The sequence below is a fragment of the Chrysemys picta genome, chromosome 1 (genome assembly GCF_011386835.1).
Source record: "Chrysemys picta bellii isolate R12L10 chromosome 1, ASM1138683v2, whole genome shotgun sequence".
Lineage (NCBI taxonomy): Eukaryota > Metazoa > Chordata > Testudines > Emydidae > Chrysemys > Chrysemys picta.
Genome location: NC_088791.1, coordinates 91,676,453 through 91,797,880, shown reverse-complemented (window position 1 = coordinate 91,797,880; position 121,428 = coordinate 91,676,453). Strand labels below are relative to the sequence as shown.

Here is a 121,428-nt window from a genome sequence, read left to right as displayed (position 1 = left end):
TTTTAAAACAGTGATTGAGTGAAATTATATTATTTTCAGAACAAAAAGTCAGATACAACTTCCTTTGTTTTTCTGCTGGGTAGTCCTCTTTCTTTAGCAGATCTTTTCTGCATCCCATCTATTTCAATTTGCTTGTCGCACTCAGAGGTCTTGTGTACAGTTTCTTTCTAGAAAAGTTCCCCACTAGTGCTGAATGTTGGTTCAGCTTCACTGGGGTTAGCTGAGTTGGGTAGACTGCTGCAGACATTTAACTGTGGATCATGTCTCCCTAACCAGAACAGATCTAAATAACATGGTGTTACAAGTGCCTACAGTGGGACTCCCAATGTTGCTAACAGTAAGACCAATGACAGTTGCCCCATGGTGGATGGTGTTTCTTTGAGGTCTGCCATCTAAGTACTGGCCCTGCTTAGCTGATGGATCACAGCACTTGGTGGTGCAGCTGCAGGCGTTCACACTTTAAGGATTTAATCCTGCAAACATTTATGCAGATGAAGTGACCCAATTTTATCCATGTGAGCAGTCTTACTGACACTGGAATGAGCAAAGCCATATATGCAAGCACTGGCCTGAGCTAGCCTTTTGCCTGTGCATATTTAACACTTTAAATCTACACATTTATTTTGAAGGTTATCTTTTCATTTTCGTCATTTAGTTTTGATCCATTTCCACTCCATGTTCTGTATGATTCATAGATTCTAGGACTGGAAGGGACCTCGAGAGGTCATCGAGTCCAGTCCCCTGCCCTCATGACAGGACCAAATACTGTCTAGAACCATCCCTGATAGATATTTATCTAACCTACTCTTAAATATCTCCAGAGATGGAGATTCCACTACCTCCCTAGGCAATTTATTCCAGTGTTTAACCACCCTGGCAGTCAGGAACTTTTTCCTAATGTCCAACCTAAACCTCCCTTGCTGCAGTTTAAGCCCATTGCTTCTTGTTCTATCCTTACATATATACTGAGACTAAGGTGAACAAGTTTTTTCCCTCCTCCTTATGACCTTTTAAATACCTGAAAACTGCTACCATGTCCCCTCTCAGTCTTCTCTTTTTCAAACTAAACAAACCCAATTCTTTCAGCCTTCCTTCATAGGTCATGTTCTCAAGACCTTTAATCATTCTTGTTGCTCTTCTCTGGACCCTCTCCAATTTCTCCACATCTTTCTTGAAATGTGGTGCCCAGAACTGGACACAATACTCCAGCTGAGGCCTAACCAGCGCAGAGTAGAGCGGAAGAATGACTTTTTGTGTCTTGCTCACAACACACCTGTTAATACATCCCAGAATCACATTTGCTTTTTTTGCAACAGCATCACACTGTTGACTCATATTTAGCTTGTGGCCCACTATAACCCCTAGATCCCTTTCTGACGTACTCCTTCCTATACAGTCTCTTCCCGTTCTGTATGTGTGAAACTGATTTTTCCTTCCTAAGTGGAGCACTTTGCATTTGACTTTGTTAAACTTCATCCTGTTTACCTCAGACCATTTCTCCAATTTGTCCAGATCATTGTGAATTATGACCCTGTCCTCCAAAGCAGTTGCAATCCCTCCCAGTTTGGTATCATCTGCAAACTTAATAACCGTACTTTCTATGCCAATATCTAAGTGGTTAATGAAGATATTGAACAGAGCTAGTCCCAAAACAGATCCCTGCGGAACCCCACTTGTTATGCCTTTCCAGCAGGATTGGGAACCATTAATAACAACTCTCTGAGTACGGTTATCCAGCCAGTTATGCACCCACCTTATAGTAGCCCCATCTAAATTGTATTTGCCTAGTTTATTGATAAGAATATCATGCGAGATCGTATCAAATGCCTTACTAAAGTCTAGGTATACCACATCCACAGCTTCTCCCTTATCCACAAGACTCGTTATTCCTATCAAAGAAAGCTATCAGATTGGTTTGACACGATTTGTTCTTTACAAATCCATGTTGGCTATTCCCTATCACCTTACCACCTTCCAAGTGTTTGCAGATGATTTCCTTAATTACTTGCTCCATTATCTTCCCTGGCACAGAAGTTAAACTAACTGGTCTGTAGTTTCCTGGGTTGTTTTTATTTCCCTTTTTATAGATGGGCACTATATTTGCCCTTTTCCAGTCTTCTGGAATCTCTCCCGTCTCCCATGATTTTCCAAAGATAATAGCTAGAGGCTCAGATACCTCCTCTATTAGCTTCTTGAATATTCTAGGATGCATTTCATCAGGCCCTGGTGACTTGCAGGCATCTAATTTTTCTAAGTGATTTTTAACTTGTTCTTTTTTTATTTTATCTGCTAAACCTACCCCCTTCCCATTAGCATTCACTATGTTAGGCATTCCTTCAGACTTCTCGGTGAAGACCGAAACAAAGTAGTCATTAAGCATCACTGCCATTTCCAAGTTTCCTGTTACTGTTTCTCCCTCTTCACTGAGCAGTGGGCCTACCCTGTCTTTGGTCTTCCTCTTGCTTCTAATGTATTGATAAAAAGTCTTCTTGTTTCCCTTTATTCCCATAGCTAGTTTGAGATCTTTTTGTGCCTTTGCCTTTCTAATCTTGCCCCTGCATTCCTGTGTTGTTTGCCTATATTTATCCTTTGTAATCTGTTCTAGTTTCCATTTTTGATATGAGTCCTTTTTATTTTTTAGATTATGCAAGATCTCGTGGTTAAGCCAAGGTGTCTTTTTGCCACATTTTCTATATTTCCTAACCAGCGGAATAGCTTGCTTTTGGGCCCTTAATAGTGTCCCTTTGAAAAACTGCCACTCTCCTCAGTTGTTTTTCCCCTCAGTCTTGATTCGCATGGGACCTTACCTATCAGCTCTCTGAGCTTACCCAAATCCGCCTTTCTGAAATCCATTGTCTCTATTTTGTTGTACTCCCTTCTACCCTTCCTTAGAATTGCAAACTCTATGATTTCATGATCACTTTCACCCAAGCTGCCGTCTACTTTCAAATTCTCAACGAGTTCCTCCCTATTTGTTAAAATCAAGTCTAGAACAGCTTCCCCCCAGTAGCTTTTTCAACCTTCTGAAATAAAAAGTTATCTGCAATGCAGTCCAAGAACTTATTGGATAGTCTGTGCCCTGCTGTGTTATTTTCCCAACATATATCTGGATAGTTGAAGTCCTCCATCACCACCAAATCTTGGGCTTTGGATGATTTTGTTAGTTTAAAAAAAGCCTCATCCACCTCTTCCACCTGGTTAGGTGGCCTGTAATACTCCTAGCATGACATCACTCTTGTTTTTTACCCCTTTTAGCCTAACCCAGAGACTCTCAACACTTCCGTCTTCTATGTACATCTCCACCTCAGTCCAAGTGTGTACATTTTTAATATATAAGGCAACACCTCCTCCCTTTTTCCCCTGTCTATCCTTCCTGAGCAAGCTGTACCCATCCACACCAACATTCCAATCGTGTATTATCCCACCAAGTTTCAGTGATGCCAACAATGGCATAGTTGTATTTATTTATTAGCTCTTCCAGTTCTTCCTGCTTATTACCCATACTTCTCGCATTTGTATATAGGCATCTAAGATACTGGTTCGATCTTGGTTCAAAGACATTTTGTTTTTAAAAAAATCCTCTTAGTTGTCACCTTACATTTCTAGGGTCTTTCTGGCTGAAGGATCCAAAAGATTTTACAGAGTGAATATACAGCAAATACTCCTCTGCCCCCAAAATGCAGCCCTTGTTGGTCTGGCATCCTACGGCACATGTGTGTTATTGAAATTACCGTGTATGGCTGTGCTAGGGTGACTCAACAAGAAGTGTGAAAAATCAAGAGGGGACGCTAATAGGGTCCTATACAGTGCTTAATTTGTGCTGAGGCAGCCATGGCACCTCTCGGCTTTGCAGTTCAGAGCCCCAGCACCTCTGGGTTTGCCCAGTCAATTAAAGTAAAACAACTGCTTGAGCCCCTGCACCTCTTTCATTACAAATTAAGCACTGATCCTATAGAAGACAAAGCCCCTTTCAGCGGGATGGTCCTTTTAAAATCGGGACACCTGGTCTGTCTCTCTGTGTGTGTGACACCAAATTGTGGACCAGATTCAGTGGCCTGTGTTGTCACCAGGTTGAAGTCCAGAGAACAATATGATTGTAGCTGTGCAGTGAAACCGGGCCAAGACAGCACCCTGCCCTGGTAACCTGCTGCTCCGCCGCGGCTGAGCCCGAGCGCCCTGCACCGGCCCGGCTCGTGGGGCCGGCGGCGGGCTCAGGAAGTGACATCGCCGAGCGGTGCATGCTGGATCGTTCTCCGCACGGCCGGCCCGCACAGCCCGCTCCCGGGCAGGAGAAGAGCGGCGGCGGCATGACAGCCCGGTGCCAGTGAGCGGCGGCCCCGCAGGCTGGAGCCTCCCGGAGGCGGCAGGTGAGGGCGCGGGCCGGGGGGAGGCGCTGCTCGGCCCGCGCGCGGCAGGTGCGATCGCAGCGCAGCCCGGTCCCGGGGGAGCGCGGGCTGAGCGCTGCCCGCACGTGCCGGGCGCGGGGCCAGCTGCTGCCCGCCGCGGGCTGCTCAGCACCGGCCGGCGGGGAGAGAGACCGGCTCGGCACAGCGGCCAGGCCTGCAGGGTGCAGTGGCACCAGCCCCCAGCGCCGGGGAGGCTCGTTGCTCTCTCGTGGGCTTGGAACGTGGCTTTCTGCTGTAGCCCGCCCTCCTGGCGCTGAGCTGCCCTGGGGCCCTGCGCCAGCCCCGCAGCGCTTCTCTGACTGAAATCTCCTGGTTAACAAGCCACCGCGCCGCCTGCGGTGTAAGGAGCAGGAACCTGTTCCTTCCTTTCAGGGGCACCACCGTAAGTTCCCGGGATGGATCATCCCTGGCTTGTTCTTCATGGCTAGGCACAGAGCGGTTAACGGAGAGGAGGGGGTGGATTGCTGGAGAATGACGGTAGCCTAACTTCAGACTGGCCACAAGACATAGCCACCCTACTAGACTAGGCAATGCAGAGGACCTGTCCTGTGCAGGGAGCTATTTTGAGATCAAGCTAATAAAATGCAAGCAAATAACTGGGCTGGATGGTCTTCTCCATGTCACTTAGAGCATCTTTCATCAAAGTATCTCAGAGTGCTTCATAGACCAGCCTCACAACACCCTGTGAGGTAGCTGTGTTGTTATGCCCATTTTACAGATGGGTAAACTGCAGTACAGCTAAGTTGAGTGCCCCCCCCCCCGCCCTCCATGGTCATGCAGGCCATGAGTCATAGGCAGAGCTAGGCATAGATCTAGTGCTTAATTTTGTAATGAAAGAGGTTTTGGGCTCAAACAATTAGGTGCCAGGGCTCAAGAAATTTTTTTTACTTTCATAACTGACGGGGCAAGCCCAGAGGTGCTGGGTCTATGAACTGCCAAGCCTAGAGGCGCCGGTGCTCATCCATGATGCAAATTAAGCACTGCATAGATCCCCTTTGTCTTTCAGTTCCTTGCTCACACTACTAGCAATACTTAATTGAGGAGTCTGGCCGGTACCTGGTACGGTTTTGTTCCTGCCTAAGAGGGTAACTTTCTGATTAGATGTTAGTCTGATATGTTGTGTGCAAAAAATGGTGTCCTATTTATAACTATGGAAAGGATTGTGATATTAGATCAGCCCAATGACCTTGCTGATCTATTATCCTGTGTTTCTGATAGCGGCCAAATCTAGATGTTTCAGAGGAAGGCTTAAACTCCCCATAATGCCTCTGACTTTGCATTATTATACCACAAAGGAGGAAGCTTGTTTCTGACCTCATACACCTCTCTCTTAAAGTCTGCTTCTCTGCATCTCTCAGGAGCAGAGGAGTGCAAGAAAAAGACATGAGGGACTGAAGGCCACCAGACCTTCTTCCCCCCTGTCCATGGCACCTATTGCCTCTGGTATAGGCTACGCCTGCTAGACTCCAACAGATGATCTCTGCTGAATGCCCCATAGAAACGTGGAATTCACAGGGTTGTTTGTGATGCTTTAATTAATGTCTATAAATCACTTTGATCTTTCCTGCAGTTACTCTTCGATGTATCCCAATAGATAATCCCTCTGACATGATTAGGAGAGGTAATTTTCTTTTCCCTTTTTCCAGTGTTGGAAGCATGTCACTTTTATAAAAGACTCTGTTGCTGTCAAACACTGACATTTTCTGTAATTGGATCTCTCCTTCACACCCACCCACACATGGCACCTATCCTCATATCATCTATGTGCTGGACAACAATTACAGGGAGTATGCACATTCCATAAAGGGACTCTCTCCTCTGTCACATCATGGTCTCATTTCCTCCCTCCCCCTCTACTCTTATGCTCCTATTCTATTAAAAAGGACAGATACCTTTCAAGATTTTTCACAGCCTGCATTGAGACAGAATTATGTCCTACTTGTGTGATGCTTGCTGTTCTGTAATTGATGTGTGGATGACAATCAGATGGATGGGTTTTTCAGAAAACTGCTGGGGAAATGAGAGCTAATCCAATTTCCACACCATTACCACCTTGTGTGATAAAGACTGGCTCCCGCAGTGCTTAAAGGGAAGCTCCATGGGTTAACCGTACCACACATGAGCCTTTTAAGGTGCTGCTGATTTCCCTCAAGTGAACACAAGCCACTAAAATTAAATATGCTGGGGCCGGATCCATAGCTGGCGTAAATCATGGTTGCTCCATTGACTTCAATAGGAGTGATGCCAATTAACACCATGTGATGATCTGCCCCAGAATATTTAATCTATCTAATCTGCATTTTAAGGGACCATTGAGGTCATTGTATTTAATTATTCCATACCTGTGTTACTAATAATATCTTGCGTTGTTCAGATGTAAAGAAGTGAGAATATCTTGTATAGTTTCCACCACTGATGCTGTTTTGTTTTTTACATTTTGTTCAGCTCGGACAAGGCACCTAAATCGATCCATTTCACCAAAGAGGTCTGTGGTTAAAGCAGAGGGCTAGCCAGAGACTTCTGACGATTCCATTCACTGCTTTGCAACAGACTCTCTGTAGACCTGGGGCGAGTGACTTAATTTCTCTGCCCAATTCCTTATATGTGTGTGTATTTTAAATTCAAGTGGGAATAATGATACATCTCTACCTCCTGGAGTTGTTGTGAGAATAAATCCCTAACTGCTTGTGAGGAGCTCAGATACCAAGGTGACACGAATCCGGAAGCTGTAGGTAGATTGCAGATTTTCTTCTCATGCACTAGCCAGATGCTGTGGATTTTGAGTTACCGCAGGAGAATATTTACAGCTTACTGCCCCCCTCTAATGGAATTGAAAATGGTAACCATTCTTAAAGCCAGGCTATTCATAGTGACTTTTTAAACACAATCTAAATTGGGAGATTCAGGCGACCAATTCAGACAAATGGATTTTCTGCTGAACCAACCAGCTGGACAGAGCTGGCAGAGAATATTAGTGGCAACTGCTTCCCATCTGGAACAACATAGGCCTTTGCTTCCCAACCTTCTCTCTGCCGGAGGTTGTGGCAACAACTCTGCGTCAGCAAAGATTGTTTCAGTGGGAGGTGGGGAATGTGTGTTTCAAATTTCTCCCTCTCATATGATCCCTAAGATGGTGAAGAGTGAGGCAAAGATTCCAACTTCCAAGGGGAATTTTTTCCTAGAGAAAACACAGAAGAGCATCACCTGAAAATTTCCACCCCAAGCCCTGTAAACCAGTGGCCTGGTCTGGGTGGGAAACATGTCCACAGAATTCTAACCGACTTGAAACGCAGGTTAGCTAATGTGATTGTAAAGCCCCTTGGAACTGCAGTGTGAATCATGCTACAGGTGGCCTAAACCATTTTCAGAGCCTGCTGAAGATGGTGGCTCAGTACAAATGGTCCAGATGACCTGGAGCCTGGTTTACAATACAGCTCCATAGATTCCAAGGCCGGAAGGGACCATTGTGATCATCTAGTCTGACCTCATGTATAAGACAGGCCATAAAAATTCTCCAAAACAATTCCTAGAGCAGATCTTTTAGAAAAGCATAAGATCTTTCTTGATTTAAGATGACCAGTGGTGAAGAATCCATCACAACCCTTGTGTAATGGGGTCAGCACCTACCTCTCATGAGCACCCCCCGTGGTTGACTGTGTCCGCAGTCTTTAAACCAATCCCAACTCTGCCATTAGGCCATACCCCCAGGGCTTCCTCCCTGGAGGCAATGGTTTTGCCGTCTTAGTCTGTTTTGGCCCTAGTCTTCAGTTGGGCCTCTTGAGAGTTCAGTCCCCTTCTGGTGGTTTACTGATATCCAATTGTAGGCCCTTCCCCAGTGGCCTGTGGCGGGAGGGCAGCCTTCACCAATGCCTTACCCTTAGTTCAGGGCTCTTCTAAGCTCAGGACCAATAGTCAGCCAGGAGCTCTTCCTTGCTTCCCCAGTCCCTATTAGCACTGGGCTGTCCATTGTGCTGCAGTTCCCTCAGCCATCCACACTCCTCCAACTCTAGCAAGGAACTACTCTGTCTCTGACTGCTCTGTAGCTCCTTTTTCTAGGGCCCTCCTGGGCCCTGATTGGCTGCTTCCCCTGCAGCCACTCTAGCCTGCTTTGAGGACCTCTCCACTGCTCCTTACCTGGGACAAGTGTGGCAAGACCCCGAGGCCTCTAGCTGGGGGCCTGTGGGCCTAGTCCACCCCGTCACATCTTGGTAAATTGTTCCAATGGTTAATTACTCTCACTGTTAAAAATGTACACCTTATTTCCAGCCTGAATTTGTCTCACTTCAGCTTCCAGCCATTGGATTGTGTTACACTTTTCTCTGTTAGACAGAAGAGCCTATTATTAAATATTTCCCCCCCATATAGGTACTTATAGATTGCAATCAAGTCATCCCATAACCTTCTCTTTCTTAAGCTAAATAGATAGACTCAATCACTATATAAGACATGTTTTCTAATCCTTTAATAATTCTCGTGGCTCTTCTCAGAACCCTCTCCAATTTATCAACATAAAATTGAATTGTGAACGCCAAAACTGGACACAGTATTCCAGCAGCGGTCGCACCAGTGCCAAATATCAGAGGTAATATAACCTCTCCATTTCAAATCGAGATTCCCCAGTTTATGCATCCTGGATCGCATTAACTCTTTTGGCCTCAGCATCATACTGGGAGGTGATGCTCAGTTGATTATCCACCATGATACCCAAATCTTTTTCAGAGTCACTGCTTCCCAGGGTAGAGTCCCCCATCATACAGTTTACCAAGCAATCCAGATTGCTCTGTATCAGTGACCTGTCCTCTTCATTATTTACCACTCCCTCAATTTTTGTGTTATCTGCAAATTTTGTCAGTGATGATTTTATGTTGTCTCGCAGGTCACTTATAAAAATGTTCAATAGCATAGAGCCAAGAACTGATCTCCACAAAACCCTACTAGAAACACATCTTCTCAATGATGATTCCCCATTTACAGTTATATTTTGAGACTCATCGATTAGCCAGCTTTTAATCCATTGAATGTTTGCCATGTTAATTTTATATTCTAGTTTTTCTTCAAAATGCCACACGGTATTAAGTCAAAACTTTATAAAAGTCTAAGTATACTACAGACAATCCAGGAAGTTTTTGGAAAGTGTAGGGGACAATTTCCTGGTGCAAGTGCTGGAGGAACCAACTAGGGGCAGAGCTCTTCTAGACCTGCTGCTCACAAACCAGGAAGAATTAGTAGGGGAAGCAAAGGTGGATGGGAACCTGGGAGGCAGTGACCATGAGATGGTAGAGTTCAGGATCCTGAGACAAGGAAGAAAGGAAAGCAGCAGAATATGGACCCTGGACTTCAGAAAAGCAGACTTTGACTCCCTCAGGGAACTGATGGGCAGGATCCCCTGGGAGAATAACATGAGGGGGAAAGGAGTCCAGGAGAGCTGGCTGTATTTTAAAGAATCCTTATTGAGGTTGCAGGAAAAAAACATCCCAATGTGTAGAAAGAATAGTAAATATGGCAGGCGACCAGCTTGGCTTAACAGTGAAATCCTTGCTGATCTTAAACGCAAAAAAGAAGCTTACAAGAAGTGGAAGATTGGACAAATGACCAGGGAGGAGTATAAAAATATTGCTCAGGCATGCAGGAGTGAAATCAGGAAGGCCAAATCGCACTTGGAGTTGCAGCTAGCAAGAGATGTTAAGAGTAACAAGAAGGGTTTCTTCAGGTATATTAGCAACAAGAAGAAAGTCAAGGAAAGTGTGGGCCCCTTACTGAATGAGGGAGGCAACCTAGTGACAGAGGATGTGGAAAAAGCTAATGTACTCAATAATTTTTTTGCCTCTGTCTTCACAAACAAGGTCAACTCCCAGACTGCTGCACTGGGCAGCACAGTATGGGGAGAAGGTGACCAGCCCTCTGTGGAGAAAGAAGTGGTTCGGGACTATTTAGAAAAACTGGACAAGCATAAGTCCATGGGGCCGGATGCGCTGCATCCGAGGGTGTTAAAGGAGTTGGCGGATGTGATTGCAGAGCCATTGGCCATTATCTTTGAAAACTCATGGCGATTGGGGGAGGTCCCGGATGACTGGAAAAAGGCTAAGGTAGTGCCCATCTAGAAGAAGGAGGATCCGGGGAACTACAGGCCAGTCAGCCTCACCTCAGTCCCTGGAAAAATCATGAAGCAGGTCCTCAAGGAATCAATTTTGAAGCACTTAAAGGAGAGGAAAGTAATCAGGAACAGTGAGCATGGATTCACCAAGGGCAAGTCATGCCTGACTAACCTAATTGCCTTCTATGAGGAGATAACTGGGTCTGTGGATGAGGGGAAAGCAGTGGATGTGTTATTCCTTGACTTTAGCAAAGCTTTTGATACGGTCTCTCACAGTATTCTTGCTCGCAAGTTAAAGAAGTATGGGATGGATGAATGGACTATAAGGTGGATAGAAAGCTGGCTAGATCGTCGGGCTCAACGGGTAGTGATCAAGGGCTCCATGTCTAGTTGGCAGCTGGTTTCAAGCGAAGAGCCCTAAGGGTCGGTCCTGGGGCTGGTTTTGTTCGATATCTTCATGAATGATCTGCAGGATGGTGTGGACTGCACTCTCGGCAAGTTTGCAGATGACACTAAACTGGGAGGGGTGGTAGATACGCTGGAGGGTAGGGATAGGATACAGAGGGACCTAGACAAATTAGAGGATTGGGCCAAAAGAAACCTGATGAGGTTCAACAAGGACAAGTGCAGAGTCCTGCACTTAGGACGGAAGAATCCCATTCACTGTTACAGACTAGGGACCGAATGGCTAGGAAGCAATTCTGCAGAAAAGGACCTAGGGGTTACAGTGGACAAGAAGCTGGATATGAGTCAACAGTGTGCCCTTGTTGCCAAGAAGGCTAACGGCATTTTGGGCTGTATAAGTAGGGGCATTGCCAGCAGATCGAAGGATGTGATCATTCCCCTCTATTTGACATTCGTGAGGCCTCATCTGGAGTACTGCGTCCAGTTTTGGGCCCCACACTACAAGAAGGATGTGGAAATACTGGAAAGAGTCCAGCGGAGGGCAACAAAAGTGATTAGGGGGCTGGAGCACATGACTTATGAGGAGAGGCTGAGGGAACTGGGATTGTTTAGTCTGCAGAAGAGAAGAATGAGGGGGGATTTGATAGCTGCTTTCAACTACCTGAAAGGGGGTTCCAAAGAGGATGGATCTAGACTGTTCTCAGTGGTACCTGATGACAGAACAAGGAGTAATGGTCTCAAGTTGCAGTGGGGGAGGTTTAGGTTGGATATTAGGAAAAACTTTTTCACTAGGAGGGTGGTGAAGCACTGGAATGCCTAGGGAGGTGGTGGAATCTCCTTCCTTTGAGGTTTTTAAGGTCAGGCTTGACAAAGCCCTGGCTGGGATGATTTAGTTGGGAATTGGTCCTGCTTTGAGCAGGGGGTTGGACCAGATGACCTCCTGAGGTCCCTTCCAACCCTGATATTCTATGATTCTATATCAACACTATTTTAATCTTTATCAACCAAATTTGTAATCTCATCAAAAAAGATATCAAGTTAGTTTGACAGGATCTATTTTCCATAAACCTGTGTTGATTGTCATTAATAATATTGCCCTCCTTTAATTCTTTGAGTCCTGAATCAGCTGCTCCATTATCTTGCCTGGATCGATGTCAGAAAGACAGACCTATAATTACTTCAGTCATCCTGTTTACCCTTTTAAAATATTGGCACATTAGCTTTCTTCCAGTCTTCTGGAACTTCCCCAGTATTCCAAGGCTTATTGGAAAAATCAACATTAACAGTCCAGTGAGGTCAGCAACCAACTCTTTTAAAACTGTTGGATGTAAGTTATCCAGACCTGCTGATATAAAAATGTTTAACTTTAGTAACTGCTGTTTAACATCCGCCTGAGATACTAGTGGAAAGGAAATAGTGTTATCATCACCATGATCTGTTTTTTTCCCAAATACAGAACAGAAATATTTATTGAAGATTTCTGCCTTTTCTGCAGTGTTATTGATGATTCTACCAATTTCATCTAGTAATGGACAAATAGCATTATTAGGATTCTTTTTGTTCCTAATATATTTTTAAAACTCCTTATTGTCCTCAACTCTACATAGAGTTCTCTTTGTGTTCCTTTGCTTCCTTATCAATTTTCTACAATTCCTAGCTTATGGTTTATATTAATTATTATGCGACTTCCTTTTTCTTCCATTTGTTATCTTTTTTTTTTTATAGCTGCTTTCACTTCCCCTCTAAACCAGGTCGATTTTTTTAACTCATACGGCCTTCCTCCTCAATTGTGGCTTTTTGGGCATCTAGTAAAGTATTCTTAAACAATTCCCAATTATCATTCAAATTTTTCTGATTAAATTCTTCCTCTCAGCTGATTTGGTTCATAACAAAGTTTTCAGCTTTGTGAAATTGGCCACTTTTAATATTGATTTAGTGAACCAATTTTAGAACCTGTTAGAATTTGGGGGGGGGGTAAATTTCCCAGCATAGATCAGACATGTGTGTGCACGTCAGTCAGACAGATTTAATGGGGTTTATTAGGCTGGAAACGCAAATGCAAAGACTTAAGCCATCTAACATATGGGACTAGTGTTCTTTAAACAACAGCTCTTTATGCGGTAGTGTTAAAGGTCAGAAGTCCATTGGGAGCATTCAGGAGCAAGAAGACCTGCTGGCAAATGGGAGCATTGCTCACCTTCTTGTTAAGGGCAGTGAGCAGCTCCAGCTTTCGTCAGCTTCTCTGACACTATGGGCTGGTCCACACTAACCCCCCACTTCGAACTAAGATACGCAACTTCAGCTACATGAATAACGTAGCTGAAGTCGAAGTATCTTAGTTCGAACTTACTGCGGGTCCACACGCGGCAGGCAGGCTCCCCCGTCGACTCCGCGTACTTCTCTCGCGGAGCAGGAGTACCGGCGTCGACGGAGAGCACTTCCGGGATCGATCCCAGAAGATCGATTGCTTACCACCGGACCCGGAGGTAAGTATAGACGTACCCTAAGAAATGTAACCATGTCTCAGCGCAGTTGTTGGCAGGCTTGTTAGCCAACCTGGGGCTGAATGCATGTAGACAAGTCAGCCCCGGGTCAGTGAATGTGATGGCCGACAGCCATGTTCAGACACAGTTACCTTTTGCACCGGAGACCTGCCCAAATGCTCTGACTCCTCTGAGGCTCTTGTGTGATTTTGCTTCTCTGGGCAGGCGAAATGAGGGTCTCTGCTACAGGATGAGCAGGACTTCAACCTACTTGTGCAAGTGACCTCCCCCGTCAGTGCTGCTCCCTAGTCCTGGCTGATTCGCTTATCTGAACCAGGAGGGTCTAGTCTGGGTGGATCTGTGCTCTTTGTAGTCTCATCTTCACAAGAGAATTGAACCTGAGCAGGTGGGATCACAGCAGTGTGAGCTGTAACTGTGCAATATGTCCCACTAGCCTCCTATTTCACTGGATCAGTGTGATGAGGCAATTTGGCCTCTGGCTCCCTGTTTCTCTTTCCCCCTTGTTTCTCCCCTCAGGTAGCTGATGAGTTGCTCCCAGTCCCCATCAACTCCTCTGTTACCTATGTGTGCATCTGCTTACATCTCTCCGCGGCAGTGCTGCCCGTCTGTTGGTTCAGCACTGATGGCTCTCCACTGCCCCAGAGGGGGCTGCTGCACACTCTATTTCCCTGTTCTCCCTTCAGCCAGCCAGCGTCTCTTCATACTGTGCCCCACTTAAAAGGAGTCTGTGGTTTTGGAGGCCCTTGTGAGGAAACAGTCACCACAGATTCTGCCCAAGACTTCTCAGCAGCAGGAGAAGGAGGGCCCAGCCGAGCCACCTTGGGCAGCAGAACAAAGCAGTTACAGGCAGGAATTCTTCCCATCCCCTTTCCAGAGAGCTGCTGTCAGCCTGGTCATTCACTGTACAGCTGGGCTGGAAGCTCCCAATGGACTGACTAGCTGACTCCAGCTGCCACAGACCTTTCCACCTAGATCCCTCTGACATATCAGTCTGCTCCTTATGGTTGTAGCATCACACGGGAGCAGACAAGGATGTTGGCTAAGGACACACACACACACAGTCGCACACAAACAGGTGTCTGAATCCCAAGTGACAGCTGATGATCTTTCAGTCCACAGGCTGTTCCTTTTCCTTCGATCCCAAACCCTTAAGGAGAATCACCGAGATTGAGCAGCTGCCTCTGGCTTGGTGAAATTTGCGTCTACTTATCCCAGCTCTGTTTTGGCCCTCACTCTCATTTGCAGGAGGCTCTGCAAACGCTCTGTTTGAGCCCATAGCTTTGATCTCCACTGTAAATTTTTCACAAGGACTAGGCTCTTTGTTGTGTATTGTGCAGTATTGTGCCTAAAGCAGTGCATCTACTTTTCACTGGGACCAGAACATTTCTCCTTGCAGCCTTTGCTCAGCTCCTGAATTGGAGAGGGCCCATGACGTTCTCAGGATTTGAAAAAAGCACCTTACATTTTATAATACTGGATGTGATCACTTTGATACTTTAGCTCCTGGAAGTGCTGCCCTTGGCCATAGAGGCCTCAGAAACATAGCAAAAAGCATGCATTTGATTGCAGCCTTCAGTTTGTCTGCTCTGTAACTCTCCCTCATGCTGCGCTCAGCGTCTCTGAACCTGGTAGTCTGGCGTGGTGGGACTCTGACTCCTATGGGAGAGAGGTTTACCCAATGATTCATGTTCTGGGATTTGCAGCTACCAGTGCAGATCCCCTGTTTCAGTTGGACAAATTACCTATTCAGAAAGAATTGACTTGCAGTGTTTGTTACATTGCAATAAAAACTTTAGTCCTGTCAACTGTGAGCCTTTGTCCCTGGAGGGAGTGGCCTGGAGGGGGGTGGTTTGGGTGGCTCTGCTGCTCTCCATAAGTAATGTTCTTTTCCCTTGGAGAAGCAGAATAGACTCTTGAGAGTGCTCTCAATCCCAGCACCTGAATAACCAGGGACTGTTTTTCTTTGTAGACCGTATCTATCCTGATATGTGCCAAGAAATCTGTGCCTGGAGAGAAGGCACATGTTGACTTATATGTGGACCTCTCTGACCCTCCTTGACGTCTCTCTCATCCCCTACTTGAGGGATTACTGTAAATCTAGCACTCCAGGCAGGACCACTTCTACCTGATATGGTGGCGTTCTCTTTTCTTGTTCAGGGACTGGATCCCCCACGCAGAGCGATTTCTGTTATGCAGATCCTACAGTGCCTGTCTTTATTTACCACATACACTAGTGCAGTGGTTCTTAACCGGGAGGGGTCTGGGGTCCGCAGGCTGTTTTCAGGGGGGCGGCGAGGCCACAGCTGAAGTCTGGAGCCTTGGTGCCCCCCGTGGGGCTAAAGCTGGGAGCCATGAGCTCCAGAGTCCTCCACGGGACTGAAGCTGGGAGCCGTGGCACTCCCTGTAGGGCTGAAGCCGGAAGACCATGGGCAGATTTGTGGGGGAGGGGCCTCGGGAGGGCGTTGTCCCCCCCCTCCAAACTGCAGTGCCTTATCCAGAGTGAGGCAGTCCTGAGGGCAGCTCCACACCCTCCTGCCCCCACACCCACATACACATACACACTTTCTTCTCTCCTGCAGTCCCCCTAGACCCTGCCCCCTGGCCAGGTTGGAGGCTGGAGCTGGGTAGTGCCGGGCAGCTGCTGCTTTGGCTGGTGCCATGGAGCGGAAAACTGCGGCATTCCCTGTCTCCTGCTGCTGCTGGTCACCAGAGTTGTGGCTGCTCCCCAGCTCCCAGCCCCCTTTGACTTCTCGGGCAGCTGGTAAGACCCGCCCAGGCGGGGGTCCCGGCTCCAGGGCCAGCAGAGCCCTCGGTGAGCAGCGACTGCAACAAGGTGTGCCCGCCCCAGCACACAGCTCCAGATACTCCTCTCCCTGCACCCTGAGCTACATGCTTCACTGCACACAGCTCCTAGCTACCCCCTGCCTGCACACAGCTCCTAGTTTAGTGGTCCCCAATCTTTTTTGTCTGGCGGGCGCCAGACGACGAGCCATGGAGGACTGTGGCGGTGGACGAGCATCCGCCGAAATGCCACCGACAAGCGGCAACGTCAATAGGCATCAGCGGCATTTCGGCGGTGATCCCTCTGGATGACGCTGCTTGTCGGCGGCATTTCGGCAGATGCTTATCTGCCAGCCAGTACGCGGGCGCACTTAGACGCCCCGGTGGGCGCCATGGTGCCCGCAGGCACTGCGTTGGGGACCCCTGTCCTAGCTACTCCCTGAGCTACCCCCTGCCGGCACACAGCTCCTAGCTACCCCTCTCCGTGCACCCTGAGTTATACGCCTCACTGCACACAGCTCGTAGCTACCCCTTGAGCAACCCCCTGCCTGCACACAGCTCCTAGCTACTCCTCTCCGTGCATCTTGAGCTACATGCCTCACTGCACACAGCTCCTAGGCCCTAGCTATCCCTCTCCCTGCACCCTGAGCAGTTTTCAAACTTTTTGAGCTGAGTCCCCCCCCCCTTTGAATTATAATTGTTGGTTGTGCCTCCCTACCCTGCTGAGGTGATTAAATGGGGGGATCCTAACAGGACAGCATAGATAATACCCCCAAGGAGCTAATGCCGAGGCAGGAACGGGAGTGACATCCTGCAGTGAAACATAGAACTGTTTGGGCTGGAAGTTCGGAGGAAGTTCTTACGGAAGTGGCTTTAGGGAGTAGCATAGAACACCATTGCTAAAGGCAAGTTTGAAGAGTAGGTTTAACGGAGTTCAGACTTCATTGAGAATAACTGGATTTGGTGAACGGGGTCAGAGCCCTGTCCCATATAGTCTGATATCCGTCTCTTGTGCTGGGCAGTCTTAAGTTCCTGATGGATCTTGACCACCATCCTGCTTCTGCCAGTAACTATTGGATGAAACGTAAGAGGAAATGGCAGCCCTGCCTCCCCCTATTAATGCACTTGTTGTGCAGTGGGGAGAAGACAGGGAAATGGATATAAGACTGATGAGGAAGGAGCCTCTTCAACAAGAACCCTGTCATCTGTCCTGGGGATGCTATTTGGCTCCGGATGTCAGAGGGTTGTGTGGCACGTGGCGCTGGGATGTGTGGGGAGGTTTGTACATCTTACCCAGCTCATGAAGTCTTTGTTGTTGTTTTGTTCTGATCCAGGACTTCAGACATGGATCTGTTCCGGGTCTGCACCTTTCTCTTCACACTGATGTTGTCCAGGGGCAGCTCTTCAGACACAGAGAAACAGAGCATAGACTCTGGGTTGGAAATCTGTATCCTTCTCTCCAGGCCTGCGCTTGGGCTGTGAGTGAGGGCGGGCGGAGGGAGGACTGCAAGAGCAGTTGACAGGTATTAGAAGGATTAAGCACCGAAGAGGGAAAGGAGTTATTGAGGGGGCCTCAGGGTTAGAATTACAGATAATGTGAACTAAGGAAAATGCAGACTGAATATTGGGAACTATTTCCTCACTGTGAGATCTAACACACTGGGGAACAGTCTCCAGGGGCAATGGTGGGAACTGCATTAACTGAATCAGGTAGAGCTGGGCTGAGAAGAGGAATTGCAAAGACCAAGCCTGTGTTAGCCAGGCGATAGGTGATGAACTAGATGACCCTGACTCTGATTTCTCTGATTATGGGATAGCATCAGAACTGCTGAGCTGGCACATCTTTGCTCTTCTGTAGGGAGGATTTATCTAGGCTCAGTAGTTTGCTTATATAAGACCCATTTCGCTTCATTCTTTTATCCTTGGTTAGCATAGAGGCAGATTCTCAGCTTGGCGCAGAGTAGGTACAGATTGTATTCTAGACAAGAGTTTCAGCCACAGTGTGGTGACCTGTCCTGTGCTCCCAGGGAGAAAAGTACAGTGACCCATAATACACTTTCTCTCCCTGCTTCCAAATACTCTCAGTGAGATTCTTGCAGGAATTGTCAGGGTTTGTCCTGTCTTAGTCCATATGAATTCTCCAAAAATAATCCCAAATCTCCCACAGGGCTGGGATCAAAGCCAAAAGGTCCTATTCCTTCCAGGTCTTAGAGATCAGCCGGGCAATTCTCTTACCAATCAGCATACACCACCCAGTCGCTATTGCTTACTTCTTCATCAGGTAAAGTGACTGATCATGCACTGGTGAGTTTGGTGCTGCTCCATTGACTTCCCTGGAGCTATGCCAGTATACATCAGCTGAGGACCTGGACCTTACTTCTCTCTTCTTAGCTTGGGGGAATCACACTGGAGTGTGACAATCTGGAGTGCTGTCCTTTAAGTGAACCCTCAAGGAACCAGTCAAAATAATTGCCTAGTTGAAGTGACTTTTAGCTTAAAACTTTAACCAACTTACACTATGAATGCATGGGGCTATCTCACCATGATTGCCTGACACTGTTGCTATTGGTGAGGGGCTGCTTTGTACATGATTTCACTCAGCCTGGTCTATGTCTCTTCTGTGTTTATCATTCTTACTGGGCATCAGCAGCTGACATGGATCCTTCCTGTCTGTGCCAGCCTCTCCTGGTGAAGGGTTAATCAAATTGGCATTGCAGGATGCTCAAAGCCCCTGGTGTATTGCAGGAGAGGTTGGGAATTAACATGAGTTCAGAGTGGCTGTTCCGGGACTGCCAGTCATATCAGAGGGTTGTAAATGTTAAGCTCGATATAAGTGCTTAGTATTTATTAAATGCCCCAAGGGGGTTGTTGGCAGATGTCTGTGTTGCAGGGTTGTTAAAAGCCTGCTCCTGTTTCCCATCTATGAACTGATGGAGCGGATAGGCTCAGTCACTTACACCCTGCCCTCAGACACCATGGAGGCCCCATAAGTGATTGGTTGTACTGGGCTGGGCGGTCTCTCTTCTGGAACACTGCATGGGTCAGTGCATCTCAGCTGGAAATCGTTGAGTTTGGAGTTGTGGGAGAGAAAAACTGTTACAAGTCCGTAAAATGAGATCGTGGGGCCGAGCCCAGCTCTGGGAAAGAGGGAAGTGGCCTGTCTGTGGGAGACTATGGGCGGGTGTGTGTGTGTGTTTCCTAACGGTGTATCTACACTGCCTTTGGGAGTGAGCCTCCCATCCCAGGTCCACAAATGTGTGCTGGCAGGGCTCGTGCTAGTGCATTAAAAATAGCTGTGTAGATGCTGCAGTGATGTTGCAGCTCAGGCTCTCGAGCATAGGAGGGCGGGGAGGTTCTGCACAGCTATTTTGAGCACAATAACGCGAGCACCGCCAACACAACTATGTGCTCCCGGGCTGGGAGACTCGATCCCAGATGCAATGTAGACATAACCTCAGAGGCCTCAGTGTTGGACTCTGCGATGCTGTCAGGAGGCAGGGCCTGGTCCAGCAGTGAAGTCTGGGCAGTGGGCGCGATCCTTGACAGAGCTGCAGATAAGAAGCTGTTTGAGGTGAAGCGCAAGGACCAGATGAACGCTCTGAAGAACCTGATTGAGCTCAACGACGTGAACCAACAATATAAAATCATCGACATCATGCTCAAGGGACTCTTCAAAGTGAGCGTCACCCACTAACTGCCGCCCCCATCCCTCCTCCGGGGCTTTGTGTGCTGCTGGGTGCTCTTTGGGAGCCCAGCCCTCCCACCAATGTCTGAGCAGGGAGGGCTCAGTACAACTTACCCTTATCCCATGTTCCTGAGGGTGTGTCCCAGCCCAGAGCACCACAATGGGAACGTGACAACGGGGAGGAGGGGAGAAGAAGGGGGTTGATAAGAGTGAGCAGTGGGGTTGGGAACTGGACCAAGGTCACTGGGCGTGAGAGGGCGGGGCTATGTTTTAAAACAGGGTGGGAGAGTCGGGGCAGACTGCACCAGCAAAAAGGAGGAGGGGGAGTGAGAGGAGCCTGGAGCTGGCAGGACGCCTGGGGCAGGCAGGAGAAACATCAGATCTGGGAGGCAGATGGATTCACTGAGTTCACTTTCTGAATGTTCAGGTGCTGGAGGACTCCCGGGCTGTCCTTATAGCCGCAGATGTGCCTCCAGATGGGCCCTTCCCTCAGGACGAGAAGCTAAAGGATGGTAGGACTTCCTCTCCTTTTAATCCCAGTTTACGTTTCCAGTGCTCTTTCATACTTCTCTCTCCCTCTCATTTGCCATTTCAAATGGGCTCAGTACAGGAGTAACGGGGGAAATTTGATGGCCTGTGTTGTCCAGGAAGTCTGACTAGATGATCTAATGGTCCCTGCTGGCCTTAAAAATCTATGAAAATCTGGGAACCCTTTCTCATCCACTTGGCTCTTTGTCCTGCTTCCTGCATCATTGTTGCCAGCATTTAGAAGATCCTGGGATGGGAGTGGAGCCAGGGGACTCTCCCAGTGATCTGTGAGGCAGAACAGAATCTGGCTGTTTCTTCTGCATGGCTGATGAAAAGTAAGCACTTGGCATTCTGTCCAGTGTGCTGAACAGGGAGGACATTGGAGACCAAAAAAATTGATTGGGCCACCTTGTCTGGTATCCTGTCTTCAACGGTGTTCAATGCTGAATGATTCAGAGGGAGGTGTAAAACCTCCCGTAATGCATCTCTTTATGCAATGCTATACAGAATGTGGAGGAAGAAATTTCTTCTTGACCCCACCTAATGATTAGTTTATGACCTGAAGCATGAGGATTGAGAGCCCATACATTGTAGAGGAACACAAGAACTTCTGTCAATTACCCTCTTTTTAAGCAGTTGCTGGCCAGTAATGGTTTCAGAAGAGAAAATCACTCCAAGGTTGGGGAGAGTTGTATTTTATCCTGTCCACAGCCTATGGGCCAGTATCTATGATGGCTGGAGGGTTGATTTATGAAGGAAACAAAGACCATCAGACAACTCCCACCCAGAGAGAGATGCATAGATTGGTATCTGAGGGATGAATTCAGCCCTGTGGGATGACTGAATTGTCTTTGAGAATTTGGCCAAATGATGGCGGGAGGGAGGGTGGAGGCTATGCAAACCTTCTAAAGTACCTGTAGGCTGTAAACGGCAAGCGGAGGGGGAAGATGAACCAAGGGGGTTTATAACTGACTTTAAAAGCAAGAAATGGACCAAGGGAAAAGTTGGGCTGAGTATAAAAACCCACTTCCTAACACCTAGGCCTATTATACAGGAGAGCAGTCTCCCAAGGGGAATGAGTGCTGGAGGCCACATCACCTGAGTTATTTAAAACTAGACTAGACGAGGCCCCTGAAGTTGGTAGAGTATGGAATAATCCTGCATTGGCCAGGTCTGAGGAGGGTGAGGCTCTTCCATCCCTCATCTCTGTCAGTAGGAAAGCGCAGTCTTCTGCCGTGTTTATTAGCGCCCTGCTGAACCAAACCCAGCCAGGGGTGCCCACTCGTTGGGACGTCTGCTGACTGGAGCAGACGTAAACAATTAGAAGTCTCCAGTCACCCAGGGCTTGCTGTGTTTGAGGGCACATCCTGCATGTCACCACTTAAACTGGGACTGTTATGCAGTCCTTTTGGCAGCTTAAGAGGAGGGCTTTCCCCCTGGCCTGGCCACGCAAGTAGGGGCCACGCCAAGAGTTTCTTGGCTGGAAGGCGATCTCTGCTGGCTTACATGCAGAAGGAAGTGGACATGTGTATGTGCAACAAGACCCTCTGCTGACTGTCCCTGTGACTCCGCCCCTAGCCTATTCCCACGTGGTGGAGAACACTGCTTTCTTTGGAGACGTGGTTCTGCGCTTCCCCAAAATCGTCCACCATTACTTTGACCGCAACTCCAACTGGAACAACCTGGTCCGCTGGGGCATCAGCTTCTGCAACCAGACGGGCGTGTTCGATCAGGGACCTCACTCCCAAGTGCTCGGACTGGTAAGGCTCTGCGCTTATCATCCTGACTCCCGGCATGGCTGGCCCCCCTGGAGGCAGGGAACAGGCCGAAGGGAGGGGGGATGACTGCGGGTATTGGACTGGAGAAATGGGTAGAGAAGGGAACTGAGAGAAGAGAGTCGAGAGGGGGAGAGATGGGGCTGGAGGAGAGGGAGGAATAAGAGACGTGGGGCAGGGCATGGAGCAGTAGGGTGAGAGATGCTCTCCAGCACTGACTTTCTTTTGATCCACAGATGGCTCAGGAGCTGGGAATTAGTGAGAAATCTCCGGATTACCAGAATCCCTTTAAAACCGACCATTCTGAGGTAAAATGGCAAAACCACAAGTCAATCCCTGTGCACGTTTCTTCCTCCACCTTTATCCTCTGCTGTCAGGGTTCCCTCCTCACTCTGAACTCTGGGGTACAGATGTGGGGACCCGCATGAAAGACCCCCTAAGCTTATATTCCACCAGCTTAGGTTAAAAACTTCCCCAAGGCACAAATTCCTTTCCTTGTCCTTGGACAGTATTGCTGCCACCACCAAGTGATTTAAACAACCATTCAGAGAGGGGCCACTTGGAGCCCTATCCCCCGCATAATATCCCCCCCAGCCCCTTCACTCCCTTTCCTGGGGAGGCTTGAGAATAGTATACCAACCAATAGGTCAACAAAGTGAGCGCAGACCAAATCCCTGGTTTTTAGGACACTGAAAATCAATCAGGTTCTTAAAAGAAGAATTTTATTTAAAAAAAAAAGGTAAAAGAATCACTCCTGCAAGATCAGGATGGAAGATAACTTTACAGGGTAAATAAAAAGATTTAAAACACAGAGGATTCCCCTTTGACTCTGCTTCCCAGTTACAAAACAGGAATAAAATTACCTCTGAGCATAGGGAAAATTCATGAGCTAAAACAAAAGATAATCTAATGCATTTCCTTTCTATTACTTACAATTTCTGTAATATTAGATGTATCAGTTCAGGATCTGTTTAGGAGCTGGGTTACCTGCTTGGTCTCTCTCTTTGTCCCGAGAGCGAACAAAACAAAACAAAAAGAGCACAAACAAAACCTCCACTCCCCCCCAGCACGGCCTCAGAGTTGAGGGCCCCTTCTGCAGTCTGTGTGGCTAGGAGAGTCGGGACTCTGAGCTTATGGGACTGCCTTGGGCAAGTCGCTTAATCTCTCTATTTCTGAATGTCCCCATCGATAAGATGGGGGCAGTCATACCTGCCTCACAGAAGTAATTGGGCTCGATTTGCCTATAGCTTAGTATCTGATCTAAAGCCCACAGGAGTCATCAGGAATCTGTTCATGGGCTTTGGATCACCTGATTTCTCCACTGACGTCAGTAAGGCTACAACTGGCAGAAGGGAGTGGAGACTTTCCCCCCTTTACGGATTAAGAGATTTAATTAATGAACATTGTCAGGCTTCCCGAGACCACTAAGGCACTGGGATTGCTTTTCTTGTCTGCAGCCATGCGGAGCTGAGCTCCTCCTTGCGCTCTCAGTTTTTCCCCAGTGCAGACACGTTCCAGAAGGCCCTGCGAGAGGAGGAGAAACGGAGAAAGAAAGAAGAGAAACGGAAGGAGATCCGCAAGGGGCCCCGCATCTCACGCTCGCAGTCGGAGTTATAGCGCTGGCACCGACCTCGTCGCTGAGACCCCTGCTGGCGGGAGATGCCGCGCCTGGAAGCAGAGTGTCCTACTCCCTCAGCAGCCTCAGGAGAAGGCTGGGCGGGTCACCTTTAATTTGTTTAATAGTTTTTGTTTTCCTTTTTTCTGTTGTGTATCGAACAAGGACTGGATTGAATCCTGAGAAGGGACTGGACACAGCTCCTGGATACAGCCCCCCCGTGGGGAAGCTCTCCATAGTCATTGGCACACAGAGGGTCCAGCAGAGAACATCCATTGGGTGCATGCATTGTAGGGCTTTGTTGATATTAACAATGAGACTGCATGGAGGCAGGGAGGGATTAGAGTGGTACCTGCCCCCCTGGAACCACAATGCAGGATACAGGGCATAGTTATACTGGGCAGGTCTCTGTTGCAAGCTGCATAGTTATACTGGTCAGAGGGAAAGCATGGTAGGGTGTGTGGTTAGACCAGATACCCACAGGCCTTGGGAACCTTCAGTTACTGGAGAAATACAATGTATCATGTATTAAACATGCTCCCTTCCCCCTGGAAATGGGGGTGTAACTCAGCGGCTCCAACGGTGATGGCACTTTTGTATGGTTCAATTAGCCAGCTAGTCCCTCCCCTGCCACTTATACCAAATCTTGCATTATTGGAACCTCCATCCACCAATCAGATCTCTCCTTTCTAATGGCTGTTTTATTAAAGAAACATAATTTTAAATCTAAACAGACCATTGGCTGATTTGGATTTGAGAGAGCCAACGGGGTGAACCCCCACCCATGTAGGGGGAGGCAGCCCGCTTTCACAGGGCTGCAGGGGGAAAGGTTGTCTGTTTTTTTGGGGGGGGGTGAAGGAGAGGGGGATTGCTGTGCTTGCAAGGACAGACTGAGCGGGCTCCCGAGAGTGTAACGTCACCATAAGACCTCCCAGCAAAGGATCTGGGGTAAAGACTCAGCCTGAACTGTCCCCGCCCCAAAAAAAGTCTCCTTATGCTGGTGGTTTGCATGAGCTGAACTTGTGGTTTCTGGTCTCGGCTCAGTTCCTGGGGAAACAGGTGCCCACATGACAATCACTATGGCCACTGGCACTCAGTGGGAGCCTTGACAAAAAGACCAAGGCAGAACGCTTCTTCCCCACCTTCCCCCTAGAGAATCCCATTTGCTCCAGATTTGAGGCACGTTGTTGTGGGGGATGCAAAGCCCGTGCTGTGACTATCTTTACTGTAGTTGTTTTGTGGATAAAGAGGGGACCTCAAACTCCATGGGTCCCAGTTTGGCACTTTCAGTCTCACTAAATTCACCTAGTGCTTTGGGTTGTGGATTTTTTTTAATTACCTTTATTTTGCTGTGTTCAAATGAAAAGAGACCCACCTACTAGATCACCGTGGCAGGCTGACCTGCCACTACATAAACAGTGGGAAGAAAGAGATGATGATCATGTGTTCTGTCAAAAATGGATTCTTTCCATTGGACCAAGCAACCGACTGTAGATTTAATCATCCAATCAGAGTTATTGTGAGTGCACTGTTACTGACCTGCTGCCTTACTGGCTCAGAGCAACAAGCCTTCTCTTTTGCATGTGCAGCTATTCCATACAGACATGTTCTTGTAAGTGTACTAGAAATATGCTGGCTTCTGACTGATGTTCATTTCGATAGTCATCAGTAAGGTAAAGGTTAGTGATCCAGCCTTGGGCTCAGTTCAGCTAACGCTGTAGTCCAGATCCAGAGCTGGTTGCCAGTTAAATGAATTTGATGGATCTCATCCAAGTCCCCAGTGGATGTTTGCACGTGAGCCAAATTGCGTGGAGGCTTTGTATTAAGTGGTACTCACTGCACAGGGGCTCACGACTGGAACAGCCGGGGATGCTGCAAGTTGGGATTGATGGCCGTTGGCAGAGCTGTGCATGAGTAGCTTGTGCAGCATTCGCCTGGCTCCAGCTAGCGCTATCAGCCCCTCGCTGTCTTGAGCATGAGAACTCAAATTTACTCTCTCAAGATTTGTTTTTGATGTATTTTCAGTCGCTGATCAAATCGCACAGCCCTAGCTTGTTCTTGCTGGGGGATTATCCATCTGTGGGGAATAAGGGACTCTGTCAGGGGACGCTGTAGTCTGACTTGCTGCCTTCAGGCTATTTTACATGGCCAGAGATGGGAAATGTCATTTATTTTTAAATGAAGAGCCAGTTACATTTGTTTTGTTCCTTGGACATGCATTGAAAGGGGAAACCATTTTTTTTCTTGAATAAATCAGAATTTTTAAAATCAAACCATTGTATCTTGTTAGTGTTTCAATGGGAGCTGTTTTGAATCAGGGCATGCCGGGGGTGTCTCTGTGGTGGGAATGGGTATTGGGCCTGTTGAGAACCTCCTACATTTTAGGAGGCTGGATTGGTGCTGAGATACAATTGGAAGAGTTCTCTTGATCCTGTCTGGTTACCTGCTAAATTAGTTACTGTAGCACTTTAAAGACGAATCTTCCTCTAAAATATACTGTGTCTATATTCCAAAAATTCTGTCCCACAACTACCACCTTCAGACTGACACAAATACCCCTGGGATGTCTCATTTAACATACGCAGTACTATAACTTTGAACTTTTTAATGGTACTCTCTTCCCACAAAAACAACAAGGAGTCTGGTGGCACCTTAAAGACTAACAGATTTATTTGGGCATAAGCTTTCGTGGGTAAAAACCTCACTTCTTCAGATGCAACTTCCCTCACTCCACCAACCTTCCTTGGCATCTAGGGCCAGATTTTCAAAGGTATTTAGGAGCCTAGTGGGATTTTCAAAATACCCAAGCAGGCTAGTCACCTAATTCTCATTGGTTTCAGTGGGAGTCAGGGGACTAACCTGCTTAGGTGCTTTTGAAAATCCCATTAGTGCCTACCACCTGCATCTTTAAGCACTAAATACATTCTAAAATCTGCCCCCTTGTAGCTGCCATGCTAGATCAGACCCTGTTATGCACCATCAGACCTCTCCTGGGGAAGACATAGAACCCACAGGGCCTGCACTTACCCCTGCTCCTTGCTGGCTTCTCATGCAGTTGGGGAGAGATTTGTTGCTTGCATCTCTCCTTGTTCTGTTCTCCTTCGTACGTATACCTTTGCTCCCTCTCCCAAAGAAAGGATGGGGCTCCAGGAACCAACGTTCAGGTATTATTTTGTACTGCAGTCATGGACTAGGACCCCATTGTGCTAGGCATTGTACAAACAGAAGAAAAAAAGATGGTCCCTACCCCAAAGAGCTTACAATCTAAGTATAAGACGAGACGATGGGTAGAGAGAGAGGGAGAGGAATACCAGGAAACAATAAGACAATATTGATCAGCACGACGGGAAGTGTTCTCAGCTCACCAGCAGCCTGTTGGCAAGTTTTTTGTAGGCAACACAGCAAAAGAGTTTCCAAGAGGGAGCTGGAGGTGGACAGTGAGGTGACCTTGCAGATGTTTATGGGGCACTGGTCCCAAATGTGAGGGGCAGCATAGGCGAGAGCAAGGATGTGATTGTTTGAAAATGAAACAAGCGGACAATGAAGGTTGGAAGAATGGAAGCAGGAGCTAACATCTCAGTAGTGAATGAGAGATGATAGCAAGGGTGGGGGTAGGCTATAAAGGTATTATGATGGTGCCCAGCTGCTGTAGCACCTTGGGTTATGATTGCCTCAGAGCCCACAAGTGAAATAAGACTATGCCAGATCACTATTAGCCTGATTTGTCAGAGGTGCTGAATACCCACAACTGGCACTGATTCAATGGAATCTACAGGAGCTCAGCACCTCTGAAATCCAGGTCCTCTATGGTTGGGACCAAGGCAAACAAAGTTGGAAGTAGTGCTCTCCTACCTGTGCTTGGTACTGACCTTGTCCCTTCCAGCATGGTGCTTTGGTTGTGCTGCTGGAGGCACCATCTTTTGAATGGATAATGAAATGGAGACCTGAGTGCGGGGTCATTGAAGATCTGATAACTCTTGCAAAAGCAGGGATACAAATCCCTGGTCAAGTTTCAATTTGGGCTAATTTATGTTTGCCTCTCAAGCCGCTCCTGGCATCTGAGTGGGACACAGGTGGCCTGATCCTTCAGAGCCTGGGTGCGAGGGGGATGGAGGAAGACTTTCCCATGTGAGGTGGGCCACTGCTTGCACCAACTTCTGTACTGCAGCAAAGATGCAGGATTTGATACAACAGACAGCTTCATGTATGCCAGCCCTCTGAATGCCAGCTCTTCCCACAGCCAAGCATATGGCCAGCTAGTTCTATTGCTTGCTGCTTCTACTATCATAGGTGGAGATGGAAGGGGGCAGGAAAGCCTGACAGAGTATTTGCTTACCAAGAAGGTATAGAAGCTAGAAAGGAATGAGCAGGACCAACAGTCAGCAGTGATGGCACAGCCCCCCCTTCTTGAATCTCAGCTGGCTAGTTGTGATCCTGTCAGCTATCCCACAGTTCCCGCAATCTCCGCTGCCCATTGGAATACTGGGTTAAGCTCCCAATGCCTGATACGGGCAAAAACATTGTTGCAGGTGGTCCTGGGTACATGTCATCAGTCGCGCCTCCTTCCGTGAAAGGAACGGCAGACAATCGTTTCGCGCCTTTTTTCCTGGGTTACCCATGCAGATGCCATACCACGGCAAGTATGGAGCCCGCTCAGCTCACCGCCAATGGAACATGGGGAGGCGGTTGGTTATACAGTGGGGGTCTGTGCTCTTGTTGGCTTTCCTGCCGCTCCAACAGACGCTTCATCATGTCCGTTTGCTCCCCCAACAGACGCTTCATCATGTCCGTTTGCTCCCTGTAGAGGTACGGACTCACCCCTGCAGCGCCTCCTGCTGATCGTCTCCGGGAATTAGCTCATTTCAGCATTGGGGCACCCCCTGTAGGCCAGTGGTCCACCTGTCCTCTGGCCCCTGTGTCTCTCCCGGACCCCAGAGCCCTTTTATCTGGGGTGCTCCCCCTGGCAGTACACCCCTCAGTACTAGGGTCTCCCCTCCCCAGGGAACCCCCACCCACTATCCCTACCTCACCTCAGAATAAGGCCACTACCAGTCACCAACTAGCCCCCGCTCCCTGGGGCAGACTGCGGGATAGGCCACTCATCACTGGCAAGGGGGGTTTGGACCTGCTGCCTTGGCCTACCCCTGGGCTGCCCTCTGCAATCCCCAGTACCCCTTGGCCTCCTACTGGGCCACAGCCTGGGACTTTCCAGGCTGGAGCTCCCCAGCCCCTCAGCCTGTCCCCCAGCTCCACTCAGGTATTCTTTCTCTAGCTTGCTGCAGTCAGGCCCTTCTTTCTCTGAGTGCAGAGAGAGACTCTTGAGCTCCTGGCTCCCAACCTTTTTATACAGGCCAGCTGTGGCATGATTGGGGCATGGCCCAGCTGTGGCTGCTTCCCCACTCAGCCCAGCTTTTAGAGCTGCAGCCCTCTGCCAGGGCTGTTTTAAGCCCTTACAGGCAGGAGCAGGGGACCACCCCGCTACACTCCCCCATTAGCCTCAGCATCGCGTCCTGCCTCTGCTCTTAGCACTCACTCAATTCTTTTCTGGCCTCTGCCACCGAATGCCTCCATGCATTAAGCTGTGCCCTCTCAGTGCGGGAGGACTGCATGAGCTTGGAAATCATGTCATCGCGAGTGTGTTTTTTTCCGCCTTCTAATCTGCGATAACCTCAGGGACGGAGATGATAGGGGGAGCGTAGAAACATTCTACGCTCCACGATTCTGGGGGGACTGCATGGTCACCTGTGCTGCTGAGTTCGCCACGCTGATCAAACAGGAAATGAAATTCAAAAGTTCCCGGGGCTTTTCCTGTGTACCTGGCTAGTGCATTGGAGTTCAAAGTGCTGTCCAGAGCAGTCACAATGGAGCACTTTGGGATAGCTCCCGGAGGCCAATACCATCGATTTGCATCCACACTACCCCAAATTCGACCCAGCAAAGTCGATTTTAGCGCTACTCCCCTTGCCGGGGAGGAGTACAGAAGTTGATTTTAAGAGCCCTTTAGGTCAACGGAACGGGGTTGGTTGTGTGGACGCATTCATTATAAAATCGACCTAATGCGGCTAAATTCAACCTAACCCCATAGTGTAGATCAGGCATCTGTATCTGACTTTCCACCAACATGCATTTGCTCAGAGGATGCCATGAGCAGCATTCCACAAATCATTGCACCTATTCCCTCATCGGAATCCAATCTCTTATGGGTTGGTAACTGGTTAAAAGATAGGAAACAAAGGGTAGGAATAAATGGTCAGTTTTCAGAATGGAGAGAGGTAAATAGTGGTGTCCCCCAGGGATCTGTACTGGGACCGGTCCTATTCAACATATTCATAAATGATCTGGAAAAAGGGGTCGACAATGAGGTGGCAAAATTTGTAGATGATACAAAATTACTCAAGTCCCAGGCAGACTGAAGAGCTACAAAAGAATTTCTCAAAACTGGGTGACTGGGCAACAAAATGGTAGATGAAATTCAATGTTGATAAATGCAAAATAATGCACATTGGAAAACGTAATCCCAACTGTATACATCAAATGATGGGGCCTAAAGTAGCTGTTACCACTCAAGAAAGATCTGAGAGTCATTGTGGATAGTTTTCTGAAAACATCCACTCAATGTGCAGCATCAGTCAAAAAAGTGAACAGAATGTTGGGAATCATTAAGGGATAGATAAAACAGAAAATATCATATTGCCTCTATATAAATCCATGGTACCACCACATCTTGAGTACTATGTGCAGATGTGGTCATCGCATCTCAAAAAAGATATATTGGAATTGGAAAAGATTCAGAAAAGGGCAACAAAAATGATTAAGGGTATGGAGTATCTGCCATATGAGGAGAGATTAATAAGACTGGGACTTTTCAGCTTGGAAAAGAGACGACTAAGAGGGGATATGATAGAGGTCTATAAAATCATAACTGGTGTGGAGAAAGTAAAAAAGGAAGTGTTATTTACTCCTTCTCATAACAAAAGAACTAGGGGTCACCAAATGAAATTAATAGGCAACAGGTTTAAAACAAACAAAAGGAAGTATTTTTTCACACAATGCACAGTCAACCTGTGGAACTCCTTGCCAGAGGATGTTGTGAAGGCCAAGACCATAACAGGGTTCAAAAAAGAACTAGATAAATTCATGGATAGGTCCATCTATGGCTATTCACCAGGATGGGCAGGGATGGTGTCTCTAGCCTCTGTTTGCCAGAAGCTGGGACTCGGTGACAGGGAATGGATCACTTGATGATTACCTGTTCATTCCCTCTGGGGCACCTGGCATTGGCCACTGTCTGAAGACAGGATACTGGGCTAGATGGACCTTTGGTCTGACCCAGTATAGCCGTTCTTATGTTCTTTTTGCCTCCTGGGACACAATGCAGAGGAGTTGGGAAAACAGATGAGAAGGAGAAGTTGCAAATGACTGAATATAGGATCACCCTTTGATAAACATTCAGTCCCTTTGTCTTAGAGGGTCTCATTTTTGCATAGCTACTCATGTTACAGATTGGTTGCTCCACTCTGCAAGGGAAGAGGTTTGCCTGGTAAGATTTCGGTCTCCTTGCTCTGGTCAAACATGGTCCATCTGCACTGCTGAGAATCCATGGTAGGAATTCATTTTGGAAATGTCTCCATTCATGTGTCTTGTGCTAACAGCTGGTCTTGCAGGGTTAAATTTCAGCTGTGTCATATACAGGGAATGGGGTGGCTGTGCCACCTGGTGGTGTGATCACCTCACATCTTATATTATACTAAGCAGAGTTGGGTCTGGTTTGGAAAATAGTTGGATGGGAGACCAGGATGCTGCAGGATAAAGATAAAAAATCCATTACAATCTACATATCACACAGACTATGCTGAGAGACTGTGTCACACACTCTCAAAGAAACTGCGAAACCACCTGATCAGCATCCTATACAGCAAACAGGGAAAGATTAAGAATGAGCTCTCAGAACTGGATACTCTCATAAGAAACCAACCTTCCACACAAACTTCCTCATGGATAGACTTTACAAAAACTAGACAAGCCATTTACAAGACAAACTTTGCCTCTCTACAAAGGAAAAAGGACACTAAACTATCTAAACTGCTACATGCCACAAGCAGCCACAACAGTAGTTCCCTTAACCCACCCAGCAATATTGTTAATCTTTCCAGCTATACTCTTAGCCCAGCAGAAAAGTCTGTCCTATCTCGGGGCCTCTCCTTTTGTCCCTCCAGACCCATGAATATGATACAGTTCTGCGGTGACCTAGAATCCTACTTTCGACGTCTCCGACTCAAAGAATATTTCCAACATACCTCTGAACAGCATACTAACCCACAGAATCCTCCCTACCAGCACTACAAAAAAAAGGATTCTGCATGGACTCCTCCGGACGGTCGAAACAACAGACTGGATTTCTACATAGATTGCTTCCGTCGACGTGCAAAGGCTGAAATTGTGGAAAAGCAACATCACTTGCCACATAACCTCAGCCATGCTGAACACAACGCCATCTACAGCCTCAGAAACAACCCTGACATCATAATCAAAAAGGCTGACAAAGGAGGTGCTGTCGTCATCATGAATAAATTGGAATATGACCAGGAGGCTGCTAGACAGCTCTCTAACACCACATTCTACAGGCCATTATCCTCTGATCCCACTGAGGATTACCTAAAGAAACTACACCATCTGCTAAAAAAACTCCCTGACAAAGCACAGGAACAAATCCGTACAGACACATGCCTAGAACCCCGACCAGGGGTATTCTATTTGCTACCCAAGATCCATAAACCTGGATATCCTGGACGCCCCATCATCTCAGGCATTGGCACCCTAACATCAGGCTTGTCTGGTTATGTAGACTCTCTCCTCAGACCCTACCAGCTACCAGCACTCCCAGCTATCTTCGAGACACCACTGACTTCCTGAGGAAACTACAATCCATCGGTGATCTTCCAGAAAACACCATCCTGGCCACTATGGACGTAGAAGCCCTCTACACCAATATTCCACACAAAGATGGACTACAAGCTATTAGGAACAGTATCCCTGATAATGTCACAGCTAACCTGGTGGCTGAACTTTGTGATTTTGTCCTCACCCACAACTATTTCACATTTGGGGACAATATATACCTTCAAGTTAGCAGCACTGCTATGGGTACCCGCATGGCCCCACAATATGCCAACATTTTTATGGCTGACTTAGAACAACGCTTCCTTAGCTCTCATCCCCTAACGCCCCTACTCTACTTGCGCTACATTGATGACATCTTCATCATCTGGACCCATGGAAAAGAAGCCCTTGAGGAATTTCACCATGATTTCAATAATTTCCATCCCACCATCAACCTCAGCCTAGATCAATCCACACAAGCGGTCCATTTCCTGGACACTACTGTGCTAATAAACGATGGTCACATCAATACCACCCTATACCGGAAACCTACTGACCGCTACACTTACCTACATGCCTCCAGCTTCCATCCAGGACACACCACACGATCCATTGTCTACAGCCAAGCTCTAAGATATAACCGCATTTGCTCCAATCCCTCGGATAGAGACAAGCACCTACAAGATCTCTATCAAGCATTCTTAAAACTACAATACCCACCTGCTGAAGTGAAAAAACAGATTGACAGAGCCAGACGAGTACCCAGAAGTCACCTCCTACAAGACAGGCCCAACAAAGAAAATAACAGAACACCACTAGCTGTCACCTTCAGCCCCCAACTAAAACCTCTCCAGCGCATCATCAGAGATCTACAACCTATCCTGAAAGATGATCCTTTACTCTCACAGATCTTGGGAGACAGACCTGTCCTCGCTTACAGACAACCCCCCAACCTAAAGCAAATACTCACCAGCAACCACACATCACTGAACAAAACCACTAACCCAGGAACCTATCCTTGTAACAAACCCCGATGCCAACTCTGTCCACATATCTATTCAAGTGACATCATCATAGGACCTAATCACATCAGCCATACCATCAGGGGCTCGTTCACCTGCACATCTACCAATGTGATATATGCCATCATGTGCCAGCAATGCCCCTCTGCCATGTACATTGGCCAAACCGGACAGTCTCTACGCAAAAGAATTAATGGACACAAATCTGACATCAGGAATCAAAATACTCAAAAACCAGTGGGAGAACACTTTAACCTATCTGGTCATTCAGTGACAGACCTGCGGGTGGCTATATTACAACAGAAAAACTTCAAAAACAGACTCCAACGAGAGACTGCTGAGCTAGAATTGATATGCAAACTAGACACAATCAACTCCAGTTTGAATAAGGACTGGGAATGGCTGAGCCATTACAAACATTGACTCTATCTCCCCTTGTAAGTATTCTCACACTTATTGTCAAACTGTCTGTACTGGGCTAGCTTGATTATCACTTCAAAAGTTTTTTTTCTCTTAATTAATTGGCCTCTCAGAGTTGGTAAGACAACTCCCACCTGTTTATGCTCTCTGTATGTGTGTATATATATCTCCTCAATATATGTTCCATTCTATATGCATCCGAAGAAGTGGGCTGTAGTCCACGAAAGCTTATGCTCTAATAAATTTGTTAGTCTCTAAGGTGCCACAAGTCCTCCTGTTCTTCTTTTTGCGGATACAGACTAACACGGCTGTTACTCTGAAACCAGGATGCTGCAGGAAGTATTATTTGTAACTGATGGTGGTCATCTTCTAGGGTCTATACTAAACCAATGCCCCAGAATAGTGCTAGAAGAGCAGTGTTGTGTTTGTCTTTTAGATGACACACAAACAAACAGAGAGGCTCTAACTTCTAATGATCATCAGAACTCTAAACAGAGCTCATGGCACTTTCCATAAAAGTAGGGTGTTAGCCAGATCTTTGGGGCTTCATTTTAATGAGAAGTTACATTCTGCTGATCAAAACTCCCCCTGAAATTTCAATTGGATGCTATTGTCTTCACTCCTTGTCCTGAACTGTTGTGTAAAGCTGCTGTTAAATGCCTGCTCTATTTCACTTCTAATTATTGTTACTATTTTTTCATATAGAGTTATAAGCTTATGCAGCACTTTACTCCTAGATCTAAGTTTTCTATCCCACAGAACTGACTCTCAAACTATGACCAACACAAGGCACGGGCAACGATTCAGGATGGGGAGGATGTGGGGATTATTAATGAGGAAAAGAGGGAGGAGAGATGGATGGACAAAGATTTGGAGGAGGATACCTGACAGAGGACGACCGGGAGATACTGTAGTAGGAAAGAAGGATATAGAGCTGAGGGAGGGGGAAATGCAGAAAAAAGGAACAGTAAAGTAAGAGGACTGGGAAGAGTTTAGATGGTGGGTGGGTGGGGAGTTGCTAAGGGAAAGTGAGAGCAGAGGTGTAGGTGGGGAATTACATAAGGCCTTGCATATTAACATGAGCTTGAATTGGATGTGTTGAGGCAGGAAGTCACAAGCATATGAAGGTATCCCTATGGAGCAGAAGGAGACAAAGACGACATTACTAGTGGTATTTTGGACAGGTTGAAGAGGAGAAGGTTACAACAATAAGGGCAAGAACTGACCATGGTTTTAATGGTGGGAACAGGAAGGAAAGAGTGGATTCTGGTGATAATTAAGAGGAAGAAGAAACAGGACTTAGCGAGAGCCTAAGTGGTGGGGGTGTTCCTGGGAACATGAGGGAAAAGGCAGGTTAGAAAAGATCAGAGGCAGCGAACTGAATGTGGTTAGACTCCACAGAAAAAGGGGTCTTAGCAAAGAAGATGATCCAGTATGGAGTGCTGAATTAGATAAAAGAGGAGCTGTGACAGAAGGGAACAAGAGATGACTGGAGAGCTAGGGAGAAGAGCCAGGAGAATGGAGTGATTCATAATACAAAGGCTGCGGTGAGCCTGGAAAGGGGTTTTTAACTATATAGAGAACGTGTATTTCAGGACCTATGGGAGGCTCATGTGGAATTCACCATGAGCAGGTGAGGCACAGGCAGCTGCATGAAGCTGGTTTAACCTTAACCAGCCAGAGGGCCTAATGTTCCTTTTTATTTTACTCTAGTGAAACCCCAATGTACTATTGCCAGCCCCAGGTATTCAAAGATCATGAGTCAGGTCCCAAAAAAAATCACAGAGATTGGCTTTAAAATCATGAGAATTTAAAAAAAAAATTAATTTGACTTCTGGTTTCTGAGCCTTTAGGAGCACTCAGGCACAGGTGCCAGCTTCCTCATTTCCCCCAGGGGGGCTAGATCCTTGCTCTGCCTCAGGCCCCGCCCCACTCCACCCCTAGCGCCAAGGCCCCACCCCTGCCTGCCCCACCTCCTCCCCTCCAGCATCTCCTGCACACTGCTGTTTGGGAGGCACAACTGATTGGCAGGGCCACCAGTGAGTGCTGAGAACCCACTATTTTTTCTCCAGGGTTTCTCTAGCCTCAGAGTACCCACGGAGTCAGCACCTATGCACTCAGGTCACGTTTGCAAGATTTTCTCTGCTACCAGGAGATCTAGAAACTTACCCTTTTTATATGAAAGCTGAGATTCTCACGTAATCACTTGCCTCCAGGATCTGGGGCAGTAAGTAAAACACTAAATATTAGGAGACTCACGATAAAAATTGAGAAAATTGGCAACAACAAGACCTCTGACTTCACTGGAATTACTCTTCATTTTGGGTCGTTTTCACTGCAGCATTAACTTGGTGATTGGCACCTGAATTAGCCTAGCCTGGGCATGAGCAGCCATGCTGAAAAACCATATCCAAGCTACTGTGTCCTTACTGGGTGCTGCACTGTGGTAGCTCTTGCCATGAGGGCATGCTACTGGGCCAAAATTACCCTGTTGTCATTATATTGGGGGCCTCACTTGAGATTTTTGAATGCTTCAGATTGGCAATACATCTGTGCTTCTCGCTTGCCTTGCCATTCCCCCGTCCCTCTCCCACCCCTTCACCTTCCCTGTCCCTTGCCATCACCACACCCGCTGTCCTCCCCCTCCCTTGCCATCACCACACCTGCTACCCTTCCCTACACTCACTACCCACCCCCTCCCTTGCCATCACCACAGCCACTGTTCCCCTCCCTCCCCTTCACCACACCCGCTACCCACTCCCTCCCTTGCCATCACCACAGCCACTGTTCCCCTCCCTCCCCTTCACCACACCCGCTGCCCACCCCCTCCCTTGCATCACCACAACCTAGCGTGACCAGACAAAGTGTGAAAAATCAGGACAGGAGTGAGGGGTAATAGGCATCTACATAAGAAAAAGACCTGAATATCAGGACTGTCCCTATAAAATCGGGACATCTGGTCACCCTACCACAACCACTGTTCCACTCCCTTTCCAATCACCACACCTGCTACCCACCCCCTCCCTCACCATCACTACATCCGCTACTCAGCCCTCCCTCACCTTCACCACACCCACTACCCACCTCCTCCCTCGCCTACACCACACCCACTGTTCCCCCCACACCTTCACCACACCCATGGCCTACCCTGCCATCACCACATCCACTGCCCATCCCCTCTCTCGCTATCATCACACCTGCAGCCCAGCTCACCTCCTCCCTTGCCATCACCACACCTGCTGAGCCAGCCAGCCCGCGCACCCACCCTAGACCTTGACTCGTCCTGTCTCTTTAAATCCTACTTCGGGCCAATGACTAATCAGCGTTCTGTCCCCGCCCCCTCATGAATATTCCACCTGGGAAGGAGGCAGGGCTCAGCCCCGTATGCTAATCGCAGCTGCTGATCGCTGACGCGCAATCACACCACGAGCCGCCTCGTCCGCTGATTGGCCGGCGGAGACCTGGTCTCATTGACAACAAGCCGAGGAAACGCGCGGCCCTGGCTCCTGGCACGCAGGTGGGGGCGGGGCTGGCCCAACATGGCGGCGGCAGCGGCGGGTGCTGGGAGCCTGGGCTGAGGCGGTGCCCGGCCGGGGGAGGGTTGAGGCGCTGGGCGCACGGCGGGGGCGGGCCCGTGTGCGGAGTCGGGATGGAGAGCCGCGAGCTGGGCATGGAGGCCATGGAGACCCTGACCGAGCTGGGGGACGAGCTCACCCTGGGGGACATCGACGGTGAGAGCGGGGAGTCCGCAGGGCAGGGAGCCCGGGCTGTGCCCGCCCCTCTGGGGGGTGCCTGGGGGCACTGACATAGGGGAGTTGGGGCGGTGCCCACCCCTCTGGGGGTACCTGGGGGCACTGACATAGGGGAGTCTGGGCTGTGCCAACCCCTCTGGAGTGTGCCTGGGGGTGGGTGCGCACACTGCATAAATCACTTGTGGAACTCATTGCCAGGGGATGTTGTGAAGGCCAAAAGCGTAAGGAGGTTTAAAAAAGAACTAAAGTTAATGGAGGCGAGGTCCATCAATGGCTATTAGGTAGGATGGACAGGGCTGTAACCCCATGCATTGGGTGACCCTAAACATCTGACTGCCAGAAGCTGGGACTGGACGACAGGGGTGGATCACTCCGTAATTGTTCTGGATGTGTCTCTTGGTGCTCTGGTACCGGCCACTATCAGAAGACAGGCTACTGGTCTAGATGGATCATTGGTCTGACCCAGCATGGCATTTCTTATGTTCTTACGTGGTAGGTGCATGGGGGGGAGGCACTGACATATGCCCAGGCTGTGCCCATCTCACTGGGGGGCATACCAGGGGGCACTGTCATGTGTGTACAGAGAGGTGCTGATGTGTGATTGGGCTGTGGTTGCTTCTGGTGGTAGCCTCAGCATGTGTGATTTCAAGTTTTGCCCACTGCCCTCTAAAGTATGTAGTGGGTGTATGGCCAGCTTGTGGCCCCCCTTTCTCTGATGGGGAGAGTGATGTGTGTGGCAGCTTAAGCCTGTGTCTTCCTCTACAGAGTAGCTGGCAGGGGAATGAAATGTGTGGGGTTCACTAATGCACATGTAGCCATTCTGTGCCCATCCACTCTGGGGTGTGTAGCATAGGTATGATGTACATGTGGCAAGCCTGGGATCACCTCCACAGTATCTAGTGGGGCAAAATCATTCAGTAGACTTGCAGTGTGTGTGGTAAAATTGCTCCTTTAGATAGGTCACTTCCTCTCATGATATGTGTGTAATGTGAGGCCACCCCTGCAGTCCTGGATACATGTGCCTGCCTAGACAACATTTATGTGCCCACCTAGGAATGTCTGCCTGTTATAGATATGAGTCATGTGTGGTGAAACTGTCCCCATCCCACCCCAGGCAGGCATGCAACATGTGTGTCCTATTCACTGGTCTTCCCATGATGTGCCTGCAGCATCCTGTGTGCCTCCCTGTGAAACAGTTCTGACATGGTATGGCTAGCATAGTAGCTGCACCCTAGAAACCTGTCAGGTATCAGAGGGGTAGCCATGTTAGTCTGGATCTGTAAAAAGCAACAGAGGGTCCTGTGGCACCTTTAAGACTAACAGATGTATTGGAGCATAAGCTTTCGTGGGTGCATCCGATGAAGTGGGCATTCACTCACGAAAGCTTATGCTCCAATACATCTGTTAGTCTTAAAGGTGCCACGGGACTCTCTGTTGCTTTTTCCTAGAAACCTGCTTTCTGTTAGCGTCAGGGGACTTCCTTAGGGGATAAAGGTGTGCCTGCTTGCTTCCTTCCTGTACCCCTACTGACTACATTGTTGTATTATGGGTGCGTAGACTGTGTCTCAGAGCAGCATGTATACCACTCTGTCAGTTTAAGACACTTATTTAAGAGTTTACAATGTGGAACTCTATCTAAAAATGCTGCTACTTTGATGTGTGGGAGCAGTCCTGTCACTTGATGAACAATCCTGTTTAACTTGTACCCGTTGTTTTTTGTTTTTGTTTTTTGGGTTTTGTTTGTTTGTTTGTTTTTAAGGTTTTTAGAGAGACTGACTCACTGTCGGTGGCGCTTAGATACCCTGGTGGTGAGTGTGGTATAGGAACCTATATGGAAGATATTAGAATAGTGCCCTTTCAGTCTAGGACAGGTGCTCAGTCCCAGGTCTAGTAGGTCTCGTCCCTTTTTCTAGTTCTTGCTTTTAGCTTCTTGCCAGTACTACCCTGCAGTAATAGGGATTAAAAATATCTTAGAATCAAAGAAATTAGTGATGGAAGAGCCCAATTAAGTCGCATCTTCTTTCTCCCAGCACCACCCTTGCTAAAATCAAGGCTTGGCTGTTTCCAACAGCATATTCCCCATGGCTTTTTCAAAGTCAGTTTCAAATGACTCAGGTGATTAGACTTCCACTAATTGCTATGAGAGGTTATTCTACAGATCATGTACCTTACCGTTAGAGAAGTTTTCCCTTTGTTCAGTTTCATCCTGTTGCTCCTTGTTACATCTCTTTGGATCACTCTAAACATTTCCATCTCTTCCTTACTGTTTATACTCTTCATGTTTGTAGAGAACTCGGGTGGTGGGGCAGTGCCGCAGAGGAGGGGAATCTACTTTCTAGCAACCTGGGGCAACCAAAAACTTAGCTTGAACAAATGAGAGCTAATTACTTACTGCTTGACAAACAGCTCTTGTTGACTCCCCAGGGGCTAAAAATGAAAACTGACCTGCAGAAGACAGTGGAGATTTGCCAACCTGGCCTGCTATTGGGCTAACGGCCTTTTCTTGCTTTGCTCACCAGTTTTGCCGTGGGTACATGTGGCTGAGGCAGTGAATGTCTAATGGGTGCAACGCAGGCTTGAGTCAGATGTCCTTGAGTAATAACTGCAACTGATTTGCAATGTAGCCTTGGGCAAATCAGTTATTTCTCTCTGCTTCCCAGTCTGTAAAATGGGGATCATATTCTTACCTTATAAGATTGTGATAAGGTTTAATTACAGTAATTAATGGTTGTGATGTATACTGAAGATTTAGTGTTACTCCATGTGAGCATAAATAATATATGGTCTCCCTGAGGAGCTGCATGGGATGCAACTTCTTGGACACTGAGGCAAGATGCAATTTCTAATCAGTCTGCAGTCAGATGTTCTGGTTGCACTCATGATTAAGTGCAGTTCAAAGCAAAGGAGAAGCTTATCGTTGAGGGAGGTAAGGGAAGCCTTTCTTCCTTCCTTCAACAAATTGTGGTTCTAAGTGTTTAGCCACTGATTTCCACAAGCTCAGTGGTTTGACTTTCTTTAAAACTTGGCAACAAAGTTTTATGTTTAATGTTATTTTTTTGTATTTAATAGAAATCATTTGAATAGATTATTTAAAATTAAATTTGAAATGGACAGATTTATTTTTAAAAATAAACTTCTGTTTATTTAAATAGAAAAATCAAATTCCAGTCACCATCCAAGGAGGAGAGAGAAATATAATTCAAATATAATTGTTTAATTGGTAAAGAGCTCAGCTTCTTCACTGATGTGAGTGTGGTATTAAATCATAGTTTGACTCAATGTCACAACATTTTGTTGACTTTTTACTGGTACTGGGTTGCCTAGAACTGTATTCTGTAGTAACTTGTCTTGTTCCTTTTTAGTGGTTCACTCCTTTCAAACACATAAGGGCACATATAATCTTTGCAAAATAATAGGTTCATCATTTAGTTGCTAGCTGTTGGCAGCCTTCCATATTCCTGAAATCTTATTTTCTGGCTTATGCAGTTTGCGTGATTATTTTGCAGGTTTCCTCTCTCATTCTTTGCTTTGGCAAATAGGTTTTAGGAAGGAGAGTTGTCATCTGGCTTTGTGTTTCTTACAATTCTTTGTATTATTTTATTCTCATTGTACTTTTGCTAGTAAAGCTATATAGTTTTTGGAAAATGTGTTTGTCCCATATGCAGCCTAATGTCCTGAAATTCATCCTTTGGGGCTTTTTCGTTTGACTTTTTGGTCAGATTCAGGTTAAACAACACTCGGTTACTGATAAAAGTGGGATTTGACTTGTTGATGAAGCAATATATTAAAAAAAAACAAAAAAAACCTTCCTAAGATTCCAAGTCAGTAACTTCAGAATTGTGAATAAATGCTCTTTAATACAAAATAATTGAAAATCAGCTTCTAAATAGGAACTACTGTGCCAGAACAAAACCGAGTCCAATTTAGACCTGTTTCCTGCCTCTAATAATAGCCACTGATGGATTCTTCAGAGGAAACTGAAAAGCCTTGTTGTGTAAGACTACAGTGATAAGCATGGTGGGTATTTTATTCCTGACCCCAGCGGGTGATCAGTTTGACAGGTTATGCGGATAAATATCTTTTGTCATTTTATCCACGTTAGCAGTGCTGTAGATGTTATCCTTATTTACAAATGTTTAATTCTCTTGACATTTTCCTACGTGCTTCAATAGTATTCTGTGACAGGTTCATTGGATGTTGCATAAAAATGTATGTCCTTCATTCATCTGGCCAAAACCGCAGTTAGTTTTATTAGTCTTTTGCACCATCTGGTAGCTGTTTCCCTCAGATAGTTGATGTGCAGATGGGAAGTAAATTATTGGGCCTCTTGCAGACAAAGTAACATCAACTTATTCTCAATGTATAACTAGGCTGAGAGGGGGGCGGAAAAGAGTCCATTTGGGCCTCCCAGACTTGACAGTTTTTTTCTTTAAAATAGATTATCCTCACTCTTGGGGATTTATCCCAGCAATTTACTGATATGGGTAGAAGTGAGAAAAGTGAGAAAGATTAATATGGTAAAAGGCATAGAGGATGCAAAGATGCTGGATAATATTTACTTGCTTTTCTGCCATGGAGGCTGTGAAAATTAATTAGTTAATATGTACGTGGCATTTTGGAGTGAAGTCTTGTATAAATGTGGAGTATTAAGAGCCCTTCTGCTGTGTCTGTACAAACTGAGCCAACCTCTTATGAAAAGCTCTTTTTTCCCCTACACCCCTACCTAGCCACCAAGGCAGCCTTATGGGCTTGTTGCACTCTGCAGGATAAAATGGAAGGATCTCTAGGTTAGATTCTTTTAGGGAGCAGTGATGCTTTCATTTCTAATGTCTTATTCTTTGTTTTCATTGTTAATGGATCAATGCTTGCATTAGATTAATGGTTGCTGTGGAACCCTAGCCTGGTTAGAAGGGACATGTATTGCAGGAGATCACGAGGCATGTTTATTTTTTAAATTAACATCTTTTAAAAAAAATCAATCTAAGAACTAAATGTGGGCATTGCTTCCTCTCACCAAAGCCCTGTAGGATGATGGTTCCGCTAGGTTTTTGTCTTTCCCTTAGGTTTAAACTTTAACGTAAGCTGAATTCTTGTCCAAATTTCCCCACTTCTGAGGTGCTTATTGAGACATCTACCATTTATTCACTTACGCTTCCCTAAAAGCTTGGTGGGGGAGTAATTGTTGGGTGGGGCTCTGCAATTGTTTTGTTCCTATGTGACATCTGATTGTCTTGGAAGGCAGCTGTGTTAAAATGTGGGGTTTGTAATGTCTGCGCTCGTTTTGGAGATGACTTTATTAATTCTTGTTTGCGTGGGAGTTGCGGAACAGGCTGCCATCAGACTCAGCATGGGTAGGTGCTGTTGCAGACTTTTCTTATGCAGCTCTTCTGCATCTCACTCCTGACTGTAGCAACCTCCTCCCCACCACTGTTCCAGATGTGACCCCTTGCTGTCTGCAAATACTACTAAGTGTGTGTCATGTAGCCTCTTCTATTCCAGTCCTGGATCATCCTGAACCTCTGCTTCCTCCCTCCCACGCTCACATAAGCTTCTGAGTCCTGACCTAATGATGGTGGAGGAATGGCGCAGCATGAGGATAGCACTTAAAAAATTTTCTTATTCTTTTCAGAGATGCTGCAGTTCGTCAGCAACCAGGTTGGGGAGTTTCCGGATCTGTTTTCAGAGCAGTTATGTGGCACCTTCCAGAGCAGTGGTGGAGGTAGCAGTGGTGGAACCTTGGACCATCCACTACAGAGCTCATACAGCCAGGCACAGCTGCAGTCCTTCCCATCCACCGCTGCCTCTCCCCAGCTCCAGGCTGTGCAAGTCAAAGTACCCCAGGCAACAGCACCTGCCCCTCAGCGGTCTGCACCCCTCCTTCAGCCTCGTCCCCAGCTCCAGCCCCAGCTCCAACAGCAAACGGTGATGATTACTCCAACTTTCAGCACTGCTCCCCAGACCAGGTTCATTCAGCAACCGCTGATATACCAGAACGCAGCCACGAGTTTTCAAGGTAGCGCCTGGGGGCTCAGAACGCTGTTTTTTGTATTGTAGGCACGAAAAAAAGCTACTTTCCAAAGAAAACGTAGGCATGATGGCTCTAGAGGATGCTGTTTGCCCAATAATTCTAATTTATGACCTGGTCTTTGAGAAATCACCGGTACAGCATGAAGAGTTTCAGTCTAAATGAAGTGTACTGTCACTCCGACTCAATGGGCAAGACAGGAAAACTGTAGTGTATGGGTTTCTAACTCTTTTCATGTGATCTACTTGTGACTCATCTACACTTGCTCGCCTCAAACGTGGCCCCACAATCCTTTGCATTGGCTTCTTGGGGGGGGCTTTGTAGATGGTGCTTTAGAAATTGTCACAGTTTACTTTTGTAGTGCTGCTAGCTGTGGGAGCAAAGGATAAACCCAGGACCTGAACTCTCATTCTCTCCCACATGGCAGTATGTTTTGCCACTAGAAGGTTGAGCCGTCTTCCCGCTGTGGCTGTGCATCCAGGGCAATAAAATAAGGGACTAAGGCATGTGGTATGAGGATTCAGGTACTCAGTTAATGCTTTTGCTGACTAGGGGCACTTCCCAGAAGGTTTAATTGGAAATCATCTTACCTTAGTGCCTGGGAGCCCTTGTCATGGACCAGGACTCCCCTGAGCTAGGTGCTGTACAAACACAGAACAAAAAGCCCCTGCCCCAAGGAGCTAAACTAATAAAAATAATGAGCTCTCATTAAGGTCAGTCATCATAGTTCTCTATTGCTTAGGCATCAGATTCTGTTCTCATTTCAGGTGCCAAGAGCTGATGCAAGGGATAAGTCACAGGGAGTATTAATGGCAGCATAGTAGGGAAGGCCGGGCCAGAGACTCTGATATAATTAAAACGTTCAGCAGATAAAAGGGTGCCCAACCTCTTCCTCCCATGCTCTTGCCATTCAGCTGGTTCCCAGTGCATCCCAGATTCTTATGTGCTAGGCCCAGTGCCATCAAGGGAATTTGTAAGGTAGTTCACAAGGTAGTGGTGGTGCCATGAGTTACCTACTCAGCCATTTACAATCTTCTTGGGTGTCACTCACAACCCCCAGACTGAGAGCCTCTCTGCTGTGCTATCCCTCACATCTTTTTCTCCTTTTCAGTGCTTCAGCCTCAGGTTCAGAGCCTGGTGACGTCCTCCCAAGTTCAGCCAGTCACCATCCAGCAGCAGGTGCAGACTGTGCAGGCTCAGAGAGTGTTCACACAGGCTGCCAATGGTACCATCCAAACACTAACCCCTGCCACAGTCCAGACAGTAGCTGCTCCTCAGGTCCAGCAAGTTCCAGTAAGTAAAAATATGGAATATGCAAAGAAGCGTGTGCCTAGTGCCCTCAGCAAATGCAGTGTGGAGGGCACAATTTGCAGAACTCCCCAGGTTCCATCAGGGAGGATAAGGCAGGAGCAGGCTTGGTTGCTGACTGATCCAGGAATGGGGTGTGGCGGGTGGGGCTGGCTGAAGCTTAGTTGCTTGATTGATGCTGGGCTTCCTCTGGGATCCTGAGTTGTTGGGTGTGGAAAGTGATTCTAACAAATCTTTCCAAAAACATCTTGCTTTATTTAGCCCAGGCAAAAGAGCTCCTCATTGTGAACATACCACTTGGAATGTTTTGGACTTCACCCTCAGCAAGTTTGCAGATGACACTAAACTGGGAGGAGTGGTAGATACGCTGGAGGGTAGGGATAGTATACAGAGGAACCTAAACAAATTAGAGGATTGGGCCAAAAGAAATCTGATGAGGTTCAACAAGGACAAGTGCAGAGTCCTGCACTTAGGACGGAAGAATCCCATTCACTGTTACAGACTAGGGACCGAATGGCTAGGAAGCAGTTCTGCAGAAAAGGACCTACGGGTTACAGTGGACAAGAAGCTGGATATGAATCAAAAGTGTGCCCTTGTTGCCAAGAAGGCTAACGGCATTTTGGGCTGTATAAGTAGGGGCATTGCCAGCACATCGAAGGATGTGATCATTCCTCTCTATTTGACGTTGGTGAGGCCTCATCTGGAGTACTGTGTCCAGTTTTAGGCCCCACACTACAAGAAGGATGTGGAAAAATTGGAAAGAGTCCAGCGGAGAGCAATAAAAATGATTAGGGGGCTGGAGCACATGACTTATGAGGAGAGGCTGAGGGAACTGGGATTGTTTAGTCTGCAGAAGAGAAGAATGAGGGGGGATTTGATAGCTGCTTTCAACTACCTGAAAGGGGGTTCCAAAGAGGATGGATCTAGACTGTTCTCAGTGGTACCAGATGACAGAATAAGGAGTAATGGTCTCAAGTTGCAGTGGGGGAGGTTTAGGTTGAATATTAGGAAAAACTTTTTCACTAGGAGGGTGGTGAAGCACTGGAATGGGTTACCTAGGGAGGTGGTGGAATCTCCTTCCTTAGCGTTTTTTAAGGTCAGGTTTGACAAAGCCCTGGCTGGGATGATTTCTTTGGGGATTGGTCTTCCTTTGAGCAGGGGGTTGGACTAGATGACCTCCTAAGATCCCTTCCAATCCTGATATTCTATGAATATCTGTCTTGTCACATAGCACGATTAGATGTAGCACTGGGCAAACTTCACAAGTTTGACTAAGGCCTTGGCTACACTTACCCGGTAGTTCGGCGGCGAGCGATCGAACTTCTGGGTTCGACTTATCGCGTCTAGTCTGGACGCGATAAGTCGAACCCGGAAGTGCTCGCCGTCGACTGCGGTACTCCAGCTCGGCGAGAGGAGTACCGCGGAGTCGACGGGGGAGCCTGCCTGCCGAGTGTGGACCAAGGTAAGTTCGAACTAAGGTACTTCGAACTTCAGCTACGTTATTCACGTAGCTGAAGTTCCGTACCTTAGTTCGAATTAGGGGGTTAGTGTAGACCTGGCCTAAGCATCAAAAGTCTGGCTGCATAGTTGCACGTTATCCTGTGTGTCTAAGTTGCTTTGGTCAGCCAAACCAAACTGGAAATCTCATGCTAGCAGTCTTTTATGGTAGATTTCTAATTGTTCCTATTTTTGTTTAGGCTGCCAATAACCTGTGTGCTTCTTCTGTTCCTGTTAGAATTTCACCGATGCAGCTATTAGAGCATTTTCCACTGTGAACGTCTGCCATATGGAACATCATCCAGTATTTCTCTGCTTCTTCATCTTTTATCAAATCTCTTCTGAAAATATACCCACAAGAGTAAAGGGATCTGTTTTCTCCCTTTGCTATTATGTGAAGTGCTTCACCGTAGGGTATACACTCTGTATGAAAGAGATTACTGAGGTTAAGCAAAACAGTATCATGCCACTTATTGTCCCACCCAGGATCAGGAATGGTGAAGTAGCTGCAAAAATGGAAAAGCAAGGAAGAATATTTTAGAGTAAAGGGTAACCAGCCTTTACTGTTGGCTTCAATTTGAGTGAAGTTTGGGTTAATTGATTATTTCAGCCAAATGAGGTAAAACCTGACCTTAATTCTCAGGCCATAGGTGAGAATGATGGAATCCTAGAAATGTAGGGCTGGAAGAGACCTTGTGAGGTCATTGAGTCCAGCCCCCTGCAGGACCAAGTACATCTAGACCATCCTGGACAGGTGTCTGTACAACCTGTTCTTAAAAACTTCCCATGATGGGGAATCCACAACCTCCCTTGGAAGCCTATTACAGAGCTTAATTCTCCTTATAGTTGGAAAGTTTTTCTTAGTATCTAATGTAAATCTCTCTTGCTGCAGATTAAGCCCATTACTTCTTGTCCTACATTCAGAGGACATGGAGGACAATTGACCACCATCCTCTTTATAACAGCACTTAACTTACTTGAAGGCTGTTATCAGGCTCTCCCCAGTCATCTTTTCTCAAGACTAAACATGCCCAGTTTTTGAACCTTTCCTCATAGGTCAAGTTTTCTAAGCCTTTTATCATTTTTGTTGCTCTCCTCTGGACTTTGTCCACATCTTTCCTAAAGTATGGCACCCAGAGCTGGATGCAGTACTCCAGCTGAGACCTCACCACTGCCAAGTAGAGCAGAACAGTTACCAAATGCTATTAGACTTTTTCACAATTGCACCACATTGACTCCTGTTCCATTATTTGATCCATTATACCGTCCAGATCCTCTCAGAAGTCCTACCACCCAGCTAGTTGTTCCCTATTCTGTAGTTGTGCATTTGATTTTTTTCCCTTCCTCAATGTAATAATTTGCACTTGTTTTTATTGAATTTCATCTTGTTGATTTCAAAACAATTATCTAATTTGTCATGGTTGTTTTGAATTCTAATCCTGTATGCCAAAAACGCTTGCTGCCACTCTCACCTTGGTGTCATCTGCAGATTTTTTATAAGTGTACTTTCTACACCATTATCCAAGTCATTAATTGAAAATATTGAATTGTATTGGACTCAGGACTGACCCCTGTGGGACCCCACTAGGTACCTCTTTATTTTGACACCAAATGGTTGATGATTACTCTGAGTACAGTCTTGCAACCAGTTGTGCACCCACATTAGAGTAATTTTCCCTAGTTTGCTCATGAGACTGTAATGTTGGACTGTGTCAAATGCCTTACTAAAATCAAGCTATACCATGTCTACAGCTTTCCCCTATCTCTTAGTCCAGTAACCCTGTCAAAGAAGGAAATTGGGTTGGTTTGGCATGATTTGTTCTTAACAAATCCATGCTGGGTATACTTATAACCCTATTATCCTTTAGATGCTTACACAAGGATTGTTTAATAATTTGTTCTATATCTTGCCAGGTATCAGTTAGGCTGACTGGTCTATAATTCCCCAAGACCTCTTTGTTCCTCTTTTTAATGATAGGTACTATGTTTATCCTTCTCCAGTCCGCTGGGATCTCACTCATACTCCATGAATTCTTGGAGATGGTTGGTAACTGTTCAGAAATTGATCCAACTAGTTCCTTAAGGACCGTAGGATGAATTTCATCAGGCCCTGCTGACTGAATACATCTAACTTGTCTAAATATTCTTGAGCCTGTTCTTTCTCTATTTTGGCTTGCTTTCCTTCCCCCTTGTTGTCAATATTATGTTGAGTATCTGTTCACCATTAACTTTTTAGTGAAGACTGAAGCAAAATAGGCATTAAACTCCTCAGCTTTCTTGATGTCATCGCTTATTAGCTCTCCTTCCCTGCTAAGAAGAGGACCTATGTTTTCCTTTATCTGTCTCTTGCTCCTACTGTGTCTGAAGAACCTCTTCTTACTGCCTTTTATGTTCCTTGGTAGTGGAATTCATTTCGTGCCTTGACCGTTCTGATTTTGTCTCTACATGCCTGTACTTTCTTTGTACTCTTCCTTAGCACTTTGTCCACGTTTCCACATTTTTTAGGATTCCCTTTTGATTTTTCAGGTAATTAAAGAGCTCCATATTGGCCTCTCACTATTCTTCCTATCTTTTTTTTTGCATTGTGATAGTTTGCAGTTGTGACTTTAATATTGTCTCCTTAAGAAACTGCCATATCACTTGAACTCCTTTTCCCTTAGATTGTCTTCCCATGGGACCTTACCTACCAGTTCTGAGTTTATTAAAATCTGCTTCTTTCAAGTCCATTGTCCTTCTGCTGCTGCTCTCATTCCTTCCTTTCCTTAGACTCATGAATCTCTCATTTCATGATCACTTTTCACCCAAATTGCCTTCCACCTTTAGCTCCACAATCAAACCCTCCCTGTGTCCGAGAATCAAATCTAAAATGGCTGCCCCTGTTATGACCTCCACTTTCTGAAATAAAAAGTAGTTCTAGTAAGTTCCTGGAACATACTGAGGGATTGTGTGTTGCTGTATTACTTTTAACTACCCAGACATATATTGGAAAAGACCTCCATTACTATCAGGCTTGTGTTTTGGATATTTCTGTTTGTTCGCCACCGCCATCGCATCCTCCTGACTTGGTGGTCTATAATACGGCCGGAAATGCTGTTTTCAAACCAGCATTTGAACGGCTGCCAGAGTGCTCACCCCAGTAAAATAGGGTATGTTCTCAGGGGAGCCAGTTATAGGTGCAACCACTGCAGAGGGGAGACTTACACCCACTCTTTTATTTTTGCATGTTAATTTCCCCATAGAAATAGACATGACTTGAAAACCAGTGGCAGTCTTGTTTCTTCCTTTCCCATCTTCCAGCCTTGCGTACAGGTTGTCTCATTGTGGAGTTTGCGCTGACTTCTGACATTCAGAGAAAGTCCTGGTGGTGTGGGGTGAGGGAAATAGGGTTTCCGGATCCCAGGCTTTTGCTACCTACCAATTCTTCATGCAGTCGGTTAGGTCTGTTATGTGACAAGTTTGTGGTTTCTGGAGATGGAGATGTATTTCCTGATGCTCACCTGCTGTGTTCCCATATTCTGTAACCCCTAGGTTCTGGTCCAGCCTCAGATCATAAAGACAGATTCTCTTGTCTTGACAACTCTGAAGGCAGATGGTAATCCAGTTATGGCTGCAGTTCATAATCCGGCCCTCACTACACTGACCACCCCTATTCAGACAACAGCACTGCAGGTACCGGTATGAACATTTTCTCTAAGTTGTTGCCTCTCCTTTTAAGTGTTTGTTAGTGCTCTCCATAAGTGACAATGGGAGGGAGTTGGAGTGCTGCCCTGGTCATGCCCGAGATGAGGAATAGCCTCTCTCTTCCACCAAGGCTACATATGCAATTTGTGCATTTTTGGCAGTATCTGCTGACTAGAGAGCAAAGACCAAGGGTAGATTCCTGTTCACCTTTTTGCTGCATTAGCTGGAGAAGAACATGAACTAATAATCCACTGCCATTTTAAAGCTCATTGGAACAGGAGAGCACTCATAATTACAAGGTAGCAAACTTAAAATAGCTCAAAGAAATCTTAATGCATACTCTGTGAAACTTGCTACTACTAGATATTATTCAGGCAGATGGCATGGTAAATTTCAAACACAGGTGTCTATGTGAACAGCATCCTCAGTGACACTTAACTGTAATAGCGATTACAGGAACTGTCAGGCATGCTCCATGGCATAAACAGATCACTGACTCAAAAAGAAAATCTCCTGGAAAGGTTCTAGTATTGCATAGACTGGTTCATGATGAGAATGTTTCTTTTTCTCCCAAAGCATCCACAGTTGGAGACAAATTTACAAGCCTAGATTAACCATTGGCTTGCTCTGGCATGGTAGCTGGTTTTATTGGGTAGTTGTGAGCAAACTGTAAATAGAATTGTCAAAATATTGGCTCCTTTTTAAAAAAGGAGTTGCTATCCTAGCTTGCAAAAGACCATCTGGCCAAGCAGCACAAAGATTTGAAGGGGTAGTAAAATAGAAGCCTTGGGCCATACTTGCTAGGTGGTGGAATTATGCGTTTTTTCACTTCCCCCACAAAGGGATTCTCAAAGAGCTTTATTTCTCATTGTATAAAGGTAGCTTTGGAGAGCCATTGGTTAGTACAAAGGATTTTGGGAGCCAGCAGAATCTTGAGTTTGTTTTTCACATGTTCAAATGAAAGTGACTCAACACTGGTGAAAAGTCTTAGGTCAGCAATCCTGGAGAATAAAGTACTTCCTCTCCATACAGATATTGGCATGGCCGATGGCATTGCTCTACTAATGTGTCTTATCCTTGACTTGGGGATGGAGTGTGTATTGAGGTGAGGGAGTGTATTTCCTTGGTCGCTGTAACCCTTTTATTTCCTGATTCCACACTGTTTTTCAGACTCCTTTTTCTCATGTGGCACATATATTGTGTGTAACTTGGCTGTTACTCTTAATGCTGTTTTGTTCTCTGCCTTTTTAGACCTTGGTTGGCAGCAATGGGACCATTTTGACCACGATGCCCATGATGATGGGACAGGAAAAGATGCCCCTCAAACAGGTGCCTGGTGGGGTCAAGCAGCTGGAACCTCCCAAAGAAGGAGAGAGGAGGACGACCCATAACATCATTGAGAAGCGGTATCGGTCATCTATAAATGACAAGATCATTGAGCTGAAGGACCTGGTCATGGGAACAGATGCCAAGGTAAAGAGATGAAAGCTGCTGTCATTAAGCTTGTGTGGTCTGCAGCCCTCTCACCTCCAGATGTGTTAGATAAGAAGAATCCTGTCTGACTGCTTCATTGGTGAGACCTTAGCTGGTGCAAGCTATTAGTAGTAGTTGTTTTTATTAATTATTATTTTATTGGGATGGTAGGCTGCCAAGGAAAACACATGAATAAGAATACTACTGGCTCAGTGTTCCACGGTGATGCTAGGGGCACTGTTGCTGGAGACGGAGGTAACAAAACACATGACCTAACCTGTCTTGGTGGTTAAAGATCCTCTGGGCCTTCTGTAAGACAATGGATTTCAGGAAGGCAGATTTTGGGAAGCTCAGAGAGCTGATAGGTAAGGTCCCATGGGAATCAAGACTGAGGGGAAAAACAACTGAGGAGAGTTGGCAGTTTTTCAAAGGGACACTATTAAGGGCCCAAAAGCAAGCTATTCCGCTGGTTAGGAAAGATAGAAAATGTGGCAAAAGACCACCTTGGCTTAACCACGAGAGCTTGCACGATCTAAAAAATAAAAAGGAGTCATATAAAAAATGGAAACTAGGACAGATTACAAAGGATGAATATAGGCAAACAACACAGGAATGCAGGGGCAAGATTAGAAAGGCAAAGGCACAAAATGAGCTCAAACTAGCTACGGGAATAAAAGGAAACAAGAAGACTTTTTATCAATACATTAGAAGCAAGAGGAAGACCAAAGACAGGGTAGGCCCACTGCTTAGTGAAGAGGGAGAAACAGTAACAGGAAACTTGGAAATGGCAGAGATGCTTAATGACTTCTTTGTTTCGGTCTTCACCGAGAAGTCTGAAGGAATGCCTAACATAGTGAATACTAATGGGAAGGGGGTAGGTTTAGCGGATAAAATAAAAAAAGAACAAGTTAAAAATCACTTAGAAAAGTTAGATGCCTGCAAGTCACCCGGGCCTGATGAAATGCATCCGAGAATACTCAAGGAGCTAATAGAGGAGGTATCTGAGCCTCTAGCTATTATCTTTGGAAAGTCATGGGAGACGGGAGAGATTCCAGAAGACTGGAAAAGGGCAAATATAGTGCCCATCTATAAAAAGGGAAATAAAAACAACCCAGGTAACTACAGACCAGTTAGTTTAACTTCTGTGCCAGGGAAGATAATGGAGCAAGTAATTAAGGAAATCATCTGCAAACACTTGGAAGGTGGTAAGGTGATAGGGAACAGCCAGCATGGATTTGTGAAGAACAAATCATGTCAAACCAATCTGATAGCTTTCTTTGATAGGATAACGAGCCTTGTGGATAAGGGTGAAGCGGTGGATGTGGTATACCTAGACTTTAGTAAGGCATTTGATACGGTCTCGCATGATATTCTTATCGATAAACTAGGCAAATACAAATTAGATGGGGCTACTATAAGGTGGGTGCATAACTGGCTGGATAACCGTACTCAGAGAGTTGTTATTAATGGTTCCCAATCCTGCTGGAAAGGCGTAACGAGTGGGGTACCGCAGGGGTCTGTTTTGGGACCGGCTCTGTTCAATATCTTCATCAACGACTTAGATATTGGCATAGAAAGTACGCTTATTAAGTTTGCGGATGATACCAAACTGGGAGGGATTGCAAGTACTTTGGAGGACAGGGTCATAATTCAAAATGATCTGGACAAATTGGAGAAATGGTCTGAGTTAAACAGGATGAAGTTTAACAAAGACAAATGCAAAGTGCTCCACTTAGGAAGGAAAAATCAATTTCACACATACAGAATGGGAAAAGACTGTCTAGGAAGGAGTACGGCAGAAAGGGATCTAGGGGTTATAGTGGACCACAAGCTAAATATGAGTCAACAGTGTGATGCTGTTGCAAAAAAAGCAAACATGATTCTGGGATGCATTAACAGGTGTGTTGTGAGCAAGACACGAGAAGTCATTCTTCCGCTCTACTCTGCTCTGGTTAGGCCTCAGCTGGAGTATTGTGTCCAGTTCTGGGCGCCGCATTTTAAAAAAGATGTGGAGAAATTGGAAAGGGTCCAAAGAAGAGCAACAAGAATGATTAAAGGTCTTGAGAACATGACCTATGAAGGAAGGCTGAAAGAACTGGGTTTGTTTAGTTTGGAAAAGAGAAGACTGAGAGGGGACATGATAGCAGTTTTCAGATATCTAAAAGGGTGTCATGAGGAGGGAGAGAACTTGTTCACCTTAGCCTCTAAGGATAGAACCAGAAACAATGGGTTTAAACTGCAGCAAGGGAGGTCTAGGTTGGACATTAGGAAAAAGTTCCTAACTGTCAGGGTGGTTAAACACTGGAACAAATTGCCTAGGGAGGTTGTGGAATCTCCGTCTCTGGAGATATTTAAGAGTAGGTTAGATAAATGTCTATCAGGGATGGTCTAGACAGTATTTGGTCCTGCCATGCGGGCAGGGGACTGGACTCGATGACCTCTCGAGGTCCCTTCCAGTCCTATAATCTATGAATCTATGAATAAGAGTTGTGTTAAATAACTCTCTGGTCAAATCCCAACCTGGCTAACTACAGTGTTACACCGTTCCCCAGTAGTTTCAATACGGTAGTCTTTGCTTCCTTTCTTAACTGTACTGTGCTGTTAAATAGCGGCCTGGAAGTGGCTGAATTTCCGTGATGGGTAGATGAATCCTATAAACTGTCTCAAAAGAGCTTTGGAATGAAAGTTGTAGAAATATCAAACTATTTTTTTACACGGAACTGGGCAATTTGATTCCTTGTTGCTTTGGTTTGTGAGAACTACTATTGGTTCAAATGCTAAAGGTGTTATGGTGGCAAATAATAAGACCCGAATTCAGGGTTATGCCCTTTCATCCGTGCTATTTGCTGACCTCACTCTTGCAGATAAGGGAGCTGCAATTCTTAACATTGCTTCTGGTGCTAGTGAGGTCATCAGCTGTTGCCTGGGGAAACGGGAAACTTGAGATTTGAAAAACCAGGCGATACACAGTGCTTCCATAGTTGTGTGTCTGAGCGGCTCCATGTGCTTTACAAGCTAAACCTAGCAGCATCCCCTAGCAGGCAAATATTTTCACTCTACCGATGAAGGTGGGTTAGGAGGTCTGAGGCACGAAGAAGTTATGGGACTGGCTGAGGATCTCCTAGTGAGCCAGTGGAAGAGTGAGAAATGGTCGTAGTGTTAATCCATAAAAGCGTGTTCCTCCTGAAGAGAGCCCCTTTACTTACTAGCTATGCACTTGTATCTTTTCTGGTTAAGGCTAGACCTGAATTCTGTTACTCTGATTGGGGTTCTTAAACTGTTTTTAATGTTTGTTTCCAATAAATATTAATTCACCCCTCTGGTTCCCAGATACAGTAACTCCCCCTCTAGTTAGCAAGCCACTCTGCACTTCTCAAAGTGTAATCTCTCCTGACCTCAGTGCTGACCCTTTCAGTGGCTGTGTTGGTGCTACTGGATGGTCATTTTTCCACCCTCTCTGTATATCACACGGCGAAGAGTGTGGCACTGCTTAAGGTGGATGGGCCTCTGGTTATGTGATTGTTCTTATAAACTGCTTTCCACACGTGTTGTTTCCATGCAGATGCACAAATCTGGAGTACTGAGGAAGGCCATTGATTACATTAAATACCTACAGCAAGTCAACCATAAGCTGAGACAGGAGAACATGGTTCTGAAGCTGGCTAACCAGAAAAACAGTAAGTTATCAGAGCCAGGCAGGAGTGGGTCAGGAAGCAGGAGTGTGTGCTTCCTCCTGCCCATTTGCGCCAGTGGTGAAAGATTGCATGTGAAATAACATCAGTGTTGGCCCATATCTCTGTGGCAAGCTGAGCAGAGTGGGCAGGGCACAGGGCATGGTCGCGAGGTGTGTAGTAAATGGAATCTCTGATCTTTGCAGAGCTGCTGAAGGGCATTGACCTGAGCAGTCTCGTGGACAACGATGTGGACCTGAAGATGGATGACTTCAACCAAAACGTTCTCTTGATGTCTCCCCCGGCCTCTGACTCGGGGTCCCAGGAGGGCTTCTCCCCCTATTCCATTGACTCTGAGCCGGGAAGCCCGCTCCTGGATGATGCAAAGGTAATTGTAGTTAAAAGGAGAGCAAGGGGGCTATCCTCTCCAGGGGTACGTCATGGCCAGGACTTTAGATCCTTGTGAGTCTCAACAGTGCCAGCTGCTTATCATTCAGGAGCAGTGCTGACAGAGCTCTGAAGGGTAGGGCTGCAGGGAACTGAGAGGTTCTGTAGGGCAAGGGATGGTGTGGGAGGAAAAGCAGATTGTCATAAAGGGTGCAAGATACTCTCTGGACGGGACATGACTCTCACCTAAAAGGGCTCTACTTCAGGGGGAGAGCCAAATGCTTGCTCTTGTTTGTTTGTATTGCAATGGCACATACAGGCTCCAACCAAGCCAGGCTGCATCATGCTAAGCTCTGTACAGATATATATGTAGTAAAAGACCGTGCCTCAAAGAACTTTTAGTCTTGAAGACAAGACACATGACATGGATGAAATAGGAGATGAAGGAAGGGAGGATGGGTTAATAGTAATAGCATGTATTTACACAAACTAGCTGTGTGCCTAATTTCTACAGGCAATAAGCCCATGAGTTGTTGCAATAGTAACTCACCACCTGCCTAGTTATTATCAGATAAAAGGATTTTGTAGGCATCACAACCAAGGTGGGCAAGGTGGCTACATGTGGCTTTGATGGAAGCTTAGTGCTCGCCTAAAATAAGGAATCAAAGAAACTGAAATGATGGGGGCCAGAGGGAAGGTTAGTCACTTTGCTACTCCAGGCCCCTCTTACTGAGCCAGAAATGGCTGCCCCAGAGTTCTTGGTGGCATTAGTCAAATATGTTGACACTCGTGCTCTCCCCGTCATGCATATGTGTGCGCACACATATACACGCACCCACTTGCTGTTTTACAGTGTTTTTAAAGTTATATCTCTTCCCGCTCTTCCTCTTCATCCCTGCCCTTTGTGAAGGTTAAAGACGAACCCGACTCTCCCCCTGTGGCCCTTGGCATGGTGGATCGCTCTCGAATACTTCTCTGTGCTCTCACATTCCTCTGCCTCTCCTTCAACCCTCTGACATCCCTCCTGGAGGGCCGAGGGATGCCCGAATCAGACAGCCCTGTATACCATGGCTCTGGAAGGAATGTGCTGGCCATCGAGTCAGGTAACCATTTTAAAACAGACTTTCAGAGTGCATCAAGCCTCCTTTGTTTACAAAGTATTGTAGTAGTGAGCTAGAACCCTGGCAAAGGGGGAGGTCAGAGACCTGAATAGACTAGTGAGTGCTTTGACATGATTAGTACTTACTTACAAGAGGAAAACTAGGAGTGGTAAAATCAAACAGTCCAGTGGGTTACCAGAAGGTACCTGTACGTAGCCCATCACCACAAGCTACCCTGGTTGGACAGGTGCTGTGGAGTTTTGAACTAGGTCATGTTTTTCTATTTCCATAAGGGTGAACTTTCTAATGAAGTTCAAAGAGCTATTTCTCTGGTCATTTTTCATAATTTACAAATCAAGTCATTTGTGAAAATCCGTGCAGAAATCATGGCTCCTGCCACAATGTTAACTTGGCTATGCTTCCCAGACTGTGTGGTTTATGGTGTGTGTTTAACAGCCTACACAGATGTGTTAAATTACACTTTTAACCAGGGCCAGGAACCCTATAGGGATCTCTGCAGTTCCCGGACTTGTAACTGTGCAGCCGTCATGTTGCACTAGCTTACCTTTGTGCATTTAATTAATATCTTACTGTGTCCCTTTCAGGCATCAAGCATCCTGGGATGCCCAGTTCTTCACTAGAACCACTTGCGCTGTCCTCCCCTCAAGGGGAAGTTTAGTTTTTTTTGTTTTTGTTTTTAAATTAACTTTGTGAAGCAAGATTTTTTTTTAACGTTGCAAGCTTCTAAGTCAGTGTTTAGATGTCGAGAAATCAATAACTACAGTCAGTTGAAGAAAATCAAATCTTTCCAAGATTCAGGACGTTAAATGGGGTCACAGTGACATGTTGCCTGTTGAGCTTGTGCTATCCCGGCTGACTTCTCTGTATTTCTCTTTCTGCCAGGTGCTGGCGGCTGGTTTGGCTGGATGATGCCCACTTTGCTGCTGTGGCTGGTGAATGGCGTAATTGTCCTGAGTGTGTGTATAAAGCTCCTTGTGCATGGGGAGCCAGTGACCCGGCTGCACTCCCGCTCGTCTGTAATGTTCTGGCGGCATCGCAAGCAGGCTGACCTGGATTTGGCAAGGGTAAAGCAACCCCGCACTATGCAGAGCAAATCCTGCTCTTCCCCCAGTGAACCCTTTGGCGGTCCCGATGGCTGGCACTTGGGAGAATGCCAGCATTTCTAGGGTTAACCTTCCTGTGCAGTTTGAAGTGGAAAACATGGAGAGAATTGGTGCCAGATAAAGGACACCAGTCTGCACGAGACAAACAACTAAACATGTATAGCACAGACAGCAGCGCTGTAAGCCTCCCATCTACAGCCCCTGCATCTGTGCCTCACTCCTGCCTTGCAGGGCAGCCTCTGGGGGGAGAGGGGAGTTCAGTCTTCATTCCCGCTCAGTACTTGGCAGCAACGACATTCCTCAGCAAGGAGAGCTCACAGAGCCGCTCAGGATGCCGCTCCTGGGCTGAGGAGGCTGTGGGAGAACTCGGAGGGAATCACAGAATCATAAGCAGGCAGGCAGAGCGGGCTGCTTCGGGAGAGACTGCTGTGCCGAACAGAGCTGGGGGCTGAATTGGGGGGGTGTCCCCCTCCCCCTTCCTCAGGATAGGTCGGTCAGCCTGCTGTCTCCCCTGTCCCACACCACTCTCCTCTCCCTCCCACCGCCCACATCCCTTGAAAAAGAGGCTGACAATCTACTAGGATCTCCCTGGAATAATGGGATTGAGAAACCTGCATCATGTGACACTGTATCTGCCCCATGATGCATTGCAAACCCTTCCCAAAGCACCCTGCGGCCAGTTGCACAGTGGGATAGCTACCCATAGTGCACTTCTCTCTGTGACGATGTAAGAGTTGCTAGTGTGGATGCACTCTGCCAACATAGGAGCTAGTGTGGACATGCAACAGCGATTTTAATTAAAGCGGCATAACTTTTGACGACAAAACTTAGTAGTGTAGACAAGTCCCTACACTGGCACTCAGCTGAGAGGTGTCAGATTGCATGGGCCATGGAGACTTAACTCTTCTGGTTCCTGGAGGTGGGGCTCCAGGGCTTGGGAGGGTAAAGGCGGTGTAAATGGGTGTGGAGGTGCATGGAAGAAGCTTGCACTGTCTCTGCTCAGACTGTACATGTTCTGGGGGTAAATAGAGTCCTGTGGTCTCAAGGGCTGTCAATGCAGCCCCATTCAGCAGCTTAAATGATCTTTGTTTAACCATTCACCATTGCATTTGCAGGGGGATTTTGCGGCTGCTGCATCAAATCTGCAGATCTGCCTGTCAGTTCTGGGCCGAGCGCTGCCTGCGTCCCGCTTGGACTTGGCCTGCAGCTTGTCCTGGAACGTGATCCGCTACAGTCTGCAGAAGCTGGGGCTGGTTCGCTGGCTACTGAAGAGGACTTCACGGCGACAGCGAGCAAGAGAGGCTGCTGCCGGTTTTGAGGAGGAGGCCAAGACCAGTGCTCGGGATGCAGCTCTTGCATATCACAAGCTCCATCAGCTCCACATCACAGGTAAGGGCAGAGGTTGTAACAGAACTGTCTTCCCCTGACAGAATGAGGACGCTCGTAGCTGCCCTTCTCATTGGGTCCTTGGCAGGGCTCCTTGTCCTGCTCTCCCCAAATCTGCTATTAGCTCAAGGGACAAGTTACACACAGACTGACTTGAAATGTTACAAAGGAACAACACCATTCAGAAGAACATCTCAGTAGGCGTCACCTCTCCAGGGGTAATAGTATCGCCTCTGGGGTGCTGTGATTTGTAAGGCACCTCCAGGGCTTTAGTTGGCATGATTGAACATTGTTATAAGGTCCTGTCCACACCACAAAGTGGAAGTGTGTCGAACTGAGTGGGGGGTTAACCACGTAGTAAGCTGATTACCCTACTCAGTTGTAATTGTACCGTGGATGGCCTCCAGAATTCCCCGTGGCACATTTTGCAAGAGTAAGCTGTTAGCAGGTGCCCTGGACAAATTCCAGATTGGTTATGCCACCCTAAATTTCATGTTTTTTAAATAAAACCTGGGGTTTCTCTGACTCTCCTCCCCTGAACTGCTGGGTGGCAGTGCTGTATGCTGTTACACAGCTGACGCAGTCCACCTGGCAGGTTTCCGTAGTAAGTGATTCATGTACATTTGGCTTGAAAAATCAGCTTGTTCCTGGGGAGCAAGAGGCTTTCCCAGGTGGCTGCCATTAACTGCTATAGAACCTAAGCTTTCATGGAAATGATAAACATTGTTTCTAGCCCTTCCGGTTGTGGAGACAATCTTCTAGACATGAACAGCAGGGACCGATGCCATGCCGTCTGCAGAAAGACAGCTTGGAGTCTTTGCTGCTGCTCGGAGCTTTCCCATGCAGCAGCAGATTGAGAACGGACCTGAGTCTCGTCAGTGTTTGCTGTTGCTAGTGGCGATCCTGAGGGTCAAATTCACTCATGTTACTTAAGCAAGGGAAGTGGAAGCAGGTGCCGAGCTAATCACTGGAAGAAGACCCTAAAATCAGAGGGGTGGAGGAGTAGATTAGCAGAGACCACCACCAACACACTCAGGCTTGCATCAGCCAGTAGGTGTGGTACACCTCTGAAACTCTGCTTACGTGTATGTGCACACATACTGCTGAGCTTTTGGGGATCGTTACGTGATTAGTGGAGCTTTCACCACTTCCTTTGGTAGAATAATTCACAGTCTAACAAACCTCTGACACATCCTAATGTGTAGCCTAAGCTGCCCTTTGCCAATTTTATCCAATTAATGCTGGTTAGGCCCCATTGGACCACCCTGAGCAATTCTCCACCCTTCTTGATCATGCGATTCAAATACCTGTACAGTTCTGGGCCCCGAAGGCAGCTGGCTATTCCAGCGACGATGCGTGCAGCAGCACATGACTCCTTCCATGGCTGTTTGGCTCTTGGAGAGCTGGGGTGGGGAAGCAGGGAAAGTACAGAGCTGTGGCTGCAGCTCACAGAATCCAGGAAGAGACGTTCAGGTGCAGCTGCTCTGTACGCAGAGCACTGGGTCATGATGCCTATGGCACGATAAACTTTTTCTGCCAAGATGGTCCAGACAGTGTAGGGTGCAGGCTGTGAGATACACGGTAATTGTATTCGTTGCACTAGGATCTGTTTTGCACGGTGACTGTATAGGAGAGGTGAATTCTTCTCCTCTCTCCGTGGCACAGGTAAACTTCCATCCAGCTCGGCCTACTCAGGTTTGCACATGGCCCTGTGCGCTGTGAATCTGGCTGAGTGCGCAGAGGAGAAGATCCCACCCAGCATGATGGCAGAGATCCACCTGACTGCTGCTGTCGGCCTGAAAACCCGCTGCGGAGGCAAGCTGGGCTTCCTGGCGGTGAGTGAGTCCCACTGTTCTCCCCCCAGTGCCTCCCAGCAGAGCTCTGAGCAGGGAAGGCCTGCTTATCTCCAGTCAGTCACTGTTTAGCCAAAGGGCGCATAGTTAGGTCTTGGTGGTTGTGACGCTTTGGGGTTCAACCAAGACCAGTGAGGGGTGGTCACCACCTTCCCTGCAGCTCTGGGTGCCTTCAGTGCTATGCTGCCATGGCTCACAGCCTGACACAACAGCCAGCCTACAGGCATGCAGGTACACACCCTGTCTTCTACCACCTGGTTACTTTTTTCAGAGTGACCCCAACACCCTCCCAGTCCTGAATTTCCCCCAAACTGTCTCCCTGTGACAATCTGCTGGGATTCCCAGAACCGAGAGTTACTATGTTCCCCCTCTCAGCCTCAGCAAGTGAGAGCTTTGCTACAGCTAAGCTGTGTGTCAGCTCCCTGATGCACCAGTTTGTCTGCCTTGCCAGCAAACTTTTCGGGGCTCTGCCAGTCCAAACCTTGCCTTGCAGATAACAGTGAACCCCAACTCCTGAGTTCCCCAGAGACGTCTCCCCCTTTACTGAACACCCTCAGAAGCTTCAGTTCGTTGCTCCTTCAGCAAGACAATACACTGCAGCTCATTAATTTAACTGGGGTTTGACACTCTTATTTCAATCAGTGCACTGGAAAGGGTTATAGTAAAAGTAAATCAAAGTTTGTTTACCTAAAGGACACAAGTTTAAGTGTTACCGAGTATACGGCACAAAGAGAGAGGGTTACAAGCAAACAAAAGTAAAAAATACGCTTCTAAGACTAAAACTTAACTTCAGCAAGTTACAATCCTTACCTAAACTCAGTTCCCAAAGACTTCAACCCCTTTGCTTGAAGGATCCAATGTTCTGTGTTTTCAAGAGCTCTGATCCCCTTGAAGCCCAAGGGATGGATAACTCAAATGCCTTTTTGCCCCCCATAATGTTCATTGTCTCTGTTATCAAAAGCCAGTAAGGCTTCTTGCTGTTCTTCCCTTCCAGTCACTTTCCATCCCCCTGCTGATTTGCATGTCAATGGGGCTTCCATTGTTTTGATTCCACACTGCTTAAATTACACTGGAGACAGGTAGCTGCCTTTCCTCCTGTCTGGGAGAAAACAGGTTTCTCCCTTTGTTTGGTCATACACAGCATAATATCAGCGAGTATCCATAATTCCTCATAGTGTTAATATACACATTGTGTAATATTAATCACCAGGGTGACCTGCTTTCATAAGATGTTACTCTATGCTTTTATAGTACAGTAATACTGTATACAATCAGCTGATTCAATTGCTTGTTCGTTGGGGTTTAGACCCCTCTGTTTTCCCCATGGTATGTTTGGCCCCTGATTCTCACAGTGGTGCCCAACAATTCTACTGAATTGGAATTATCTTATGCGCTGGCCTGTAATGAACCTTGCCCTTGTGCTTGCTGTCACTGAGCCATATGCATGATGTTTGCATGTCTCTCTCCCTCTTCTTGGCACCCTTCTCCTTTCTCCCCAGGGTTATTTCTTAAATAAGGCCCAGAGCCTGTGTAGCACAGAGCGGAGTGCCATTCCCGACTCCCTGCGCTGGCTGTGTCACCCGCTGGGACAGAGGTTTTTTGTGGAACGGAGCTGGACAGTGAAATCTGCTACAAAGGAGAGTCTGTACTGTGCCCCGAGGAACCCAGGTAAAAGCCACTGTGTGTCTGACACCCTCAAATGCATGACCGTCCAACATCTTGCACAGGAATTCTTTTCTCGCCTCTAATATCTGGGACAGCTTACAGTACCTGATCCCAGAGCTTCTCCAATTCCTGCACCCCCCCCCAAGTCAAGATCGCTTGACTTCCTCCATTGCTAGCAGCTGAGAGGGCAAGTTTAATCCCTTCATTTCCTATCGTGTGCTGTGTTTCTGCACATAGTCCCGCCTCTGTTCTCCAATCACATAACGGAGCAGCATTCCCTCAAGGTGTAGGGCTGAGTGACTAAGAGGGGTAAAACCATGGTCCTTTCTCTTTAGAACAGTATCATACCTGTTCTTTTACATGGGTGAAGTGGCATTTCTGATTGGGATCTGTGGGCTGGCTGTGCAGAGCTAGATCACTAATAATGAACAAACCAACAGAGGTGTGGAGGGTCACTTTGAATAAGTCAAAAATTTGAATTTTGGGGATCTTTTAGGTCCCTGCACCGGTCCCTCAAGAACATCCCTCTTGCTGGCTCCTAATGTTTCTGTCTTGGAGTCTGCTTCCCTCCTCCAGCTGGTCTTGTTGTGTCTGGAGATGCTTGGGTTTGTGAATAAGAAAAGAGCAAGACTCTTGTTCTCTTTTCCAGCTGATCCCATAGCCCAGGTTCACCAGGCCTTCTGTGAGAATCTGTTGGAGAGAGCTGTGGATTCCCTCGTGAAGCCTCAGGCCAGGAAAGGGTCCACGGGACAGGAGGAGGAGGAGCCCTGGTGAGTTTCAGTGCTTAGGTTATTACTGTCTAGATGAGGGGGACCCAATACTCTGGGGCATCAAGGGCTGCATTCATAGTTATTGTCCTCAGGGCTCCTAGTAAATTAACTTACATCTTTACAATCAAACTTACCACCCTAATGTAACTAATAGGGGCCACTGATCAGTAGCGGGGATTGAACTCAGGACCTGCCAAACCCCCCACCACTTGAATTTGAAGGAGAAAACTTAGCTGTAACAGTTTTGGGCCCAGACACTTGGAGAGAGACCTGGGGACATACACCAGCTCCATGCCTAACATCTGTTTGTTGGTATCTTGATAGCTAAATGAAAAATGTTAGGTTGCATTTACCAGCAGTGTAAACCAAACCAAAATATATAGATGTGTGAGTGGCAGAGCAGGTTTTGGCTGCAGTCTTTGTCATTGGTCTTTGTCACCACATCTGAGGGAAAGCAGAGAGTTGCTTTTTATTCTCTGAGCTGTCTAGTTTAGGACTGAACTATGGTCATGCCTTGTCCTAGACCAGTCCTAATTGTCTCTCTCAAATCTGTGAAGTTCTGTAGTGATCTGCCCCCCAAAAGAGGGCTTTGGTCCAAGAGGACACCACACTTCTCCCATCCCCACCCCCCGATCAGTTAGGAAAAAGTGTAGTTTTTATTATAGTGCAGGTTTAGTTACATTTTTGTTTGTACATCCAAGTACTGGTATAGTCCCAGTGGGTGACAAACAACTTGATCCAGCTCATTGAAATCGATGTATGACAAGCTACTGCTAATGAAGCGGAAAGGTTGCAAGGTGTTGTATACTGTGCGTGGACTGCTGTGAGAAGGTAGCCCTATGTCTCTAATTGGCAGGGATCTCTCCTAATACGAATACATTTTCCATGGACAGGATCCCCAAATCCTCTGTGACAGACACAAAGGAACTGGATAAGTACAACATGTGCTGTTGTCTTTGGCCAAGGTTGAGAACATTTGATAGCTTTTGTGACTTGCTGAAATGTAGTTCAGATTGTCTTGGAAGCCACGCATGGAAAGGAGCCTATAAAGAACTCGTAATATTGTCTCACCTAATGTCAGCAGGTGTCATACTGGAGAGAAGGCTGGCAGCTTCCAGACAGCATCTATAAAATTTAAAGTGCTAATTAAAATGTTAGAGCAAATGTTGCCTTTCCCATAAACGTCACTTGTTACACACAGTAATTCTCCTCTGTTCGTTCCAACTAGTCCTTCCCATAATAAATAGCCTTTTTAGGGTTTGTGTTTTCCCACCTATCAACTGACTTACAGAGCAGGTAGAGCATGTTTGTTGAGACCTTGGGGCTAATATTGAGTGTACTCCTGGCCCTGATGACACTGACAGTGAAGCACTAGCTAACACTGCCCCCTGGAGACTGAGGATCTGACTACATTGAAGCCGTAAGGAGTAATTCCCAGTTTGAGGAGACCTACCTGAACCAGCTCTGATTGAGCTAGCATGCTAAAAACAGAATGGGAGCTGCAGTGGTGGGAGGGCTAGCCACCTGGGTCTCAGTCAGGATCGTACTCAGGGTAGGAAACCCCTTGTATGCCGTGTGCTTGCTCGATCAGAGCTGGCATGGGTATGTCTCCTCGAGCTGGACATTTAACACCATTCTCCCCCCCACCCCCACCCACCCCACCCAGCACCCCCGCCAGCTTGAAGTCCAGACAGACCCTGAGTGCAAACATCTCTGCAATTACACCAGAGGTTAATTCACTGCTCTGGGTGAATCTTAAACCTGGCCTCTCTTCCTCTGCCCAGCACAACCTGGATGGGTCTGTCTACACTGCAGCTGGGAGGGCGCGTCTCAGCGTGGGTAGACAGACACAAGCTAGCTTCACTCGAGCTAGTGCACTAAAAAGAGAAGTGTGGTGGATGCGGCTCCGGTGAACGCTCAGGTTAGCCACCTAAATCCAAGCCTGCCCGAGCCCTGGGTCTGAGCTCAGGTGGCTAGTGTCCGTCTCAGTCTCCGCCAGAGCTGTGATGTCCACACTGCCCGAGCTAGCATGAGTCTGTTTACCCGTGCGCGGAGGCACACGCCCAGCTGCAGTGTAGACGTACCCAGCCGGCTTCGTCTTGACCCAGTCGTATTCTTCCAGGCTGGGGGAAGGTTGCTCGTAGTAAAGCAGCACTACTCCGACCTTGAACTCCTGTACCTGCCCCCTAACTCACTAACCTAATGGGTCAGTGGAGCTTATGAATGCGACTCATCCAGATTATATTGTCACACGCTGCAAATGTGGCATCTCATGCCTTGCTGCCTAGTGAATGTCGTCTTGCCTGTGCTTGCAGTGAATTCTCTAGTGCTTTGGAGTACCTGAAATTAGTCAACTCCTTTGTGGACTCGATGGGAAGCGGGACTCCACCTTTCAATAGCAGTTCGGTGCTGAAGTCAGCCCTGGGTGAGTGTCGTGGTTCAAAGCTGCTCCATCTCTGGGAGTCTTAATGATAGCCCAGCTTCTGAAGCACCCGTCTTCTTGGGGGTTTACTAACTACAGGGGAATCCGCCTCTGCTGACGTGCAGCCCCTTCTGGGCTGGGACAGAGCTATTCAGCAGCACACCACCTACAGCAGTTCAGCTCCACGGAATAGAAACTCCACTGGTAACTTCAGGTGGACGGAGTGGATTGTGGTGGCTATGTATGTTGCTGCAGTGCCCAAGATGTGATAGGCACTTTCCAAACCCTCGGAAGGACCACTCCTGCACTTGAGAGCTTCCAGCTGTCAAAGAGCAAATGGGTGCAGGGCAAAGGGGTGCAACATACACACACACAAGTGCAGTGGGCAGGACTCTCTGATCTCACAAGGGGAAGACCTCTTGCCCCCCAGGAATAGGGTTGGCTAGTGATACAGTCACTGGAGGGATAGCTCAGTGGTTTGAGCATTGGCCTGCTAAACCCAGGGTTGTGAGTTCAATCCTTGAGGGGGCCATTTAGGGATTTGGAGCAAAAATCTGTCTGGGGCTTGGTCCTGCTTTGAGCAGGGGGTTGGACTAGATGACCTCCTGAGGTCCCTTCCAACCCTGATAGTCTATGAAGCTGGAAATAGGTCAGGCTAGTAGAAGCAAACACCCTTACCCTAGCAAGGTTGGGTCTGGTCTGTACTCGGATGGGAGACCTTCAAGGCAAAGTTAGGTGATTCAGTAAACTCCACTCAGTCAGCGGGAACCAATGTGCGAGCATTCTGTGTGCTGCTGGAGTAGCTGCTCTTTGGATGAGAGAGGAAAACTGAGATCTTGACAGCTTGTCATCTGAAGATCCCATGCCCCTCTTCATTAGAGTAAGGGAGAGAGTCTGGCGAGGCTGACTACGTTCTGAAGGCCAAAAATTCCCCTTGCAGTTTTGAGTGAGTACAGTGTTCTTCACTTCTTCTTCTAGCCTATTGTGTAGCATTATTATGTGCTGTCGAGAAGTTGCAGCATTTCACCCTAGAGACGGCTGCATTTCAGTGCTGGGTGAAATAACTTCTATCCATACATTCTCTAAAGCTCTTCTGGATCCTTCAAGGTGGAAGGCACTAGAAATATCAGGCATTATCCTTCTACTTATCTGATCTCGGCACAGTTTTTTGTGCTTTCCCTGGCTGCAGTGTTGTCTTACTGTTTCCATAGGCCCTGATTTGGTGTGCAGATGGTGGTCAGCGGCAATCGGCATGGCAATCAGTTGGCTCAGAGGGGACGATGCAGGCGTGAGGTCACGTTTCACAGAAGTGGAGCGGATGCCCAAATCCCTGGAGATGTCTGAGTGCGTGGGCCTTTTACCTTGGTCAAACCACCATATCTTTCCAGAAATGACTATATCAATGGCTCAATTGAAAGCAGATGTTCTGTGGGGCCAGGCACATGTTGACACTTGTCCTGTTGGCTAACCCTATTAGTGCTGCATCAGAAGGTGGTTGCAGTGTCACGCTGGGAGATTGCTTCAGTGCCTACTGATGCAATGGCATGATGTGGAAACGTCCAACACGTAGGAGTGTTCATTCTCATGTTGATCAGTGCCTGTGTTGCAGATCTCTGGGCAGTGGGTTGGGGAAAGTCCCGTGGGAATGTAACCCCCCTGTACGGGCTATCTAAACGAAAAATTGTGGGGGAAGGTTATCCTCGTCTGGGTCCTTTCTCTCTGAGTTCCCTAGGCTGACGCCCTGTGTGAGGGGAAAGCATGTAAACCTTTCCTAATAACATTGAAAGCAGCAGCAGCAGTAGTGCCCCTCACTGATGAAAGCCCCTTCGTCCAGCTGCATGTGGGCTCCTGTAGATAGAAACTCAGGCTTGGTCTACACTACAAACGTATGTTGGTATAACTACGTTGCTCAGGTGTAGACAGTGTTATGGAGAGCTTCTTCTGTCGACATAGCTACCGCGTCTCGGGGAGGTGGATTACCTACGCCGATGGGAGAAGCTATCCTGTCAGTGTAGATAGTGTCTTCGCTAAGTGCCCCAGCAGCCTGGCTGCACTGCTGTAAGTGTGGACAAGCCCTCAGTGGTCCTAGAGCTACTAGCACATGTACAGACACGGGCTTTGTGATGGGTGCCCCCCATGCCCTTGGGTCTGCCTGTGCCGCACAAGTCTATACCAGTCTGCAACTTCTCTGGGTTGGCAGGCCTCTTATGCCAGATTATGTGATGGTTTTTTTTTGTGATCTGAACCGACTGGGGTGGGGAGAAGGCTGAGACCACTCAACTCATTTCCCTTAGGACTTAAGTTCGGTTCAGTAAAGGTCCTTGAAGGCTCAAGGCTTGTTTGATTAGAACTGGAAGGTGCTTTAGAGCAGCTGCTGGAAAGGCCTGGACACAGCACTGTTTGAAAGCGTTGCCCTGTCTCTGTCTTTCAGGAATGCCCTGGTGAAAGCGATCTTCCATGTATGCAAAGCCATGCAGGCCTCCCTGTCGGGGAAGGCAGATGGGCAGCAGAGCTCCTTTGGTCACTGCGAGAGGGCCAGCAGCCACCTGTGGAACAGCCTTAACATGAGCAGTGGTGTCTCTAACACTGGCCTCAACAATGTAAGGGTCCAGGGTGCCCTCTGCTAGCTTGTGCTTCCTTCCTGATTCCTGCAGGGAACTACCATGTAGTTTTCATTAAGGCCGGAACGTTGCTCTGGTCTGCCCTTGTGGAGGAGTTCAAGGCGTGTCACACTTCCCCCCCCGCTTCTGCTCTGCTCCAGGCTGGAGAGGATTTCCCTCCCCCCAGTATCCCATGCTTATGACTGGAGAAGAGGGAGAGATGGGCGCCTCATCCAGCCTTCCCGCCCCTCCTGCTTGGTGTGGAGGTGACTCTCTGTTGTAGTGCTATGCTGGGGGCACATGGTCGCAGCTCAGTGCTTGGCCGTGTCATCTTGCCTGTTGCCACCCCTTCTCTTAGTCACCTCCTTATTGATTTGTTCCCGTAGCAGCCCCCATCTCTGGTCTGCTCTGAGGCCACTGATAAATCTGTAAAGTAGGGACTGCTTATGTCCACTCTGGTCTGGCTCGGGGCACTTGACATCATTTGAGCGGTTAGTTCCCCTCCTCAACAGGAGTAAGACTGTACAAAGCCATTTCTCTGCATCGGTGCATCTCTCGTATCTTTACTTTTCAGAGCACCGCAAAGCGCGTGCTTCCCTGCAGGACAAGTGGGATGCTGGGCTCTGGCCCTCTGTTATTCCTGGGGGGCAGCTGTAGTGCATTGTAGTTGCATTGCATGTTCTGGCAGTACTTGTGCAATGTTTCTGCAGTGCAGTACAGAGGCACTCTCCATTTCTGCAGCGCAGGTAGACTCTCCGAAGGATGGCTAGGATAACACCCCATCTCCCCTGCCTGAGAGCAGCAACGGGTGGGATTCAGGGAGCTTGGGCGGGGACAAGGCCTCCCTTTTCTGCGTGTGGTAGAGCTCTCTATGGCCTGTAGCATTCCGCCTCTGGCAGAGATCTTGGTCGATCTCAGTAAGCTACTGCCTGGTCAGTACTTGGATGGGAAGACCGCCAAGGAAGCCTGGCGCTGCTGATTCCATTTGGAATAGCCTCTTGGTGAGTAACTAGAGTGTGTGTTTAAGGGTGGTGTCGCCCTGGGTGACACCATGGAGCTCTGAGGTGGGGCTGGTGGCTCTGCCATAGCCATCTGCAAGCGGGCCGGCCTGTTACTGTGCAGCTGTGGAGGGTACTGATGTGGTTAATGGATCAAGCCAAATGTGATCGTCAAAATTTCCTTTCTGTGATTCAGTGTGACAATACAGAGCAGGTTGTGGTGTGCTGAAGGAGGGCGCATCAAGTGCTTGCTTGCTTTAGGCATGCTGTCCTGCAGCCTCTAGCTTTAAGGGTCTCAGGTTACGGCAGCCGGGCTCGGGAGTAACTAACTCTCTGGGGCAGGATGGCTCCAGGTGACTGGTCAAATGTGGAGCCTTTTGCCTCGGCTGGTGGTTTGAATCCAGCTCAGCTTGGTAGTGACTGAAGGTTGTTTTGGATTTTTGGTGGCTGATCTGCTGAGCCGGCACCACATCGCAGAGCCATAACACCATGTCAGCAGCACTCGCCCTCTAGAAATGGTCCTTTCTGTTCTGAAACGAAGGAGAGGACTTGGTCCCCAGAGCCATTGCTTTGGGCACCTCTCGGCAGCACTAAATTCCCCTTCAAAATTACTCGAGGCATTTAGCAAAGTGGTTCTGCTCAGGTGGGCTGGTCACTCTGCCTGCTCGCAGCTAGAGGGCACTGCTGGTCCCAGCCATGGTTAATCCTGGCCACTCTGCAGTGGGTAGCTGTTGGGTCACTTATCTTCTCCATCCTCTCTTGGGGGGCTCCTTGCAGATGATCCAGCTGCTGACTTGTGACTTACTGCTCTCACTCCGCACCACACTGTGGCAGAAACAGGCGAACTCCAGCCAGGCCCTGGGTGAGACCTACCACGCCTCGGCCTCTGAGCTGACGGGTTTCCAGCGAGACCTCGGCAGCTTGCGCAAACTGGCCCATGGCTTCAGGCCCGCTTATCGCAAGGTAAAGTTCTGCCTCTTTTCTCATTCCCATCTGCCTTTCCCTCGGTCCCACAGAGCAAGCAGTGTTCATTTTCAGCCTGCTCTGCACAGCACCACACTTCCAAATAGTCGCCCCAAAGAAGCTTCGTCACTTGAGTTTGTAAATCTGAAGTGCAGAAGAGGACAGAATGGCACAGGGGCTGGAGATAGCGCATGGAGTTCTCACATCTCCAACAGCATTCAGTCTTTCCCCAGGCACTTAGTGAGCGAGAGCCACTCCCCTCCGACAGCTGGGTGGGGAGCTGGCAGTATCTGTCCTGTTCCCAATGGGCAGGTGTCTATATTAGTTAATTGGCCTCCTTTGTGGTATACACTGCTGAGATTGCCAATGAGAGACTAACCCTCCTGTCCCTAGAGGTGACTGCAAGTTAGGATTGAGGCCATTGGCAGAGGGTAGGACAGGGAACCATGCCCTGTCTGCCCATGCTGCTCCTGCTCTGTGGATAAATGGAGGACTTGGGTTCTGTCATTTGGATGCTTTTCACTGATTGGACAAAGCACCAGGGAGCATCTTGTGAACAGAGTCCTGTAGTGTCCTGAGGGGATGTGTGCGCCATATGGAAGGGACGGAGGTGAAGGCCTGGGGTTTTCCATTTGTAATTCCTGTGATCTCCCTGCTCAGGCTGGGCCACTGGAGAGCCGGGTGGGGGAAGAGTCTGTGCAATGAGGGACTCTGTTTACCCATGTGCTAAACAGTGGCTGAGAAGTACGGTGCAACCTCTCGTGTCTCATCTGGGGTCCTCCCTCTCTTCCCACTCCATGTCCCTAGTCAGTGCAGGGTTACTCCTTATGTTCTAACCTGCAGAGCTTTATCCTGTCTAGTTCTAAATGTGTGTAAACAGTGTGTGTTAAACAGCTAACCCCACTGTCCCGGTTCTCATGGCCAGCTCTGTTCCCAGGACATCAGACCTGTTCTCTGAGATAAGGCCACACCTCTTCCATTTTCTGCCCTGGTTCCTGTGTTGATCTGCTCCTGCCAGCCTCTTCCACCCAGCCCCTTCCTCGCCCTCCTGTACCCTGGCAATGTAACAGCTTTGCTTCTCACTCCTTTCTTGCCCCCATTTTGGGACCACTCAGGGAGTGCCAGAGGCCTGGCGCGAGGGGAAACCATGTCCCTGCTTGTGAGCTGGGAGCTCTGTCCCACGTGGCGGCAGCATGGGATATGCAGTATGGACGTAGGATCTTCCCAGCGTGAGGCTGCCCATCGTTGCCTTCTGCTCTCTTCCCCCCCAGGTGTTCCTGCACGAGGCTACTGTGCGCTTGATGGCAGGTGCCAGCCCCACCCGCACTCACCAGCTGCTGGAGCACAGCTTGAGGCGACGCACCCCCCAGAGCGGCAAACAAGGTCGGTGTGGGAACAAGCTCCCTGCTGGGAGAGGGGTCTGTAGCATTCTTTGTGCCGTGGGCTCTTTGGCAAGCAGGGGGTTATTTGGCAAGGCTTAGTGTCTGGCACTGAGCTGCCCGGCATGGTGCGTGTTGGCAGTGACCTTGCTGAACGATGCAGGGGTTGGAGGCAGGCTGCAGGATCTGTTAGGTCTTCCTGAAGTCCGTAGCTGAGCTGCTGGGGTTTGTGGGGCTTTGGTGCTCTGGTTCAGGGAAATAGATCCCAGCAGAGCCTGGGATCCCTACACAGACTCCAGCAGAAGATGGCATCTCACTGGAGACGCCTATATTCTAGCAACGGAAACCAGGCCCCGGGGCTTCAGGTCACAGGGCAAGCCTTAAAATGCTTATTAAAAACCATCATTGAGCTGAATTTAAGGGGAGTGAAGTAACCTAATGAGCTACCTTTAGGAAGCCGGGAATTCACAGATCAGGGTAAAGTTTAAAGTGCTGATTTCCTAAAGAAAAGCCATCAGCTTAAAAAAAAAAAAAAATTCCTCTTAGCAAGCAAATGTCTTTGCTCAGGTCACAGTGAGCATCCGAGATTACGAATATTGGCACAAGTTAAATTTGGAACTGAGGGCCTGGCCCCTGGTAATAGATCCAGTCTGTGTTTTCCCTGGGATCTGGGTGTTAAGGCTGCGATCCTGGCCAAACTGCAGTTTGGGCCACCTCACCTTGCTGCCTTAAACTAACTCCCTGAAGGTTTCATCCCATCCTACTCAGGCGTGGTGTATTGACCTCCGCAGCGGTCAGCCAGCCCGGAGAAGGCTGCGTTTTATGGTGACCGACAGGATCCCCAGTGCCGGGGTTGGGCTAGAGTTATGCCAGGCTTGGTTGCAATGGTTTTTCTTCTCCTGCACAGGTGAGCTGGACACTCTGCCAGGACAGAGAGAGCGAGCCACGGCGATTCTCCTGGCCTGCCGCCACCTCCCCCTCTCCTTCCTCTCGTCCCCGGGCCAGCGCGCAGTCCTGCTGGCAGAAGCAGCCCGCACGCTGGAGAAAGTGGGGGACAAGCGCTCCTGCAACGACTGCCAGCAAATGATCGTCAAACTGAGCGGAGGCACCGCTATTGCCGCCTCCTAGCCCAGGGGCCGTGCGGCCAAAGCCAGCCTTGTCAGCCATCAGACTGGACTCTCCCCCATTATAGTCCCTCTTTAGAGCAGACCGTTCTAGATTAGGGCCATGCAAGTGGAATCACTTGGGCCGGGGAGGGCTCTGGACTAGCCCAGGGTTAGCTTTCCTAGTGATTGGCTGCGTTCAGGCCTGGTGGCAGGACTGGAATCTGGCTAGTGCTGTTCTAGTCTGTATAACCAGGCCAGCGGCTGCTAGCAGCTCCCCCACTCCCTTGCCCCTTGCTGGGGTTAGAGGCGATGCCGGCTCAGGAGGAGGGGTCAGCAAGCCCTGAGGATAGAAAAGTGCCATTTCCTGGTGCTGGGTGGGTCTGTGTTCCGGGGGCTGCTCTCCCCTCCCCTCTCCCAGACCCCTCAGGGGAGCCACCTGGAACCCCCTCCCAGGCAAAACCAGCATCTCAGGCAACTCTCTACCTGCAGGCTGGCTGCCCGCCTGCTCCGGGCTGGCTGGGATGGGGAGGGGAGAGCACTAGCGCGTTCTCAAGGCGGGGCTAATGACGCTGTTTTTATGGGAGCCTTTTTCTATAGACTTTGCGTGTGTGGGGAGCTCTGGGGGAGGGGTGGTGCTTGGGGCCAGCCCACCCCACCCAGGAAATCTCCCTGTGGTTTTTATACAGTTTTTTTATAGGGATGTTTGTGTCTTTACAAGATGTCGGGAACAGTTTCAGTAGATTTTTCTTCTCAGCACCCCCTGCCCCATGTGCTTCTCCCCCCTCTGGTCACAGAGCTACCTCCTGCCTCTGTTGGGGCTGGGGGAGGGCAGAGTTCTAGTGTAAATTAGCAGCATCCATAATGAGGGCACAAGGGCACTTTTTTCTGGGCTGCTCACGTGGGTGAGAGACCTAGGATGTGCAGAGACCTGGGCTGAGGCGAAGGGAGAGAACTGTCCCTGCTGGGCCCTCTTCATTGGCACAGATTAAAACGGGTTTTAAAAAAGAGAAGATTTTCATTACTCAAAATCCTAGACCTGGTGGTTCCCCCCAGCTCCAGGCCCCTTTGTCTGTCCTCACCTGCACACCCGTCAGTCTGATCTGCATGTCAGGATGTGCCTCCGTGGGAGGGAGCTTACATAAACCTGATGTCTGCCACGGTTTGGAGGATCCTGGAGCTGGCTGGATCCTCTGTGTACTAATGCCAAGTCATGTGACTTTGAAAGAGGGTAGGGTGTGGGAGTGACCCAGTTTTCCTTTTTGCTCCACCGTTCACATTGCCTCTGTCCAAAGACTGTGTGAAATCATTCCTGGTCACACCAGCAATACGGAAGCTAGCGCTTGGCAGGAACGCATTGCTGCTGCTCTCCGCGTGCGTGTGCTGTGTGTAGCTAGAACTACAGTGGTACTGGATACAATCCTATCCAAGCAGGTGCCTGCAGCCCTTCGTTACCCAGCACGGTGTCTCATTGCAGAAGCAGAACTCAAAATTTTTGTTAAACCTTTCTAGATTTATTCGGTTTTCTGCAGCAACCGCCGTTGGAGCTTCAGTTATTGCAAAGAAAAGGCTGTTACGATACACGTGGGACCTTCTGCCTCTGTTTTGCAGCGAGCTCCTGGCGAAGGTTTTAAAATGCCACAGAACTAAACACCCTGGGAATGTTGTCCACCACAGCTTTGCTAAGATGTAAACCTTACTGACGTAATTCCTCCTGCCATCAAACCACACTTTGACAGTGGTTCCATGCTCACCGTTATTGAACCGCAGGGCATTCTGCAGTGAAATGCCTTCCCCTTGCCCCCGCATCTCTCCCACCCCTTTTGGGGGGCATTTAATGGAAGAGTCATAATTGTAATTATTTCCTCAAAAGAAAATGTCCTTTGTGTCTTCCCAGCGTGTGGGTGGATGCATTCAAAGGCTCTACTTAGAACTCCTGCTTCGCATTGGCGTCAGCAGCCCATGATAAGTGGGACACTCGGGAGTGGCTTTCTTGCCTCTGGTTTCTGGCTCCTGATATCTCGGTAGATCAATGTACATGAGATGTCCTATGTGTTGATCGTGTTGGCTGCTTCTGCGTTAAACCCACATGAGTACAATAACGTGGTGATACGAGTACCTTGGGAGTTTGGCACAAGAACAGATGCTGTTTTTTATGGCTCAGCACCACAGCTTCTTGGCTCGTCAGATGGGACAGAGATACAGCTTGTTTGTGGAGAGGCTAATGCCCACCCACCCTCCAAGGCAGGATGAAACTAAGACCCTGGTTTCCAAACAAACTACTCCCATAAAAGCTTCTTGCTCTAAAGCCCTAGACTTTTTAATCTGTTCAGGAATGTATCTGCCCATGGCATCCTCCATGTCATTTCAGACCTCCACTGGTTGGTCTGCCATGGCTACAGTACTTTACTAGGGAGGGGAGGAGTTCTGCACCCATCCCTGTTTGTCCAGGCACTCATGGGAAGTGGTGAACCATCTCCTCCCCTGGTCACTTCATTTAAAGGTGAACAGAACACTGTACTGGAGTGTTAGCGGGGGGGGGAGGGGGGAGGGAGGGGAGTGGGATGGACACCTAGAAGACGTTGAGGGCAGTACTGATAGCTTAAGGACAGTGCAGGCTGCCCTTGTGCAAATGGTCCATGCATGATGTTTGTTCTTTACACCTGTGGCACTTCTTCAGGTGTGAGGTTCCTCTCTGTGCCTGTTTGTGTGCTGTTATTTATGGACCCGCTGTCTGTCTATCCCCCCATCTTTTTCCATGTATACACTGTAATATTGTTTTTTTGGGGGGGGTGTGTTTATGGATGATGTGAAAAAACTGTCTATTTATCCAACTGATATTAGGAGTAGGGACACTTCACTGTAAAAGTTATAGCTGGTGATGGCTCTAAGGAACCATTTCTGCTCTTTGAGAGGTGCCCAGTTATGTACCCTGTCCCAGTGCTAGAGAGCAACTGTTGCCTAATAAAGACCGATGGTACCACCTGGCCCTGTGTATGGTGTATTTATTAGTGCCCCCCCACCCCTCCATCCATGCTGCCTTTTGGCAGTGGTAAAACTGAGTAGCTTTTAAACTCAGCAATGAAAGGGGTTGGACTAGAAATGGCCAAACCACCAAAGTTCTTAAAGGGGAGTCGCTTCATAGAAGTATCTACAAGCCCCAGTGCTTATCTAGACATCTTGTCTGCTAAACTAGGCTGGAAATCTTGCCTCGAAGGACTTCCTACTGCTCACCACACCAGGAATGTAAGCAAGAGCAGCATTTCCTGGTAGTTTGGGGTTCCTGCTTCTTGTGGAACCTGCCAGTACAGCGCACCAGATTGCACTAGTGGTCCGTCTAGTCCAGGATCCTGTCTCTGCCAGTGGTCATCACCAAATGCTTCAGGGGTAGGTGTAAAACCTTGTAATGGACAATTATGAAATAACATGCTCATAGGGGAAACTTTTGCATAACTCCTGTTACTCCTGCTCTTTATTTGATCCCTTAGTTTCTTTTATAGCCCCTTGTGAAAGGCTTCTGACAAAAGCTTTTAAAAATCCAAATTAGAATGCCTTCTCCTTTATCCACTGTCTTGTTCACATGCTCAAAGAATCCTAGTTGACGAGGGCTGTACTTTCCTTTTTGAAAGCCCTGCTGGCTTGTCTTCATCTACGTCTTCATTTTATTTGTAATTATAGCTTTCAACCTGTTGTCCTGATCTTAACAAGTGGATGTTTTTGTTTGCAGCTCAACTACTTCAGTCTTAAATACCTTTAAATACAGTGTGTATCCTCTGGAGCTCATGAATTGGTGGTCTTGAATCTAGCCATTGTTCTGGCTTCTTCTCCTTGGATATCTTGTGCTTCATCTTAGCCACATGAAGAGCAGTTTTGGATAGACATCTCCCCCAACCTCCTCTAAGTGATGAGGACTGATGCAAAGAAATGCTTTGCTCTCCATTTCTCCCTTTATGTTTTGGGAGTCAAGCAGATTGATCCCCAGGCTTCCTGCTTCAGAGACACATGTCACACACACACTTTTTTCTCATTTTAATGTCGGTTATTCTTCAAAATTCTCTTGTAACCCACCAGATTTCCATTTGACCTGCCATTGTTTGTTTGGTTATTGGCTTCACTAGGGCTGGATTTCCATTCTCTGAAAGATGCTTGTTTGACTCAAATAACCTCTTGAAGTTTCCATTTAGCCATACTGGTTTTATTCTCCTTGCCTTCCTACTTCCTTGTTTGGTTAGGGGTATGCCTAACTTCTGTGACTCTGTTAGAGTTGCTGACCTAGCCTCCATGCAGACCCCAGGTGTCTTAATTTCCTTTTTGTGTCTTTGACTAGCTTCCTCATTTAAACAAAAAAATGAAAAACTTCTAAAGCTGTCTGTGCTATGTCTAATTCTTTCCCTAAGAGTGTTGCACTTAATTAAATAGTCTCAGATTCACATAGGTATTTATTTTCCTAACTTTCAATGAAAGTTAGGAGCCTAAATGCCTTTGGGGATGTGGGCCTTTGTGATCACTATTCCTTAGTGGGTTTGCTATTGTAAACCAACTCCTGTGTTAGAACCAACTCAAGAGTAACCTCTGCTCTTGGGTGCTTTAGAACTAGCTGTTCCAAAAACTGTTGGGAAATTGCTTCTCTAGCCCTTGTATGGCTGGGAGATTTAACTAGATATGAGCAGCTGACTGGAGTTGCCCATTATGTTATATTTGACTTAGTTCCCTTGTCAATCAATCTTAACAGGGTGCATCTGCTGTTCTTTTCCTGAGTAGGTAGTGGTATAACCCTCACAGTACGTTTATGCTCTTATTGGGGTCTGTACCCATGCAGATACTACAGCATTTCCTTTCCCTCGTGAACCTTATTTCATCAAGTGCTGGGGACTCTTGGGACCTGTGTAAATGGAAAATGAGGTAGCAGGTGGTTGGGGAGCGAGGGCCCTTAGGACAGTAGCTAACTCCCCCTCCCCCCCCCCCCAACATCAAAGAAGGAGCTAGTCTCAGTTTTGGGTGAAATCTTGGGTTGGATTTTTACCTAGAGTCGTTTGCCAGCTCTGCAGCTTCACAGCAGTTGGCGTCTGATTCTACTTGTACATACGTCAGGTGCAACCTGCCAATGTGCCTCTCTCCTTCAGAAACCTGCTGTAGCGCCGACAGTTTACTCTTGGGTGCTGATGTCCGTTGCACTGGTGCTGTGTGGGTGGTGGGAAAAGCTCCACACTAAAGCTGACAGAGACCTCTGCATTTCTTGCAGGTTTCTGAACTGCAGCCAGACACAGTAACAATTAGCATTTGCGCTCTCTAGGCTCTTTTCCCTGGTGAAATGATCTCCAGCCTAGTCCTTGGTTTGTAACTCAGGACTTCCTCTCTGAAATCTCTCAGCTGCAGGGCAGGACCAGGCCCCAACACCTCTGCCCCTCTCCTGCGGCTGGGGCTGTGAGTCACCCCTGCCTGGAGGAATTCCAAGCGCCCCCCTTGGCCAGATCGGAGGAGTCCCTCTGCCGCACCTCCCCTCCCCGCTCCCAAGCCGCTGCAGGGAAAAGTCTCAGTAGGCTGCCTGTGGGGGCTACACAGCTCCCCCCACCATACCTGCCTGGGACCTTTCCCTCACTGACGGGCTGCTCAGCACCTTCTTCCTCTCAATCCTTTCTTTCTATCCCCCCTCTTCCACATGCTCCTCAAAGTCACGCCTTCACAAACTCACCCAAGGCCCCTTTGGCTTTCAGAGCACCTCTTCAGGGCTGCAGCTTCTCAGGCCTGTAGATCCTTCCTTTCAACGCGCAGTGGCCAGACATTCCAAACTCAGCCCTTTCCAGGATGGAATACACTGCCTCCGGATATTGGCGCCCAGGAAGAATTCCTGTTACTCTTCCCTGCTACTCTTTTCCTGATGGATTTACCTCATTGACTTTCCTTTACCAAGCGGCAACTAGGCACCAGCTGCTGGCTCGCTTTGCAAATGGACACAATCAGGCTGAGCCACTCGGTGCTTGTCAGCAGATCCCCCACCCGAAAGCAATGCTGTGCCTCGGATTTGAACCGAGGTTGCTGCAGCCATGGCACAGAGTACCAGAGGAAGTGAGGAGTGTGCTGGCAGACATCCTCATTCGAAAGGCAACATCCTCCCCATCAGAGAATCAAATCCCTATCTCCCATGTGCCAGGCAGGGATATTCACCATTATACTAACAAGGAACAGGGCAGAACCTTTCCCTCCACAGAACTCTTACAGACCAGCTATGGCCAGCTTACACAACACAAAACGCCCCACTGGGCAACAACACCCCTTGCTCTCTTCTCCTTTCCCAGGGCAACAACAGCCCTAGGAAAAGCCCTGTCCCTCCTCACATGCAGTTGCCTCCCGCTTTTGATATGCCCCATACAGTTCCGGGGCTGCTGACCAGGTGGTATTTGCTACTCAGCTTCCTGGGTCCATCAACAATGTCCCTGGAGTCCAGAGAGACTACTGATGAACCCAGGAAGCGAAATAGCACATACCGCCTCCTCAGCCACCCTGAAGCCTGCATGGGGCATAAAGCAAAAATTTCCCCCCCAAAACTCCACAACTTCCTCCCCTGGCCTATTATACCTACCACCGATGAGGAAGGCTCAATATAATAGTTTCCAGGAAGCTGTCTTGGGCAGTGTAGTTAAATTAACCTTAAAGAGAAGATAGGCTCCCAAAGTTACAGCGCTAAAAGCTATTCTTTTTATAACCAATCTGTTTACCATAAAAGCTATGGTGTGCATTAGCTGAAATGAGATTTAACCAATCCGCTTTCTATGTTGTCTTTCTGGTACTAGGCTGTACTGCTTATATTTTTGTTCTGAACACATACATTCCCCATACCAAGGGGGGGTGGGGTGTAAAAGTACCTCCCAGGTTTGAACCAGGATAGAACACTTACCACTTGTCCTTTGGGAGGTTCCAGTACTGGCCTATGAGAATAACCCCCTATCTGTTGCTATGGTAAAACACTCGTATGTCCTGATCCTGACAGTCTTCCTATCTACTTAAGCCAACACTTACGTCAGCTAATGCAAGGTGTTATGGGATACTTGGCATAAGTGAAAAGGGTTATAAGAAGCCACAGGCCACTTCAGGTGAAAAATGTCATATTAATATGTGGTGTGAATAATACATATATAAGCCCAGCATATATCGGTCAACACAGAGTACTTCTCTCTGCTGTAGTACATAATCCAGCAGGCATTTAGTTCAGCAGAGACCATCCCTAACACAAAGTACTGGTAAAGGGGCCACTCTGAAAGAGCCTCGCTCGTGTTATAAGACAAACGCAGCAAGGGAGAGGGGTGTGGGGGGGGAGAGTATCAAAGTTAATTACATTTGCTATGCCTGTGGCCACCAGAGGGCAGTAGAACTCTAGCAAAGAAATAGCATGTGAACACTGCAAAGGAAGGACTGCAGCTAGCTGGGAATTTTTCACCAACTTTTTGTTTGTTTGTTTTGTTAGTGCTGATTTGTTGAAATCGTGACTTTCTTGGAACGGGCTGGTTTTGATGAATTTCTCAACTTGAAAACATTTTTGAATTTTTTTTTTTTTTTTTGCAACTGTCTGTTTAGTTTTGACATCTTTTGAAATGAAAAGCTCCAGTTTTCTAGTTTAAAAACTACTTTTTGTGTATCTATTTATACTAATAGTACCACTAAACAAAAGTGATTAAATCAAACTGAAACACTTTGACCCAAACCAATTTTTTTTTTTTTTTTTGGTTCAAGAAAATTTTTGAGCTCTTGCTTTTTTTTTTTTTTTGTTTGGTCTGGGATCAGTGTGGGAAAGTTTCCCCCCCCCCCCCCCCCAATCCCAGTTTTTGATGGAATGGGAAAAGTTTCCTACTCAGGTCTACTAAAGACTTCCAATGCCACTACCATGAAAGGAAGAGCTTGTGCTACATCTGATGTTTCTCTGGGGATGGTTTTGAGGGACATAAGAATGCCGTTGTGCCTGGGTACCGGTGTGCTGATGGGTTGAGCGAATCTGGGCTTTTGCCCATGCCCATCTCAGGGTTTCTGATTACTACAGCGCTGTACATTGTAACAGGCATGTCTGAACGCCCTGCAGCAGTGACCAACTTGTTTGCAATGGATCAGTGATGATCTACACAGCTGGGGTTGGAGCTGCACCAGCATGAAGTCAGGTCTCCCTTGGGCTTTCAGAGCAGTAATGATCAGGACACTAGCAAAGGCTTGGGAGGAGTGGAGGTGTCTCCAAGGAGGCTGATGTAGCTGGGGCTCAGGGCCGGCTCTGGCTTTTTTGCCATCCCAGCCAAAAAAGCCTCCTGCTTTTTGCTGCTGACCGGAGTGCTGGGAGGAGGGCGGAGAGCCCGGCTGTGGCCCCGCTCTCCCCAGCCGGCCAGAGCGCCGGGGGAGGGCGGCCCCGCTCTTTCCGGCCGGCCAGAGCGCTGGGGGGAGGGCGGCGAGCCCAGCCGCAGCCCCGCTCTCGCCGGCCGGAGCGCCGAGGGATGGCGGCGAGCCCGCTGCGGCTCTGCTCTCCCCGGTGGCGAGCTCAGCTGGGGCCCCGCTCTCCCCGACCAGCCGGAGCGCCGGGGGAGGGCGGCCCCGCTCTTCCTTCCTGGCCAGCCGGAGCGCCGGGGGGAGGGCGGCGAGCCTGGCCGGGGCCCTGCTCTCCCCGGGTGAGCGCCGCCCCCCTCCAGGTGCTGCCCCAAGCACATGCTTGGAGGGCTGGTGCCTGGAGCCGGCCCTGCTGGGGCTTCTGTTGTTGGGTGCAGAATAATGCTTCAGCTGTGCAAGTTGAGTTTTATGTTGCGCTCATCATTATGGTAGGAGAGCCCCGGTCACCAGATTTGTGTGTAGCTGTTTATTCTAACTCTGGTGACTGCCCAGGCCCTACCCTCTGTGCTCTGATTGTGGACTCTCAAGTTAAGCAGGGTGGTGCCTGGTTAGATCTTGGTTGGGAGAGCTGTGCTGCAAACCAAGTACTTCCTAAGAGGTGGTGGCAATTCATGCTCAGGCGCACTGAGGCAGGAGCTTGCTCATTCAGGGGCACTGCTCCCAGCGGTGCTGTGTGTCAGACGAGCTGGGACCCAGCCTCTGACCCTGGCTTGCCAGTAAAGATTTTATGGCACTTTCACCAGGCTGGTGTGTTAGCCCTGCAGAACTGGCCATCAGCCTCCTGCTCTGGTAATTCCATTGTCTGCCTAGAGCCCCTCAGCTAGCTCTCTTGGAGACCTCACTTCCTGCTCCAACCTGCTGTGCAGCAGCACCGCACGGGGCAGGGCGGCAGCCTGCTCCCCCAGAGGTGGTTGCATCTCGGGACACCAGCCTACTCTGCACGGTGGGTCAGGCGCTGTGGGATGGAAAGCGCCATTGAACTCTAAGCCGTTCTCATTAAGAAATGACGGGAGCGTTCTTGTGGGATTCCACTGAAACCCCCCGTCCCCTCCCACCCGCTCAGGAAGCGAAATCAGGTTGGCGCAATGTCGCTCTTTGTTCAGAGGGTCTGTGCCTGTTCTGCTATTAAAGATTAATACTCCTGGGGGACTCCCTGTTGTAAGATGTTAGAATGAGGACAGGCTGCTCTGGGCGCTTGCAAGCGCTCTGACTTCGGTTCTGTTGCTGGGATTTTTTTGGCGGGGGTGGGTGGGGGGTGATTCATTGCTGCTCCCTAGTCCCAGCTGTGCAGGAAACCACCAGCAAGGTGCAGCTGCCCTGATAGAGATGATGGGGCAGGGTCCTGCTGTCACCCTCAGGGCAGCAGCTGCCTGGCAGCTGGTACGTGTGGGTGAGGGGCACTGAGCCGCTCCCGGGAGGTCTGAACACTGTGCTGGCCTGGTGCCAATGCCAGCCTTTGATTTCTGCCACCACGAATTGGCAGGGGACAGATAGGAGGGGGATGGGGAAGGGGAAGGAGGGAGAAATGACTGATTAGAGCAGCACGTGCCTTCCCCATGGCTCCTTGCTCCTGGGACATGCTTTGTATGGCGCGGTGCAATACTGATGCCTCGCACAAACCTTGAGGGGGAGTTGAAGAATCCTCCCCTGGGCCTTTTCTCCATCAAAGGCCTAATGGGGGGGAGCAGGGCTCTATTCCCGGCCTGAGCGTGATTCACTGCGTGACTATAGCACGTAACTTCTTGCCTGCCACAAGTTCCTCCTCCGTGGAGTGCGTCTGACTGTCCCTTGCAGAGCATGGCGAAGGGCTCAGCCAGGGTGGGTGAAGTGCTCCCAGGTGCCCCAGTGTCAGGTGCTTTGTACCTGCCATGGTTTAGGAGGAAGCTGTTGTGATGCAAAGGGCCCATGCGGCTGTCTCCTCCCTGGAGAACGGGTGTGTTAACAAAGGCAGGGGCAGCTGATGGTTGGAGGGTGAGGAATGAGGTACCCTAGGTCCACAGGCATGCACAGCACATTTCATTAGGGTGTGCATCCAGGGAGCCCCACCCTAGCCCTGCCTCCATCCACTCCCTCCTACTTCCTGCCCCCGACTGCCCCCCTCAGAACCTCCAACCCCCCCTTGCTCCTTGTCCTCTGACTGCCCCCTTCTGAGACCCCCCCCACACTGTAACTGCCTTCCTAGGACCCTACCTGTCCCCTGATTGCCCCGACCCTTAACCACACCCCTGCCCCCAGATGGACTCCCATGCCTATCCAACCGCTCCCCGTCCCCTGACTGCCCCCGAGCCCCTCTGGCCCATATCCAACCCGCCCGGCCCAGTCCCCTTACCACGCCGCAGCTCAGAACAGAGTCCCCATCAAACCCCACCCCCTGGACATCCCCTTGACCAATGGCATGATAGCAATTACAGGGCGGGTGCAGAGAGCGCCAACCAAGCTGGAGCGCAGTGGTGGAAGAGCGCAATGGCTGATGTAAGTCAACAAAGGTCATGTGTAGCGCTGGGGAGGCAGTGATTGGCTGGGCGGGGGTAAGAGGGTTCTGTGTGGGGCAGTCTGGGTGCAGGCAGCTCAGTGGGGGATCTGGATGTACAGGGAGATTTCAGGTGTAGGGGTAATGGGAGTCTGCAGGGGGGACCAAGTGAAAGTGGTTGGAACTCAGCAGGGGGGGGAGGTCTGGGTGCAGGGGAGGTGGAGTTCATTTGGGTGGGGGTCTGGGTGTAGGTGGTTGGGGCTCAGTGGGGAGGGTGTCTGGGGGGGCTCATCAGGGTGGTACAGATGCAGAGGAGGTGGGGCTTGTCAGAGTGAGGGTTTGAGGGGCCTGCTTAACAGGGGAGCCCCAGCTGCTGCCAAGGGGATCTGCATGCTGGGCCCCCACTTTCCCCCATCCCACCTCTTTCCCATCCCATGCCCCTTCCCCACCACTCCATCTCCTCCGCATCCCACCCCCTTCCTTCCCAAACTGCCTCTTTCCCCCTGTCCCCGCTTTCCCTATCCTCTTCCCCATCCCATGCCCCTTCCCCACTGCTCCATCTCCTCTGCATCCCACCCCCTTCTTTCCCCCCTGCCCTACCCTGCCCCGCCCCGCTCCACCCCGCCCCACAACTCACTGTTGTACAAAATGAAGGATGGCTCCCAGCACACAGAAGGGAGCTCAACCAGCACTAGGACCCAGAAGGTCGTGTCCAGCTGCAAAGTCTGGGGAGCTGAGCAGCACCTCCTTTTTTCAGTGGGGCTGCAGCAACTCTGTGTTCACAGAAATGGGGGGGGGCAGTGGCGTGACCTTGCAGCCCATGTGGCCCCCACCCCTCACCTCTATTTGGGGGTAATGCCTCCAAACTATGCCATGAACATTCCCAATCATACAGCCAGGGCCGGCTCCAGGCACCAGCTTACCAAGCAGGTGCTTAGGACGGCCCCTTCGGAGAGGGGTGGCACATCCAGCTGTTTGGCGGCAATTTGGCGGACAGTCCCTCACTCCTGCTCGGAGCGAGGGACCTCCCGCCGAATTGCCGCCGCAGATCGCTATCGCGGCTTTTTTTGTTTTCTTTTCTTTGTTTTTGTTTTGTTTTGTTTGGCTGGTTGGGGCGGCTAAAACCCTGGAGCCGGCCCTGCACACACCCCTGTTTCTCCTTCACTTTCTGCTGGGAAACAAAGAACACTGCAGGAGGGGGACCTGGGCTGTTTTCATTCCCCCTGGGGCCCAGGAGTACCCCACACAGACCCCCAGCGCCCCTACCTGCCTGCCCCCCCAGCCACACTCTCTGGCCTGCTCGGCAGGGGCTATTTGCCTTGCCTGCCTGAGCCAGCATCACAGCCAGGGTTGGTGGAGGAATCAGAGTGGGAGGGGGCCCTCCCCCCCCATGCTGGCCGAGAATGACCCTGCCCCTGCACTGGTCCCAGGCGCCTCAGCCCTCGGAGGTGACGGGCTGAGCAAGAGGAACTGGAGCAGCTCCCTCCCTCTCCCTGCTGGGGAGGCATAGGCAGGGCGCTCTAGCACTGCCCCCCACAGCTCCCATGGCCTGGGGTTCCTGGCCAATGGGCTGGGAACCGGGTCAACGCTGGGAGGGAGGCAGGGGGCAGCGTTGCCTCTGCCAAGACTCTCTCTGCACGCAGGGATGCTGGGGAGGGGGGAGCTGCCCCTGAGGTGAGAGCACCCCCACCCCCTGGCCCAACCCACCCTGCTCCCTGTCCCCCCGACTGCCCCTGCCCTTTGTCTAACCCCCCTCAGGCTTCTAGCAGTGTCTGGCTCAGCGTGGAGCCATACACACAGCCACGCGGGAGCACGCAGCCCTGCCCCCCACAGCTCTGACTGCCCTGCATTAGGGTGTGCATGGGCACACCTGGCACACCCTGTGTGCACGCCTATGCCTAGGTCCAATGGGACCAAGCTGTGGTGGGGTGAGCTAGTGCCAGGCTGGCACTGGGCTAGCCCAGGCTTGGAGGTGAGCTGATGGTGGGGGACTGCTGGGCTCAGGCTGTCCCTGGCAGAGGCAGGAGCTGGGACTTAGATGCCTGTAATCTAAAGGGGCCCAGGCAAGGGGCCCGCATGGTGGCAGGGCAGGGCGTGAGCAGGTGCTGGGCTGGCAATGGGGCAGGGTGTGAGCTGATACTATGGCCATGGATTGGGCCCCAAGCTGGTGCTGGCCCAGGGGTTGAGCTGGGCCTCAGATGAACATTCATACCTGACCCACGTCCTGCTGTAGCCCATGTAGGTTTACATATGGCACCGAGCAGAGGCTGTGTCCTACCACATTGCTAAGGATGGCTCCTGAGTCCAGCCAATCTGTCACTGCTCTCGCCCCACCTCTCCCTGCTCCCAACAGTCATTCCCCCGGGAGCGGAAGATGGAAAATGAAAAGCACACGGGGTTTATACAGCTGCGTGCTGTAGTGCTGCCTGGCTGCTGCTCGGACCTCGTAGGAGGAACCTGACCCCAGCCGATCAGCTGGAAACCCCTTGCTCAGATTGACAGTACCCAGGGGCCAGGCGTAGCCAAGGGCCGTGGAGGGCTAGTTCCGGGCATGGCTGAACTGGGGCTGTGTGATCGGTGTAGCTGCACCTGTGTTGACCGTCAAGGCTTGACCAGGACATACAAACTCTGCACTGATCCGTCCATTCCCATTAGCAGCAACCCCGCGTTTGCCCTTCTCTATGTTCGGAGCTTAAAGCTGCTGCAGCTTGACCACGCGCTGGCTCCTACCCATGGCCAGAGCTCCTTCGGAGGGGGGCTGATATGGCCGTGGCTGGCTGCGGTGTGGGGGTGGGGACTTCGAAGGCATCTCTTCAAGGGTTGCTGGCGCTGGCAGGAATGTGTTTAAAATGCAGAATGCTTTCCTTGCGGGTGTTGCTCCATTTGTCACAAGCGGAGAAAGGACCCACCCCCTGGGGGACATGATTAATCCTGGGTGCCCCAAGTGGGTGGAAACTCTCCGCCGAGCACGCTGCACTGGAGAAGCAGAGTTATGGGGCGTGTAAAGCAGCTGGCACTGGGGGAAGTCGGGCGTTGATTGCCACACAGACCCCTAGCACTGCTCCGGGCACGGCTCTTGGGGATGAGGGCTTGCTGGCCTGCTCGTCTTCTTCCATCCCAGGGCTGAGACCAAGGCCAAATGAGCCTTTCTTCAACCTTTCTGCTGCTGGGAACAGCACAAGGCCCACGACTCTGTTGCCCTATGGAGGTCACAGGGGAGACCAGAGTGCAAATCTCTGCCTTCTCCCCATACTACAACCTTCCTAATAGGCTGGGCATGCATCACCCTCCCTGTACATAAGGGGGGGGGGAAGGGACAGCTCTACCCTTAGTCACTGACACAGTCCCACTTCCCCACAGCAATCAGCGTGGGGGAAGCGTCCCAACTGCACCCACTGACCCAGCTCCATTACGCCTCAGCCTCAGGCTGCTCATGTGTTGCTGTGACGGGGCTGGTGCCTGGTGCTGAGAAACACTGAATGAAGCACAGCTGGGCTGAAGGGCTGCAGTAACTTATGTGCTCCCTGCTCCCCCGCCCCAAGCCAGTAGGGTGGAGGGGAGGCCGTGTGGCCCTGTGTCACAAGCCCTTGTGGGGCAGAGAAGTCCTGTTCTGCCCCTTACTAAAGCCCACAAGGCTTCAATGCTGGTGTAGCTCTTCCTGGGCCTAAGGCCACGCCCAAGAGCTGAGCCCTTGGGCCTAAAGCTGCCAGAAGCAAAGGGGCGGCTGGATGTGTCTATCTGAAAGAGGGTCCCTCAGAAATGCTGCACACACTCCCCACCCCCAAGCTGGGAGCCCAGGTCTGCATATGCACAACAGCCACTGGACACACACTCAGTCTGGCAACGGGGGGTTTTATTTCTGTAGGAGGTGGGGGGAGAAAGTGGAACTTACAAACAAAAATGACCCAGGGCTGGCAGGACACAAGGGTTGAGCCCCCGTGACCATGGCCCTGGCCCTGGCATGCGGCCCTGCCCCTCATGCAGCCAGTTCCCTGGTTCTGCTGTGGCTGTCCATGGGGCAGGCTGTCCTACCCAGCCCTCTCTCACGCTGCCCCGTCACAGCCAGTTGCACTGCTCAGGCTCCTGGGGGTGGGGGTGGTATTTATTGCTAAGGGGTCCAGCGGCTCAAAGGACCCGGGGCTGGAATGAAGAGAAGGGGGGGAGAGGAGCCTTTCCCCTTTGGGGCATCAGTCCAACCCCCAGCCCCCACTTGGAAGCTTTGCCAGCTGATTGCTGCTTGGTGGCCCACGTGAAACACGTTAATGGCTTTATTCCAGCATCTGCCGGAGGGGCCAGGTGGCCGCAGCGCTCTCTGTCTCACACACCTGGCAATTGGCACTGATTGGCCTCCTTGTTTGCAGCCTCAGCAGAGGCCAAGAGCCAAGTGGGCCTTGACGAGGCAAAGCCCCTTGGTTTACAAAAAAGGCCCGTTTGGGCTGGGGGGGGCGCGAGTGTGGTGTGGCAGCCTGCGCTGCAGGGCTAAGCCCAGCCTCACCCACTGCAGGGCTTGGGCTGGCACAAGGCCTAAAGTCACTTAATATCCAGGCATCAGAAACAATATGGAAGCCCTAGTTCAACGAGGGGATGAAGGTAGGCACCCTGCCTGGCCTGAGCATGAAGTGGGTTACAGCCCTTGGTGGTGGTCTGCACTGGCTGTCATTGGGGGTGTGCACCTCAGCCAGGAGCAGACATGACAGACCCACCGCATGGGCTGGTGCCAGCAGAGGCAGCCCATGGTGCTAACACGGCCCCGCCCCCCCAGGATTGAGCAGCGGTCCAGGCCTGTTGGAGGCTGTTCAGTGCATTGCGCAAAGGGCATGCACTGGGTCCTCCCCACCGACGCCTTTGCCACCATGCAGCAACCGGCGCGCAGCAGGAAGGAAAACTGGCGGCTCTTTGTCAGCTCCTGCAGGGCCCTAAAGTTTGTGTGTGAACTTCAAATCAGCAGGGGGGGAAGCAAGCCAGGACTAATAGAACGTTTTTGTTCCATTTTTCTTCCCGCTCGTCTCTCTGCTGCTCACTGTTGTCCTGTGGACAGATGAACAGCGGGGGGGGGGGGGGGGGAGTAGTGATGGGGGTTAGAAGGTAACCCAGTGTGGCATGTTTACCTTTAGTAGCTGGTCCAGCTAAGAGGTTTATGTGGCTGTTGCTGCTCATTAGCGGAGCTGTCCTCTGGCTCAAGCATTAGTGGCTCATTATTCTGGTGCTGTAGGTCCCCAGTTCAAACCTGACCTCAGCAGCGTCACCTGTACCCACCAGTAAGGTGTATCTGTAGTTTGGCCCTGCCAATGGCCAAGCATGTGCTTCTCGCCCAGGTAATAGAAATATAGCTCCAGAGAGGGACTGCTCAGGGGAGTGGCACCCTTAGAGGGCTAGCAGACAGCCACACGTGCCAGTGGTACAAAGCCCTTTTGAAAAGGAATGGAGCAGAATTAAGGAAACAAAAATCAACAAGGGCAGCAACTGAGTGAAACACACAGGTGACTAGAAAAGCCCAGCCCCTACAAAGCGTTGAGCAATGTGGCCGTTTCCCCAGGCTGACAGCTGCAGTGGCTTTTCAAACCTATGCCGGGGGTGGGTCTAAACGGCGTGGGCACAAAAGAGATTGACCACCTCCATGGTGGACCACGATGAGTGGTTGAACATGGTCAGGGAGACATGGGCTGACCCAGCCTGAGACCCTGTGGATACAGTTCCATGGGGCTGGGCAGCAGCCTCTGGGTGGGGCTGTGACACAGTTAGCCGGTGCGTGCAATAACGGGTGGTAGGGGCGTGACTGAAGCCCCACAGGTCCAGCAGCTCCAGCACTAGTAGCAAGCCCAGCGGCCAGCTTGGCACTGCTGCCTGCGCTGGGACCTGTACAAGTGGAGAGGGGAACATGGCCCGGGGCAGGGAGGAAACGCCACAAGGTTGAGGGGGAAGGAGTGAAGTGCGTGACACTTATGGCCATCACACCCAGCGCGGTGGGAGAGGTCAGGCTCTGCTCTGGAGCCACAACTCCACCTAGGGTGACCAGATGAAGGGAAGGAAATATAGGGACACATGGGGGGAGCCCACCGGCAGAGCGCAAAAAAACCCCAAACCACCCACATTGCTGCCGGTGGATATCGGGACGTCTGGTCATCCTAACTCCACCCCAAGCCCCACACTCTCTCCTGGGCTGTAACCTGGCAGGAGTGACCGTCAGGGCCTGGTGCTGGGCAGTAGCTGCAGCCAGAAAGGCTCCATGGAAAATGTGATGCAGCCAGGCCACAGAGCCTACCCACTGAGACAGCTTTGCACCCTCTTTAAACCACCGTGCCCCCATCAGCCCCTGCCTGAGCTGCCAAAGCCAGTGCTCAGCCTTGCCCCTGCTGGCAGAAATGTCCCACAGAAACTAAAAATAATAATCAGCCCCTCCCCCCCAACCTCAGCCAGCAGTCACTGTTTACGTAGGACCTATATTTTGCTACTCTGCAGCCAGCAGGGGCAGCCCTGCATACACCTACTGACCCACAGCCCTGGCCCGCGGGAGCTAAATGCAACAAGAACTGCAAGGTCAGCCAGGCCATCATTTGAAACATTCAAAAATGGGTGTAAGAAAAATCCCCAACCCCACGCAGCGCTGGTGCCTAGCGTGTGCAGGGGAGCGAGCTGAGCTGGCAGTGAAGGGAAACGTAAAACTCCTTGTGAGCCATTGCCAGCTGCCCTTTTGTACAGTTTGTTTATACTGGCATGACTGGTGGTTGTGTGCCCTTGTTTAAAACCCACGTGGAGGGGCAGAGGGAGGGGACGGGTTACATGTGCTAACCCAATGGACCTTAATGGCTATTGCAATTGCTTGTCTCACATCTCCCACCTGTTGTCCTTCCCCGCGGGGTGGGGGGGGGTGCCTTCCCCCTCGCCAGCTGGGCTCAGACGTGAGTCCCCCGGCTCCCGTCAACATTGACCGTTCTGGTACAAGTGTGATGTGATGGACAGGTGAACTGGAAACAACAGCCGTGCATCAATCACAGGGCAACATGCATGCCTGTTTCACCATGCACGTTATCCGCGTACTCTCAGGAGGTGTGGGCACCTGTGCTGGTGGGTATTCCCCCACCTTCCTCGCCCCTCCTGACACCCACCCTAGTGCCACCAGCTATAATGGGGAAGCACCTCTGGTACTTCTCTAGCAGGTGGTCTGGACTGGCAAGACAGTTAGCCCCAGAGGCTGCTGGGACATAAAAAGAAAAGATGAAGGTTCTTTTTAGACAGTGACCTCAGTCTTGCTATTGGTGGAGAAGGGCCGCGAGGGCTGGACATAGTGGGTGGGCGTCTGGCTGAAGACCTCCGGCAGCTTCTCGACGCTGAACTGGCGCTTGTTGGCATAGATCTGTCGGCGGACATCAGGGGGGTGGTGATGGCTGGGGTCCCAGCCTCCCTTGAAGGCAGGGCTGGCCACCAGTGGGTGGGTATTGGTTTTCACCACTTTGGCCTTCTGCCCGGGTGTAGCCAAGCCAACCAAGGCACAGCTGTCGTGCAGGGGAGGCATGTCTTTCTGATGCAGCCCCATGGGTGGGAAGGACAGAGGACCAGGCGGAGGCATGTCTACCATGGGAAACCGCTTGTAGAATTCTTCCGGTGCGCTCTCTGCAGGGGAAAACAAAGCAAAGGGCAGGCAGTCAGACAGACAGGGAACACACATGCCTTCCACCTCTCTGCCTGCCAGGATAGCTCTCCTCCATGTATGTCCCTGCCTCTCCCCGCCTGGGCTTCAACTCTGCTGGGCGGGAAAGAACCTTGGCCATCTCAATCTCTGACCCCTGCTCCATGAATGCAGCAGCTTCCCTTGCTCAGCCTGCCCCAGGCCCCTTTCCTTCACTGACGCCTGTGCTGAAACCCCACCCCTGAGCTAAGCTTTGCTCGAACTCAGCACACACGACACTTGCAGCCCCTGCCGCTCTCTCCAGGCCTGCAGAACCGCCAGAGCTGGGGGCTGCACTGCTCTCCCTAACAGCACCAACGGTGTCCCGTTTCCTTCCCTCTGGCCCTGGGGAAATCACAGTCACTGCTGCCATGGGATCAGGGGAGGGAGGAGCTGAAGCAAAGACAGAGGAAGCACATGCTGGTGAAGCAGCCCTGTCCGGCCCCGGCCCAGCGATGCGGTGGCAGCACATACCTACGGCCTTGAGCGTGGCATACTTGGCGTAGTCCGGAGCTTGATGGGGCATGGTGCTCGTCATCTGCAGCCGGTTGCTGTGGGCATGTGGCAGCCCCATCTGGGGGGCGATAGGGGTGCTGACCACAGCATTATTCAAGTGCATATTGTCTGGAAATGCAAAGAAAGATTCTGGGAGGGAAGGTTTAAGGGGTCAGAGAGTCAGAGTTTAAGGCCAGAAAGGACCATTAAATCATCTAGCCTGTCCTCCTGTCCATCACAGGTCATTCCATTTCACCTGGCTACCCCAGTGCTGAGCTCAGGAACTTGTGCATGGCTACAGCACAGCTCCCAGAGAGGTCTCCAGTCTTGATCTGAAAGCAGCAAGAGCCTGAGAATCGACCACTTCCCTTGGTTTCATCGCCCTCACTGATAAAAAACTGTGCCTTCATTTCAATCTGAATTTGTCTGGCTTCAGAGTCCAGCCATTGGTGCTCGTTACACCTTTCTCCACCACATTAAAGAGCCCGGATGTGCTCCCCGTGAAGGTGCTGGTGCACTGATCAAGTTACATCTCCAGCTTCTTTTTGCGAGGCTACGCAGCCGGCGCTCGTTAAGTGGCTCACTGCAAGGCATCTCCTCCCGCCCGTCAATCCTTGGCTGTTGCTCTTTTCTGCACCTTCTTCAATTTTTAAACATTCTTTTTAAACTGCCGACCCCAGAACTGGATGTGGTATGCCAGGGTCAGTCTCACCAGGGACATACACAGAGGTAAAATCACCCTCCCCACACACACCCCGTTTATACACCCAAGGAGCGTAATAGCCCTTTTTGCCACAGCATCGCACTGGGAACTCATGTGGAGTTGTTGGTCCCCTATGACTCCTGACTCCTTTTCTGAGTCACTGATTTCCAGGATAGAGTGGCTGGCCTGCCTTCCTTGGTCCTAGTTATATATATTTGCATTTAGCTGCATAAAAATGCATTATAATGTTAACAAGCTCACCCTTCCCCCATCCTGGCCTCAGGTTTGGATACTCCCTTCCCCCATGCTCCCCACAGTCTTCCCTGAGCAGTCAGACATCTGTGCTGAGAGCAAACATCACCACCTGCCTAGTGGGACTGGATACCTCGGAGGATTGATCAGGGAACCTTCCATGGCTGTGGCTCTGGTGGCACTCTGTCCCCAGATCAGGATTGGCCAAAAGCCCTTTGTAACTGACAGCTGTTTGGTGGCCGGTGTGAAGGGCGAGTTCCCATTCCAATGGGACACCCACAGCCCTGATACCGCCATTCCCGTCGGCACTAACTGGCCCCCTCAGCAGAGAGACCAACAGCTGAATGGGCCACAGGCCCTGACCTCCAGTCACTCCCAGCAACAGTCCCTTGGTGCCAGGCTTGGTGTGGGCCATGTGGGTGCAAAGCTAGGAGAGTGGAGTATCCAAACCTGAGGCCAGAATGGGGGAAGGGTGAGCTTGTTAACATTATAATGCATTTTTATGCAACTAAATGCAAATATATATAACTAGGACCAAGGAAGGCAGGCCAGCCACTCTATCCACCCATGTATCTGTTCAGACTTCAGTCTCCAGGCTCTTGGTTGGGTGACATTCACCAGTGGTAACTTCAGATCAAAGAGTTTCAATGCAAATTCCCCTTGCCCCCTTTAATAAGCGTCACCGGCAAATGAAAGAGAAAACAGAGTCCTCCCCATCTACCCTGGGCAGAGCAGAGCTGAACTAAACTTAAAGGCCACTGGATTAGCAGCCGATTTCCCTGTGTTACACAACTGGGGACCGCAGTGGTACCAGTGACTTCTGGCCCCACCAATCCTCCCATTGCTACCACCCAGGGGAGTCCCAAGGGGACAGCATGGGATAGCGATCAGCCCATCCTTCAGCAGAGGAGAAACACTTCCACACCCTCCCCGAAAGCAGCTCCCCTGTGGGGACATCCCCCCTCCACACGCTAGATGACCTCACCTGTCGCCATTCACCAGCACTGGGACTAGCTCCAGCTCTGAGGGGGAGATCCCAGCCACCCCTGCTCTAGAAGGATGAGATACAGAATGGATCCCACCCATCCCAGGTACACTCTGGCAGTGCCGGATGCTGACCTGCAACGTATTCTGCGGTGCTTTGCACAGCCTAGCTTTAAAGAACCCAAGCGATGGGACTTTCCCCAGCACTGCCCCACCACAGACTGTTCCACCACCTAATACACCTCACGGCTAGGACAGTTTTCCTCCCTCCTCCATGCTCCCACCCGCTAGTCCGGGTGCAGCTAGTAACCCCCCAGCCTTGGGGGCTCCTGCAACTTGTCTAGCCGGATGACTGCACTGCGCTCTGACCTGTGAGCTGCAAACACACACTGGCTGCTGCCAGGGCAAATGTCACTTCCGATCTTTCAGAGAAGCAAGCAGGGGACTGTCAGCCCGGAGGGGGAGCCTCCCCCCAGAGGAAGCAGGGAGTACACTGGAGAAGGGGCAGAAGGCACAAATGCAACTTATGCAAGCCTCGAAATCTGCCACTCCACAGCAGGGGCAGACACAGCCGCCACGCATCCAAATCAGTGTCGTGTTTCAACTGCGCCAGCCGTTATTGGTGGGGGCTGTCCCAGAACCAGGAGCAGAAGCATCAGGGAGCCCAACGCTCTGGAGCCTCAACATACCCCTCACCCACAGCCCCTGCAACATCCACGAGAGCAGCAGATACAGGGAGGGTGGAGAGAGCCACGTCCAGCTTCCCAAGGGAGTGTCGACAAAGAGCAGTGACAGGGTCCCAAGTGGGAAATCTGGCCCCTTGAAGAGGAAGGAATTCCCCGTTTGAGAGTAGGGTTCTGGTGAGTGAATTTCCAGGGGCTGTATCCCCCCTCCCTGGGAACCCCTGATGCCAGCATGGTGCCCCCAGAACTCCTCATGACCAGCGCCCCATCACACTGGGTTGACATTAGGAGAGGAGCTCAATGCCTGCAATACTCCCCATGACCAGCATTTTGCGGGGGGCGCTCTCTTGCCCTGGAGTCCACCGCGGGAGGTAGCTCCCCATGGGCGCCGGGCTGCCTTTCATGCTCTACTTTAAATAGAAAATAACAGAAACAAGGGAACAGATTTCCTCCCTGGCATGTTCTGCTACAGCCAGACACCTGCACCTCTGTGAAAACTGCCCTGCTTGGTTTGCTTCACTCAGGACACCCCAGCTTCCCTCCTGCTCCCCTCAAACCTCATTCACAGAGATGGAAGGAGACCGGGAGACCCTCTGCTGCCCACAAACCGGTCCCTGCCCAGCACAGATGGGACTGTGAGGGGGACGGGAGGCGAGGCTCTTACCTGTGCCATTTCTGGGGGAGCTCCGGGCAAGCCCGTCACCCATCTGGACCTGGATGCTGCCCATGTGGCCGTCAGTCATGTGGTCAGAGGGGCCGTGGCCCGGCTGCTTCAGTAAGTCTGTGAGCGTTCTGGAGAAGGCAGAAAGGAAAGTAGCAAACCAGTGACATCTCCCACCTCACGGGCGTGTGATACAGACACTTGGTGCAGACATCCTGTCACTCTGCCAATGCACCTCAGTTCAGAGCCACAGGGCAGGCCTACACTTAATATGCTGCATTGGTGCAGCCGCACTGCTGCAGCGTTTTAGTGAAGATGGTTGACGCCAACAGGGGAGAGCTCTCCCGTTGGCGTAGTTAATCTACATCCCTGAGAGGCGGTAGCTGTGTTGGCGGGAGAAGCTGTCCTACCATGATAGCGCTGTTTGCATCAGCACTTAGGTCGGTGTAACTACGTTGCTCAGGGGGTGGATTAGTCACATCCTTGAGGGACATAATTACATTGAAGTAATTCTGTGGTGTGTAGACCTCCCCATAGAAACCCTGGTTACTCCAGCCTAGGGCTCAATACAGCACTGCCAATGCACCTCCACTCCGGCCTGTAGAGCCCACGGCTATTCCAGTGCTGGGCCACTACCTGGGTCTCCCAGTGCCTCTCACACAGCCGCTTTCCAGTCCTGCGCAGCAATGGCCGAACAAACCAAACGTCATGGTGGCCAAACACCAAACTCACCTGCCAACCAAGGTGGGATCTGAACTCTGTGCTAGTCAAGGATAGAAGGAAAGGCCAAGCCCCATGTAGCCACGCCCCCCCAGCACGCTCAGCCTTGTAGAATGAGCCACTTCCTCTTGAAAAGCGCGAACACTGTGGGGGACTTTGTCAATGTTACAAGGGAGGCCCCTGTCTCCCAGTAAATGGTCAGTTGTTGCTAATGTTAAAGGGGTGGGGTCAGCGGGCAGGGGAATGAACTAGTGAAACCTTTGTGTTCATCACACTGTCCTCTTCCCCCTCCTGCAAATCCAGAAGCTGGAGAGACCCATTTGCATGACTAGATTAAAATAAAGAAAGACACGCAGCTTGGCAAAGGCTAAGGGCTTGGGGACAAAATACCTAAAGGGTGTAATAGCAGCGAGGGAGAGGAATTGTTCTGAGAGAACCAAAGGTGCATAACTAGGAGTAATGGGATGAAACAGAGGCGGAAAACTCAGGCTGAATAACAGGGGAGGTTTCCGAAGAGATAGAACTACCAAAGTGTGGAATTGTCTGCTACGGGAAGCGATGGAAACCCCAGTGCTTGAGTCAGTTCAAACGGAAGTGGAGAAAGCCCTGGAGAAGAGACAGTAGGGAAAGATCCGGCTTCAGCAGGGATGTGGATGAGCCAGATGTGACCTTTCTTGGCTGTTCTGTCCATTTTTAATCATCCCTTTATTAATAATGACATTAAAGAACATTACATAAGCGTAATTTGTTTAACATTCATGTCTGAAGACATCCCAGAAATTCCATGGTGCACGGAAGCTCCCAGAGCAACGTTCAGCTCAGAAACCAGAACAGCCAGGGACAGCGAGTCCCAGGATCAGATACCCACGGTGCTATTTGCATGAAAATTAGCATAAAAACCAAGCCTATCTTGCAAGGAAAGACCACACAAGGAGCGTCTGGATAGATTTTTTTCTGCCTCCAATCCGTATGATCATTCTCTCCCCCGCCCCCACTTTCCTTCTGAACACAGATTCGCTCCTTTTACTCCATATTTATAACATATTCCACTGTGGATGCTTCTGTCACAACCTGCCCTGTCCCCCCCTCTGGACAGACACCAGTCTGTTGTGAGTGGACCCAACCACTGGATCCCACAAGCTCCTACGCCAATCAGGTCTCGGCAGAGCCTGGTCATTGGTCCTAGCTCTGGGTTTCTCAGACTCACTCCCAGGTATCTGTTTGTGACCCTGCGTGCCTAGGGCAGCCCTCACTGGAAATGCCAAGGTCAGGTCAAGCTGCAAAAGGGAGAGCAGATCCTGCCAAGACTGGTGGGTAACACTGAAGTTAAACTCCACAACCAGTCACAAATGGTGCTTCTGGTCCGCACACTGGTTATCAAGAAGCAAAAAAATAAATCTCACAGCCCCCTTTATTTCATTCCAGTTCTCTGGCTCCCAGTCAGCACATAGGTCCAGTACAGTGAGAAGTTATTTTAAACTTGGCTCACATATACAAAATGTTCTTCTGACCCCAAAGGGTCAGTCATGTTATCAGATCAATATGAGTTTGGATCTTACCCAAAATACCACGCTGCTGGCCAATCCTTAAGCATCTAAAAGTAAAGGCTTATTATAAAGAAAAAAGAAAGAATAAGTAGCGAGATGTTAAATGGTAAAACAGTCACATACAAACAAAGATTCAAAGTCCATATATCTGTTTCTTAGCAGTATTGGTGGGTTTGCTGGCTTGAAAGTCCCTCTGGAATACATGCACAGCTTTATTCAGAGCTTCCTTTGTAGGAAGGTTACTCCAGAGGTAAGAAGCAGGACTGAAGACAAAATGGAGAAGATGAAGCTGCTTTTTATAGTCTTTTGCCATGCCGCTTGTATTTCCTTTGTTTCAAACACAAGCTGCCCAGCACATGGCCTGGACGCCTTAGAGTTCTGTCTATAGGCACGCCCCTGCATGCCTTGCTGAGTCATAAGGTGTATCCTTGACCCTTTCAATGGGTTCATTGTGCAGTTGATGTCCCTTGATGGGCCATCAAGCAGGCTAGGCAGTGCTGATGCCAATCTGTCTGGGGGTGTCATCCAGATGCACAGCACAAGTTTGAAATACAGATACACCCTAAATATCTATAACACATAATACAAAGATGATACAAACGTATAAACAAGATTAGCATACAGTAACTCCTCACTTAAAGTCATCCTGGTTAACGTTGTTACGTTGCTGATCAATTAGGGAACATGCTCATTTAAAGTTGTGCAATGCTCCCATCTAATGTCGTTTGGCAGCCGCCTGCTTTGTCCACTGGTTGCAGGAAGAGCAGCCCATTGGAGCTAGCTGGTGGGGGCTTGGAACCAGGGTGGACCGGCAGCCCCCTATCGGCTCCCCGCTCCCCTAAGTTCCCTGTGCAGCAGCTGCCAGCAGGCTAGCAATTGCAACTATCCCTCCCCCCACTGCCATGTGCTGCTCCTGGCTTCTGCCTTGAAGCTGCTCCCTGAGACTACTGCTTGCTGTGTGGGGGGGGGAGAAAGAGGGGGCTAATGTCAGGGTGTCCCCCTCCCCCCTGCTCCTGCACCCCACTTACCCCATCTTCCATAGAGCAGGGAACACACAACAGAGGGAGCTTCCAGGCAGCAGCAGCTGCAGCTGCAGTCCCGTCTCAGTTTGCTGATCTAATTAACACGGCAGTGTACTTCTGACCCCACTCTTCATACTTAAAGGGGAAATGCACATCTCTCTCTCTCTCTCTCTCTCACACACACACACAGACAGGATGTGTGTTTCTGTCTCTGTCTGCCCTCCCTTCTTTCCTGATGCCTTGTACAGTAGAGTGTGAGTATTAACCCTTGAGGGCTCAGCCAATTGCTAGTTCATCATTTAGCAGTAAGGCATCCCCTGGGAAATATCCCACCCTCTGACTCCTCCACCTCAACCAAGCTTCACAATCATCATCACTGTGTACCAGTATTAAATTGTTTGTTTAAAACTTATACTGTGTGTGTGTGTGTGTATATATATATATATAATATATAGTCTTTTGTCTGGTGAAAAAAATTTCCCTGGAACCTAACCCCCTCATTTACATTAATTCTTATGGGGAAATTGGATTCACTTAACATCATTTCGCTTAAAGTCGCATTTTTCAGGAACAGAACTACAACGTTAAGTGAGGAGTTACTGTACTTGGCAAATAATAACATTTTTGCAGATACCTCACTTGACATATCTGGCACAACTCATTTCCATTTTACAATATTGGTCTTCATAATATTCTAAAGTGTCCCCCAGATTCCATACAGCATCACACTGCTACCCTTCCTTGTGAGGTAGACTCTGCAGCCCAGCCACCTTAGACCCCCAGAACCAGTGCCCCAGCCCCCAGTTGCTCAGAGACACTCTTCTAACATTCCACCTTGCTGTGAGTCCTCTGAGCTTCTTGATTAACCCTTTCAGGGACAACATGGCAGGGAAGCAAGCAAAGCACTAAAGAGTTACAGAGCTTTGCAAAATGAGAGTTCTGAGACATACCCATCCCGAGTCTGCTCTCACCCTTTCTGTGAGGCCAAGGTCTGGTCAGCATCTCAGGCCAGGCAGAGTGCCTTCTGCCTTCTCTCTCTCTCTCCAGCCTGGTCTCCTGGCATGTGGCAGTGGCCAGCCCCCCTCACAGAGATCATCCTCCTTAAATACCATCTCTGACCCCTTGTGCCCATGTTCCCAGGCTGAGAAACCCAGCTCCTTCCCCTTCTGTGTAGCAAGCTTTTGTTCCATGTGGATGGCCATTAGTTGAGAGACAGAGCTGATGACTCTAGTTTGTTTTGTGTTGGCTTCTCAGTCATAGTCTTTCAGCAAGGCCCCGCCGCACAGCTCCTGGGAAGGGCAGTGTGTGGGCTGCAGCATAATAACCTGGCCCTGGACAAGGTGAGACCCGGGTTCAGCTCCTAAAACAAAAGGATATCCTACTCCAAAATGGAGGTTACCATCCAAAATGGAGTTTGCAATTTGATACAGACATAGCCTACTTTGTCACAGCTTCTATACCAGGGGTCGGCAACCTTTCAGAAGTGGTGTGCCGAGTCTTCATTTATTCATTCTGATTTAAGGTTTCGCGTGCCAGTAATACATTTTAACGTTTTTAGAAGGTCTCTTTCTATAAGTCTGTAATATATAACTAAACTATTGTTGTATGTAAAGTAAATAAGGTTTTTAAAACATTTAAGAAGCTTCATTTAAAATGAAATTAAAATACGGAGCCCCCCGGACCGGTGGCCAGCACCCGGGCAGTGTGAGTGCCACTGAAAATCAGCTCGCGTGCTGCCTTTGGCACCCGTGCCATAGGTTGCCTACCCCTATTCCATTCCTGTATCACATTTAATTGTGTCTTGGCATCTGGACAAAGAACTCAGACTCAGTACTGAAGTACATAACCATGAACTTTACACTAGTTTTCCCCCGCACCGCAAGGGAATTCTCACAGCTTTCACCAAACTTCTAAAGTCCTGGACTAGCATTTGCAGTGCTGAATGTAAAACCAGAGATGGATTCTCTGAGGCTAGTCCCTTTGTCGGTTGTTCCAGATCCCAGTCTGGAATATGGAAGGGCTGTTCCCAGGACCTTTATGTTTCACTCCGGCCCCTGTCAGCGATTGGTGAACATCATAAGCTAACTCTAATAGTAGCCACTGGGGACAGTGCTTAGAAAGCACATGCCATTGGATGATCATCTTGCATCATTCTCTGAGAATTCGCACCAACTGAGATCTTGGGCTTTTTGTTAATCTCAGAATATTTCAGTTCTGGTCTTTCGATGGCAACCTTTTTCTTTTGCCAGCCATTGCTGTACCATTCTGTATTAGTCTCCAAGAGCATTCTGCCTGTGACAAATGAGGGATAATTGGCTTAGGTTGACTAATACGTCCACGAATCTCCATAAGTGCTCCTTGATTTTGGGTCTTTCCATTTGCACAATTGACTCCACTTTTCTTGGGTCCAGTCTCTGTCACTGAGTCCATGTCCTACATAACTGCCCTCACTCAGCCTGACCTGGCATTTGTTCCTGTTTGATCTCTGGCATGCTGCAGGATTGTTTTTGTTCTAAATCAGCAGATCATCAACAATAATTACTTCCACCCCATCCAGATCCTAAAAGATCTAGGACAGGACACATTAGTTCAGCTCAGGTGCTGAGGCAATCCCAAAGGGAAGTAGCTTTAGCCCTCTTCTCTCCCCCCCCCCCCCCCCCCCCCCCCCCAAAACCCAAGAGGAATGTTGAAGGCACCACGGAATTTTGGTTTGATTTGTATTTTGGGGTGAGGATTTGACCTGGGTTTTCTTTTATAGGAATTGATTCACATTCCTCCTCACTCTGTGTCCCCCCACTGAAAATACTAATTTTTCACCTTTTTACAGCCATAGCTATGAGTCAGTTTCAGCAGGCTGGAAACTGGTGGGCTAGACTTTTATCTTTTGTCTCTGGCAGTGGAAGGACATCTCTGTCCCTGAAGACCATACTACCCGAGGCAACTGGCTTGTTCTTCCTTTATCAGCACTCAAATGGGCCTGTTGCATCAGCAAGTTCAATGTTATTTGACCTACATTTTCTTGGGCCTCTTTGTGAAGTCTGGTAATTCTTTATACGTGACTTTCCCCCTTGAAATAAAAATAACATCAATACCAGCAATCCAAAGCAACCTTACAATATCAAAACAGTGTAGACAGCTGTCAATAAGAATCTATGCTATAATAAAAACAGAGTGCGAAGACCAACAGTAAGCAGCAACCCTATAAACACAATGAAAGTTTGCAAAGCTCTATGTGCATAAGCAACCCTACAACAACAAACGAAGCTCACAGCCTCAAGCAAACCTCCCCCCACTCCCAACCAACACAAAGAATATACCAGGAACTGCTACAATATCCAAATGAACTCTTAAATAGGGACGGTGTCACAAGCACGTTAAAGTAGACACAAATATTAGATTTCACCAACCTCCACAGTCACTGTCTAGAGCAATGGTTCTCAATCAGGGGCACATGTATCCTGGGGATATGCACAGGTCTTCCTGGGGGTACCTCAACTCATCTAGATATTTGCCTAGTTTTACAACAGGCTACATAAAAAGCACTAGTGAAGTCAGTATAAACTAAAATTTCATACAGATAATGACTTGTTTATACTGCTCTATAGCCTATGCACTGAAATGTAAGTACAAGATTTATATTCCAGTTGATTTATTTTATAATTATATGGTAAAAATGAGAAAGTCAGCAATTGTCAGTAACAGTGTGGCGGAGTTCTTATATCTGATTTTGTAAGCAAGTCATTTTTAAGTGAGGTGAAACTTGGGGCTATGCAAGACAAATCAGACTCCCGAAAGGGGCACAGTAGTCTGGAAAGGTTGGGAAGCACTGCACTAGAGCAACCCCACAACAAATCTATGTGTGCCAAGCACTGCTAGTGTAACACTGAGGGGATCATTAGCAGCAGGGCTTGAGTTTGGAACCTCTGGAGCTTAATGCACAAGCCTCTACTGCTTGAGCTAAGATGCAGGGCTGTTAAGCTTGCTACAGGGTGGGCTATCAACCTTTATGTGGCCTAACCACCGAGTGGGCATGTCTTACACTAGCAAAAACCCCTACACTAGGCCATTGTGAACAGACCAAACAACGAACCAATGAGCGTATGCAAACATTCATCAGAATCCCTCCAATGACAGCCTGGTGTGAGCACCCCTATGGTTGTTAGCAAGCCAGAAATCAGAAACCCATGTGCACAAACCAGTGCTCAGAAAAACCCTACAGTAACAAAAGTGTCACAGCCTATCACTCAGAAACAGCCCTCTGACAACACACATACACTGCCCAGTGTTAGTAAAGATGGAGATATCAAGCTAGGGAGCCAGAGCCTGACGAACCAAACCAAGCTCCCATCTCCTAGAACTGGAAGGGACCTTGAAAGGTCATTGAGTCCAGCCCCCTGCCTTCACTGGCAGGACCAAGTACTGATTTTGCCCCAGATCCCCAAGTGGCCCCCTCAAGGATTGAACTCACAACCCTGGGTTTAGCAGGCCAATGCTCAAACCACTGAGCTATCCCTCCCCCCAGGTCTGACTAACCCCCAGCTTTTGAATCCAACCCCGACTGCAGCTGAGGCCCATCTCTGGAGGGAACCACTGGCAATTCTTTTCCAACCCATCAGCCAGAGGACACAGAGCAGGGCGAAGGAGACAATGTGGCCATCCAAGAAGCGGAGTGGCAAATTAGTGACAGTCACGGGTGACATTGCCCAAAGCCAGCATGAATTCTTCACCTCTGCACTCAGAGGGAAGTTGAAGGTCGCAGGCTGGTGACTGGGAAGGAGGAGCGCAATGGCGTAGCCAGGTGGAGCGAACGAGGGGGGCGGACATAAAAAAAAGGCGCCACCCACTGCGGAGCTTGTACTCACCGGGTGGTGCTCCGGGTCTTCGGCGGCACTTTGGCGGCGGGTCCTTCACCAGCTCCGGGTCTTCAGCAGCATTTTGGCGGGGACCTTCAGGGCCGCCGAAGACCCGGAGTGAGTGAAGAACCTGCCGCCAAAGTGCCGCCGAAGACCCGGAGCACTGCCCGGTGGGAAACCAGTGAATCACTGAGTGAGTAGAAATGTGGCGGTTCAGGCGGGGTGCTGCATGGTACCTACCTCAGGGCCGAGTTGGGTTACTGCACTGGCCTCCCACACTGAAGTTCAAATCATTAGCTAAAGCAACACGTGAGATAAGCTTGGGAGTCTCAGTTTAGTCTCCAGTGGAACTGTGTCAGCATTACTTAGATTGTAAGCTCTTTGGGGCAGGGACTGTCTTGCTCTGTTTGTACAGCGCCTGGCACACTGGGGTTGTGGTCCATAACTGGGACGCCTAGGCACTGCCCCAATACAAATAATAAAGCAGCCATCATCACCACCACATATGGACCACATAATTCATCAAGAATGGCAATCAATCACTGAAGAGAGGCCCACTACAGGAGTGGCAGGAGAGGTTGTAGGTCAAGATCAAGGTGCATTGGCTAGACTGGGCCTGAAATAGCTGATGGTAAGGATTGAGGAGACCTGGCAAAGCAGTGAGAGGTGGAGGGGGTTTGGCCCTTGGACTGAAATAGGGGGTGGGGTATGTCAGGATCATGACATTGGAGCGTTATGAATGTGTTGTTGCTGCTAGACTATTATTTGTATTCTGGTAGCAAATAGAGGCCTATTGTGATAATTGCACACAGAGGCCTGCAAATTTACCCTAATTGTAAGCTCAACTGTAAAAAGTGTGTGAAAGTTCCTAAGATGTCACAATAACCTGTCCCAACACATGCTGATGGGGGAAAAGGTATGAAGCGCAGACAGAATGACTGGTGTGCGCAGACACGATAGTGCTATGGAATTAGTCCAACCAAAAAGGCCTACTGATATAATTCAAGGCCTGTGTTAAGATCATGCTTGGCAAACGAGAAAGTGTGGGTCCAGAAATCAATTAACCAAAACTGGTGAGTAAAACATTCAGCCGAATTGGTGACCAAAGTAAGAGGGCGATGGGCTATTCCACCCATCACTCCCTTTTTGGGTCCTTAAAGAAAGAGATTTAGTGTGGGGAAATATAGAAAAACAAAACAGACGGAGGCTATTGGAGTGAGCTTCCCCATGAGGGCTGCCACCGCCATCATCTTGTGCGACCCTTGATCTTCTTCGTCCTAATCCTGAGAGATATCCTGACCACAGCAGGCCAGAGAGGGGGACCCAGGTGACAATCGCCACCTCTACTGGCTCCAACTGAATCCCAAATGCCACCTGAATAAAAAGGAATCGAACAACAGCAACGACGACAGGTCCAGCCCATCTCAACTAACTTCTCTTTTCCCCAAAAAGGACAGTTATTATCATATTTGACGCCACCTCAGAGACTGTCAAACAAGGGGGGGTTCCTTCTAAAAACTCTGTCCAGCTGAAGAGAAAGGGAACAAGGGATGCTGTTAAAATGAAAGCCTCACGTAATGCTTTACATCTCGGATGCTTTCACTGGTTTTGTCCCTTTAATAAAAAGTTAAGATTTTCATTAATGCGTTTTCCATAGTACTAAGCAAGCGGATGTCTGTGCACACCAAACCATGAACCTTGTTTAACACTCTTTAATGTTAGACAGGAACTATGTTATGTTAAAACCTTTGGCCCATTTATTCTATCTAAATGAACACAAGAGGCTCTGCCCAAGATCAGGGCCCCATTGTGTAGACCAGGTGTGGGCAAACTTTTTGGGTATGGAGGGCCACATCTGGGTATGGAAATTGTATGGTGGGACATGAATGCTTACGAAATTGGGGTTGGAGTCCAGGAGGGGGTGAGAGCTCTGGCTGGGGGTGCGGGCTCTGGTGTGGGGCCAGAAACGAGGAGTTCAGGGTGTGGGAGGAGGCTCCGGGCTGGGGCCGGGGGTTGGAGTGCGGGGTGTGTGTGTGAGGGCTCCAGCTGGGGGTGCAGGCTCTGGGGTGGGGCTGGGGATGAGGGGTTTGGGGTGCAGGAGGGTGCTCCGAGCTGGGACCGAGGGGTTTGGAGGGTGGGAGGGGGATCAGGGCTGGGGCAGAGGGTTGGGGCGCGGGAGGGCTCGGGGTGCAGGCTCTAGGCAGTGCTTACCTCAGGCAGCTCCCATTCTGCCCTGTCCGCAGACGCTGCCCCTGCAGCTCCCATTTGCCGCAGTTCCTGACCAATGGGAGCTCTGGGGTGGTGCTTGGGGTGGGGGCAGTGCGCGGAGCCCCCTAGCTGCCCCTAAACGTAGGAGCCAGAGTGGGGACATGCCGTTGCTTCCAGGAGCTGCGTGGAGCTGCAGCACGGGCGCTTGGAGCAGCTGGTGACCCTGCTCCCCAGTGGGAGCTTGAGGCCTGGATTAAATTGGCTGGTGGGCCGGATGTGGCCCGCGGGCCATAGTTTGCCCACCCCTGGTGTAGACACAGCAGACTAGGTCCAATTGAGCTAGCAAGCTAAAAATAGAAATATAGCTGCAGCGGTACAGGCTGTCTGCCCTGAGAAGTCCCACCCGGGACCCTAGGTACTTCCTAAGGCAGCTGCGCTGTCCTGCCGCCCGTGGCCACACTTCTATGTTTAGCGTACTAGTTTGATCAAAGCTAGTGCACGTGTGACTAACCGGACTGGAAAGACACCTCCAGCCCGCAGAGCAGAGGTACCCTCGGAGACAATCCCTGCTCCAAAGAGTTTCTAATCAAAGGACTGGCAAGGGAAGCAGATTTGCCGCAGGCCAAATCGCTGATCAGTGGCTGAGCCAGGCCCAGGTCTCCTGAGTCGCATATCCACTGCCTCCCAATTCACGTGACCGTCTCCCTACCAATCAGACAGGTCCCTTCCCTGAGGCAACAGTACTGCTGCTTGATAGGAAATATGCTATTAGGGCAGATCTAAGGAGACATGACGGATGTCAAAGAGCCATAACCTTGTCTAGCATTCTCAAGCTGTCCCATATGGGGGCAATGGATCAGCAACCGCTGTGAAACAACGGGACTAGGATTCCTGCTAAGACTTTCAGTTACACCAGAATGCACTAGCCCCAGAGCACCTCTGCTCTGTTCTTTTCACTGGCTGTAGGGGCTCCTCGCTCTCTGGGCAGGTTTTAGAGATCCCTCAATCCAGAGGGAGCAAGTTGCCATGGCCTCAGCGTCAAAACGTGTCAGAGTCCTGACTCCTCTACTGACTCATTCAGGTGAGGGTTCAACTTTGCCAGAAAGGATTAAAAAGCTCATTTTTGTCCCTCCCCACCGGGACCTTGCTCTGCAAATCAAACAAATAAGCAGAATTCTACCCCCTTCGCCCAGCTCCCCAGTGTCCTGAGCCTGTTATCTCTGCAAATGCCAGGGGCTAAATTCACACCTGGAAATAGCAGTTTGGCCTTTGGAAAAGAGCAGAGGGGCAGTATTTGGCGTGCCCATCCCACACTTATGGAGAGAGACGGACAGATAGAAGTGGGAGATGGAGAGAGATAAAGAGAAAGGGCCCGATCCTACTCTCACACCAGGGCCAGTGAGGAACAACTCCTACACCTGAGGGCATTCTGTGCCAAAAAATTAAAAATTCTGTGAACTATATTTTAGAATAGTCAAATAAATGTGGAGGCACCAGCATGGCATTGGGGAGCACAGGCCACTTGGTGCACAGAGGTAGGAGATCACTGTGCAGCTCCACCTCACCTCCCCTGCCCTCGTCCTCCCCCCACCAGGACACGGACTCAGCAGTGAGGCTGCACCCAACCCTGACATAGCGCAAGGACCAGGCCTGCCCCAGAAACACCCCAGGGTCCTGCCCCTCTGTGCGAGATGCACCAGCTGTGGGCAGGCAGGCTCAGCTAGGCAGGATCCAAGTGTGGAGGGGCTAAGTATGGGGGGATCCAGGTGTGGGTTGAGAGGGTTCTGTGTGGGGCAATCTGGGTGCAGGTGGCTCAGTGGGGGATCCTGTGTGGGGGGGATCTGGATGCATAGGGGCTTGTTGGGGGGTTCTGGGTGCAACGGTAATGGGACTCTGCAGGGGGGTCCAGGTGAAGATGGTTGGGGCTCAGCAAAGGGGTTCTGGGTGTGGGGGAGATAGAGCTCAGCAGAGGGTCCAGGTGCAGCTGGTTGGGGCTCATTAGGGTGGGGATCTGGATGTGGGTGGCTCATCGGGGTGGTCCAGGTACAGGGGGAGTGTGGCTCATGGGCGGGGGTTCTGAGTGCAGGGGGCGGTGAGGCTCAGCAGGAAGGTCTGGGTATGAGGGGGTCTGGATGCACAGGGGTTGGGTGGATGGGGGAGCAGCTCCCTGTACAGGGATCCCTCCCTCTGCAGCTGAGGAGCGATGGGTGTGGGTGTGGGGGGAGTTTGCAGAGTTTCCTTCAGCTGGGGGAGAAATCTGGGGGTGGGTCTGACCTGGCCCCGGAATGCTGTGCAAGGAAGAGGAAGTCCCATCCTCCCCAGCCCAGCTGGGACTAGCAGATGAGCCCGGCGCAGGGTAGGAGCCACCAGCTGGGTCTTCCCCAGTCCTGCCTCCGACCCACAGTGATTTACCTCTCTTCTAGCTCCCCTGGGCCTCCAAAACATACTGTTGGGGAGGGTCGCATGACAGCTCTTGTGGCTTCCCTTTGCTTCCTTGTCAGAAAGTCATTTTTCTGTAGGGAAGCAAAGAAATCTGCAGGGGACATAAATTCTACACATGCGCAGTGGCACAGAATTCCCCCAGGAGTAAACTCCTCCATTGAGGTCAGTGGAGTTCACAGCAGCATCAGCCTGGTGCATGCAAGAGGGACAGGTTCTTCTAATACAGTACTTTAGTCTGTGGTGTGACCACTCCAATCTCGTCATGCATATCCCCCAATAGCCATTCAGGCCCCCTTCCCTGCAGCTTCCACTCTTCTCTTCTACTGCTTGGTTACATTAGGACAGATTTAAGGAGGTAAGATTAAAAGGAACTGCCTTTAATGTGATGGGGCAGCTGCTGCTTAGGTTTCTGCGCTTGTGGGAGCTACGATGCTGCTGTCCTTACTCTCAGCGAGTAGCACCACTGCTGCTAATAGTGCTCCTAGCAGAACAGGGTCTTAGCCCACATGAGGCAAGGTGGCAGGCTTGGGGATGTCGATTGGAAGCTGTTAGGGGCAAGGGCTGTATTTACTTCTGGGGCAGATGTGATGCCCTTCCTCACACCAGAGAGTACCTTGCTCCATTGGCTTCAGGGGACCACCACGGTGCAGGAAGGTACAAGCGCAAATAAAGGCAGCACAATCAGTCCCTATTTTTCTGTACAGCACCAAGCACATCCTGATCCTGACTGGGGTCCCTGGGCACTATCATAATGCAAATAAGGAAATAATACATCTCCCCCCGCCCTGTACTTCTCTGTCAGTTTGTTCTCTTCCCCCAGATCTAGGACTTTACATATCCTAGGACCAGTCCTTTCCTCGTAGCCTGCAACCTCCCCTGCCCTGTGCCAATCTCCCCAGATCTCGCTGCAGTTTGGTTCTGCCTCCTGGGGCTTTGTCCCCCCCGACCATGCTTTCAGCCACAAGTGCAATCACAGTTGAATCCACCCCAAAGAAACACCCGCCCCAGACAGACGTAAAGCAGTCCCACAGAGCGCTGAGCAGGGCTAACTTTTATAACGTCAGTTGATCAAAAAAGCTTCTAGAAGCTTATGACAGCAGGACTAGGCCACAATTCACTTACTGACGGGTGGAATTTTCTGCTATTGTGACAGAGACCACCCTGGAAGTGCTCCAGGAACCATTGCGTCAATATGAAGTGAGCCTGACTGACCGTCATGGTACACAGCCAGTACATACCGTAAAGGGTACAAGGTGCTACCAGCCACCCTTTGCACCAGCTACATAAAGAAGGCAGTGATATTCTGTCACCCTGTGTGTTTGTGGCGAGCACGAGCATGGACCCAGCCCACTATAACCTGGGTCTGCTGCATGCAAATTGAGACAAGGCCATCAGGTTGCCTGCCTGCTCTTCAACATGTGGGATTTAAAGACTTCTGCTGCAGCTCTTCACCCAGGAGCCTGATTCTCCTCTCACCTGAGTGTCAATCACATGACACTCCACTGAAGCAACACCAGTGTAAAACAAGACCAGTTAAAGAGGGGGTTAAAGAGGGAGCCATGGGGAGCTTCCACCAATAGCCTGCAGGGGCTGTGGTGAGGGGGCCAGGAGATAACAGGGTGCACAGATATGCTGAGTGTATAGCCAATCGCATGCTGCCTGTTTTTACAGTGGTTGTGGCCAACAGCCTCTCCAGAAGAGGCTATCCACAACCTCTGCCAAGCATGAGCCATGTGATCGTTGTCGCAGTCAGTGACGCTGTGTCTTCTAGAATCTGGACTAGATGACCTCCTGAGGTCCCTTCCAACCCATATTCTAGGATTCTATGATCTCTTCAGACCCATGGGCTGTCGTCTGCTTTCCTCATGCAGCGCAGACCCCATTGTACCAGAGTCAGGACTCTGACACATTTTGACACTGAGGCCATTGCTCCCTCTACATGAAGGGATTCTGAAACCAGCGCAGACCCTGTGCTACCTCTGCACAAACACTTCATGCATTCTCTCCTGGCCCAGGCAGCTTACGCATCCGCTGTTATCTTCTCCCTCTGGTGTGGTCTTGTTAGAGGCCATCTGTCCGGGGACAGGTTACCAGCTTTGCCACCTCTTGCTGCTGGGGTTGCTGGCCTGCATCACCAGGCCGTCTGGATTTGTCACGATTGCATTACTGCTTCTGTGCGCTTGCGTATGTTGTGAGGCATGCCCCACTCCTGCCTCTGCACATAAGTCTCCAGTGCATTTCAGGGGAGAACGCCGGCGCCTAACATCTACTCCCTGCTATTAGCACAGTATAAATGCAGCTTTCCCCTTTCCAGGACATTTTGTGTCAAAGGAAACTATCAGGACCATAGACAATATATTTCATAATAAACTGGCTAGAGCGTACCCGTGCTACTGCCCTCTGCTGGAAGGCATCAGAACTCCTCAAGTGTGTGTCATAGAGCCTATGCTGCTAACAGAGAGATTCTTTTAGCTCACGTGGTAGAAGCCAGAGGATGCAAGTTCTACACCTGCTTTTGCTGTGAAGTTCAGAAAGACCATGGTGCTCAGCACAGCAACAGCCATTAAGTGCTCTGGTAGGTGGCCAGCGATTAGCTATCATACTCCATACGGAGGATGGGCTGGTGTGGGGTCCTACTTATGTCACATGGAAGAAGTGCAAAGGCATGCAAGAAAAACCTGCCTTTTCCCACTCCATATGCTCGTGTCCAAAAATACGCAGCTTCTGGGGAAGAGATCTGTTCAGTGATGACCCACATATTTCAAAGTACCATCCCATGTGATTGGAACGTATGTTTATGGGGAGCTAGACCCTGAGGGGGAGCAGAATACATTACCAGCTTGGTTAAACAGGGACCGCTATGACTTGTACTAGCGAAGGGAAAAACACCAAACACTCAGCTCTGGTACCACTGAATCCAGGCTACAAGTAAAAAACAGGTTTCCTCTGGTTAACACAATCTGCCAAGAGGACAGCTCACACGTTAACCATTGATGGCAAGAAATGCAGGAGAATAAATGGAACCCAACCACATGTGTCCTGAAGAAAGATCTGATGGTTCTCATTATTGGACTAGGAAGATGTGATTCCCAACAGTGGGCTAAGCTTTTAGGGTACTGGTGTATCTGCGTATCACTGCTAAGCGCTACCAGTTTCATGGAAAGTTTCTCTCTTTCTGTTACCCACACACATGAAATGGGAAATTACCCCCCTCCCTGACATCATATGACTAAACACAGCCCCAGGCTTGGCCAGGGCCAGGCGAGAGAAAAGCACATGTTGCTGAGATTCCAGCAGCTGGATCTGGCAACGGACAGCTCCTGGGGATCTCGCTGATGAAGTTGGTAGGGCACCAATTGAGTCCTAGTTCAAGCGTGTAGGTAGGCACAGCTCACCTTGCTGGCCAGAGAGGAACTATAGCTAATGGCCACCAGACAGTACTTTCCCTCCCCTCTTTTCTCATTGGTTGCCCTTGGAGAGGGCAGGGTTAGAACATCCCCCTTGCTCACACGCACATTCTTCATACCCCACCCCAGCCCCACCAAACCCTCCCATCGCAGAAAAGGCAACAGGCCTTCTCGGTACGCCCCAGCGGAGCTGAGGGAGATGTGTTATGACAGGAGTCATTGCAGCATCCCTGGGGATGTAGCATTCTTCCTCCAGTTGTCCCAGCCAGGAAAACGAGCGGGCGCATACACGCACACGCACTCTCGGATGCGTGCACACCCCAGGAATGCAGAGAGCTCCTTCCCAGGAGCAGGCTAGTGGCAGAGGAGTTGGAGCGGAGGGAGGCTGGGGGAGTTTGTATCGATTCGGTAGACCTGCCAGGCAAACGAGGAACAGGGAGGAGGTGGAAGGCATGGGGGCAGACACAGAGACAGAGAGGACTAGGCTTCATCTCATAGATGGACTGAGACTTAATTGAACCTGGATTCACCAAAATGTTGGGCCTCTTAGTACTGCCTGCTCCCAGATGGACACTTGGCTTCCTCCTTAGCCCTCTGCCAAAGTCAGGCAGCCCCCAGCTCAGCAGGCAGCTGGCTACTAGCGATCACTGTGCATGGCACCGCTGTTTGCTACTCTCCTGGATGAGTGAGTCCCCTCGGAGCATGGGGCTGAATCTTGCCTTCATCTGTTCCTGTCATCGCCTCCTCAGCGCTCTCATTCCTCCTCCCCACTCCCAGCCCTGAGCGGCAGCTGCCTTTCAAGGGATTCTGTAATCACCCTGCCACCCACCCCAGCCTTCTCCTCTACACCCATCACACCCAGCTGCTTGGCTGAGTCAGCCCTTGGGGGGGCGGAGCTTTCATGTCAGTGACTGGCGGGAGGTGGGGCTTCTCTCAGTGCTGACTCAGTGGCTGCCAGCTATGGGGGAGCAGAGGTTGCTACCTGTTTGGAGACCGAACGCAGGGCATTTAGCTGCTACAAAATTGTATAACAAAGCAAGGAGGGGTGGGTGCTAAGGCCCCAAACATTTCAGGGGATGTAGATATTTTGATCATTATCTGTCCTGGGCAGTCATTTCCTCAGGCGCTGCCTTTTTACTAGACCCCCTAACACAGCCCCATATAATGGAGTAGTCACCAGATCTAACCCCCTGGCCGACAATCTGCAAACTAAAACATGCACCTCACCAATTAGAAACTCACCCAGGTGCTTGATGGATTCAGGTCTACGCTCCGTCCTCTTTGTCCCCTGCCCTCTCCCCCTCCCTTCTGTCTATGCCTTTCCCCATCCCTCTTGTCCCTATCGGCCGCTCCCCCTTTGTTTTAGATCATACAACTTCCTTACTTCTGCACAACTGCTATGTTCTGGGAACAAGGGATCTCGCGTTCCACCGGCAGTGGTGCTGCTATCAGGAGGGAGAAGCCCTGGCAGAGTTGTGGTTGCCGTCGGACAGGGTAGGGGAAGGCTGGGCTAACAGGAGGTGCTGGAGATGAGGAGTCACGGGCACTGGCAGGGCTACACGTAGAGCCATGGCTGGCTTAGGAGGGGCAGCTCGGGGGCAGCACTGAGATGCATTGGCAGAGCTCTGCATGGGAACCTTGCGCCCTGCCTGGCAACACTGGCTCTTATTAGCACCTCACAGTGCGGAGCATAAAACTCGCTAAAAAAAAAGAACACAGCCTGAAGAGAGAAGCTGCAAAAAAGTAAAACTAACAAATCTGTGTCAATTGTGCTGCTGCTGCTGCCCTTCCTCCCCGCCCCGCCAGCACTGCCAACGCCCCTCCATCCTGACCCCCAGCACTGCCAACGCCCCTCCACTCCCCGCCCCGCCAGTGCTGCCAACGCCCCCCCTCCTGACCCCCAGCACCCGGCTACTCCACTCCCAGCCCCCCAGCACTGCCAACGCCCCCCGTCCTGACCCCCAGCACCCGGCTACTCCACTCCCAGCCCCCCAGCGCTGCCAACGCCCCTCCGCCCTGCCCCCAGCATCTAACTACGCCAGTCCCAGCCCCCCCAGCGCTGCCAATGCCCCCGTCCTGACCCCCAGCACCTGGCTACTCCACTCCCAGCCCCCCAGCGCTGCCAACGCCCCTCCGCCCTGTCCCCAGCATCCAGCTACTCCAGTCCCAGCCCCCCCAGCGCTGCCAACGCCCCCCCGTCCTGGCCCCCAGCACCCAGATACTCCAGTCCCAGCCCCCCAGCACTGCCAACGCCCCTCCGCCCTGCCCCCAGCACCCGGCTATTCCAGCCCCAGCCCCCCAGCACTGCCAACGCCCCTCCGTCCTGACCCCAGCACCTGGCTATTCCAGTCCCAGCCCCCCAGCACTGCCAACGCCCCTCCGTCCTGACCCCAGCACCTGGCTATTCCAGTCCCAGCCCCCCAGCACTGCCAACGCCCCTCCGCCCTGCCCCCCAGCACCCGGCTACTCCAGTCCCAGCCCCCCAGCACTGCCAACGCCCCTCCGCCCTGCCCCCCAGCACCCGGCTACTCCAGTCCCAGCCCCCCAGCACTGCCAACGCCCCTCCGCCCTGCCCCCCAGCATCCGGCTACTCCAGTCCCAGCCCCCCAGCACTGCCAACGCCCCTCCGTCCTAACCCCCAGCACCCGGCTACTCCAGTCCCAGCCCCCCAGCACTGCCAACGCCCCTCCGCCCTGCCCCCCGGCACCCGGCTACTCCACTCCCAGCCACCCAGCACTGCCAACGCCCCTCCGCCCTGCCCCCCGGCACCTCCAGTACTAGCCCCCCGCCAAGCGCTGTGCAAATGCCCTTCCATCCTGGCATAAAAGATGCATTTTTATTGCAGTGCCTCAGCTCTGTCTTGCACCACTCCATGGTATTCCAGTTGGGGGCCCTGTGCTGCCCTTGGAGCAACAGTCCCCGTCAGCTGTGTGACGGCCCCTAGGAGACAATGTCACCACATAGAGCTTTGTCTACTAGGACCTAGGATGAAACCCCAACCAAACTCACCACACCGGTGACCAAAGCTGGAGCTGAGATATATGAATAGCAAGAGGCTACATTACTGATTTCCTTTTCATAGCAAAGTGCTGTACAGAATGAATGTTTGGGGATCACTCACATGGCCAGGAAATGCAACCGTCTCTGGGGTGGAACGCCATGGCCATGCTCACCCAGCAGATCGATCCAGCCACGCCATAGGCTGGGTAAATTAGGATAATCCTCTCCATTGAAATTTGAGAAGGAATTTGGGAGGTGCAGTGCAGTTACCTGGGGTGGATTTGACTGAGATGCTAGTTTTAACCCCCATTCTCTGGCAAAATGTGCCGTGGGGCCTTTAAAGCCCGCATGTCTGCCCCTCAGGATGGTGTACATTGACGCTAGTGGAGGATCCGGCGCCTGCGAGTGGTCAAGGCAGCATTTGCAGGCTTCCCCTGAGAGACGGCACCGATTCCATGACCCCAGCGCGGGACCGTTCAGAGTGCGGCGTCAGGGGCCTGCTCCGAATGGCACAATACACCCGCTTTGTGTCAGGCGCCCTGTGGCCAGCGCTCGGCACTTGGCATAGCCCTAGTCTGTGGCCTCACAACATGCCAGCCAGCCCTAGAGACCTGGTGCACGGAAGTCAGGACTTTCCTAAGGAGTTTGGCTCTGGAGTCGCTCTCCCTGGCTGCAGCTTGTTAGCGGCTCTCTCCCCGCCTGCCACTCAACAGGGATCAGTGGAGCAGCTGGTTGCAGGCACAAGGCTGAGCGAGTTCCCCCAGGCCATGTGAGCTGAACTCTCTGGCAGCCCCAGTGAGTCTGTCAGTGGGCGATACACTCTCGCCTTAAATATGTGTCCCCACCGAAGCACGTGGCACCTCGCTGGCTGCCCCCGCCCTGCCCCAGGTCCACTAGTGTCATGAGTCAGGCGAGGTCTCATGTTCTCCTGTCCTGCCACAGCAAGGAAGCAAGGGTGAGGGGAGGCCCTGGCATTTTATGGAGCTGGTATCTCAGGTGCCACTCCCTCCCCCTGCCTCCCCGCACCTGCCTACACACACACACGCTGCCTTTCATCATGGCCAAGCCCCTGAGCCACCCCCCACCCTGACAGAAAACTGATAACAGCTGAACGTGCTTGAAAGGACGTAGGGGCTCTGGGGGCCATCGCTGGGGCAGAGTGGCGTGGCTGGGGGTGACATACCTCTGCCCCGAGCTGGGACTGAACCTTCCCAGAGTGCTGCGGGGGGCGAGATGTTCCTGGAGGGCAAGAGGGAGGCTGAGTGCAGAGAGCTAATCAAAAAGGAAGCGTGTGCGTGTGTGTGTGTGTGTAACGGGGATGGGTCAGGGGGACATGCAGAGGCAGTGCTAGCCCATTGGGGGCCCTAAGCGGAATATTTTGGGGGGCCCCCCAGAACACATAATAAAAAGTGAATTGTCCCCCCCCCCCAAGCTGCTTGGGGCCCTGAGCAATTCCTTAGTTGGCTTTTGGGAACACAACAAGAAGAACATTTATTTGAAGTCAAGAACTGACATATTAAGAGAGCGCGCGCCAGAGAAGAAAAGAGAGAGCAGGCGGCACACAGGGAGGGACAGACAGTAATACAGAGATGATGAGAGAGTGAGAGAGAAGGAAAGAGGGAGAAAGCAGGTGCGGGGGGTGGGATCCTGTAACTCTCCCCATCCCTGTTACTCTCTCACTGCTGGCAAGGAGGGGTGAGGGTCATATAGTAAACACACACACACACACGCATGCACACACATGCACACACACACACACACACCCTTTGACAGGACAGAAACTAATGAAACTCCTCAGCGAGCTCTCTCCCAAAGCAGGATGCTGCAGGAAAGCGAAGACATTCATTGTAAGTAATCGTCCTGTATAGAATCGAACTCTGAAATGCCCCCAAACAGCTGGAAAAAGCCTTACACTCAGAATCACAGAAATCAGGGCTGGAGAAGACCGGTTAGAGTAGGACACGCCTTGTCCATCCCCTGAGGACTGTTCCCAGGATCTGACCAGTCCATTGTTAAATGACCCAGGTGATGGGGCTTCCATCCCCCCACCCCCTTTGGGGGACTATTCCATAGCCCAGCAGGCCTCACTGGTAGGAGAGGGTTCCTGATCTCCAGCCTAAATTTCCCGTTGCTCAGCTTCACCCGACAGCTCCGATTTCTACCCCCTCCACTCATTCCTCTCCCTCCTCGGTGTTTCAGACACCTGGCTCCCCTGTAAATTCTCTTCTCAGGGTCCAGAGCCAAAATCAAGGAGGGTTTGAGGGGTGGCAGGTCACTGTGGGGATCTGGGGTTGGACTGGGTCTTGCCCTCTGGAAGGGAAGATGAAAAGGCAGCCAAGAAGGAAGTCTGGAAGTATCATCTATCCGCTGTGGAGGGAGACAGAGGGAGCTGGGACAGAGACAGAGAGGAAGGGAAGGAATGAGGTCCCTTTTACCTGGACATGGTCATCTCCGTCGGGCGGCTCCGTGATTTCTCCAGGCCCAGCTTGGTGAAGATGCCCACCAGCACCATGATGGCCACCACGCCACAGATGATATATACAATCATGTTGGTCTTGTCTCGGGTAGGATCCTCGGGGGTCTCATCCACCCGGGCCGGCGGCTGGCCTGTGTTGACCCAGTTGGGGGTGTCGTAATTGGAGCATCCACTTTGGTCCAGCCGCCCATGGTTGAACTGGCAGCAGAAGCGGTAACCGCAGGTCCCACAGCAGTACCGGTAGATCCCTGAGTTGCAATTGAATGGAGGGTCCCATTGCCCCATGACATCGTAGTAACCACGGCACCGGTCGCCACCTGGCACAGCCTCAGTGGGGGCCACCACGGTGTCCTCCAAGGTGGGAGCCCAGCTGGTGTTACCATGACTCTCCACCTGCCCCTCCAGCTCAGGATCCTGGGTGCTGGGAGCCCTGGTCCAAACCCGCCCTGGGTCCAACAGAACCAGGCAACAGAATCCGAAGACGTAACCTCGCTCCATCCGTGCGCCACTCCTGCTTGCCATCGCAGTCGCCTCGTCAATGGGGATGGAGGCTGGTTAGTGCCTTGCCTGCCTCCTTGGGGGAGAAAAGCCCCTCTCCTCTGGAGACGCAGCAAGGAGGGTGTTCAAAAATTCCCAGCCAGATGCTAGGACACAAGCTGTATCACTCCGTCAGCCCGCGGGAAAAGACGAGTCACCCCCTCCTCATTAAACAGCCCCCCCCAGCAAACCCCACAACTAGAAGGAGCCACCGGCTGAGCCAAGGGCTTAGGGTGGGGTGGGGGGCAGGGGAAGGAAAAAAAGGAGAAGAGGAAAATACTAAAGATAAAAACAACAGTATGGGGAGTGTCAGCCTGGCATCAGGGCTACCCCTGAAATTCCTAGCGAGAGCCTGGGTGCAAGGAGGCGGGAGCTGCAGGCCCCCCTCTGCTCCTCGTCCTTCAGGAGTGAATTTTGTATCTTTGTAGTGTCAGTCAAAAGGCTGCCCTGGAAACAGCGAGGGCTGTTCCCATCTCAGCTGCTTGAGGCTGGGAGAGGATCCTGGAGGCAGCCAGCGCAGCTCTGTCTCTCTCCCCCTTTCTCGGAGACACTGAGCTTTCTGAAAAAAACAACACACACACACAACCTTCACACCAGAGAGGGAGGGAGCGAGGGAGGGAGCAACTGAGAGAGCGGGAGGGAGACCAAGGAAGGGGAAAGAAGGAGAAATAGTCCTTATTCCTTCCTAAACCCGGCAGGCTCCTGCGCCACAATTGTCTGACAGTTACCAAAGGAAACCAGGGAAGAACCTTAGCCAAGTCCTCTAGCTGCACATCCACTGTCCTCCGTGCAGAGCCTTGGATGGCAGCCAGAGCCAGGCTGTCACCAGGCCAGAGGGGATACAAGAGGACACTAGCAGCTTCTTATCGACTGTAGCCACAGGCACTGGTGCACAAGTGGCATGAACAAGAGAGACACCCACAAACACACACCTGTCAAGGGAGGGATTGAAAGAGTCTGGACCTCTGCAGGGCTATCCCCCCTACATACACACACACACACACACACACACACTGCAGAGCTACCCCCCGACACACACACACACACACACACACTGCAGGGTTACCCCCCCCTACACACACACACACTGCAGGGCTACCCCCCCGACACACACACACACACACACTGCATGGCTACCCTCTGTATACACACACACACACACTGCAGGGCTAACCCCCCCTACACACACTCACACACACACACACACTCTCCCTCCTCTGGCAAAGCACTACCACCCCTTATGGGCCCACTGCAGTTAGAGCCCCAGCCCTGCAGTAACCCGGTTTCAGGCCATCCTGTCTGGGACCATGACTGGAGTGCATTTCCTAAGGCGCCCATACAGTGCTGTCACCATCACCCTTATCCCCGCCCACCTGAAGTTAGACCTTCCAACCAGGTGGGTGGGTGCGGGGGGAGGGCACTTCTCTGAGGCACTTGGAAGGCTAATACATGACACCGTTTATAAGAATAACCCTCTGCCGTGAGCTTTTGAAGCTTGGGCAAAGCTCCCTATTGACGTCAGTGGGGAGTTTTGCCAGAGGGAGGATTGCAGGATCAACACATCCCCCCAGCCTTGCCCATACAACCAGCCATCAACAGGGGTGTGTGACATTAGGCTCCCAAATCCAGATGTAGGCGCCTAGATAAATGGGCTGCTTGCCAGGAGTTCCGAGCACCCAATGAAGTGCTGAGTTCAGTGGGAGCTGCTGGGCATTTAGCACTTTCGAAAGCCAGGTCCCTTATTTCGGAATCTACGTCCATACTGAGCCACCGAAGTAGAGGCCCTTGGTTTTGAAAATCTTGGCCCCAGTTAATGGGCCAAGGGGGCTGCACTGGCTCCAGAGGTTGAGCACGTGGCATGGAGCCGTCCGCCTCTAAGTGGTTCCAGTCCAGACTCAGGTGGCTGGTGACCAAATGCCCTTTATTGGACGCTCTGCCAGCTCTTACATGGTGCCCACCACTCTGGCCCGAACGCCTTCCAGCAGTACATAAAGCAAAGATATCAGCCTCTGGTGCAATGTGGATTCTCCCCAGGCCTCTCCCCAGAAGGACAGATGGTGGGTGGGGCTCAGTTTTCCCAGACAAGTCTTTCCTAGCGAAGGCAGGGGGCGGATGTGCACCTTCCCCGGCAGAAAGAAGGGGCAGCTCCTGGTTTCTGCAGGATCTAGATGTGACGTCCAGTGCGAAATACCCTGCACAAACGGGCTTCCCCCCAGCACTGTTCCCTAGGTGAGCCAAGGTGAGGCCAGGCCATTTCCTGGTGGGAAGGCCAGTCCTCTGAGTGCAGTTCTCAATGGGCAAGTCATGGTATCCGCACCACATGTGGCACAGGTCCATGAGTGTTTTTAGTCTCAGCCCAGAGCAGCCTCTCCCAGCTAGAAAATAAAGGCCTTTGTCCCCCTCCCCTCCCCGTAGAGTGCTGAGAATGCAGAGGCTTAGCTTCATGCATACCCAAGAATGCGCTGGACTCAGCATCCGAGGGACCAGAGCACCCATGGGCCACAGTGAAATACACAAATAAATCGGCATGACGATGGCCATGTATTATGGAGAATCATCTGGGTAGCCATCACCTCCCTCTTCTGACTGGGCAGTTTTGCTCCTTTGTTTATTATTGCCCTGGGAGACACGCCACATCTAATCCATGGGTTAGTGCATCCTTTTTGTAGTGGCTGTCTTAGCACCCTGGACTGCATCTCAGGAGAGCTGGATTTGACTCCTCGCTCCGTGACAGCCCTCCTTGGGCAAATCACTTCACTTCTCTAAGCCTAAATCCCCTGTCTGGAAAGCGAGGCTAGCACTCTCTTCCTTTCACCCCCGTGGGTGTTGTCTGTTTACATGGTGAGACCCAGTCTGTGCTATAAGGTTAGGGTGACACAAGCCACCTTGTGTCGATCTAGTTGTGTATGTATCTACACTTAGATTTGCCTCCCACCGATGTAAGTGCCTCATTACAGCGATGCCATGACAGCACCTTCCTGAGCAGCATTGAGCCATGGTTGATGTACTGAGGTTAATGCAGCATGAGTGTAGACAGTGCATTACCTATGTTGAACATAACAGTCCTCCAGCAGCTGTCCCACAATGCCTGACAGTAACCGCTCTGGTCACAGTTGTGAACTCCACTGCCTGGGGTCACAGAGACTGGAAGCCCCTCCCTCCCACCTGCTTTAAAGCCCTGTGAATTTTTGAAATGCCTTGTCCTGATTGTCCAGCTTGGTGCGCACACCTAGCAGCTCTCCACTGCTGGGTGCCCCTGCCCAGATGACCATGCTGGCAACACATCACACACATGCTCCGACTTGGAGTAGACAGGAGATATTGGCTCTCCTGGGCCTGTGGGGAGAAGAGACTGGAGCAGCTGTAGAAACATGGACATCTCTGAACAGATTGCATGGGGGATGCAGGAGAAGGGGTCTGACAGGGACCAGCAGCAGTGCTACGGGAGAGTGAAGGAACTGTGGCAGGCACACCAGAAGGCTAGGGAAGCGTATCAGCAGCCCTGCTGCTTTTATAAAGAGCTGCATGCCAGACTTGGTGGAGACCCCACAACCACCCCATACACCACCATGGATACCTGCAAGGAGCTCAAGTCACATACCCCAGCATGAACAGCAAGGACAAGGAGGAGATGGAAGAGGACAGTGGGGGCCATGCAACCGGGGGGTG

At 50.0% G+C, this 121,428-nt stretch overlaps 3 protein-coding genes across 9 annotated transcripts; 2 read left to right on the top strand and 1 right to left on the bottom strand.

Moving 5' to 3' along the window:
- The first annotated feature begins 4,163 nt into the window (after positions 1-4,163).
- CCDC134 (coiled-coil domain containing 134) lies at positions 4,164-26,066 on the top strand. Of its 4 annotated transcripts, none has more exons than XM_042843501.2 (8): positions 4,221-4,367; positions 5,977-6,027; positions 17,525-17,637; positions 19,745-19,866; positions 20,303-20,387; positions 21,982-22,163; positions 22,415-22,486; positions 23,670-26,066. In XM_042843501.2, the coding sequence occupies exons 3-8, from the start codon at positions 17,535-17,537 to the stop codon at positions 23,793-23,795; spliced, it is 690 nt and encodes a 229-aa protein (XP_042699435.1). In that variant the 5' UTR covers positions 4,221-4,367; positions 5,977-6,027; positions 17,525-17,534; the 3' UTR covers positions 23,796-26,066. The 4 variants fall into 4 exon arrangements, with proteins under 4 accessions (XP_005302663.1, XP_042699435.1, XP_005302665.1 ...); XM_065563034.1 differs by lacking the exon at positions 4,221-4,367 and adding an exon at positions 4,698-4,788; XM_005302606.5 differs by lacking the exon at positions 5,977-6,027 and having other exon boundaries at positions 4,164-4,367.
- Positions 26,067-37,609: 11,543 nt separating this feature from the next.
- Positions 37,610-76,259, top strand: SREBF2 (sterol regulatory element binding transcription factor 2). Of its 3 annotated transcripts, none has more exons than XM_005302612.5 (19): positions 37,610-37,632; positions 43,497-43,880; positions 45,004-45,185; positions 50,226-50,372; positions 51,630-51,851; positions 55,414-55,528; positions 55,729-55,910; positions 56,820-57,012; positions 57,913-58,094; positions 59,249-59,522; positions 61,185-61,354; positions 62,872-63,040; positions 63,687-63,807; positions 66,123-66,232; positions 67,441-67,573; positions 68,661-68,829; positions 70,605-70,790; positions 72,062-72,173; positions 73,077-76,259. In XM_005302612.5, the coding sequence occupies exons 2-19, from the start codon at positions 43,499-43,501 to the stop codon at positions 73,295-73,297; spliced, it is 3,270 nt and encodes a 1,089-aa protein (XP_005302669.2). In that variant the 5' UTR covers positions 37,610-37,632; positions 43,497-43,498; the 3' UTR covers positions 73,298-76,259. The 3 variants fall into 3 exon arrangements, with proteins under 3 accessions (XP_005302669.2, XP_005302668.2, XP_005302667.2); XM_005302611.4 differs by lacking the exon at positions 37,610-37,632 and adding an exon at positions 37,639-37,846 and having other exon boundaries at positions 50,226-50,366; XM_005302610.4 differs by lacking the exon at positions 37,610-37,632 and adding an exon at positions 37,639-37,846.
- Positions 76,260-87,929: 11,670 nt separating this feature from the next.
- Positions 87,930-118,313, bottom strand: SHISA8 (shisa family member 8). Of its 2 annotated transcripts, none has more exons than XM_008179248.4 (4): positions 117,182-118,313; positions 95,551-95,678; positions 92,244-92,414; positions 87,930-91,714 (listed from the first exon to the last, which is right to left on the bottom strand). In XM_008179248.4, exons 1-4 carry the CDS (start codon positions 117,742-117,744, stop codon positions 91,332-91,334), a joined length of 1,245 nt encoding a protein of 414 aa, XP_008177470.1. In that variant the 5' UTR covers positions 117,745-118,313; the 3' UTR covers positions 87,930-91,331. The 2 variants fall into 2 exon arrangements, with proteins under 2 accessions (XP_008177470.1, XP_008177471.1); XM_008179249.4 differs by having other exon boundaries at positions 92,244-92,393; positions 117,182-118,311.
- Positions 118,314-121,428: the final 3,115 nt, after the last annotated feature.

Excerpts from the sequence above, each read along its gene's own strand:
- SHISA8 (XM_008179248.4), bottom strand. The coding sequence starts at position 117,744 with ATGGCAAGCAGGAGTGGCGCACGGATGGAGCGAGGTTACGTCTTCGGA. Across the intron at positions 95,679-117,181 it reads ACGGAGATGACCATGTCCAG|AACGCTCACAGACTTACTGA; the intron begins GTAAAAGGGACC and ends TGCCTTCTCCAG. Across the intron at positions 92,415-95,550 it reads CTCCCCCAGAAATGGCACAG|AATCTTTCTTTGCATTTCCA; the intron begins GTAAGAGCCTCG and ends CTTCCCTCCCAG.
- SREBF2 (XM_005302610.4), top strand. The coding sequence starts at position 37,765 with ATGGAGAGCCGCGAGCTGGGCATGGAGGCCATGGAGACCCTGACCGAG. Across the intron at positions 57,013-57,912 it reads TGTGCTGGCCATCGAGTCAG|GTGCTGGCGGCTGGTTTGGC; the intron begins GTAACCATTTTA and ends TCTTTCTGCCAG. Across the intron at positions 63,041-63,686 it reads CTGTGCCCCGAGGAACCCAG|CTGATCCCATAGCCCAGGTT; the intron begins GTAAAAGCCACT and ends TCTCTTTTCCAG.
- CCDC134 (XM_005302606.5), top strand. The coding sequence starts at position 17,535 with ATGGATCTGTTCCGGGTCTGCACCTTTCTCTTCACACTGATGTTGTCC. Across the intron at positions 17,638-19,744 it reads AGACTCTGGGTTGGAAATCT|ATAAGAAGCTGTTTGAGGTG; the intron begins GTATCCTTCTCT and ends ACAGAGCTGCAG. Across the intron at positions 22,487-23,669 it reads TTAAAACCGACCATTCTGAG|TTTTTCCCCAGTGCAGACAC; the intron begins GTAAAATGGCAA and ends TTGCGCTCTCAG.